We start from the raw sequence: 144,179 nt of genomic DNA, 5'->3' as shown, positions 1-144,179 counted from the left end.
TGAAAAGGAACAAGATGGAGGGGAAATCCCAGAAAGTAGTTTTTATTTAATCTTAGGACATTATTACCGAATACAAGTTTGACATTTATTAGAAAATGGGAAGGAATGTAAGGTTTGGATTGCCCTGGAGGGTGAACCCGAACCACAACTCTGTTATACAGTATATCCCGGTAGGAGCTCTGCTAGCCCAGGTGAGCTCTGCTTCCCAGAGGTATGCAGGATTCAGTGTGCATAGGGAGACAGACAGGGATGTGGGCATGAATACAGATGTGTGTATAGCCAGAAGTATACATTTAGATCATTTTTTTATTCTTACCAAAATAATTAATGAAAAGCAAATTGACTCCAGACATGTTAACAAAGAGACAGAGTAAAAGGAATCACTGGAAACAAAGCCTCTATTTTAGATCTAGGCTACAGTCAAAGTCTTTGCAATGCCCCAATTAAAGTAAATGTAAGTAAAATAGCTTAAGAAAAAATAATGTGTGCTTATGAATGGATATTGATGATGAAAATTTCATATTCTGAATCACTAGCACAGTTGGCAACGTAAGTACAGTTCTAATGAAGCAAAATTGTGAAACAGTTTCCTGTGCAGAAAGAAAAGATTCTTTCATCCTCTTAATAAGAGCCAGATGAGGTAAATACTGCTAATGAGGAAACTGAGAAATTAAGTTGCCGGCACAGCTGACAAGCAGTGGAGGCAGGACTTAAACCCAGACAGTCTGTTTCCACAGTCTGTGCTGCATCTCCCAGTCTCCTCCACTCCACTCACTGTTAGGGTTTTACTTAATGGCTGAAAAACAAAACAAAACAAAAAAAAACAAACATATATATATATATATATATATATATATATATATATATATATATATATATATTATTCTCAAACCCTCCAGGCCCTTTCAAAGTCCTCTAGTTAGCCCTAGCCAGTTTGGCTCAGTGGATAGAGCATCAGCTTGCGGACTGAAGGGTCCTGGATTCAATTTCAGTCAAGGATTTAAAAAAAAAAAGTCCTCTAGTTATACCAAGGATTTTGCAGGACCAGTTATGTCCCATGCACATAACACGTTTAGATGTTATGTTATATCCACCTTTTTCTGTAACATCCATGCTCTGGACTCATTCCCCATGACGTTATGACCCCTGAGTCAGCCAAGCTTTGTGAAGGCACTGGCTGTGGACAGTGCTGCTACTCCACAGCTGGCCTGGCCTGCCCAGGTTCCTCCCTGCTGTGCTGTGGCTGCCAGCCCAGATGTGTTCACTGGCACCCAGCAGGGCCAGTGCTGCCAGTGCTGGCAAACTCTTGTGTTGCCAGCGGATGTCACAGCTGCCAGCAGGAGTGCTGAGCTGAGCCAGGCCTCTCTGTCTCTCCCTCACCCCACAGCCTCCGGCAAAGGTCCAGGCAGGCCAGCTGAGCAGAGTGACAGACACTGCCGTCTTCAGAGGGCCTCCTCCGCCTCCTGATGCTGAGCACTGGTCCAGAACACACTCAAGCTTCCTACTGGCTTCCCTTAGGATGAATTTTTCTTCAAGAGGTAACTCAATCCAGATGTAAATGGACTCCTGGCAGGTCTGCCCTACTGGTGCTTAGTCTCCCGACTCCCTGAGATAAGTTCAAAAGCCTTAAGTTCCATTAAATTTAAGCTGAGATCCTCACAATAATCATTTCAGAACCCATCAGTGTTTGGCATACACATGTCTATGTAAACTGGGTCAATACATAGGTACCAAACTCCCAGGTAACTAACATTATTATTCGTATTATCCAAATAGCAACAGTTTTTAAAAGCATTTTTCTGGTGCTTCTCATTCTGATAAATGATATTGTCATATACAGGAGAAAGAATTACTTTTATGAAAAACATTACACTGACTTTTACCTTGGTATTCTAAAAAAATTCTTTTTATATTGAAGCTTGGAATACTTCATTTTGGGGAACTGCCTTTTTAGTACAATTTTGCTGCTTCAGTGTGATTTTCAATATGTTGTTTTTCCCTGGAGGTTAAAGCATAACCTCTTGGAATAGTTTGTATTTATGTTTTAAAAATAAAGATGTTTGACAAGTATAATTATGATTTTTGTTTTCTTTTCTTGATCATATTTTCATGAGTGAATAGGCTATTTCTCAGGACAAAATTAGCTTTTTAATTTTTCCTAATGTTGCATACATTTTGCAGAATAGTTTCACTTATTACATTAGGGTTGAATCTTAGTAAGTGATAAAGGAGTGAATATACCTCAGATCATGATTTATCTTTTATCCATTAAGTAATCTTTTTTTTTCCTTTTTATTGAATTTATTGGGGTGACACTGGTTGACAAAATTATACAGGTTTCAGGTGCACAATTCCACAACACATCATATGTACACTGTATTGTTCACCACCCCTAGTCAAGTTAAGTAGCTTTCTAACTGATGGGTTCTGGCTCTGATAAGGACTATAAGAAAAGCATGCAGAACTGAATACTTAAGTTTTCCCCTAAATGTTTTTTTTAATTATTATTACTGTGTGTTCACCACCCTAAGTCAAGTCTCCTTCCATCACCATTTATCTCCCTGTCCTCTCTTCTACCTTACCTCCCCACACCCCACCACAGTCACCACACTGCTGTTCATGTCCATGAGTTGTTGCTCTTTTTTTTTTTTTTTTTTTTTTTATTCCTTTTTGCTCAAACCCTCCAACAAATTCAACCCAACCCCGCAACCACCCCCCTTGATAGCGGTCAGCCTGCTCTATGTGAGTCTATATCTATTTTGCTTGGTTCATTTTGTTCCTTAGATTCCAATATGAATGAAATCATATGGTATTTGAATTACTATATTCCCTGATTTTTTAAACATGATCTATATCTGTAGAAAGAGTAGCTACAGATAGGTACAATTACTTAAGAATTATTATATTCATTTCTTTCATTAAGAATAAAATTATTTTTAAAAGTTAATTCTAATTTCAGTGTTTTATGAAAATAAAACATTTGATATTAAAAGTGTAATAATTTGAGACACCCACTGAAGAGGTATTTATTTTAAAAATGCAATTCACAAGGAACCCAAACCTGTTGATTCTCAAATATTAGTGTATTTGCTAAGTTATAGTGTTTTTAGTTCTCATGCTTTTGGAATTATTTATACAGAAAGCTATTCTTTGCATACAAAAGAACATTGAGAACGGCATTTTTAAAAAGACAAATAGCCTGGCCGGAGTGGCTCCATTGGTTGAGCGTTGTTGGGTCCTGGTCAGGGCACATACTTGGGTTGTAGGTTTGACCTGATGTTTCTCTCTCACATTGATGTTTCTCTCTCCTTCTCTCTCTCAAATCAGTAAAAAACAAAAAATAAAAGCAAGCATAGTTGACATTTTTGCTTTGTAGTACATATAAAGTTATATAAATCATAACTAGAGAGTTTGGAAATGTTTTTTTTAATTTACAAAAGGGTTGGAAACAATTTTCATTATGAAAAAGCAGAAGAGACTGCATATCAGCAAAGTGATTTATTGGAGAATGACTTGCTAGAATCTTTGAGGTTTGCGTGCATGAGCACTTCTGTTCAGATGGGTGCAATCCCTCCCCACCACTCCCTCTTAGTCTAATTTCTTTCATGTACACTTTAGGGAAAGCATTTTTTAAAATATATTTTATTGATTTTTTACAGAGAGGAAGGGAGAGGGATAGAGAGTTAGAAACATCGATGAGAGAGAAACATCGATCAGCTGCCTCCTGCACACTCCCTGCTGTGTATGTGCCCGCAACCAAGGTATATGCCCTTGACCAGAAACAAACCTGGGACCCTTCAGTCCTCAGGCCGACACTCTATCCACTGAGCCAAACCGGTTAGGGCAGGGAGAGCATTTTTATAGATCTACCAGAGGCCTAGTGCATGAAATTCATGTACAGGAAGGGTCCCTAGGTCTGGCCAGTGATCAGGGCCGATTGGGGCCTTCTGGCTGTTGGCCCCCGCCTTCCTTCCTGAGGCCTTCCTTCCCTGGCTACCAGCTGCTGGCCAGGGCCTTCCTTCATTCCACGCCGCCCCCTGGTGGTCAGCACACATCATAGCAAGCTATCCAACTCCCGGTCTCCCAGTCGAACTCCTGAGGGGACACTCTGCATATTAACCTTTTATATATATAGATTGTGTTAATGGCTTTACATTTAGTTACAACTATCTTTGTGTAATAGGCCCTAAATCATTACATTCAAGGGTAAGCATGTCTGTGTATCTGAATGATAAGGTTTTTGCAGATGGCAATCCAAATAAAGTTTTATCCCATGATATCTGCAGCTCAGTAATTTTAATTCCACAGCAAGTTAAGTCTTATACAGACAGCACTTATTTTTGCTATATCTCATATTTTTTTCCATAGGAAATGTATTACATTCTAATGATTTTTATGCATAGAGAGGGCTAGATTTGCGACTTAAGTGAACTGTATGTAATGAGTTAAATTGATGGGTAGAACAGTACAAGGCACATAAAAAATCCATATATGTAATTGATATAACCATTCAGAATTGTGGTAGTAGAGAAAGAAGGGTTTTAGAATTACATATTCACTTTAATAACTTTCTCCTTTGTCACTCAAAACAAAGGATAATAATATGTGAAGTTTAGTGGAATCTTAAGGTGAAGTTTAAACTGAGAAGAATTTCCAAAAATCTCTATTCTGGAATTACTCTTATTTTATGTTGGTGCTTATTTCTAGAAATGGTTAGCACATAAAGAGATAAGAAACACACCTTCACTTCTACATAATTGGAGTGTCCACATTTAATTTGCTACATAATAACTGTCTCTGAGGAACAACCCAAAGTATAACACTCATGCCCATATTAACAGGAAGATCATATTCTCTTCTCCACTATGTTCTCCCTCCCTTTTATGTCCCAGAATTCCTCGGAATGCTTACTTGTGGTGACTCACCAGTCATGTTTCCCTTTGGCTTGCTGCTGAAACCAGAACTCAGATTGTTCCCTCTCTGAGAATGATGCAGTCCACAAATGCTATGAGAACATGCTACATTGCTTCTGCCAATACAGCTGAAACCTGTGCAGCCCAAGGAAATTCTCCATTTATCACAGCCACTACTGGATCCTGTTACTGCTGCCTTCATGGTGATGGTTGCTCCCATCACCACAGTGGTTCTTCAAGGTGCAAGAAAGGATAGTCATTACCACAGCCATGAATGTCAGCATCAAAATTGGTCTGAGCTTCCAATGTGACGGTTATCAATGTCATTCAGATCACCACTCTCTAAGGGCAAAGGCCTCACCCCCAGCCCACCAAGCGGATGACTAATTTTAGAGTAGTTCTAGTGTCTGCCATCCCATTGACCCAAGTCCACTGTTCCCTCTGACCACACAGAGCAAGGCTCACCTCACCAATCCTGTCACTTTCTACCCTCATGGAAACGTTTTTCCTCAGGAACTTCCATGTTCTTCCCTGAACTAGTCAGATTACCTGGAGCCATTAATTTTTGGATAGTTTCTATTTTTGTGCGTTCAAATTCACTAATCTTTTATTCTGCAATGTCTAAGCTACTGATAATGCCATCCAGGGTATTTTGTAGTTTTTATATCCACAAGTTCAGTTTGGCTCTTTTTATTCTTTTCATATCTATTTAACTTTTTGAACATAAATTGTACAGTTATAATCATTGTTTTAGTGTTTTGCCTGCTAATTCCAACATGTGTGTCAATTCTGGTTTCAATTGATAGATTCCCCTCCCCCACTATTTTCCTGCTTCTTTGCATGCCTGGTAATCTTTGGATGCCGGACATTGTAAATGTTATCATGTTGGTGCTGGATATTTTTGTATTCCTGTCAATATTCTTGAGCTTTGTTCTGGGATACAATTTAAGCTTGTAAAAAAAGAGTTTGATCCTTTTGAGTTTGCTTTTTAGATTTATTAGGTGGGACCAGAGCCGTGTTTAGTCTTTGGTTAATTGTTCCCCACTGCTGAGGCTAAACCCTTCTGAACAATCAATTCAATGCCCTGTGAATACTGAGATTTCCCACCCAATGTGGTTGGTGGGAGCAGGAACTAATACCCAGCGCTCTGAGAGTTCTCAGACTGTTTCCTGTAATCCTTTTGAGTGGTTTTATCCCTTTGTCTCTGATAGTTTCCTCACATACAAGCACTGGTGAGTACTCCACTACATAGTTAGGGGACACTATAGCTCTCTGGGTTCCCCTCTCTCCTTTGTGGTGCTCTGTCCTGTGAACTCTAGCCAGCTTGGTCTCCCTGGATTCTCAAGAACATCTACTCAACTCAGGGAGTTGCTGGCTCCTCCTGTGTTCTACTCTTTGCACCACAGCCTGGAAAGCCTTTTGAAACAGTATACTGTGGTAAACTATCTAATTTGTTTTCCATCTTTAAGGATGACTGTCCTAGATTGCCTGATGTCTGATGTCCTGAAACCACACATTTTATACGTGTTTTCCCAGTTTTTTGGTAGTTTGAGATGGAAGGATGAATCTGATCCCTGATACTCAACCTTGGCTAGAAGTGTAAATCCACCCAAATTATAAATATCAAACTTCAGTAATTTTCCATCTTGGGGGTGGGGGGTGGGAGGGTTAAGAAGTAGTGCTTTGAAAATCCTATATAATAAAAGCCTAATATGCTAAGTGTCTGACCCTTCATTCGACCATTTGACCAGTTGCTATGATGTGCACTGACCACCAGGGGGCATACACTCTGACTGGTAGGTTAGCTTGCTGCTGGGGTCCAGCCAATCAGGGCTGGGTGAGACAGGCCGGACATGCTCTGGACCCCTCCTGCGGTCCCTCCCCATCCCTGATCGTGCACCAGTGGGGTCACTTGGCCTGGTCTGTGCCTTCTTGCAATCCAGGACCCCTCAGGGGATGTCAGAGAGCCAGTTTTGGCCAGATCCCTGCAGGCCAGGCTGAGGGACCACCAGTGCATGAATCCATGCACCGGGCCTCTAGTGTCTAAATAAGAGACATTTAGAGGTGGCCATCATATTGGAAGAAGGAACTTAAAGTTGTGTTTGCATAACACTTTACATAATATTGAAAAAAATTCTTAGTATATGCAAGAATGTGGAAGATTATAGGGAAGGGGCTAAACCTACTCTTGGTGCTGCCACTGAATTAGGGGTCTCAATACTTTTCAACCAATAAGTCTTTTGGAATTTTTATACAAATCTGTCTTAAATCTTGACAGCAGGTTTAAACACCATATCTGAAAAATTTTTACCCACACAGGATTAAAAGTCTACTCACCTCCTCTCAACAGCTTAATCCATGGGAAGGAGAATGCCTAGTAGAATATGAAAAACCCAGCAAGTCCTTCTGCTCTGGAACTCTGCATAGTCTGGCCATTTCCTTATTGACCTGGGATCTATACTAATAATAGAGGAATATTCAAATTGTCCATTATGCCATCACATAACGACTGGATCAGCAGGCTGCATCCCCGCCCCCTGCATGGCCCAGGAGGAGCCCAAATCCTAGCCTACCTAAAACATGGCTGTGTGCCATCATATCAGTAAGAAAGGGACATCCCACACTTGCCTGGGGCATCTAAGTCCCTGGCCTAGAGAATCAGGGTTTCAGATAAGGGGATGGAGCATTCCACTGCTATGTTGAGTTTGTGGTTTCCAAGGAAACAGCCAGAAGGGATGATAAACCCTCTGCAAATGGCTCAGCTGGCACCTATCTAAGCAGTGGCTTCATTTAAATTGAGCCTTTCCTGCAGTGAATGACCCCAACCCTCCCTGGATCAGGCAGGTTCCTGTGGAGTGCAATCTCCATGCAATACAATGGGGGCCCCAATTTCATTCAGGCGATCTCATGCATGTTAGCTCAGGGCAGTGGGGAAGGAAGGGAAAAGGCATCATACAGGGTAGGTCAGGCAAGCAAGCAGAAGGAAACCATGTCTGGCAGACGACGCCCCTGCCACCCCCTTCAATGTGTAAGAAGAATCAAATAAACCAACACAAACACCCCTCCCCCACCCTGGGAGAGATCCTGGACTAAGAGGCGTCCTGCCCAGGTATTGTGTACCTGCTTCCCACCTCCTTCATCCAAATGGACAGATTAGGGGATTAAGGGGAGGAGGAAGAGCCTTGCAGAAAGGGGATCCCTGGGAACCATACCTTTGCCCTCCCTCTGGACCTGACCTCTTGGAGCAGAGGGCCTGACCCGCCCCCAGCAGATATGCATATCCAAGACCCTCCCGTGCTTCCAGGCACTGGGCATTCCTGCATCTTCCCTACCTCCCAGCTGCTGACCTTCACTATCTCCTACTCCAGAAGCCCTCTGTCCTCCCTAACTTTCGGTCTTTATTGCCTAAATGTATGGTGGACATAGTTGCTTCTCCACAGATTTTATTTGATAAGGACCCAGTGAAGTCGCTTAGCAACTGAGCTGCTCAGACAACGAATGACACACCTTACTTGCCTTTGATAATAAAGCAATCTTATTCTTTTACTTTTTAAATATATTTTTATTGATTTCAGAGAGGAAGGGAGAGGGAGAGATAGAAACATCAATGATGAGAGAGAATCATTGATCAGTTGCCTCCTGCACGCGCCCTACTGGGGATCGAGCCCACAACCCAGGCATGTGCCCTTGACCAGATTTGAACCTGGGACCCTTCAGTACTCAGGATGAAGCTCTATCCACTGAGCAAAACCAGCTAGGGCAAGCAATCCTATTCTTAAAGACTTGATTTTTGTCATAAACAAGTGGATTTGAATCATATCAAACCAATATACATTTTTTAATGAAATTGTCCTTCATTTCTACTAATGCAATTCTACCTTAAAGCTTATGTTGTAGCCCTAACTGGTTTGGCTCAGTGGATAGAGCGTCGGCCTGCGGACACAAGGGTCCCAGGTTTGATTCCGGTCAAGGGCATGTACTTTGGTTGCGGGCACGTCCCCAGCAGGGGGTGTGCAGGAGGCAGCTGATCGATGTTTCTCTCTCATCGATGTTTCTAACTCTCTCTTCCTCTCCCTTCCTCTCTGTGAAAAATCAATAAAATCTATATTTACAAAAGAAAAGCTTATGTTGTATAATCTATATATATATATATATATAAAGAGGTAATATGCAAATTAGGCCAGGATGCCATTAAGGGTCATGATCAGACCATTAGCTCTTTATTAGATCCTATGCACGCTGTGGGGGCGATGCTCTGGAGATGAGGCGGAAGCAGGGAGGCTCCAGGAGAAGGCGGGACCAGCCTGAGGTGACTCGAGGGTGGGCAGCGCCATGGGAGAAGACAGAAGGGAGGTGAAAAGGCTGGCACTGTGCACAAGAAGGCAGAAGGGAAAGGGAGAAACCAAGATGGTGGCATAGGTAAACACCTAAACTGCTGCCTCACACAACAATTTCAAAACTACAACTAAAAGACAAAATGGACATCATCCAGAACCACAGGAAGGCTGGCTGAGTGGAAATTCTACAATGAGAAGGAAAGAGAAAAGCACACTGAGATGCACAGGAGCTGCGGAAGGCAGAGGTACGGAGGTGCAGACATGGAGAGGGCTGGCAACTGAGCATACGGCTGGCTTTCTCAATCGGGATGGAGACACAAGCTCCCGACTGCTCTGAACTCCAGTTCTGGGCGAGACTCTGGGGACCCAGATTCATATGGCAAGAAACTGGACTGTCTGGCAGTGGGCGAAACTTGAGGGCGGCTTTCTCTCAGAGGTGCTTGGAGTGATTACCAAGGGACACTGAGACCCAGGGGCCTCTTAGGGCAGGGCTGACGAGAAGCCATTGCTGTTTGCTCCTCCCTGAGATCACGCCCCACAAAGCCATTGCTGATTGCTCCATCCTGAGACTCCGCCCCATCCAAGCTGAGCTCAGAGGCTTTTGCATATGAATGGCCTGGTCCTTTGAATTCTAAACTTACATAACAAACTGCAGCTGAGTCAGGGAGACCCAGAACATCCAAAAGAAGGCCCAAGGCCCCGCAGCAGCTTGCATTGCTTCATAGCTGGACCTCATCTGGGCACCTCCAAAACCCAAACGAAGAGTCGAAATCTGAAGATCTCTCTGCAGTTCCTGCTGGGTGGCCTCAGGCAGAGGCTAAATTAGCACCTCCTTGGAGATCCAAGAGCCAGTGTACCCAGGGGTCAGAGTAGGACAATCCAGATTACAACTCCTCAGATCCATAAGGGACACACTCAGGGGGGCAGACTCAGTGAGCACCAAAGCTCCGCTGAAGCAAGTCTTGTCTCATAAGGGTGTCTCCAGCACAGAAGTTCTCCCAGCATAGACACAGCTGATCCTCACAGCCAATTGCCCTGGAGGTCAATTCCTCCCAGTGATACCAACAACAATGAAGGCTTAACTACAACAAGACTGTGCACACAGCCCACAAAGGGGTGCACCAAGAGTGTCCACCTCAGGTAACTGGGGAGGCTGAGCCACTGGGCCCTATAGGACACCTAGCATACAAAGCCACTCTATCAACTCAGGGAAGCAGCCAAAATGCGGAGACAAAGAAACAGATCACAAATCAAAGTAATGGGGGAAAGCAAAGGACTGGATATAGAGTTCAAAACCGCGGTTATAAGGTTTTTCAAGAATTTTCTAGAAAAGGCCAATAAATTTAGCGAGACCCTCGAGGATATGAAAAAGGACCAACTAGAAATTAAGCATACACTGACTGAAATAAAGAATAATATATAGAGATCCAACAGCAGACTAGAGGATCCCAAGAATCAAGTCAAAGATTCGAAATACAAAGAAGCAAAAAACACCCAACCAGAAAAACAAAAAGCAAAAAGAATCCAAAAATATGAAGATAGTGTAAGGAGCCTTTGGGATAACTTCAAGCATACCAACATCTGAATTATTGGGGTGCCAGAAGAAGAGAGAGAGCAAGATATTGAAAACCTATTTGAAGAAATAATGACAGAAAACTTCCCCCACCTGGTGAAAGAAATAGACTTACAAGTCCAGGAAGTGCAGAGAACCCCAAACAAAAGGAATCCAAAGAGGACCACACCAAGACACATCATAATTAAAATGCCAAGAGCAAAAGACAAAGAGAGAATATTAAAAGCAGCAAGAGAAAAACAGTTTGTTACCTACAAGGGAGCACCCATACAATTGTCAGCTGATTTCTGAACAGAAATTATGCAGGCCAGACGGGAGTAGCAAGAAATATTCAAAGTGATGAATAGCAAGAACCTACAACCAAGATTACTCTACCCAGCAAAGCTATCATTCAGAATCGAAGGTCATATAAAGAGCTTCACAGATAAGAAAAAGCTAAAGGAGTTCATCACTGCCAAACCAGTATTATATGAAATGCTGAAAGGTATTCTTTAAGAAGAGGAAGAAGAAGAAAAAGGTAAAGATAAAAATCATGAACAACAAATATATATCTATCAACAAGTGAATCTAAAAATCAAGTTAATAAAAATCTGATGAACAGAATAAACTGGTGAATATAATAGAATCAAGGGCATAGAAAGGGAGTGGACTGACAATTCTCAGGGGGGAAGGGGTGTGGGGGTGTGGGAAGAGACTGGACAAAAATCGTATACCTATGGATGAGGACGCGGGGGGGTAAGGGCAGAGGGTGCGGTGGGAACCAGGTGGAGGGGAGCTATGGGGGGGGGGAAAGAAGAACAATAGTAATAATCTGAACAATAAAGATTTATTAAAAAAAAAGAAGAAGAAGAAGAAGAAGGGAGAAGGTGAAAAGGCTGGCACCGCGGGAGAAGGCAGAAGGGAGAAGGCAGTGCCACAGAAGAAGGCAGAAAGGAAAAGGTGAGAAGGCCAGTGCCTTGGGAGAAGGCAGAAGGGCAGAAGGGAGAAGGTGGCAGTTAGGCAGGGTGATCAGGCCAGGAAGGGAGAGCAGTTAGGCAGTTAATAGGATCAGGCCAGGAGGGGAGAGCAGTAAGGCCATTAGGGTGATCAGGCTGGCAGGGGAGAGCAGTTGGGGCCATCAGGCCAGCAGGGGAGCAGTTTGGGGCATCAAGCAGGCAGGCAGGTGAGCGGTTAGGAGCCAGTGGTTCTGGATTATGAGAGGGATTCTGGATTGGAGAGGGTGCAGGCCAGGCTGAGGAACCCCCCCCCCCCGTGCACAAATTTCATGCACTGGTCCTCTAGTCTATACTAATAAAAGGGTAATATGCTAATTAGACGGGATGTCTTCCGGACATCCATCCAGACATCCTTCTGGACAAAGCCACGGTGGTGGGGGCCAAGGCAGAGGCAGTTGGGAGTGAACAGATTGGCAGGGGAGGGCAGTTAGGGGCAATCACGCTGGCAGGCAGAGGCGGTTAGGGGTGATCAGGCAGGTAGGAGAGCAGTTGGGGCAATCAGGCCAGCAGGTGAGCAGTTAGGAGCCAGCAGTCCCAGATTTCGAGAGGCATCTGAGATCGGGCCTAAACCAGCAATTAGACATCCCCTGAGGGGTCCCGGATTGGAGAGAGTGCAGGCCGGGCTGAGGGACCCCCCCATCCTGTGCACGAATTTTGTGTACCAGGCCTCTAGTGTAATATAAAAGAAAATGCAGTGTTGGGTAGCATAGGAATTCCCTGTAGAGGGCCGCCTGGGAAGGCACATGGGCATTTCTTTTAATTGTTGTCACCTGAGCCCGAGGCGACTGGCAGAGCCCTGTCTTGGTTACGCCCTCCCCAAGAAGGGGGGGGTGTGTTATCAGTACTGACTTTTTACCTTTGTCCAGGTACCAGGGAGCAGGCTTTGATATGTAAATCCAGGCAAGCACCAGGAATATTAGGGCCTACTCAAGAATGCAAATAAGCTCCTTTGATCCTAAGTTTTGGTGTTACTTCCTGGTATTTGGGGGTATAAAATAAATGTGCTGCATAGGCTCGGGGTCCCAGCCTCTCTATCAGAGAGGATGGCGTCCCACCTGGCTCCCAGCTTTGTTTCTATCTTTCTATCTGGTCTCTTTCTTTTATTTCTTTTTTTTTCTTTTAATATATTTTACAGAGAGGAAGGGAGAGGGATAGAGAGCTAGAAACATCCATCAGTTGCCTCCTGCACACCTCCCACTGGGGATGCGCCCGCAACCAAGGTACATGCCCTTGACCGGAATTGAACCCGGGACCCTTCAGTCCGCAAGCCGACGCTCTATCCACTGAGCCAAACCGGTTTCGGCTCTTTTATTTCTTAATCCCCAGCTCCTCCACTCAGAATCGAACCCGTTCCTTTTCCGTGCTGACGCGGAAAAGAGAGAACACCTCTACAATTCCCCTCCCCACCTGAGTTTTTACAAAGACTACTGTTTCTGGCCCTGGCCGGCTTGATTCAATGAATAGAGCCCTGGCCTGCGACTGAAGGGTCCCGAGTTCGATTCCAGTCAAAGGTACATGCTGGTGTTGCTGCTTTATCCCCACTAGGGGGCATGCAGGAGGCAGCCAATCAATGATTCTCTCTCATCATTGATGTTTCTATCTCTCCCTCTCCCTTCCTCTCTGAAATCAATAAAAAAATATATATTTTTAAAAACAAAGACTACTGTTTCTGTAGATTCATAGATGCAGAGAACAGACTGACAGTTGCCATAGGGGAGAGAGGTTGGAGGACTGGGTGAAAAAGGTGAAGGGCTAGAAGTACAAATTGGTAGTTACAAAATGGTCACGGTGTTGTAAAGTACAGGGGATATAGTCAATAATATTGTAATAACTATGTTTGGTGCCAGGTGGGTACTTAAAATATTGGGGGGATCACTTTGTAAAGTGTATGATTGTTTAACCACTGTGCTTCTATTGACACCTGAAAGTGTCAATAGCAGAAACACCATGGGTTATTGAATAAGAAGTATAAAAAATAACAATACTTTTCAGTTTAGAGGGATGGACAACCACTAGCTGGGATGGAAGGAATCAGATTTGTGCTGTTTTGATAAAATTTCAATAAACAAATTTTGAATTTTCACTCCTACAAGATTCACTATAATTCATTTCCATATAATCATTTTACAGAATCGCCTTCAGAGGTCAAGGAAAATTTTAAGAAAGAGAAGGTGGCAAAATTATAAAATTTTGGCATCCCTCATAAGAACTCTAAAACATTACATCCTGGAGACAGATGAATTTCAACTGCTCCTGGACTTTCCAGCTGTGGTCATCCCACAAAACTGCTTCTGAACTCTTACCTCAGCAAGGTGGGAAGGGAGAGACATTGTTCATTAGCAGGTACCGGTTCATTGAGTGCTCAATAGTGTGAGGAACCGCACATTATTCTGATCACTAGAGGCCTGGTGTATGATATTTGTGCACTCAGGGAGGTCCCTCAGCCCGGCCTACTCCCTCTTGCAGTCCAGGAGCCCTCGGGGGATGTCCCGACTGCTGGCAGTCGGACATCCTTAGCACTGCCACAGAGGCGGGAGAGGCTCCCATCACTGCCGCTGCACACGCCAGCTGTGAGCCCGGCTTCTGGCTGAGCGGTACTCCCCCTGTGGGAGCACACTGACCACCAGGGGGCAGCTCCTGCGTTGAGCATCTGCCCCCTGGTGGTCAGTGTGTGTCATAGCGACTAGTCATTCTGCCGTTCGGTTGATTTGCATATTAGCCTTTTATTATATAGGATTGCCTGTTTCAGTGAACATGACTAATGGATAAGAGACAAAGCTGTTTCAATACTGCTGGGTATGTTCCTGGGAGATTGGCAGGATCACTTTTTTGCTGTCTGCACAATATTTTGTTGTCTGGATGCTAACAAAACCGCTGAGAATGAACTTGCTTGCCAGGGCAGCAGAGAGAGCATGCAGTGTCGCCCCCTCCCCCCAGCATACGGAAGAGCAATAATGTGTGCATAAAACCAGAGAAATATTAATTAAAGCCAGTGAAAGTGGGACTCATGGAATTGGACAAATGAAGACAAACCCATGAAGAAGAAAAATACCATGCTGTGGTCCTTCCTTCAGAGCAAAGGTAAGTTGGGGTAAGTTAAAGAGAGCTCCATGCAGCCAGTGAGGGGAGAATGGTGAAGAGTGGCCATTGCGGTGAGAACATAGCAGATGAGTCTGCCATTGCTTGGCTTGTAAGGGAAAGCAAACAGTCCCTTGGGTTATGAAACTGTTTCCTGACTTGGCTGGATTGTGTCATTCGAATTCTGAATCATAATTTTAAAACATCTTAAATAAAGCTTGAAATTTTATTTTATAAAATTGTATTCACCATTATAGTATTTACTTTTCAGAGTAAAATTTCAAGAAGTCTTTTTTATTTAATTTCCCACTTCTTGCAACATCTGACTTTTTTTGTTTTGTTTTGTTTTGTTTTAATCCTCACCCAAGGATATTTTTCCATTGATTTTTAGGGAGAGTGGAAGAGAGAGGGAAAGACAGAGAGAAATATGGGTGTGAGAGAAACACATCAATTGGTTGCCTCCTTCAGGAGCCCCAACCAGGGCCTGGGCCAGGGAGGAGCCTGCAACCGAGGTACATGCCCTTGACTGAAGTCAAACCTGGGAGCTTTCAGTCCGCAGGCCGATGCTTTATCCACTGAGCCAAACCAGCTAGGGCTTGACCTGAATTCTGAACAGACTCATATCAAATCCTTCTGACCAATGTTGCAGAAGAATGCTCTGATTCAAGGTCAGGGCATGGGTGTGATAGATAAGCAATATTCAACTGAAAGCAAAAGTCCTACTGATGATGGCATCGTAGTTTCACCTTCGTAGACCAAAAGACAACACCGAGATGATTGAGGTACTTCCCATTGCAGAATCTAATTGGAATCTTTCCAGGAACTTGGTGAAAGCCAGAAGATGGAAGTGGAATCAGGACAATGGCCCTTTTGGTGGTGGCCTGAAAGGCACTGACAGACAATGGTGACAAAGAGACGCAGAGGACCTGGGAGAAAGGACTTTCTCTATTCAGAGATGGAAGGTGTTCTCCTTACATCCTGAGCAGCAGAATCTGTAGGCGTTTTTAGGAGCAAACAAGGCACAGCTACTGTATATTACTCAAAGACAATTTTTATTTAAATCCCCAAACAAGAGGCAATTATTTTGTGCCTACTCTGTTCCTGGCATACTTCTAGGCAACAGGAACAAAAGAAAAAGTTCCTGTTTGGTGGAGCTTACATTCTAGCTGGGAGACAGATAATATTCATTAATGGACAACTAAGGGAAATAACCTCAGATGGAGAGAAGGCTACAAAAACTGAAATCGTGTAATGGAATAGAAAATGCGAAGGAGGAGGAAGGACTGTAACAATGTTGAGGTCTGCTCTGAGGTCAGGGTGAGGTGTGGATTGTGAGAAGGAGGCAGCCTTGTAAAGGTGTTGGGAAAATGTGTTTTAATAGCCCAGAAATGGGACTCTAGAGCAGGGGTGGGCAAACTTTTTGACTCGAGGGCCACAATGGGTTCTTAAACTGGACCGGAGAGCCAGAACAAAAGCATGGATGGAGTGTTTGTGTGAACTAATATAAATTCAAAGTAAAGGAGCGGAGGGGAGAGCAAGAGAAACCTCCGCTCTTTTGGCTCCGCGGGACGGATAGAACAGCCGAACGGGCCGAATCCGGCCCATGGGCCGTAGTTTGCCCACGGCTGCTCTAGAGTGTCCAAAGAACAGAAAGAAAGCGCATAAGGTTGGAGCCTATGAGGTAAAAAGAAAAGACATTTTGCAGGTTCTGTCAGGTCATAGAAAAGAGTTTCAATATTGTTTTAACTGAGAATTTCAAGGAGGGAAGTAATACTATTTATGTGATTAAAAAATTGCTATGAGCCCTAACCAGTTTGGCTCAGTGGATAGAACGTCGGCCTGTGGACTAAAGGGTCCCAGGTTCGATTCCAGTCAAGGGCATGTACCTTGGTTGCGGGCATATCCCCAGTCGGGGGTGTGCAGGAGGCAGCTGATCGATGTTTCTCTCTCATCGATGTTTCTAACTCTCTATCCCTGTCCCTTCCTCTCTGTAAAAAATCAATAAAATATATTTTTAAAAAATAAATAAAATAAAAAATTGCTATGGCTGCTGTGTATATTGTATTGTTCAGGAATGAGAAAGGAAAAAGTAAACTTCATATTGAAAAATTTTGCCAGGTTTTCTTTAATAAAAAAATAAAATCAGGTTTTAAAACATGAAACATTTGCTTTATCCTCCTCATGTGTATCTGAATCAGATGTCTTTAATAAAGACTTAACACAGTGTATCTGTTATTTGACTGTTCTTTAATTCATGTTGTGAAAATATCTCCGAGGGAAGGAGTAAGGTTTAATAAAGCCTGAGCGAGGGCCTCAGCATGGGCAGGGTGGATGGGAAGTGGGAAGAAGATTGGAGGGGAGTGGATAACACATGGAATGTAAATATCAGCACAAATCAGAGGTCAGCAATGAAAACATGATTTATGAAAAAGTGCTTAAAGGGGGACCCAGATAAATAATTGAACTTGTCCTAATAAAACTACAATTATGAAATGATGACAGGAAATAGATTTGTATTTTTTAGAGATGGCATAAACATCTTGTCTTGATTTATTTAACTTAATAGGTCAAGATTTGGAAAGGGATGGTCATTTAAATACAGGGAGTAACAGATGCTAATAAGCATCTAGATTTTTTTTTAAATGAAGAACTTGACCCAGTATGACATGTATGTGTGTGTTTATTTTTCATTAAATACTAAAGTAACATATCTTTCAGAAAATACTCTACACAGGCCTGACCAGGCATGGCTCAGTGGTTGAGCATCGACCTATGAACCAGGAGGTCACAGTCTGATTCCCAGTCAGGGCACATGCTCAGGTTGCAGGCTCAATCTCCATTGGGGGTGATTCTCTCTCATTGTTGATGTTTCTATCTTTCTCTCCTTCTCCTTTCCTCTCTGAAATCATTAACAATATATTAAAAAAAGAAAATACACAAAAAATAAGAACAATACAAAAGGGCAAAAAATTTTTTCTATATTCTATATATTACCAAAGAAACTGCTGTTTTTAACATTCTGATTTATGTTTTTCATCTTTGGGGGAGTTTTATATTGTCCCTGTCATTTTGTTGACTGCTTTTATTGAATAATGTATATACACATATATTACTTTATGTGCATTTTCTTATTTTTCTACAATAAGCCTGTATTAGTTGGTAATTAAAACTGTTAAATACAGTGGCATAATAAAATTGATTACTATTCTGCAATGAAAAGCTGGCAAAATGCTGTTTTCTAAAATTGATTACTATTCTACAATGAAAAGCTGGTAAAATGCTGTTTTCTTCTACTGGCTTGAAGTAAACTTGTCAATTTATAAGTAAAAGAGTAAACGAGTAAAAGAGTAAAAGTGTTATCCAAGCACCATTTTATCCACTCATTCCATGTGTATAGCTTCTATGAATTTGGCACCATGCAATGCAGTGTGGGGGACACAACAGGAGTAGAACACGCTATGCTGGCCTTGAAACTCAGGAGATAATTGTTTACTGATAAAATTTGAGAGTTCTCAGAAAAAAAATGTGATGGTTGTGTTACCCAATGGAGGAAGAGAAAGTGTCTGCCTTGTGGAAGAATTCCATTTAGAGGACAAGAGAAGACACGGGGAGAGGAGCACCAAAGCAATGTGGAGTCACAAAGGCTAAGGGGAAGGACAGTCAGGGCAAGGAATGATTCTTTTCTTTCCTCTCTGCTTTATTTACTTTCATTCCGTCTTTGCTCACGAAACATTTATCCAACACCTACTCTCTGCCAGGTGTTGCTGGGGACATAGCAACACCTGAGAATTGTGTAAGGGAGGACAGGGTGAGAGGGCTATGGAGATTACAGAGCTTTGCACAAATGACAATTAGTGATCAACGCTATCAGTCGATCACAGCATCAAAATAAGAATCTAAATTAATCAAGGACAGGACCAGGAGATTACTAAACTAGGCATTGGATAAGACTAACCAAATATTTAATTATATTTATATTTGCCACGTAGATATAACCTAGAGCAGGGTTGGTCAACCTCAGCATGACTGGCATTTGGACTAGATGACATTCGGGGAGCTGTCCTGTGCACTGTAGGTGCTTAGCAGCATCTTAGGTCTCTACCCACGAGAAGCCAATACTTACATGGCAATAAGATATGTGGAGATTCATTGCCAAAACCAGTTTGGCTCAGTGGATAGAGTGTCGGCCTGCGGACTGAAGGGTCCCGGGTTCGATTCCGGTCAAGGGCATGTACCTTGGTTGCGGGCACATCCCCAGTGGGAGGTGTGCAAGAGGCAGCTGATCGATGTTTCTCTCTCATCGATGTTTCTAGCTCTCTATCCCTCTCCCTTCCTCTCTATAAAATATCAATAAAATATATTTAAAAAAAAAAAAGATATGTGGAGATTCATATAACAGTTTTATCAACTTGACTCATGTAGACATGCAAACCTGATAATTAAGGACAAAGTTACATTTGAGGTCCAAGGTAACTGTTGGCTTACTGGCAGTGACAGGCTAATTGCTCAGGAAGACACTGTTTTCCACAAGACAGACACTTTCTCTTCCTCCATTGCTTAAGCAAGTGTAAGTATTGGCTTTTGTTCCCCAAGTCCTGACAATCAAAGATGTTGCCAAATACTGCCAGGTGTGCCCTGAGGAGAGCCAAAATTGTCCCTGATGGACAACTACTGGCTTGAAGTAAACATTCAGCAATTAAATAAAACTAATATGTATCGTAAATAATATTAGAGTCATGCTAGAGGAGAACTCTTCCATCTTTTGATAAATAAAATTCATCTTGTTCACTTAAGAATCCATTGGTGGTGTAGAGTTAGGGAGGGAATATAGTCATTGGAAGCCCAGACTCCTGCCACCTCTTCCCTCTTTAATGTGCGCCTTTCCAGAGTTCCCTCGATGTCAACATCTAGCTGGCAGGAAAGGGAAGAGAGCGTATAGGATCACACAGGTGGTTTTTGTGGACAAGGTCCGAAGAGAATATAGCACTTCTTTTCACATTCCATGAGCCAAAATGGAGTCACATTTCCACTGCCAAGTAGGCTGAAACACATTGGCCAGCTGTGAGTCCAGAAGGAAAAAGAAATATGCTTCCTGAGCAATTAGCCTGTCACTGCCAGTAAGCCAACAGTTACCCTGGACCTCAAATGTAACTTTGTCCTTAATTATCAAGTTTGCATGTCTACATGAGTCAAGTTGATAAAACTGTTATATGAATCTCCACATATCTTATTGCCATGTAAACGGCTGCTTTAGAGACAGTAGGATTGAGTTTCAGTTGCTAAAGGAAAGCAACAAAATGAATAAGGGATTCTGTGCTGAGAGACACATACTTATTATGCAAATAACTTTATAAGCAGTTTCAGGGAATGAACAATGCTGGCCTTCAGAGAAACGCAGAACAGAACGCTGAGTGTTATGACTGAAGTCACAGACTGGTTCGGACTGTGCTGCCCGGGTTTCCTCAGACTGACGTGGGTGACTCTGAGTGTAGATGTGGATGCAGTTACTTCGTATTTATGTTGTAGTTGAGACACACAAAACGTCAGTCATCAAGAGTGATTCCACTTCTAGGAATATATCCTAAGAAACTACAAACACCAATCAGAAAGGATATATGCACCCCTATGTTCATAGTAGCACAATTTATAATAGCTAAGATTTGGAAACAGCCTAAGTGCCCATCAGCAGATGAGTGGATTAAAAAACTGTGGTACATTGCCCTATCCACGGTTTGCCTCAGTGGATAGAGCCTCAGCCTGTGGACTGAAGGGTCCCAGGTTTGATTCCGGTCAAGGGCATGTACCTTGGTTGTGGGCACATCCCCAGTGGGGGGTGTGCAGGAGGCAACTGGTCAGTGTTTCTCATCGATGTTTCTAACTCTCTATCCCTCTCCCTTCCTCTCTGTAAAAATCAATAAAATATATTTAAAAAAATAAAAAACTGTGGTACAACTACACAATGGAATACCACACTGCAGTAAGAAAGAAGGAACTCTTAACATTTGCAACAGCATGGATGGAACTGGAGAGCATTATGCTAAGCGAAATAAGCCAGTCAGAGAAAAATAAATATTACATGATCTCACTCATTTGTGAAATATAATGAACAACATAAACTGATGAACAAAAACAGATCCAGAGCCAGAGAAGCATCGATCAGACCATCAAACCTCAGAGGGAAGGTAGGGGGGGGTGGGGGTAAGGGGGAGAGATCAACCAAAGGACTTTTATGCATGAATATAAGCCTAACCAATGGACACAGACACCAGGGGGGTGAGCGCATGGGAGGATAGGACACATATGTAATACCTTAATCAATAAAGAAAGAAAAAACATATATATAAAATTCTATAAGCTAAAGGGAAAATACTCAAAAAAGAAAAAGAAAATGAAAGAGCCTTTGTTAAAATCATCTGAAATGATAACTCAGTTTCTCAGAACTATGATTTACTTAAAAAATAGAATAACAATCAGTTTTTTAAACAGCATTAGTGCATCACACTTCCTGTTTTTGTTGTTGTTGTTTTTCTTTCGTTATTTGCACTTTTATCATCATTTACCAAATAAGCTAGGCAGTACTTACACTGCTTAGATTACAGGACCAATTTCTGCACACTGCAAGCAAACAGGAACACCCTCCAAAAAGTAATGCTATAGCCCCCCAGCTCAGAGCATGTTGGAAAGGGGCCTTTCCCAGGGCACTGAGAGAACTGATGACCAGATAAATAAGTAAGTATTATATTTGGATCTTCTAGCACATTCTTGCTTGGAAATAACATTATAAATGTGATTTGTTGCCTAGCCTAGATGCAAAAATCTATATAGCTTGTAATGTAACTAAAATACAAAATCATTCATGGAGAAGTCTGGATTAGCCCATAAAATATTGCTAAATTCCTTCTATTAGATTTGGAGGCAGAAAGACATGATTAAGTAGCAACTGGGGTTCATAATAATGAACTCAGAGCATCGCTGGATGAATCAAAAGACAGCAGATAGAAGACATCTGGCACCAAGTATGATAAGGAGGTTGGTTCTGTCACTCCATTTCCTTCCAGCTCAATGCAATTACTTTTTAAAAAAATATATATTTTATTGATTTTTTACAGAGAGGAAGGGAGAGGGATAGAGAGTTAGAAACATCGATCAGCTGCCTCTTGCACACCCCCTACTGGGGATGTGCCCGCAACCAAGGCACATGCCCTTGACCTGAATCGAACCTGGGACCCTTCAGTTCGCAGGCTGACGCTCTATCCACTGAGCCAAACCGGTCAGGGCTCAATGCAATTACTTTTACTTATATGTGTTTCTATGGTGTGCTGAAGTACAAATACAATGGCATTTTGCAAAATAAAATAGAGAGTTGCTATATCTAGGCCATTCTAGAAGCAGTGTGGGACCTGGAAAAATTCCTTTGCGTGTATCCCCCTCTCAGTATGACAAGTCTGTTCAGAGAAAGTCAAGTCAAAATAATTTTTTGGATCAGCTATGATGGGAAATAAACATTAGTGTATTGATCATGTAGCTGAATAGTTTTTATACATGTGTGAGAAGACCACTTTGCCTTGGGTATACAGCCTTAGGCCTCTACAAAAGTTTTAACAGCATTTCTTTCTTTCTATTTTTTTTTTAAGCACTGACTTTTATTTATTTACTAGAGACCGGATGCACGAAATTCGTGCAAGAGTAGGCCTTCCTTCTCCCGGCTGCCGGCACTGGCTTCCCTCTGGCACAGGGGACCCGGGCTTCCCTCGCAGCCCCAGCTTCATCCAGAAGGTCATCCGGAAGGACACCCAGTCTAATTAGCATATTGGGCTTTTATTATTATAGATTTTTAAAAATATTTTTATTTTTATTGATTTCAGAGAGGAAGGGAGAGGGAGAGAGATAGAGATAGAAACATCAATGATAAGAATCTTTGCTTGGCTGCCTCCTGCACGCCCCCTACTGGGGATCGAGCCAGCAACCCAGGCATGTGCCCTTGACCTGAGTCAAACCTGGGACCCTTCAATCCACAGGCTGAGGCTCAATCCATTGAGCCAAACCAGCTAGAGCTCTTTTTCTACTTATAACCTTTTTCTGACTCACTGCCCTACACCAGCAAAATAAATCCTAAGATGAGGGAAGGCCAGCCTGGGCGGACATGGCTAACTGACCAGCAAAGACATGGCAGAGCTGTTGTGGCCTACATGTTCCAACCCCTTTGCTTTTTAAGAAGACTCCTGTGACTAGTTCTGGACAATGGTTGTGAGTGAAAGTAATGTGAGTGACTTCCAGGCCAATGTGATTAGAAATCCAGCGTGAGTTCTTCATGCTGCCTTCTCTTTCTGGAGCCATATATTGAAGAGGGCAGCACCACAAGCCAGACGAAGCCTCAATCTGGGTCACTCCTCGGAGGAGAGCTATCTAGGAAAGTTCTTTAACTAACACATTCACTTTAGATGCTGCCTGATTGAAAAATAAATAATATAGTACAGAAATATTGGTACAGCTTGTTTGGGTTGTTAGAATACCCTTACTGATACACAGAATAATTGGCCAGATTGGGACTGGTCTGAAGATGACTGTCAAATATATAATATCACCTATAAATGTTTACAGGAGTCTGTAGGAGGATTAATCATTGTGGTCTGTCTGGATCAGTGAAGGTTTACTTGAGAAGATAGGTTAGCTGGCTCCTGAGAATAAAAGAGAGAGAGAGAGAGAGAGAGAGAGAGAGAGAGAGAGAGAGAGAGAGAGAGGAGGGAGAGAGACCTGAGCAGGAGCATTAGCACAAGCATTGTGTTCAAACTGTGCAATGTATGTCTGTGATACAACCAGTGGACCCGTTTGGCTTGGGGGTAAATTTGAGAAATGGTTTTGAGAGGTTAGGAACTTTCTGGAGAGAATGGAAGTGGGGTTTTGAATGCCTATGCCAAGAACCTGATTCAATTGGTGAACGAGACTTGCTGGAGACTTTTACATGGTGGTATGGCAACATGAACGATGACTTTAGGAAGAAGTGAGGAGACAGGTAAGGTGCTGGGGAGGATGGGCAGCAGGTGGAAAACAGTAGGGAGCACAGACTCTCTGCTGCTCTCAGATCTGTTCTTGTCTCCACCAAAAGGATGTGCTCAGGCTGGCTTATGCTCTTTGATACGTGCACCAGTCTTTCTTGTCTACCCAGTGGCCTTTGCCTCCTTCTTACTTGCTAATAAATATCTGAGTTTGTTAGTGGCAGGAATGTGTGTTGTTCTTGAGATGGTTTGGAGTTGTTCCAAGTCAGTCATTTCCATCACATTCCTCTGTAACTATGGAGGTGAAGTTACAGAGGGACTGTGAGTCAGGACTGCAATGCCAGGAAAGCCTGCTGAGGGTGTCTGGGAACTTCTTTCCTTCACTGATAGAAGGAAAGAAGTCTTAAGGAAAAAGTCTTTACTCTTCCTCACTCCCTTCTTTCTTTTTGAAAGACTTGCTTTATAGCCAGGTGCAAACATTTTACAGTTTAACCAAATGTTTGTGAAGTGTTTTCACGTGTCTCATCTCATTTGATCCTCACAGAAGTCCTAGAGTAGGTGGCTAGGAGACTCCGTAGAATCCTATTTTCTTTTCATTAGTTGGAAAAATGGAGATTTATTGACTAAATTCCCTGTGCTGAACTTTACTTGATGACATTATGGAGAGGCCAAACCATGAGGATACTCCCTACCTCCAGATTTGTTGTTATCGGAGGTAATTAGATGTCTTTATAGATTAAGTCACAGTTAGCTAAGTTTTCTTTACTTGGAACTAAAAGCATATCTGACTTATAAATTCCAAAATAATTTCTTTCTCAAAGGGCATTGAAAATTTTCATATGCTCCAACCCACTGTAGGCTGCACCTGATGATTTCACACATGGAGACATGTCTGAATCCTGAGAAAAGAGATTTTAAGCAATCAAGCTAAAACCCTTACAAGACATGCATATAACTATTTTAGGCCCAAATTAAAGAGATATCAGACAAATCAAGATTAAAAGAGTCACCTGAAAACCCTTTAAAAGCTAATAGAAATCAAGTCATCAAAGAAACATTTCTAGCCCCAGACAGTTTGGTTCAGTGGATAGAGCTTTGGCCTGCAGACTGAAGGGTCCCGGGTTTGATTCTGGTCAAGAGTAGGTACCTTGGTTGCAGGCTCCTCCCCGGCCCGAGCCCTGGTCAGGGCATGTGCAGAAGGCAACCAATCAATGTGTTTCTCTCACATTGATGTTTCTGTCTTTCCCTCTCTTTGACTCTAAAAAAATCAATGGAAAAATATCCTTGGGTGAGGATATTTATCATCAATGACAAGAGAAGAAATAAATGAGGCAAAGCATTCGGAGGATAGAAAGAAATCACTATATCCCTAAGAAATAGTATTATTTTGCCAAAGATTTGTAGCATCATTAACAACAACAACAACAACAACAACAACAACAAAAACACCACACTTAGAATTAAAGCTTCCAAATAAGAAGTATGTAAATTTTCTCCAGACATAAAGTTTATACATAATGTAAATAAATTCATTGGGAGTAATAATGTTCATACAAAAATATAGTCCGTTCACTGAAGAAATAATTTATCAACCTTGTTAACTAATATCCTATGTTACGTAAAGGTAATTGGAAAATGACTGCATAAAAATTCTTTAAAGCCTTGAGTAAAATATGTATATTTCCTGAACAACAATAACAGTTGTTCTGACGTTTATCTCTAGAAAAATAAGAAGTGAATGCAAAAATGAGAGAGCACTATGGTGTAAAAAAGCCAATATTCTGATTCTGACCCTCTTTCTAATTGAGAAAATCTTCTGTTCTGACTGTTTTCATTTGTATTTTTATTTAGTGCTTTCCCATCAGTTGAAATGCCTGGCAAGATGTGGTTCCCAACAAAGGTGTGTGGAATGAATACATAAATACTACTGTATTCGTTTTCTGTGGCTACTGTAACAAATTACTACAAGCTTCATGGCTTAAAATAACAAACTTATTCAATCACATTTCTTAAGTCCACAAGTCCAAAATCAATGTCACTCTGCCACAATCAGGTGTCATCGGGGCCACACTTTTTTTCAGAAACTGTAGGGGAAAATCTCTTCCTTGTTTCTTCCACCTTCTGGGGGCTGTCAACATTCCTAGGTTTGTGGATGCATCACTCCAATCTTTTTTTTTTTTTTTTTTTAAATATATTTTATTGATTTTTTACAGAGAGGAAGGGAGAGGGATAGAGAGCCAGAAACATCGATGAGAGAGAAACATCGATCAGCTGCCTCCTGCACACCCCCTATTGGGGACGTGCCCGCAACCAAGGTACATGCCCCCGACCGGAATCGAACCTGGGACCTTTCAGTCCGCAGGCCGACGCTCTATCCACTGAGCCAAACCGGTTTCGGCATCACTCCAATCTTTAAGACGGTCATCTTCCAATCTCTCTCTGCCTTCCTTTTGTAACAACTCAGGAGATTGTGTTTAGGACCCACTCTGATACCAGATAATTCCATTATAGTATCCCCATCTCAGGATTCTTACTTTTTTTTTTTTAAGTGAGTCAGTTGATTGTGGCTTACTTTTTTAAAAAAATGTTTACCCAAGGGCATGCTTCCCCTGATTTTTAGAGAAAGAGGAAGGAAGAGAGAGAGAAACATCGATTGATTGCCTCTTGCACACACCCCAACCTGGGATCGAACCTGTAACCCAGGCATGTGCCCCAACCAGAAACTGAGCCCTGTACCCTTTGGTGCATGGGACATCACTCCAACCAACTGAGCTGCACCAGCCAGAGCTCAAGATTCTTAATTTAATCTGCAAAGACCTTTTTAAAAAAAACAAAGCAAAGCATGTAAAGTAACATTAAAGTAGATTCCAGACATTAGGATGTGAATGTCTTTGGCAGGGGGACCATTTTTCACCATAAGACAAAAGCATACTAAAAAATGATAAACAAAAAATGGAAGAGATGCCAAGAAAAGAATACACCAACAGAAGAAATGACATTCCTAATACTCCCGTGGAAGACTTTTATCATCATATTACAGTTAACATCTTTATTACCAAAGAAAACAAAAATTAAAGACAACTTTATTTGTTAAGATTAATGTGGTAATAAAGACATTTTCAAATAAAACAGCCAGTGCTAATAAAAGATTGGAAAATTACAGGCCTTTCCTCTGAAAGAAATACTATCACTTAATGTGGAGAATGTATCTATTAGAAATTTTGTGGGAAACATGATCCAAAATCATCATTGCTAGTATAATGCTCTTGGACTCCTTATGGGATAAAAGAACACTGGATGGGTTATTTTCCCCACACCAACATTACATTTGCAGACTGCTGCAGATAGGAGAAGAGAGAAAAGCAATATTGCCAAGAATTTTGATACTACAAAGGCTGAGAGAAAATGTTGAGTGCATTAAGCATTTTAGAAAATTTTATAGCTCAGAATATAGAGCACTGATGAAATTTCTAAATATAATTTTGAAAAGAAAAAAAGATAAATTTGAAATTCTTTAGAACTATGGAAATCTAGACTACTATTTTTCTCCTGCTGTTTCTCTATCCTGCCACTGTCTCCACTGTATTATTGCACATTAGAGAACCTAATAGAGAAGCAATTTAAAATTATAGGAAAATAAATCCTTTCATTTTATTTTCCTTGCTTTTTTGAATATTTCAAAACTTCTACTTACGAGGAGCAAAGCAGAGATTTACATACATGTGTGTCAGAGCATTTACTAACATTTCCTTTAATGTCCACATTTTAGTTTATCTTATAATTTTTTGTCCAGTATATATATATTGAAAAGTAAATATTAGGCTTCTGCTTTCTTCTCCTCCCACAACTACACTAAAATTACAACTAAATTACAGAACAACCATCATTGAGAACCACCTATAACTGAATTCCTATAACTAAGGATATAAAGAAGAAGCCACATGGAGACTAATAAGATGCTTAAGTTAGGAGCAGACAGGTTTCCCATTCACAGTGTGGTGGTTAAGAAACAGGAGGGGTGTCTCGGCTGAGGAGGTTTCCCCTAAGAAGTGAGGGAAACCCACTCCATATTGGGGTCCCCTGCCTGAGGCATCAGTGCTGGGAAGAAAATTCCTGATGACATCTGGTTGTGAAAACTAGCGTGGATTGCATCTGAGTGAGATGGAGGGCTGCTGGATACCTGGGTGCTGCAGGTATTAAAGGGCCTAAGCACAGACTCACTCACTCTGAGCTCCAGTGCTGGGGCCATAGTTTGAAAAGCAGCAGGGACATATGGGAAAGAACTGAATTGACTGTATTTAGAGCAAGAGCTGGAAGGGAAAGGTCAGGGCATCTCTCTCTGGGGACAGAAGAGCCAGCAGGTGCCATTGTTCTTTTGCTGAGCCTTCTCCCAACCCAGCCCATATGGACACCAAATTTGAGCTCTCCATTAACTTGGCTGACACCATTTGCTACACCCTGGTGATTCCCTGAGACCCTGCCCCACTTAACTTGCATGCCCAAACTGAACTACTTCCAGCAGCTTTTCCACTCAAGTGACAGACTTTCCTAAAATCAGTTCAAGCTGCAAACTTTCCTAAAATCTCTCAAAGGTCCCAAAACACCAAACAAGCAAAGGCTGCCCTAAGTGTGCCCCATACTACTTGCAAAGAGGCACGAGACCTTGACACTAGCCCAACACAGGTGGAAACCAACCACAGGTCACTTTGTAGCTCCTACCAGGTGGCTCTGGGGGTCACAGACTGGCTGAACTGGGCTGCACAAGAGACACTCCCAAGAGGCCCCAGAACCAACACACATAGTGGCCAGCTTCAGACCACACCAGAGCACAAGCCAACCAGCTCCACAAACGAAGCACCCAAAGAACAGACTCAGCAGGCACCAGAAGCCCACCGAAGTGAATCCTGCTTTGTAGGGTCAGCCCCTGTAAAAAAGCTCGTCCACTGGAATCAAGGCCATTCCTCCCAGCCAGTCAACCTGAGGGTCAATCCCACCTATTGACATGCCAACAGCAATCAAAGCTCAACTACAACATGAGGGCACACAGAACCCCCACACAAGGGACACTCCTGGAACACCTGGCTCAGGTGACCAGAGAGACTGCACCAATTGACACAACAGGACACCTACTACATAAGGCCACTCTGCCAAGATGAAGAGATGGCAGATCTACCTAATACATAAAAACAATCGCAGGGAGTCCGCCAAATTGAGGAGACAAAGAAACATGTCCCAAATTAAAAAACAGGTCAAAACTCCAGAAAAAGAACTAAATGAAATGAAGCCAAGCAATATTCTACTAGAGGAAGAGTTTAAAACACTGTTATAAAGATACTCAGTGAACTTAGGAGAAGAAAAATGAACACATTGACAATTTTAACAAAGAAATAGAAAACATAAAAATGGAGATGGAAAACAAAAAAGAATCAGTCAAAAATGAAGAATACAATAATGATGATGAATACATTGGAGGGAATCAACAACTGATTCGATGATCAGAACAAAGCAACCGTAGTTAACAGAACATGATTAATATTTCTTATAACTATAGTTAGTTCCCAATATTCTATTTCTGCCCCTAACATTTTCTCTTAGTCATTTTCCATCCACTGCCCCTATCCTGATCCTTGGCTATCCATCTCCACTTAACCTTATTGCATTTGGGGTTGAATCTGATCTGTCTCCCCTACTGCAAACCCGCACTGTTGAATAAAGTCTTCTTTACCATCTTAAGAAGAAGAAGAAGAAGAAGAAGAAGAAGAAGAAGAAGAAGAAGAAGAAGAAGAAGAAGAAAATAATGACAATAATATAAATGTGGACGGGATAAGAGTCTAGCTATTTTAGAATGTGTTCAAACTTAAGTGACCGTTAACTTTATATATATATAGACTGATATAAACATAGCTTGGTATATAGGAAGCACAAGACAATCAAAAACCAAATCTATAAAAGATATCAAAGAAATGAAGAAAAAGGATCCAGACACAATGCTATAGAAAGTCATCAATATGAGAGAAAGGACCAAGAGAATAAGAAAGGAACCGAGAAAAACTACAAAAAAATCATAAAATAATTAATAATAGGCAATAACTACATACTTATCAATAATAAATGGAGTAAATGCTTCAATAAAAAGACATAAAGTGGGCCCTAGCTAGTTTTGCTCAGTGGGTAGAGCGTCAGCCCACAGACTGAAGGGTCCCTGGTTTGATTCCAGTCAAGGGCATGTACTTCTGTTGTAACCTCCATCTCTCACCCTGGGTGGGGCACTTGGGGAGGCAACTGAATGATGTGTCTCTCACACATCAATGTTTCTCTTTCTCTCCCCCTCCCTTGTACTCTGAAAATCAGTGGAAAAATATCCTCAGGTGAGGATTAACAAAGACAAAAAGACATAAGGCAGTTGAATGGGCAAAGAAACAAGACTCGAACATCTGTTGCCTACAAGAGACCCACTTCAGATCAAAAGACACACAGATTGAAAGTAAAGGGTTTGAAAAAGAGATTTCATTCAAATTGAATGGGGAAAAAGAGCTGAGGTAGCAATATTTATATCAAATAAAATAGACTTTAAAACAAAGGCTCCAACAAGAGACAAAGAAGTGCAGTTCAAAATGATAAGGGAATAAATTAAACAAGAGGATATAAATATCATAAACATTCATGCACCCAACCTGGGAGCACCTAAATATATAAAGCAAATTATGATGGCCATAAAGGGAGGGAAGGACAGTAATGGAGTTACAGTTTAGGACTTTGATACCCTATTGATATCAATGGATAGATCATCCAGACAGAAAATCAGAAAGGCAACAAGGGCCTTAAATAACACATTTAGACCACAGGAACTTAATTGATATTTTAGGACATTTCACACCAAAGTAGCAGATATACATTATTTTCAACTGCACATAGAACATTTTCAAGGATAGACCACATGTTAGGCCACAAAACAAGTCTCAATAAATTTAAGAAGATAAATCCTATAAAGCATCTTTTCTGATCACAATCATATGAAACTAGAAATCAATTACAAGAAAACTGAAAAATGCACAAACATGTGGAAGCTAAATGACATACTACTAAACAATGGGTTAGCAACAAGATCAAGAAAGAAATCAAAGGATACCTTGAGACAAATGAAAATAAAACCACAATGATCCAAACTCTATGGGATTCAGCCAGAGCAGTTCTAAGAGTGAAAATCATAACATTACCAGCCTAGCTTAAAAATCTAGAAAAATCTCAAAGAAACAATCTAAACTTACACTTAAATAAATTAGAGTCTAAAAAAGAATACAATAGAAACAATCAATGAGCCCTAGCTGGTTTGGCTCAGTGGATAGAGGGTCGATCTGTAGACTGAATGATTCCAGGTTTGATGCCAGTCAAGGGCACATGCCTGGGTTGCAGTCTCTATCCGCAGTAGGGGGCGTACAGGAGGCAGCTGATCAATGATTCTCTTTCATCATTGATGTTTCTATCTCTGTCCCTCTCCCTTCCTCTGTGAAATCAATAAAAATACATTAAAAAAACACACCACAGAAACAATCAATGAAACCAAGAGCTGGTTCTTTGAGTAAACACAATTGGTAAGCCTATACAGACTCAACAAGAAAAAAAGAGGGAGGGCCCAAATAAAATCATAAATGAAAGAGGAAATGTAACAACTGACACCAAAGAAATGCAAAGGATTATAAGAAAACACTGTAATTATACACCAACAAATTAGACATCCTGGAAAAAATGGATAAATTCTAGAAATATAGATTCTTCCAAGGCTGAGTTAGGAACAGAAATTCAGAACAGACTTATAACTGTTAATGTAAAAAGATTCAAACCTGTAAAGAATTTTTGTGAGTTTATTTGAGTCAAACTGTTAATAATTGCTGGGAAGCAGAATCTCAACGGATTGGAATAATGCTTCAGAGAATGGCGGTTTTTCATCTATTTTTATACACTGCTATCAAAGGAGGAGATGTAAGTGAGTTACATGAAATCAATTGGTGATAGATTAGAGAGGTGGGAGAAAGCAAAGTGAGGAAACCTCTGGGATTGGATAAAGAGTAAAATGATAAGATACATACTTCTTTTACTGAGGTGGGTACAGGATAGTTAACAGCCAACAATTAACATGATAACAATAACAATGAAGGAATTTGTGGTATCTGTCCTGGCAACCAGGGCATTTGGTCGTGCCCTGAGGAGTCCAGAAAAAAGGGAGGTTGTTACCCTGACATTTCAATGATATGTTATTATAGATGAAAAAAGACAGTAAGCTCAGTTAAGGTAAAGGTTGACCTTGTCAGGGAAGATACTAGCCTAGGAGGTGACTACCCACCATAACTGCTTTAGTTAAAGTTTAATTTCAGACTATCCTTTGTGGTTACTTTAGGTCTCTGAGTTTGCAAGACTGCCATGAAGGCCTCCCCTGAGCTTGTCAGGTCAGCATGTGGCCCCTTTTGTCCACATAACTACTAATGAAATGGAACTGGTAACCAAAAATAACCTCCAAAAAACAAAAGTTATGGACCTGATGGCTTCATAGGTAAATTTTACCAAACATTCCAACAATAAATACCTATATTTCTCAAGCTATTCCAAAAAATTGAAGAAGAGGGATGGCTACCAAACTCATTTTATGAGGCTAACATTACTATATACCAAAACCAGAAAAAGACAATAAAAAAAGAAAGAAAGTTATAGGCAATATCAATGATGAACTTTGATGCAAAAATTCTTAACAAAATATTAGTGAAATTCAATAATACACTAAAAAAAGACCTATGCCATGATCAAGTGGGATTTATTCTTGGGATGCAAAGTTGGAACAGTATTTGCAAATCAATTATTGTGATACACAACATTATCAAAATAAAAAAATATAAATCATATTATCATATCAATAGATATAGAAAAAAACACTGACAAATGTTTCTACTAAGTGTAGAAACTACTCAATGGTACATCCTACCTGGGACATTCACAGTATGTGTAATACCATCTGGAGGCTCTGAGAGAATGGAAGGTAGTGAAAGAACTTGTTAACTTTTCTAACCCAGCATTGCTTGTTCTGTAAGTGAAACCGGAAACCAATGGGTCTGTGCTGCCTGTCTCTACTTGAGCCAATTAAGCAGAGACAAGGTTGAATCATATATGAGCATTTATTCCAATACTGCCAGCAGTATGGGAGAGCAGCAGGTCAGCCACAAATATCTGCTCTGCAGCCCCCTGTAAGCCAGCTGCTTATATAGGGTAAAACAAAGATTACATGGGGAAATAAGGATTACAGGTATGGGGAAGTAGGAGAGTGGGGTGGGACTTCATCGTTTGGGCGATAAGGTTGTTAATCTTTCCATGGTAATAGGCAGTTCTTGAATGAGAATGGTTTCAAGGTTGATTCTTAGGTCCAAGGTTGACTCCCAGGTCCAAGGCTGATTCCCAGGTCCTGGGACATACAACTTCCAGCCAAGTTAGAATGTCCTTTCTTTTTTAAATAATATATTTTTATTGATTTCAGAGAGGAAGGGAGAGATAGAAACATCAATAATGAGAGAGAATCATTGATTGGCTGCCTCCTGCACATCCCCTTTTGGAGGTCAAGCCAGCAACGTGGGTATGTGCCCTTGACTGGAATCGAACCCAGGACCCTTCAGTCCGCAGGCTGACACTCTGAGCCAAACCAGCGAGGGCTAGAATGTCCTTTCTTTAAAGAGAACAAGGCAATCATGGTTAATAGAGCATGATTAATATTTCCCATAAGCATAACTAGTCCCCAATATTTTATTTTTGCCCCTAACATAAGTATATCTATTAATATCCATAGATTGCACTTTGGGAAATATTGATCAAGTTTTTCATAGTTACTTACCCTTTAAACATTTCTCCTCTTCAGAGAATGGAGGCAGTGAGTTAGATATATAGACTTTGGATTTAGACAACCTGGGTTCCAACCTTAATTCTGCTATTTATCAGTTTTGTGACCTTAAGCAAATGAGTTAACCGTTTTAAATATCAGTCTTCCCATTTTTAAAATGAGCATCATAATATTACCACTCATATAGAGTTGTTGGAAATATTTAAATAACTTCTTTGAAGTTCTTAGTATAGTACCTGGCATATAGAAAGTTTTCAGAAATTTTATAATTATTATTGTATTGCTGCTAATAGAGAAGGCTCAGGTGCCTACATTTTAACAAGGGGGTCATTCTTGTGATTTCTCCCCTTGACCTTATCATTCAGAAGCAATAATGAATCTCCCAACAGGCCTCCTTTCCCATCAGAATCTGTTCCAAATGTGATCTACCACATCAAAATCTAAAGAAAATATCCCTTGCAGGCAAAGTGCAGAGATAAATTTATCTAATCCAGTTCAAGTATCTAACCTAACAAGATTATCTAACAAGTTTACCTTCCTTATAGTTCTGATTTTCCAATCCTTTCCCCTTCTGTCTCTAGGGCTTTTCAGGTCCAGTACTGCTTTGGCTAATTTCTTCATGTTTCACCTTCTCTTTCATCCAGCATCCACTGTGCTCCTTTAGGGTTACCTAGCTCTGCTTTACTAACTCCCCCGTTCAACAAATACTCACTGAATACCTAAGTGGTCCTTGAATTTATGCATCACTCTGAGCATCCGATTCCAGGACATGACTTTGGCAAAAGGCAGGATCTGAATGTTTACATAACATGAGTAGAAGAATGAAAAGAAAACACTTAGCTTCTTTGGCAAGCTACCTGATAAAACAGCTGAAATTCAAGAAGCTCTTTGGTGAAGAGAGAGTCTGTGAGCACAGCAGGAAGAAGGCAGAGACGCAGTGACAAAGGTTGAGTTTTTCTATGGCAAGCACACCCCTTTCCCAAATGTTCTCCAGAAAGCTGCTGACAGAGCTTTGGCAAAGGACCATCCTCCCGTTGGCTGATAAGCTAAGCCCTGTTTTATATTTAACTCCCTCCAGCGCCCGAGGGGTGGGGTGGGGATGCACTGTTTATAAGGGAGCGGGGGACAATTTTCTCTCGTCAGTCCTCTCCCTCCCGCTCAGCTCCTCTTCCACCTCACCCCCTCCTCGGCATTCATCCTTGAGTGGCCGGGGGGGAAACGTGCAGGGAGAGAAGCCAGAGAGAGAGAGGTGTGGGGGAAGTGAAAACAGGCTGCCCAAACCAGGGCATTCCTTCCCATTTAAAAAAGGAAGTCTGCCGACGTTCGTCAGTTAATTTTAACATCCTTTCCAGAGCAGCATTTGACTTTGGAAACAACAATGAACTTTGCGGAGGGAGACGACTCCAAGAGATACTGCATTAGAGGGAAACATGTGGCCATCATCTGCGCGGTGGTTGTGGGTGTAGGGCTGATAGTAGGACTTGCTGTTGGCTTGACCAGATCGTGTGACCCCGCTGAAAACGCCTCCACCCACGGTCCTCCCACCGCGAGCCCCCCCCAGGACCAGGGGGTCTGCCCCGCTAGTGACGATGAAAGTGGAGGCTGGAAGAATTTCAGGCTGCCCGACTCCATCAGCCCGGTGCACTACGATCTGGAGGTGAAGCCGGTGCTGGAGGAGGACACGTACACGGGCACCGTGACCATCTCCATCAACGTGAGCGCGCCCACGCGGCACCTGTGGCTGCACCTCCGCGAGACCAAGATCAGCCGGCTCCCGGTGCTGACGCGGCCCTCGGGGGCGCCGGTGCGGGTGCAGCGCTGCTTCGAGTACAAAAAGCAGGAGTACGTGGTGGTGGAGGCCGAGGAAGAGCTCCCCGCGACCGGCGGCCAGGGTCCCTACCTCCTGACCCTGGAGTTCGCCGGCCAGCTGAACGGCTCGCTCGTGGGCTTTTATAGGACGACGTACGTGGAGAACGGACAGACCAAGTAAATACTGATTTTTTTGCTCTATTTCCCCTAAACGCACACGCTTGCTTTCCGTTTCTTTTTCTTTCTTTTTCGCTTTCCACCTTTTAACTAGTTTGTTGGTCTCATATGTATCCTTGACGTCAATGCTGCCTGTGTTTCTGGGAAGCAAAAAGTCTTGCCCTGGTGTATGTTCATAATCATAACATTTGAAAGTTTTGAGTGAACTGCACAGAGTGTAAAAAAGAAAAATCAGTGTAAGTCTTTTGTTCCTTTGGAAAAAAATCATTATATGCTAAACCGTATCCTTTTTATTTTTATTTATTTTTGTTAAACCTCGCTGGAGGATTCCCCCCCCCCCCATTGATTTTAGAGAAAGTGGAAGGGAGGGGGGGAAGAAGAGAGAGAAGCATCGATGTGAGAGCTGCCACATTAATAAATTGCCTCCTGAACGTGCCCCATTCTGGGAGGGGAATCCAAAACCCAGGTACCTGCTCTTGACCTGAATCGAACCCATTGGCCCTTGTTCTCCGGCCGACGCTCTAATCACTGAGCCACGCCGGCCAGGGCCGTATCCTTTATATTTAATATAAACTAACTCAGATTTTTTAAATACATGTACTTGGCAAATTTCACTGGTGATATTCTTGGGCCCCATGGCGATGATTTTAAACTGAACCTTTAAAATGCTATTACACTCAATTTAAGTGAAAGTCTGTGCATGTCCATTATAATTTTGACTATTTTACTAGAGAAAAGACATGGAGAGAGTATGTAAAATTCATGGAATTGTCTTTGTGACTCCATCTAGGAATGAAGACAGGACTGTGTCCTTTATCTCATTTAGCCAGAATCATTTACAGATAAGCTTTCAATAAATACTGAGTCCACACATCAGTGGCAGCATATAGATAAATCTTTGGACTTATTGCCCATAATGCAGTATTCATGGTAATGCCTTATAAACTTTTTGCAACATTAAAGATATATAATTAAGGACATAAAAACATTTTCTTCACCACAGTCTTCCAAGTGTGTGTGTGTGTATGTACACAATTTCATTTCCTGAGTCCAACAAAGATGTTACTTTTAAAAAAAATATATATTTTATTGATGTTTTACAGAGAGGAAGGGAGAGGGATAGAGAGTTAGAAACATCAATGAGAGAGAAACATCGATCAGCTGCTTCCTGCACACCCCCTACTGGGGTTGTGCCCACAACCAAGGTACATGCCCTTGACTGGAATTGAACCTGGGACCCTTCAGTCAGCAGGCTGACGCTCTATCCATTGAGCCAAACCGGTCAGGGCCAAAGATGTTACTTGCCTTGACAATCAGTCAGAGGCTGCCACTAGAGTTGTATTAAAGGTATAAACTCAATGATCTTAAAAAACCTTCACACTGTGGGTGTGGCCCTTGTATCAAGGAGGAAGGCTACACCTGAAGTGTCACTGAACTTGAAACTGCTTTGACTTTTGCTTACTTAGATTCTGAACAGGTAAATGATTTAAGAAACCCTAGTATCACAGTTCAGAAATGTGAATCTGGAGCCAGCTCACTGTACACCCCTTTCCCATGTTGTTTTAAGCATCTTATAGAGCAAAGCAAACATTTTGCCCCAAATTCTTCCTGTTTGTCAGAGAGACCCAAGTACTAAAATAAAAAATTTAAATATCCCTATCTTACTGGGTAGTATACTGCTACATTGAGTAGAAATGCCAGTGTGAAGGGATCATGCTCCTATAGATGATGTATCTTAATATCAATAGTAACCAAATAAACTTCTTTATAGTTCACATTTTTCTGTTTATAAAAATTACAAATGTTGAATGCATAGAAAATTATTAAAAAGGAAAAGCAAAAGAACCAATAGACACTTTCACCATTCAGTGGTAACCCCATTAACATGTTAATGTAATTCTAATATTTTTCTAGGCTAACAAAATGGCAATCCATCTATATACCTTTTTAACTTAACATATTATAAGCATTTCCCATTCATTCTTAAATATTTTTAAGAGTCAGATTTTTAAAATTGTATAATATTCCCCTGCACGAATGCACTATTTTTTAAAACCAATTCCCTGATGGACATTTGAGTTGTTTCCAGAATTTTATTACTATAAAAAAGTCAGAAAAGAACATAGGTTAAGTACACATTGCCACAGAAAACTTGGAAGACAGCGAACATTTTATAGGAAAATATAAACCATTTATAAGTCCATCACTCAAGTATAGTCATTGTTAATATTTAGGCAAATATTCTTTTAGCATTTTTTTCTGGACACATAAACATGGCATTATTATGTTGTGCAACATGCTTTTAGCTTTTTATCAACACTTTAACATGTCATTTGCTATTCTTCCGTATGATTTAATGGATACATGGTAGTTCATTGTATGAATATAATTTATTCAATTGTTCCATTAAACCTGAGCATTTAAGTTGCTCCTATGTTTTACCTATAAACACCTATAAAAATGTAATGAACATCTCTATAATAATGTATAACATTTTCTAAGATTTCTTTAGGAAAATGGTCCAAACTACATATGTATAAATGCATGCACATGTGTATATATACACATTTATGTATATACTAGAGGCTCGATGCATGAAGATTTGTGCAAGAATGGGCCTTCCTTCCCCTGGCTGCCGGCACCACTTCACTCTGGCTAGAGCCACCTTTCTGCTCTAGCCCAGAGCCGCCTTTCCATCTTCCCACACTGCCCAGAGGCCCGGAGCGGCTGGGGTGGTGCAGAATGCCTGAGTTGTCGCCATGGCGACGATGCAAGAGTCCCGCCCCACCCCCAGCCACTCGGCGCCTGTGTATGCAAATTAACCTACCATCTTTGTTGGGTTAATTTGCATACTCATTCCTGATTGGCTGGTGAGTGTTATGAAGGTACGGTCAATTAGCATGTTACTCTTTTATTAGTGTAGATATGACACACATATATATGACATGTGCATGCACATGTGTATGTATGTGTCTCCAAACCAAATTTCAAAAAGTATGTCCCAAATTACATTTCCACCAACAATGCATCAAAGTACCTACTTTTCTGAGCCACACTAACAGTAACATAATTTTCTAAAGTGTTTGCGCTTTGGTGGTGGAAAAGGCATACTATTCTGAAGAATATCCGCCTTCAAGAGATTCTAAAAATTCATTAGTGTAAAGTGAGTCAAGCTTTAAAATTACTATTTCTCACACTTTAAAACTGCTTCTGAGGTTGTGAAAATAAATAGGAATTTCATCCAAGTAAAGCCATCAAAATATTTCATTAAAATTCTATATACTAATGGAAGGCCAAAAAATATGAAACAAGGTTCCATTAATAAATTTATGTTACATACTTCATAAGTTTAAAAAACACACACTGTGGATAGAGAGTCACCCTGCAGACTGAGGGGTCCCAGGTTCAATTCTGATCAGGGGCACATGCCTGGGTTGCGGGCTTAATCCCCAGTAGGGGGGCGTGCGGGAGGTAGCTGATCAATGATTCTCTCTCATCATTGGTGTTTCTCTCCCTCTCTGAAATCAATATAAATATATTTTTTTAAAAACCCCACAATATATACTAAAATGTATATTACTTACTCTGATTCTTTGGATTATGTTACCTCACCAGTTAATTTTACCATAAAATATATATGTGAGAGCTGACATTTGGAAACTCAGCTGTCCTAATTGTTGGGCAGCAAATACTGTGCGACAGCAAGATTGGTGAGGAAGGCCTGTGCTGCTCGGTTCTCAGGGAAGATTGGTCTTCCCGAGTTTGTTTTCATTGGTAGCTTTTGAGGCTCTCATATTACACAGGATGCAGCCAGTTGTGCACTGCATACACGCTTTGGAATAGCCCTGGCACATACTCAATAACTTCATTTAGGCTCAATGGAATACTTTTGGTTTGGCTTGTTAGGAAATATCTCAGACATATGAGAAAAAAATGCATTTCTTTCAAGCCTTTGGACAGTGCAGGCCTCTAGGGTTTCCCATGTCTGTCCATATAAAGATGGCAAGAGTGATTCACTGGAGCAACACCATGCTTTCACATTATAGAGTGAGCTTTGTAATATTGGAAGTTAATGAAATTTAAAGTACCACTGTAGTAATACACTTGATGCAATTAAAATCATATTCTCTGACTTTTTAGCCTTAACGTAAAATTTAACTCCAGGATTGAGTATTAGCAGTTTGGGAGATGATAGTTGCAGCCATGATGCAAACTAAACATGAATGAACTCAGTAGTTTCTTTCCCTCAAAATGCTAAGGTAAAGGAGAGTTGTAGAAGACGGGCGAGCCAGCTGAGAATTCCCTATGTCAAGCTGTCACCTTGCTGGGAACAGACTTATAGTGAGGCTTAGGAGGAGAAAGTGTGGAAAATTTAAAAGTCTCTTTTCCTACTACTCCCTTAAGGTCTGAGAAAAAGCACTTAAAAGGATTGAAACTTTTGAAATGTTTCCCTGCCCACACCACCCAAACCCCCACACTCTTTTCAGTTGTTTTTTTCCCAGACAGAGTCCCCTCTACTCAAATCTTCAGAGTGTATAACAATATTTTTTTCTCTCCCAAATTGAGCATTTCTTTCTCGGCATTTAAACTAATCTTACACAGCATTTCCCCAAGTGTGTTGCACAGAGCTCTAGCTGCATGGGATAGCAATAGATTTTGCCAGGACAAAAGTAGGGAAGGGATACTGTGGCCAAATTAGTTTGGGCAATAATATTAAATACAATAGGATTTCTTGTGTGATCTGACAGTGTCCATTATGAATTTCCAGAGACTGCCATAGTTGTAGTTTCCCTACCATATGTGACTGTGGACTCTTTGTGGGTCTCTGAGAGTAAGCCAAGTCTCTCTTGTTCACTGTCTGGCATACACTGAACACTCAAATATTACTGAATGCATATATGGCTTTTCCACTCGTAATGTCCTCTGGCACAAGCTGGGCCAGGCCGCATGGCTACGGCACCTTTCCCATGAAGGAGTCCAGCTTCCACCAACGACATCTCTACCTTCCAAATCAGGGGGGAAAACTTTCCTTGTTTCTTTTCTGCCCATCTTATTGAAGGGAAGTGGAATTGGAATATATTTTCTTTTTAAATTTAGGAACACAGTCTTTATACTTTAAGGATTGAGATGATTGGAATTGATAGAAATTACAAGAATTTAAAGGAGGACAGATGGTTTCTAGCTTGATTTTTCTGGATCATCTTCATAACATTGGTAGGATTGACACTGACTTTAATATTATGGTGAGATTTTAATAGGCAAACTGAGAAGGTAAAAGCAAGTAGAAAGGAAAGGCACCAAGTCAGAAGAGCAGAGTGGGGAAAAAATTAGTTAGTGGGAGAGGTTTATAGGAAGAAGTTAGCTAGAGGTAACTCTGGGAAACCCACGAGAAAGAAAAGGAAGGATAGCTGATGAAAGGCATTATGAAGGAAAAATTAGCTGGTGACCATTTAGAAGTGGATGGTGAAGGAAAGAGCCAAATCCATACATGGGTATACGGGAGACGGTGCAATGACCCAGGAAAGAGATGAAGGTCAGGTAGGACAGTGGCTTCAAGACAGACAGAAGATGACACAATAGAGAAGGCAGTTTGGAGGGAAGGAATTAGGATTTGCAAACTGACTATGCAGAGGGTTAAGGTAAACTTATGGGCCTAGGATGCCCCAGATAGCTGATCTAAGTAAGAGCCACACTTCAATTGGAAATAGAAGAGAAGAACCAGATTGAGAAGGGAAGGTCTTAAGTTCAGTGTCAGATGTGTTGAATGCCTGTCAGACATCTAGGAAGACATGTCTACGAGGCACTTGGATAAATACGTCTGCAGCACAAGGTGAAGGCTTGTGATAAAGATTTAGGAGTTAGGTGGAAATGTGGTAAAAAAAGGAAATCAGTGGGATGGTCTTAGGTCAGTGTGTGTGGTATATTCCCACATGCATGGATGTGTGTGTCAGTTTATTCATTATATTCTTAGATTGATATGTCGAGCTATCAGCATATCCATTATCAATAAAGAATTGATTTTTTTTGACTTGTTTACTTGTTGCAGAAAGCTTAGTAATTTATTTTAGGAGCAAGGAAACAAAAAAGATTTCACTTGACCTTGCATGTCTTCTACATAGGGAAAGATAATTGGAAGATAAAGGTAAATAATTAATGTTTTCATTCAAACCACCAAAAGCATGCTGGAATCTGAGTAAGCGGGATGGGCTGTCTTGCACTAATCAACTTCCCTTCTTACATACGGAACACTCGCTTTGGTCTGCACTGACACGTAGCAACTGTGGCTGCCCCATTTGTGTCAGAAGCCTTTTGTTTAAGGTTTTTACCTAGACCTTGCTATTTATTTTGCTGGATTAAGTTATCAAATTGCTGAATATAGCCTGAGAGTCTTCATTGGAAATAGTCTGCCAGATGATTTATGGGATAGTAGTGGGTTTTGTGTGTTTTTTAAGTTGATTCAAAGTGCATTGCATCATCACCTCCTCTTCTCTCCAGCTTTCTCTAAAGTCACCTTGATGTGATTTACTCAGAGAAGTCAGAGGGGTATTCTGCTCTTTTATAAATTAATAAGCTACATAGAATTATATTTTTAATGTGCTGGGCCTGGAAAGGGTATTATTAACATAGCACAGCAAGGCCCCCAGGGAAAAGTGGTTTACCTCAGCGCCTTTGCCTGGCGTGGTAATTATTCAGAACAGACCCAGCAGTCACTTTTGAACATACTGTGCTATTAGCCAGGCTTTCCGCATTAATTTGCAACACAATTCAGCCGATTTTAAAAAGAAAAAGTTAATCACTGAATAAAACCTCCCCAAAGAAGTTGTGATCTAAAATTGTTTTGTACTGCTCTCTCATATACCTCCTTTTCAAATTTGCATATATATACAAAATTTTAGTAACTTTGGAAGGAATTTAACATATGTTTCAGAGAGGAAGGGAGAGGAAGAGAGAGATAGAAACATCAGTGTTGAGAGAGAATCATTGATTGGCTGCCTCCTGCACGGCCAACAACCCAGGCATATATATGCCCTGACTGGGAATCGAACCGTGACCTACTGGTTCATAGGTTAACAGCGAGCCATGCCAGCCAGGTGAATTTAGCATATTTAAATAGGAGCTTTTGAGTCATACAGGAGTTCATGAGAAAAATGTTATTTTTAAAAATTGTTTTATCACCTATAGTATTTACATACAAATGTTAAAAATTAATTTTGTTCCTGTACAGATACTTGTGTCTGAATGAATTTTGAAGTCTATTGGTTGTGGAAGGTGCTACATCATAAAGCATAGTCAGGCTCACCTAAGCCTGGACCTACCATGGCACCCTGGTTGGGACTGTGCTTCCTGATCTCGGGTTGGTTTACAGGCCTTGACTTTGGAGCACTCTGTGCAAAGCTGTTTTGGGGGCCTAGGCATCTGGTGTGGTCACAGGATGGAAGGATCTTAACCAATCAAGTAGAGCCTACATGGTCGGAATACTGGATTCACAGTGTTGTCAATCCTAGAATGTCCCTTTTTTGTAAGATACGTGAATGAAGTGTTGGTGTCTCCACCAAGAAATGACAAATACATTTAGGACTTTTTTTTTTTTTTTTTGGTTGAGTAAAATTGCATATGCTATGTGAGAAAGAAAGTGAGAGAGAGAAGAAAAAAAAAAAAGAAAGAAGGAAAGAAAGAAAAGAATAGCTAGCGTTCCAGAATTTAAGAAAGTAGAATGAGGTATATCCAATCCCATTATGTAAATTTCAAGGGAGTTTCAAATATATTACTACACATGACCTAGCCCTTCTCTCTCCCAGCCCTATGAAGCGGCCTGATGTGCTTTGGTAACCAGCTTTCATAGATGAGGGCACTGAGAATGGTAGGTTTTGTAATTTGTGCAAGTACACATAAGGGGCTAAAGATTAATTAGAATCTAGGATGTTTTACTCTTAGAAGAGAATTTCCCCCATAAAATCATATTGGTTCTACAATTTAGAAATAACAGTGAACATTCTGTAATTCTTCTTGTTAATTCGTGTCACTTGACCTACACCAATGTACGTCCAGTTTATTGTAGCTGCATGGGTTTGCAGTGATTAACATTCACTGATAGGACCAGCAAATACACCACACAGAGACATTTCCTACACTGCTATGTTCCATTTTTAAAGTACAGGACCTCTGAATTTTCAAGCACAACCTCTTTTAAAGATAGATGGGGAAAGGATTGAAAATGATTGACTCTCTTGGGTGCTGGGGCATAGAGCAGAGACTGGTAAAGTGTTTGAAAACCTACCCCACGGCTATTACTTAGGAACATGTAATTCAACTCCCTCCTCACCCTTACCTTCCATACACAGAGGCGCGCACACACACACACACACACACACACACACACACACACACTTATATTCCCAAAGTAGTTAGCTGGCTTATTTCTGAGGTGAGACTAAGCTGCAACATCCTTGCAGAGTGACTTTTCCGTTTCCTCTGCCTCTGGAAGAAATCAGAAGCCAGAAGAATCCAGAAGAAAGGGGCAGCTGACAAAACATAGGATTGGAGCTTGGTGCAGCTTACTAGAAAACCTCAGTACCCCAGCAAGGTGTACAGGTTTCTTTAATCCTGATGTATTTGCCATTCACTGCAATCTGCACAGTGCTGGAAATTTCAATGCACTAGTTAAATTATGATCACGGAAACTCATCAGTAATTACTTATCTCTTGGCTGAGACTTTTTTGAGTAACTTTTTATTTTGAAATAATTTCAAACTTACAGAAAAGTTACATGAATAGTACAATGAACTCCTAGAAACATTTTACCCAGACTCACCAATGGTTTACATTTTGTCTTATTTCCTCTCTCTCCCTTCCCCCTTCAATGTCTCCCTCAAGTATATTGAAACACTGTTTCCCTTTACTTCAGCATTCAGTATATATTTCTTAAGTACATGAACAGTCTCCAACAACCACAATGCAGTTATCAAAACCAATATATTATATCAATTATGTTGATATAATATAATTACCTAATCCACAGTCATAATCAAATTCATCAGTTAACCACAAAATGTCCTTTTGAGCTATTTTTTCACAGTCCAGATCCATTATTGTTTTTAGTGTCATGTCTCTTTAGACTCCTTTAAACTAAACAGTCCCTGGTCTTTCTTTGTCTTTCACAACCTGATATATAATATACTAGAGGCCCGGTGCACGAAATTCGTGCATGGAGGGTGTGTCCCTCAGCCCAGCCTGCACCCTCTCCAATCTGTGACCCCTCGAGGGATGTCCGACTGCCCATTTAGGCCCGATCCTGGTGGGCCTAAATGGGCAGTCGGACATCCCTCTCACAATCCAGGACTGCTGGCTCCCAACTGCTTGCCTGCCTGCCTTCTTGATTGCCCCTAACCGCTTCTGCCTGCCAGCCTGATCACCCCCTAACCCCTCCCCTGCCAGCCTGATTGATGCCCCTAACCACTCCCCTGCCAGCCTGATTGATGCCTAACTGCTACCCTGCCAGCCTGTTTTCCCTTAACTGCCCTCCCCTGCAGGCCTGGTCACCCCTAATTGCCCTCACCTGCAGGCCTGGTCACCCCTAACTGCCCTCCCCTGCAGACCTTGTCCCCCCCAACTGCTCTCCCCTGCAGGCCTGAGTCCCCCCCAACTGCCCTCCCCTGCAGGCCTGGTCACCCCTAACTGCCCTCCCCTGCAGGCCTGAGTCCCCCCCAACTGCCCTCCCCTGCAGGCCTGGTCACCCCTAACTGCCCTCCCCTGCAGGCCTGGTCCCTCCCCAACTGCTCTCCCCTGCAGGCCTGGTCCCTCCCCAACTGCTCTCCCCTGCAGGCCTGGGTCCCTCCCAACTGTCTTTCCCTGCAGGCCTGGTCGCCCCCAACTTCCCTCCTCTGCTAGCTTGGTCACCCCTAACTGCCTTCCCCTGCAGGCTTGATTGCCCCCAACTGCCCTCCCTTGCAGGCCTGGTCCCTCCCAACTGCCCTCCCTTGCTGGCCATCTTGTGGTGGCCATCTTGTGTCCACATGGAGGCAGGATCTTTGACCACATGGGGGCAGCCATCTTGTGTGTTGGAGTGATGATCAATCTGCATATTACTCTTTTATTAGATAAGATAGAGGCCTGGTACACGGGTGGGGGCCAGCTGGTTTGCCCTGAAGGGTGTCCAGGATCAGGGTGGGGGTTCCCTTGGGGTGTGGGGCGGCATGGGCAAGGGGCCTGTGGTGGTTTGCAGGCTGGCCATGCCCCGTGGCAACCCAAGCGGAGGCCCTGGTATCTGGGGTTTATTTATCTTCTACAATTGAAACTTTGTAGCCTGGAGCGGAGCCAAGCCTTCTGCTTGCTCCATGGCGGCAGCCATTTCTGTTGGGATTTATGTATCTTCTATCATTTAAACTTTGTAGCCTTAAGCGAGGCCTGGGCTGGCCAGGGTGTGTGGAAAGCTTGGCTTCCTCCATCGCCGGGGGCAACCCTAGCCTCCTGCTCTCTCCAGCTCTGTGGCTGCCGCCATTTCTGTTTGAATTTATGTATCTTCTATCATTGAAACTTTGTAGTATTGAGTGGAGGCCTAGGCCAGCAAGGGCAGGCGGAAAGCTTGGCTTCCTCCATTGCCAGGGAAACCCAAACCTCCCTCCTGCTCTCTGTGGCTGTAGCCATCTTGGTTGGGTTTATTTGCATATTCGCTCCTGATTGGCTGGTGGGCGTGACTTGTGGGCGTGGCTTGTGGGTGTAGCGGGGTGATGATTAATTTGCATATTACTCTTTTATTAGATAGGATAATAGTATATATATATATATATATATATATATATATATATATATATTTATACTAGAGGGCCAGTGCACGAATATGTGCATGGGTGGGGTCCCTCTGGGTGGCCTGCAGGGATCGGGCTGAAACCCGCAGTCCAATGCTGCTTGCAGCTTCTAGCTGCCACTCGCACTCATCCTGGCCCCACTGTGCCTGCTGTGGGCTCACGCCCAATCAGTCCCGATAGGGAGAGGCTCGTGCTGCCGCAGCAGCGCTTGCCAGCCATGAGCCCTGCGTCTGACGCCCTCCCAAGGGGAGTTGCCTATGGGATCAGGCTGAAACCAGCTCTCTGACATCCCCCAAGGGGTTGCGGATTGCAAGAGGGTGCAGGCCAAGCTGAGGGAACCCACTGGTGCACAACTGGGCCAGGGAGGGACCTCGGGAGGGCTCCAGGTCGTGTCTGGCCCATCTCGCTCAGTCCTGTTTGGCCAGACCCCAGCAGCAAGCTAACCTACGGTGGGAGCATCTGCCCCTTGGTGGTCAGTGCACATCATAGTGAGTGGTTGAGCAGCTTTAGCATATCATTAGCATATTATGCTTTGCTTGGTTGTTTGGTTGTTCTGCCCTTCAGTCTATTTGTATATTACCCTTTTATTATATAGGGTATTTATATTTATTTTTGGTTAATTCTCACCTGAGGATATTTTTCCATTGATTTTTAGAGAGGGTGGAAGGGATGGGGAGAGATAGAGGGAAACATTGATGTGAGAGAGACACATAGATTGGTTGCCTTCTGCAGGTGCCCTGACAGGGGACTGGGCAGTGCATAGAGCCTAAAACCTAGGTACATGCTCTTGACCAGAATCAAACCCATGACTCTTCAGTCTGCGGCCCAACACTCTATCCACTGAGCCAAACTGGCTAGGGCTATTCATTCATTTTTATCAGACTAAGGATTCATGGATTTTTATTTCATTTAATGAGTTATAATTCCATCGTTTATTTTGATGTTCCAATTCTCCCAGATTTGGCTAGTGGTAGTCCCCTCAAGCAGATTCCTGTGTCTTTGTTATGTGTTCCCATGATTCTTTGAGAACTTACTTATTTTTTGGCACACTGAGATGCTCCAGGATTATCTTGGACTTTTCCTGACCCCGCACTGGAATCAGCCATTTCTCTAAGGAGTCCTGGTTCCTTTGAGTGGAGAGTGATATTTAAAAATGATCATCTGGCAACTACCATATTCCTCCTTGTATAAGACGCTATTTTTTTCTAAAATCATTAGACTGATAATCGAGGGGCATCTTATATACAGAAGTCAGCGAAAGAGGGAGCCGAGCAGGTGCATAGCTGCCCGTACCTTGTCAAACAGGCTTCCTCCAATCATGAGCCTTATTGTTACTGATGTCAGCTGATGTTATAATTGGAGGTGGAGGTGGAGGTTGAGAGTGTGCAGATGGAACATGGACCCGAGCTTTCTGAGCCCATAAAGATGTCAAAAAATAAAAAGATAAATACCAGTAAGCGATTGTCTTACTCTGCAAAATTCAAACTGAATGTAATCAGCTATGCAAAAGAGCATGGAAATAGAGCTGCAGAGAGACAATTTGGACCTCCTCCCACTGAGTGTCTGATCAGACAGTGGAGGAAACAGGAAGAACAACTCTTTAAGATGCCAAAAAAGAAGAAGGCCTTAAGAGGAAAACCAGCAAAATGTTTAAAATATTGATTTCTTAATTTTGGGTTGGAAAATGGGGTGTGTCTTATACATGGGGGCATCTCATACACGAAAAAATACGGTAATTGTGTTCATTGCTACATGCTTGTCATTGCATCCAGTCTTACTCGGCAGACAAAGCTAGGAAACATATGTCTCTGTGTATTTTTATATCTATCTACCTTATCTAGATGAAAATCATTGAATTTATCCCAAACCTGTATTTATATATTCTAAACTTCCCCCTTTACAAATTTAGAATTCTCTTCCCCAACAGTGAGAAAGCTGCTTTCCACTACTTTTTTTTATTGGCTCAAGGAAGCATATAGAGAAGGTTGTTCCTGAATTGCTAACCCATACCCTGCAACAACACAAAACTACTTACTAAAGCTCAATAGTGATTTACAGTTATTTTTAGAGAAATTTGTATACAGCAAATGCATAAATCTAATAGGCACAATTCAATGAATTATGATTTTTGATATCCACACTTCTATGAAGATAAAGATTCTTTTCAATCATTCCAGAAAGTTCCCTCCCTGAGTCAACAGCCTCTCCAGACAGACACTTTTCTGGTTGTATTTCTTACGTAGGTTAGTTTTCTTGGCTGAGTTTTTATCAAGTACTTTTTATATCCTGAGAGATTTTTAAAAGAAATTCAAAAATATTTTAATTTCTTATAGATGGATGTTGAGCTATGACATAGTATTTTTTTTTATATTTTTTTTAATTGATATTTTACAGAGAGGAAGGGAGAGGGATAGAGAGTTAGAAACATCGATGAGAGAGAAACATCGATCAGCTGCCTCCTGCACACCTCCTACTGGGGATGTGCCCGCAACCAAGGTACATGCCCTTGACCGGAATCGAACCTGGGACCCTTCAGTCCGCAGGCCGACGCTCTATCCACTGAGCCAAACCGGTTTCGGCATGACATAGTATTTTTTAAAATATATTTTTATTGATTTCAGAGAGGAAAGGAGAGGGAGAGAGATAGAAACATCAGTGATGAGAGAGAATCATTGACTGGCTGCCTCCTGCATGCTCCCTACTGGGGATCGAGCCCGCAACCAGGGCATGTGCCCTTGACCAGAATCAAACCTGGGACTCTTCAGTCTGCAGGCCAACTGCTCTATGCACTGAGCCAAACCAGCTAGGGCTAAGACATAGTATTTTTAAAGTAAATTAATGTATATAATACACCCTTGCCCAGCCAGCGTGCATCAGTTGGTTGAGCTTTGACCTATGAACCAGGGGGTCATGATTCAATTCCCAGTCAAGGCACATGCCCAGGTTGTGGGCTCAATCCCCAGTGTGGGGTGTGCAAAGGGCAGCCAATCAGTGATTCTCTCTCATCATTGATGTTTCTATCTCTCCCCTCCTCTCTGAAATCAATAAAAATATATTTTAAAAAAATATACCCTTGAATCCAAATGAAATCCAGACCCTTAGTATGGTCTCTGCTCTTGAAATTACTTTTCCAAGTCTCTCTGATTCACCAGACTTCAGCCACACTGGACACCTTTCAGGTTCTAGACCACATTAAGTTATTTTCCACCTTAGAGGTTGTGCACCCTCTGCTAGAACACATTTTCCTTAATCTTCACCTACTTGGTTTTCCCTCATCATTTAGATCTCAGCAAGCCATCACCTCCTCTAAGAGATTGTCCTTGACTGCTATACTTAATGTTGCTCACCACTTTTCCCCAATCATTCCCTGTCACTCCCAGTTTTGTTTTGTATAGAGCTCCCATCATGCTCCTAATTTATTTATTTACTTATTCAGTTACCTATTTGTATATCTATCTATCTATTTTGTCATTGTTATTTTCTTAGCACCTAGAATAATGCCTAGCAAGTGTGTGTGTCAGTGTGTGTGTATATTTGTTGGATGAATAAATGATCTAATAATTTAGCTTGGTGATCTTTATGATATACCTTCCTTAATCCCTAAGGATCTCAAAGAACAAAATATTTTCCTTACACAAATTATTAATGAATATAAGCCAACATTTTTGTCCTTTCTTTTATATTTTTTTTTACTTTGCTTACTCTTCCTATCAGTAATATAATAATACTGTCTTACTGTGATATGACTACACATAAAAATTATATATTCATTGTTTTTTGTTCTTTTTTTGAGCAACTGTTCAGAAAAAGTACTTCCACTTGGAAGTGATGGAAATATTAAATGTAAACATTTTTGCTTACGTAGCATATGCTAAGTTAGAGCCATAAAAAATGCTCTTCTCAAAAATGGGCTTTAAACTTGGCCAAAGGTTGCTTCACCTGGCTGATTACTCAGAGCCTTCCTTTGCATGGAAATGAAACTGGGTTTTGTCCCTGGAGTAACATAAATAAGAAAGAATGTGCCATCAGGGACAGGAGCTGGGGCTCTGGGACATGCTCCTCTGCTCTGTGACGGAACACAGCTGCTCCCTCTCACAGGGGCAGTTCCCGACAAGCCCGGAGTGGTTTTGTGATTATCTACTTGTTGTTCGACCACTTTGTGGTGAAGAGAGTGATAGCTCATAAATGGGTTTATTTTTGCTCATCCACAGTTCACGTATTTTTAATTATGGCACCAAAATACCTGAGTGTGGATGGAGACTCATTTTAAGAAATGTAACGGATATAATTACACAGTTGATTGTTTTCTGTAGGAGTAGAAACATAAGGGCTGTCAGAAGAGACAACATGGATTTTGTTTGTGTGTGTTTGTTTCCAAGGAGCATAGCAGCCACTGATCATGAACCAACAGATGCCAGGAAATCCTTCCCTTGTTTTGATGAGCCCAACAAAAAGGCAACTTACACAATATCTATCGTCCACCCCAAAGACTATAAGGCACTTTCAAATATGCCAGTGCAGGTGAGTATTTTTGAAAAATTGTTTGTTTATGAATATAATTAGTTTAAAATATCAGGTAAATTACCTGATTTGCTATGAAAGAACACCACTGAATTCTAAAATTAAATGTGCTCTAATAGCTTATTTAGAGGTTTCAGAATACATTTCCTTTGAATTCCTAGAAGTCTTTATCTGTCTTTATTATAAGTATTCCTAAAAAAAACCCCACAAGAACAAACTAAAACAAACAAAATCTTAGGAGGATTAAAAGTGAACTGCCGACGGAAGGAAAAAAAATGGTGGTGGAATAGACGGACCTGTCCCGAGGCTTGTCCCGGAGCAGATAGAAAGAGCAGCTGAGGTTTGCACAGGGAGTGTTTGTTGGAGAGTTAAGGGACAGCTATACTCCAGGAGAAGGTGGGGGACTGCTGGATGGGGCTCCCCTGACCAGGCAGCCCCCACTGATGCTGGGTCCCCTCCCGGAGTCACCAGCTTGGACGCAGAGACCACGCCATCTTGAAGGGGAAAGTGGATGTTATCGGAAGCCTGAAAATCTGCAACTACGGCACCCACTGAACAGCTGCCAACCCCAGAACACCAGTCCCCAATTGGTGCAAACACGCGGATTCAGAGGAGCTCTACACTCCACCATGGAGGGGTCAGATTTCTCCTGGGATAAGGAGAGAGAGAACTACATAACCAGATATCCAGAGAAGAGAGACCATGGGGAGACAAAGAAACAGCCCGCATATGAAAGAAAAGCAGGCATCACCAGAAAAGGAAGTAAATGAAAAGGAGGCAAGCAACCTTCCAGAGAAAGAATTCAGAGAAATGGTCATAAGGTGGCTGAAAAGAATGGAAAACAAATTCAACAATATTTGTAAGAACCAAGAGGAAATGAAGAACAAAGAAGAAATGAAAAATGACATCGCTGCTGTAAAGAACTCAATAGAAAGCATCAAGAGTAGACTAGAAGAATTAGAGGACTGCATCAGTGAGCTAGAAGACAAGGTAGGAAAAAATACCCAAGTAGAGCAGCTTCTAGAAAAAAAAAATTAAAAAGCAGGAGAGCCTAAGGGAACTTTGGGACAACATGAAACAAAACAACATCCGCATAATAGGGGTTCTAGAAGGAGAGGAAACTGAGCAAGGAATAGAAAACCTGTTTGAAGAAATAATGACAGAAAACTTCCCTGATATAGGGAAGAAAAGTGAACTGCCACCAGTTATCTATGCCCCAGTGTGAATTAGTTTATCAACTTTTCTTCCAGTGTCAGGCACCTGAGCAATTGAGTTTTGATTGGAGAAGAAAGATGACAGGATAAACTTAACATATGAAACTGCAATGAAGAAGACTGGATCAGAGTAAAATGTTATTAGAATGTCTTGGCATGGAAGATGGAAGGTGAAGGTGGGAGGAAAAAGAATGCCAACTTTAGTAACGTCTGCTGAAGACCTCCCCATGTGACCTTTAACTTTTGTAGAATATACTTTTGGAAATCCTGGAAAGAAGAGACTATTCTGAATAATTAGGGGATCAAAACTAATGCCAGTAGGTTTTTATTGCAGAGCATATTACTTCCCTGGAGCTCCAATGCTCCCATACAAGCACATGTGTACGTACACTTGCCTTGTGAACGACACATCATTTCTACTTCAGCCTCCCTTGCTTAATCCCTTTTTAAAGCTTCTCACTGGTCTGTGACTTACTGTGTGGCTGCAGGGCAAGTGGGAATGTTTAAACAATGGGTAGCAGGAGTTGGGCAAATATTCATAGATGGAGTATTAGGACTGGTGATTGGCAGTGAGGGAAGCAAAGCTGGCGTGGAGAGAAAACCAGACAGATGGATCAGTAGTTGCACCAAGCAATGGAATCCTCTCTTCCCACAGTGGGGCAGTGACTTTAGTGACCATACCTTGGGTCTTTGTTGTAGACAACCAGACATGGAAAAGAGAACCCAACATCCTGCTATGCCTGGTACAGCTATTGCCCTCCTGCACATGCTCAAATCAGCTAATACCTACTTAGTTCTTCCTCTGTGCAAAGCTTTGAACACTAGCCTTGTCCTCTTTAAGAAATCACAGTATCTCCTCAAATATTATGGTCAGTGGGGGAAAAGGGGGGACATATGAATACTTTCAACAATAAAGATTTTAAAAAATATTATGGTCAGGATTGTGTGCTTTATGTTGAAAGGTAACTTATTCCTGTCCAGTTTAAAACACAGTCAAAACTGTATTTCCCTGAGAAGCTTTATACAGTGTATAGTTCAATCACTCTTTCACAGTAATGAAAATAAAATAAAATTTCCTATAGCCTTTTCAACAACACCATTGTACCCCTAAAAAGAAATTTTACCCCTAAGCTTTGACAAAGGACTTCTGAGTAGAAAGTCAAGTTCGGAGCAATCATTTGTCTTTGGACATGATTGACCTTTTGATAAATAAAATATTATCTTTTGTTTTCAACAGAAAGAAGAGTCAGTGGATGACAAATGGAATCGAACAATTTTCCAGAAGTCTGTTCCCATGAGCACTTACCTGGTGTGCTTTGCTGTGCATCAATTTCACCCCATAAAAAGAACATCAAAGAGGGGAATACCTGTGAGTCACATTATAGTTTTTAAAAATTTTATCACTTGTGTATTTGTAATTCATTTTCTACTTTTTTTGAGTGTTGTTTTTTTTTTTTTTTTTTTTTTTTTTTTTTTTTTTTTTTTTTTTATGAGACAGACTAGAAAAGTTACCCAGGTCTGTGAGATTGATGGTACCCTGAACAACATAGAAAAATGTAAACTAAAAGGATATGGGTGAAAAATAGACAAACACAACAGACATAGAAATGGGTAGCCTCAATTTATTAGGGAATGCCCAATTTAGTAAAATGGTTGAGTATTTGTGTGTGGGTGGGGCACCAGATGGTCCAGAGAGGGAGGAGGAAGCCAGAGGTGGACCAAAATCCTTTGAGTGACTAGCAGTGAGAGGTTGTTGGTGCCATTTCTGTAAGCATAAGTGTCAATAAGCATTTTATTAAAATGTAAGGAAATATAAATACTAAGCTTATTTTTAATCAAGATATCTAATTCAATACTTTCCTTTTAAAAAACCAAATACTTTTACTTAATCATTTTTCTCATTTTGGAGGCCCCCATTTTGCTTCTCTCCTAAACACTAGGCCTATCATTCCACATCTGTGCCTTTGTGCTATAATAATATATATTCTCATATTTTTTTCGATATCATTTTATAAGAAATTATCACCCCATTTTAAAGATGAGAGAATTAAAATTTAATTTTAAGTAATTTGTTCAAGATCACTCAATAGGTAAGTGGTGGAGACTCAAAATCCTCAAATCTTCCCAAATACTGTGGCCTGCTATGCTTCTGAAATATTATATTCTGAAAATAACTTTATCCTGCCTGGCCATCACTTGAAGAAAGGAATGGATTTCTCTATTTACTGTAAAACTAGCTCCTAGGGAAATTTACCTTAATGTTGGTACAATAGGGGTTGATAATGAGATATCTTAAACCTAGGTTTTTAGTATGCTGCCTATACTGTATCCAAATTATAGCAAATGGAGGAATACTCATTTTTCAAAGGGACTTTGAAAGGCCTTTTCAAAGGGGTTGTCTACATCCAACTTTTGTGTTTCCTTTATCACATATGTTGCTTTGATGCTCCCATTGGCTAAGAGATAATATTACTACGTAGCTATGTATACTGGCTGGGGGAGCCATTAGAGCCTGTGTAAGTTAGCTGAGCTCTAAGGATGGGTTTCACTATATAGAGAATTTGGAAGTATGTAATGGAAAATCTAGTTTGGAAAAGATCCCCAAATATCTTTTAAGTGGTAAATAGTTCTTAAATGGGTCTTCTTTCAAAGCTGAGGGCATAACATTCTATTTTAATCCAGCGAAGTTTTCCTCTTTTGGGTGGGAAATGAAGATAATACTGTCATATTGTATTACTTTCTAGTCATCTGTTTGATAAGAGATGAACAGAAAGCCAGACTCTCTTTGGATACTTACCAGAGACTCGAGTCAGGAGAACTCAGTGAAAGTGAGATGCGGAGCTGAGAAGAGTAGGTGCCCCCTCCCTCTGCCCCATGCAGAGAAGACAGAGTTTTCCCTCCTGCAAAAACCTGTGCTCTTTCTAATTATTTACTTGGACAGAGCATAGCCAATAGTAGTAGTTGAACCATTCATTATGTTAAAACTAGAGGTCCGGTGCACGAAATTGTTGCATAGGGCAGGGTCATTCAGCCCGGTCTGCACCCTCTCTAATCCTCTCCAATCTGGGACCACTTGGGGAATGTCTGACTGCCAGTTTAGGCTGGATGCCTGTGGGATCAGGCCAAAACCAGCAGTCAGACATCCCTCTCGCAATCCGGGACCACTGGCTCCTAACTGCTCACCTGCCTGTCTGCCTGATCACCCCTAACCACTCTGCCTGCCTGCCTGATGCCCCTAACTGCTCCCCTGCCTGCCTGATCGCACCAAACCGCCTCTGCCTGACTGCCTGATCACCTCTAACTGCTCCTAACTGCTCTCCCCTGCCAACCTGATCCCCCTAACTGCTGGCCTGATCACCCTAACTGATCTCCCCTGCTGGCCTGATTCCCCTAACTGCTCTCCCCTGCTGGCCTGATCCCCCTAACTGCTCTCCCCTGCTGGTCTGATCCTCCTAACTGCTCTCCTCTGCCAGCCTGATCACCTCTAACTGCCTCTGCCTTGGCCCTGCCATCGCGGCTTTGTCCGGAAGGACATCCAGAAGGTCATCCGGAAGATGTTCAGTCTAATTAGCATATTACACTTTTATTAGTGTAGATATCCTTGTTGCTAATGAGAAAAAATTATATTGGAGGACCTTGTCCTAAAAAATTGTTAAGAAAAAAGGTAACTGAGTTGGAAAGTAGCTCAGAGGTATTTTAACTCTGCATATTTCCTTTTTTGAATGTTAGGTGTATTACATTTTTATTCAATCCTGAAAAAAACAGAATAACTTGAAGAGTAATTTACAGTAATTTAGCAACAGTGGAGGCCAGCCATTGGTGGATTTTTTTTTACAGCTTTGTTGGCAAGAAATCTATGCCTGAGGTCTTTTTCAGGGTTAGTTAAAGGAAATAAGGGTTTAAAAGTAAATAAAATCACCAAATTCTATGCCCAAAAAACAAAATACTCTGAACTGTATAAAATGTAGAGATATTATATGATATTTTAGTTATGTGAATTAACTCTTGAGCTAAAATGTGCTTCTCTTGCTCTTGCAGGAGTCATATCTTGGGAAAGAATATCCCCAATAGGCATGTTATTAACTTTATAGTTTAGCTCAAAGTCTCTTATTGGAATATACTGCAATCCATTTTCAAATCCAGAATAATGTGAGTTATTATTTTTAAGTTTTAAAAAGTATAGGTTTAATGCACATACATTATAAAAAATTTGGAAGAAATAAAGCAAATAGGAAAAAGGAAGAGTCCCATATTACCATATGTAAAATTATTTTAAACTAGAGGCCTGGTGCACAAAATTCATGCATGGGTAGGGTCCCTAGGCCTGGCCAGCAATCAAGGTTGATCTGGGTCTTCTGGCTGCCGGCCGGGGCCTTCCTTCTGGCTGCCTGCTGGGGTCTTCTTTCGTTCTGTGTCACCCCCAGTGGTCAGTGCATGTCATAGTGAGCGATAGAACTTCCAGTCTCCTGGTAGAACTCCCTTGGGGACACTTTGCATATTAACCTTTTATAAATAGAGATTAATAGGTTTGTGATGCTATCTGAGGTACATTTGAACTACATCCTCAGCAACTTTGCCAGTGAAACTAGCTCTCAGGGAAATTTACCTTAATGTTGATATAGTAGGGATTGATACTGAGATATCCTATACCTAGGTTTTTAGTATGCTGCCTGTACTGTATCCAAATTATAGCAAATGGAGGAATATTCATTTTTCAAAGGGAATTTGAATTTTAAGCTTTGCACTAGTCTCCTAAGAACCATTCAGGACAAGTTAAATGGCAAGGGCAATCCTTGAAAAACAGTAAGTTCTAATTAAGTCTTGAATTTCTTTGGGCATTTGACCTTTGTCTTCTGTAAAGAAGGATGTGCTAAAAAGAGCAGTTACCTGGCAGAAGATTATTCAACTCTTGGCTTTCATGAGAAGAGGAAGTTAGGAAGAATTGTTCACTAAAAGAATGCTGGTTAAAACTATGCATTTAATTAGGTTTATGCTATAACCATATTAATTATAATAACTCAGTAAAATATTATATTGTACCTTCTTCCAAAAGGTCTCACAGGATGGTTTCTGAATAGTTACACCTAGAATTATATCTGTGAATGAATCCCTCCAACTTGCCTAGGTCTTCTTACTTGCTTCCCTCTCATAGCCATTTTAACTCAGGCTTATTTTATTATTAAAAAAATATGGTTTTGTTGTGGTTTTGCTAAAGTTTTCTGAAGGATTTTGATTTTATAACATTTTTCTTTTTTTATTGGTTTATTCTAAATTAAGGGCACTAATTTTCTCCAAAGGAATATATTTAATTTAGGAAGCCATAGAAGATTGCTAGTGATTCTTATTCTTTATTTAAATTTTAAAAACACACCTGAAAATAAAATATTAGTAAAATAATAAGAAGTTCTATGAGTAAGTTAGATTTTTAAATGTTATTTTTTGTTTTTAAAAAAATTCTACTACAGTAATAATAATCAGCAAGCATCAAAAAAATTTTGACTTAAATGGAAAGTGAGCTGCCAAGAAATGCTTTGTATATCCTAAATGCCAGCGTTGGGTTTCTTCTCAAACAGTACTTCATAGCAGTTGAGTACTGAACTCAAAGTTCTGAACATGTTTTCAATATTTATAGTCACAGCAGAAAAATAGTTCTTAGTCACCCAAACATCAAGCCAAGTTTGTGCATATTTACAATTTATGGGTCAGGAGCAAATTAAAATTTAGAAGAAATATATCACAATCCTATGATAAGGCAGTCACCAACAAAACCTGAAAATAATGTATCACAATTCCTTTCTACCAAGTTTTATTCCCCCTCACTTCCTGCCCACTGCTGAAAACCACTTCGAAAAACATAAACTTTGTAAAATTAAACAAATAGATATTATATTCAGTAATATCAACTATGTACCTTAAATATGCATTTATAGAATTAAAAACAATATAAAATTATTCTTCTTTCCCATCCTTCTACCTCAGCATTGATAATGAAACAGATGGTTCATTCAACCAGATTGTTTCATCAGCTTTATTGAGCACCTACTATGTGCAGAAGGAAGAGATACTAAGTCCTAAAGGGAGTAAAATATGCTAAGATATCAGTACCTCAATAAAGATGTGAAAGAAATGTAGCCTTCACTGTCTGGTGTCACTCAAATATGTTTTCAGGTCTTCGTTGGTCATAACACCCCTTTGACTACTAAAGCCCTCACCAGCGATTTTAGGGGCCCTGCAATAAATATCTTAGGGCCTAGGCCATTTAAAGAGATGTGTGAGCAGTTCAGATGAAACTCTGCAAAACCTCAACAGATGGACAGGTGCTAATTCTGCTGGATGAGAGGCAGTAGAAAGGCAAGTTATTGTCGATAGGTAAAGTGACCATACATGTTATCATCTATAAAACATAAATAATGAGGTGTTAGTAATTATTAAGTATGAGAAGAGGTGGAAACAGGTAAGCGACAGACTTGGGACATTCCTAGGCAAACCTGGATGGGTGATCACCTTTATCAGTCGGAGATGCTCAGCAGACGAGCACAGTGAGGACATGGAGCCAGCGCACAGCTGACCTGCAGTGCTCCCCAGTGATGGTGGGAATCCTGCAGGCCCCGGCCGACTTCTGACCAGGGGGATAGTAGCAGTGGTGGCTGGCAGTCTGTTCACGCTCATTCCTTTCTGTTCACATGGTCTTTCCAAGTTCAGTGCCACCTTCATCTCAGACCCTAACACACCCTTCCAGATTCTTGCCTCATCCACCTTACTACCCCTCGCCTGCCCCAGGTGACTGTCATCCAGTTTTTTTGAGACAAAACCATCTAGACTTTCCTCTATTCTCTTTCCACTCTATCTTTACAACATACATTCTGTGGTTTGCTTTTTTTCCCCTTGGTCTTCTGTTTTTATTGCTAAAAGCCTTTCCAAACAGGAAATAGAATAGTTTTGGTTTTTAAATTTATTGTGGTCATGAAAAGTGTATTTTGGAAGTAAAAAACTTAGCTTTTCTTCCTCCCTGCATTCCCCTAATGTTTCTCATGGTAATGTGGATACCACAATGTGGAAATCACTAACCTATGGGGAAGTGCAGACAGAGAAAATTGCAGAGGTTAATAATTCTACAGATTATCTCTATTGATACCAGTGCTCTTGATGGGCCATATAAAACTCTTACTGCTTAGGCATTAGCTTAGTTAATGCTCACAAGAATTCTATGAGATAGTTGTTATCTCTGTTTTGTAGCTAGAGAAAGTCAGGTTTCAGTGGTAGGTGTAGAGAAAAGAGTCAGTATGGCCCAGCCTGCATGGCTTAGTGGTTGAGCTTCAACCTATGAACCAGGAGGTCATGGTTCAATTCCGGGTCAGGGCACATACTCAGATTGCGGGCTCGACCCCCAGTGTGGGGCTTGCAGGAGGCAGCCGATCAATGGTTCTCTGTTATCATTGATGTCTCAATCTCTCCCCATCTCCATTTCTCTCTCTGAAATCAATAAAAATATATATATTTTAAAAGAGGCAGTATGATATAGTGAAAACAAGCTTTGTACTGAATTCTAGTGTCAGTTCTGCCTTAGACTTCATTTTTTCTCATGTATACAAAAGAGGAAATTTATTTTTAAAACTCTTCAAACTAAGATTTTAATTAGAGGTCCACAACCTTATTTAAAATCCTGTGGCTAGTTGAACGTTGGAATTCATATTTGTTCAATGTAATAGAGTAAAAACACTGTATTATTATTAACTGCAGTGGGATCTGGGGCCTCAAATGCTAATCAAACTAATACTTCTGCAGCAATATTTTCATAGAGAGAAAAAGAAAGATTATTTTAAAAACCTCCTATCAGTTCAGGTTAGATGGTAATGTTAACTTGGTTTATTTTGAACATGTAAAAAGTTTTTATTTTTCAGAGCTCTTTCAATTTTATAATTGTGGAAGCTGAGCTAGTGAAAGGATTGGGGTAAAGTTATCAGTGATGCAAAATATTCTATTATATTATCTATATATATATAAAAGCCTACGCTACCGTTATGACCTAATGACTAGAACGACCAGTCGACCTGTCGCTATGACACGCACTGGAGCTGTCCCCTGGTGGTCAGTGTACTCCCATAGCCAATCTCCCATGGACAGCCAGCGGCCGTTCCTTCCACTCCCGGCCCGGCAACCATTGCCTCCTCTCCTGACCCTACCCGGGGCCTTCAGGTCCCCAGCTGGGACGAGGAACTGGGGGTGGGTGGTGGCAGACGTGATCCCTTTTCCAGAGGGGCCAAGGGCTGGCTCCCTCCTTGGGGAAGGCGGCCAACCTCCCACACCCCATCCCTCCCCTAGGCCAGCAGACCCCGATCAGCTTGCCACCTGCCTGCTGCAGTGGCAGCGAGGGGAGGAGTGGGGAGGAGAGGAACTGTGCAGTGGTGGGGTGCTGGCATCCGGCATCTGTTCCTTCCACATCCAGGCAGGCGACCATCGCCTCCTCTCCCAACTCCACCAGGGCCTTCAGGGCCCTGGGCTGGGATGGGGAACAAGGGGTAGGTGGTGGATGCGGCCCCTTTCCCAGGGGGCCAAGGGATGGCTCCCTCCTTGGGGCCAGTGGCCAACCTACTGCTCCCCGTCCTTCCCCCTGGCCAGCCCTCATTGCTGGCCAGGCCTAGGGACCCACCCATGCACGAATTCGTGCACTTGGCCTCTAGTCAATAATAATGTCAGGTTCATAGAATTGATGTGTAGAGTGAGACATTACCTAAGAAAAGCTATATTACCTAGAAAATTTTCAAGTACTCCATAAGGCTAATACTTATTCGTAATGATTACACTACTGGGTTTTCTACTTGGTTTTGGTTTCAGAGACCTAATAATCATTGAACGTACAGAAGGCACATGGTTTCATTAGGTTGTTCTGAGCGATGGAGAGCTAGTGGGTCTAACCATTGTCAAAGGGTCACATAAAGGGAGTGACAGTGACCAATCATGAATCAGGACTTAGGTCCATATTTCAAATTCCTGGAGATACTCGAATGGAAGGGAGACTATTAAGAATTCCAAAACCATTCTTTACAGTAGAGTCCAATATGATAAGAGCAGCAGCAGTGATAACACAGATGTGCCACACCTCCCACAAGAATAATGAGCTGAATGTGGGCTTTAGAAAGCTACACTTTTACACGGGACACTAGCTCAGTAGATTCAGTGCTTCGAGGTATGGCAAATGGTATCCAACAGTGGTGTATCTTGGTAATTCAGTTTGCTTAGGCAATTTGCTGTTTTTAAAAACTGAAAATATATGCATGCAAGTTAGGTTCCTAAAGTCTAACAAACTTTAAATTTATATATAAAGTTTATATATAAAGTTATAAATCTTATGTATAAACTTTATATTTAGCCTTTAATAGAGTCCTTGAATAATAACGGCGTATCTGATTCTTTTAGAAGGTAAGGAGAAGAAAGACTATCCAGACATGTCTGCCTCCTCTCTCTGTGCTATTTTAATATGGTTAGTCATATCCTTTTTCAAGTCATCTCGTTAAAGCAAGCATGCAAACTGGAAAGACGAGAATTATTACCAAAAAAATGATAACAATTCAGTGTTAATGTTCTGATCTTTGTCCTGGATAGAAAGCAGTGCTGAGGCTTAGCAGGTGATGGAGGGTGTCCGCCTCTGCATAAAGCCCACAGACAGGAGAGGGCGTGCAGATGGGGCCTGGGCTGGAGATGAGGTAGGAGAGCAGAAAGGCTGAGCTGAGGAGGACACTTTTTAAAATCTCCAAATCTAAACATTACAGTAGTTCTGCTGTAGGCAGGTTGGCAGCGTCTTTAAAGTAAAAAAAGGGTTGTGATTTATGGCACATAGGACACACTCATGGATATGCTTTGGCTCATGATGTTAGGAGGTTAATATTCTGTGATTGCTTAGCTCAGTTGATAAAAGCAATGGTCATAAAATAATATGATCTATGATCCTTCAAGATAAGGGTCATAGCTCACAGGTGACATGCAGATTGGCCCGACCTTAAGGACAGAACATAACTTCTGTGGGGTGGTGTTTCTCAGAAACAAAAGAGGAAGGGACTAGTTTTATCTGGAATGAATTTACATTAATATCAGTGCTATTCAAGGATACTGCATTCCTGATGCTACCAACAGCAGAAATACAGAGAGTAAGAAAACCTGATTATATGGCCTCAGCAGCCTTCTACTTCAGGAAGCGAGCCTACGGGCCTGGGAAAGGAGAAGACTGCGTGGAAAGAGCGCACTGTCTTTCTCCGCCCGCATTGCTCCGCGTGGGGTGGGAGCCCTCACTGTTATCTCCCCCTCCTCTTCCTCAGCCCCCCCTTCCGCCCCCCGCCACTCTCCACACATTCTGTGCAGCGCTGAGTCCAGAGGAGCTGCCCTTCCTGACGTTTTTAATGGTGGCGAACCAACCTGGTGGAAATTCTGAGGGAGTGTTGACACACTAATTAGCTCACAGATGAAACATTCCAAGAAGCTCCATCTGCAACCTAGGAGTCCTGCATGAACGGGAGGCTCTGGATTTCATACGGAGCAATTATTTTGGCTCTGTTCAGTGGCCCCCCAGCTGGATCCTTAGTTTCACTTAACCTCCTGGAGAATGCGCGTCATTGCATAGGAGGGCAGAGAGGAAATGTATCTCCACTTATGGCAAATTAAAAAAAAAAAAAAAGTAGAGAGCAAAAACCTCAGAGAATGTTGGGATGGTCATTGAGTGAGTTGTGTTGCCTTTGGAGATAAAGATGGTCACATTTTTACTGATGCAGATAAAACAAGAATGTCAAGTACCCAGTGGAAGTGGGCGCAGAGAGCCAGCACTGGCCATTTAAAGGGTGCCCTTTCAGAACTTGTTTTCTTCTAAGCAAAGATGGCCCAGATGTGTGCCTAAGTGAAAACCAAAATTAGCAATGCATTTGAAATAATAAAGAAGGAAAATAGGCATAATTTTTCCCTTTTTTTTTATCGATGAGTCAGCCGTTCTGGTCTGATATATGGGCTGGAACTAACCAGATGTCTGCATCTTTGGTTTTGCTTGAAGGTTTTGAATTATTTTTTTTTTTAATTCAGCAAACATACTTTATTTGAAGTCTTCAAAACCTTGTTTCTTTCAAGACATTTTTAGAGCAGTTTTTAAGTATAGTTTACAACCAAATTAAGGGAAGGTACCAAGATTTCACATATACCCCCTGCTCCCACACATACATCGTTTCTCCCATTGCCAATATCACTGCTCCAAATAATACCTTTTTTTTTAAAAAACCATGGATGAACTTACATTGACACACCATAATACCCAAGGTCTATAGTTTACCTTAGCAAACTTAGGGTTAATTTTTGGTTGTACATTCTATGGATCTCAACAAATCATTTACAAAGCATTTCCAATGCTCTCAAAATCCTCTGAGCTTCACTTGCTCATCTCTTCCTCCTCCCCACTACCCACCTCAAGCAGCCACTGATCTCCTTATTGTCTCTATAATTTTGCCTCTCCCAAAATGTCACATAGTTGGAATTACTAGTTACAGGATATAGCCTTTTCAGATTGGCTTCTCTCATTTAGTAATATGCATTTATGTTTTCTCCCTATCTTTTCATAGTTCCATAGCTTATTTCTTTTTAGAACTAAATAATTTTCCATTGTCTAGAGGTACCACAATTTATCCATTCACCCACTGGAGGACATCTTGGGGAATTATGAATAAAGCTGGTGTAAACATCTGTGTGCAATTTGTATGGACATGTTTTAAACTCCTTAGGTTAAATACCAAGGAGAGTGATTGCTGGATCATATGGTAAGAATATGTTTTATAAGAACTGCCAAGCTGTCTTCCAAAGTGGTTTTATGTTCCCAACAGCAATGATGACAGCTCCTATTGCTTCTCATCCTCACCAGCATTTGGTGTTGTCAGTGGTCCAGATTTTGGCATTGTTGGAGGTGTCTAGTGGTATCTCCTTTTAATCTGCATCTCATTGATAACATATGATGTAGAGCATCTTTTCATATATTATTTCCCATCTGTATATATTATTTGGTGAGGTATCTGTTAAGGTCTTTGGTCCATTTTTTAATCTGGTTGTTTTCTTGTTGCATTTTTAGGGTTCTTTGTATATGTTGGATAATATACCTTTGTCAGATGTATCTTTTGCAAAGATTTGTTCTCAGTTGTGGCTTGTCTTCACACAGGGCAGAAGTTTTTAGCAAAGTCCAGATTGTCAATTATTTCTTTCATGGATCATGGCTTTGGTGTTATATCTAAGAAGTCATTTTCACATCCAAGATCATCTAGGTTTTGTTCTATTTTATCTTCTAGGAGTTTTATAGTTACATATTTTACATTTTAGTCTAGTTTCAAGTTTTCTGAATGGTATAGGGTTTGTGTCCAGATTTATTTATTTTTTATTTTTTACATGTGGATATTCAGTTGTTCCAGCACTGTTTTGTTTTAAACACACACACACACACACACACACACACACACACACACACACAAAACTGTCTTGCTCCATTGTATTGCCTTTGCTTCTTTATCAAATATCAGTTAATTATATTTATGTAGGTCTATTTCTGGGCTATCATGTTATATTGATCTATGTGTGTGTTGTTGTTTTTTGTTTTTTTGTTTTTTTTTTTTTTTGCTACACTGTCTTGATTACTGATGCTTTGTAGTAAATCTTGGAATCAGGTAGTATCAGTACTCCAACTTTGTTTTTCCTCTTTCAACATTGTGTCGACTATTGTGTCGACTATTCTAGATGCTTAGAATTAGTGGTAGTGGTGGTGGGGGTAATCTGTACTTGATTGGTTTATAAATGATGTCACAATATAATATCCTAGAGACTTATAGAATGGTGTAGCTTATCAAGAGGCCTCCCTCTCAGGAAAATCTTAAATCATTGTATTTTAGATTCTTCGAGTAGAATAGTTAAAATATCAAAACAGTCATTTGGATAGCGATGAATAGAATAGTGGCAAACATGTACCCAATAGCTCTTTAGATGAGAAAAATCGCATGATTGATTTCCTCAAAGACAAATTACACATAGATGATACATAGATGATAGATCGATAGATGACAGAGAGATAGGAAGGTGGATAGGTAGATATATACTAGTAGATCTATACACAGATATTAAAATGTCAATATATGTTTGAAATAGAAAAGAGTAATAACATTTTAAAAATGTATTAAGCAGTATGCCAACCATTGTCTTACAGTGAGCCATGCAGTGTTATTTTGCTTTACACATGAGTTTCAGAGATGTGATATGATTTGTCCATGCAGAACTGAGATTCAAATTAGGCTTATTTGGCTCTAAAGCCCACCTTCTTTCCACTGCTTCAAAAGTTTTATCAAATGAAGACTAATTTTCACTGAATGTTTGTGTTTTGTTTAATAGCTCACTGTATATGTCCAGCCAGAGCAAAAGCACACAGGTGAATATGCTGCCAACATAACTCAAATTGTGTTTGATTATTATGAAGAATACTTTGCTATGGAGTATGCTCTTCCTAAATTAGGTGAGAATCATTTATTTTCTTATTTTTAATATTGCTTTTGTTTTCACTTAAGTTAATTCACGTCCTCCAGCTTTAACATACTTAGTTAATACCCATCCCTAAATCTTTTTGTTGTGTGCCTACAGTATGTGTCTAATACTTTGTAGATGTGGAAGGATCTATTCTGGGTTCCTCCAAGAATGTCTATACTCTGTTCTTACCTGATAAATATATAGTCTTTTCTTCCAAATAAAAATTAAAGTATTGTACTGCACAAAACTACAGATGTTGATAATGAAGGAACCAGAAATCGCAACCTAGATCAATTGATTTCAATAGCTTACACTGCTTCCTTACCATCAATGAGTTGAGAAATAAGAATAAATGATGCTGTCGAAGTCCCATGTGCATCTAGTCTTTCTATTGTTACACAGGACTAATTCTAGATTTTTCAGCAGTTAAAATAAAACAATGGTGCTCCTTCAATAAATACTTTTTTTCTGATGGAGCAGTTTTATTTTTAAAATAAAAATAGAGCTATATCAAAATGATACTGATATGATACTTCTATCAATAGCAGAAATTCTTTATTGTAACCTCAATGGTATTAACAAAGACTTTAAATGGAACACCCATATCGATGTCTGATATAATTCTTGATGCAAAGCAACTGGAATGCCAAATTCTCTACATGGGAATGGCTGTGGCTCTAAGCAGTGTATAGATTTTCTCTTCAATGGCAGTAGATCTAGTTTCTTTTCTGATTGCTTAGCAACTATTACCAATAGAGGAGACAGGAAGAGAAACAACTTTTCATCAAAATCAGAATGTTTAATAAAATGTTCCGCACATCAATTTAAAGGACTTTCTCTTTATCTCACTTGTACCACTCAAGAAATCCTAGGAAGTGGAAATCTCACATATTTATTTCTCTCTTCTCTTTGCTTTGTTCCTTCCTCTCCACAAATACTGCTGCCACTACTACTACTATAGCCACTACTATTAATACTTCTACTTCTACTACAGCTGCTACAATTACTATTACTATCACAACCACTATGACTACCACCACCACTACTACTTCTACTACTACAACTGCAACAATGACTACTACTACTGCAATTATTCTTACTACTATAACTATACAACTACTATAAGAACTATCACTGTAACAATTACTACTACAACTTATACTACAACTTCTTTTCTTTCTTGTCTTTATCCTCCTATTCCTCCTCCTTCATATTTCTACATGCATTTCAACTCTTTCAGTGTTTTTCCCAACCTTATCAGTATTGACTCCATCTTAGACTTTACTTAGAAATGACTTCTATGTTTATTAGTCCCCCCCTCCCAAAAAAAAAATTAAATTCTTCATAATACTATGGAAAATATTGGCCCTTGTGGGGAATACTTCTCTACCTTTTAAGTGTTATTCTTGTGAAAAAGACAAACAAATAAACAAAAAGCAAACATAATAATGAAGATAACATGAAAAGGAAACTATAGCCATAATCTTGACCTCCACTGATGATCTACCCATTTTCATTCTTTTATAAAAAGCTTTAAGAATCTTTATTTTAACCAGAAAAGGCCTTTCTTATATGTTAGATGGAATTTTAATTATTTTCATTTATGTGCCTCATTTAAATTCTATGTAATGATAAAGAAATTCTTATTATAGTTCACTAACTGGACTGTAATCTGTCCAGTAATCAAGCTAAATATTTTGCTTTAGGATTTAACATAGAACTGATCAACACGTCTTCTGGTCAGATAGTATGTCTAAGATTATAAGCCCCAGCAAAAATAAAGAATAGGAAGTTGTGATAAAATTCAACATTTTAGACCTGGAAGGGAATTTAGAGAGAATGGAGTCAATTCCATCTTTTTAAAAATATATATTTTTATTGATTTCAGAGAGGAAGGAAGAGGAAGAGAGAGATAAAAACATCAATGATGAGAGAGAATCATTGATCGGCTGCCTCCTGCACACCCCCTAGTGGGGATGGAGCCCGCAGCCCAGGCATGTGCCCTTGACCAGAATCAAACCTGGGACCCTTCAGTCTGCAGACCGACACTCTATTCACTGAGCCAAACCAGCTAGGGCCGTGGTGCGCAAACTGCGGCTCACGAGCCACATGCAGAGTGTGGCCCCTTGAGTGTGGCTCTTCCACAAAATACCACGGCCTAGGCGAGTCTATTTTGAAGAAGTGGCGTTAGAAGAAGTTTAAGTTTAAAAAATTTGGCTCTCAAAAGAAATTTCAATCGTTGTACTGTTGGTATTTGGCTCTGTTGACTAATGAGTTTGCCGACACTGAGCTAGGGCATCAATTCCATGTTGATCCAGCTACTTTAATACATAGAAGCAGATGGTAAATTACTCAGTTCATAGGGAGTCAGGTTGACCTCAAATTATACAGAGTTAGGGAAAAAGTAGAATTCTATTTTCTCATATTCTGTAACCTTAGATAGAAATATGTTTTTGTGCACTTGGAAGCTCTGTACTTCTAAGTCCTCATTTGAAAAATGTCATTCTCTTAATTTTTCACAGCTTATCTCCAAAACAGATACTCTGTGTTATCTAAGTGAAAATTATTTAAAAAGCTAATTAAAGTGAAGTACAGAGAGGAACAAAAGACACAAAATTACAGAGGTCTTGGAAAGAGCATTGCCATTAGTAAACATGTATAATTAGTAAAATCGTAATTAAAACACATGACACATTGCTATCTGGAGCCAACAGGAAAAGGGCCATGGAAATTGTGAGTGCATGAAGACTGAGAAGTTATTTTTAGATTTTTTGAAATACATTCATCCAAAGAACTTAAGTTGTTAACTTTTATGCACAAATGGAAAGAATGTATTTCTCACTGGACTCTTTCTTTTTCCGTAGATAAGATCGCTATTCCAGACTTTGGCACTGGGGCTATGGAGAACTGGGGACTCATCACGTACCGGGAAACGAACCTGCTGTATGACCCCCAGCAATCAGCCTCATCCAACAAGCAGAGGGTTGCTGCTGTGGTTGCCCACGAACTTGTGCATCAGGTATAGAATCTTAGCATCAAATTAGCTCATTTTGAAATTGAAATAAGTTATAATTTAGCAAATTAAAAAGAAGCCAACTCAAAAAATCCTGCTTGAAAGTCTTTCTTAGTGCTGATAAATATTGTACTATAGAGAAACTTTTTTCTTTTATTTCTTTTATTTTTAATTTAATTCTTTATTGTTGAAACTTTTAAGACACATTGTTTTGCCTTTAGTAAATGCACTTCCTGTAACTTTAAATATTCCCAGTAATGCCTAAATAAAGGCAAGAAACTAAGGAAATTTTAAGATCATTTTAAAATCAGGAGATAAAGGCAAGATAAATGACTCTATTGCTTATCATTTCAGTGGTTTGGAAACACTGTGACCATGGATTGGTGGGAAGACTTGTGGCTGAATGAAGGCTTCGCTTCCTTCTTTGAGTTCCTGGGAGTAAACCATGCAGAAGGAGACTGGCAAATGGTGAGTCCTAAGCATATAAGCTCCAAATCTCTTTTTTTTCTCATGCAAAGCAGATGGAAGCATTTGGACTATGACCCAGAGTCTGGGGCCAAAGGAAGTGGTGAATTGGGAATTCCACTGAGAATGGGGTGGAGCCAGCTGGCTCTACTGCACTGGACCTCACTTAGAGCCTAGGCCCAGGCCCTAGAGGGCAACTGACCACCAGGATCTGAGGATGTCCTCAATAGAGTCACTCAAGAACATGTGTCAAGGCAGGAAAAAACTAGCTACCTTCGACAATGCCAACTCTGTGTTCAAGAAAGTATCTGTAGTGCTAACCCTCTGAAAAATGTCTAAGTCTAATTTTGTGAATGACGTACCTTACACAGGTTGCTGAAATAGTGTGGTAGAGAGATAAGAGCATAAACTTAAGTAGTTCAACTCAAGTTCGAATCCTAGATGCTTAGGTGCTTTACAGGGAATGTGACCTTGAGCAAGTGACATATCCTCTCTGAGTCAGTTCCATCCTCTATGAAAAAACATAGTTCTCTGTCTTGTAAGTTTAAAAGCTCCCAAAATGCACATGCAATTACTATTATACTATGTGTCCCTGAGGGGCCTGGAACAGAGGCTTCTATAAAATCTACAGACATGTCTTTCCAAAAAGCTAGGTCTGTTTGTATTTATATTTAGATAGTGAGAGTATTCTTATCTGTTTGTATATATGAAAGCGGGTGTAGATGTAGAATTAGAGAATTACAGTTGTGTACTGTATAGACTACTGCCCTCTAGTGGGCAGAATAAAAAGACAATGTTAAATGCTTGAAGCCCTAGTTTCCACAATCTACTTTAAAAAATGAAAAAGTTAATTGGTAACAATTGTTTCTTTACAAATCTAATATACATCAGGTTTTTTACCCATGAAACTATTGACATTTTGGACCAAATAATTCTTCATTGTGGGCTGTTCTTCTGTGTCTTGTAGAATATTTAGCAAGTCTTGGGCTTATATCTACTATATCTACTAGATGCCAGTTATCCTTCCATTCCAGTCGTAAAACCAAAAATGTCTTCCCATATTTCTAGATGTCCCCTGGGGATAAAAATATAATCTACTAGTTGAGAACTACTCATCTATGCTGAAAATTGATGATTTCATAATTTATTGAAATTAAGCTATGTAAATGAAAAAAAAGTCTTTTCTATAAAATAACCTGATGTCCTTCTTACATCAAGATATAATAAATTATAACATTTCAATATTGTTATGTATAACCCATTATATTTTAACATTTCAATTTCAGTGTTTCAAAAATACCAATTAAATTCCAGAAGAATTTAGTATTCAATTCTTAAGTAAAATCTAATCACACAATTGAACTCACTCATTCTTCATTCATTCATTCATTCACTTCTCTTTCAATGAACACTTTATAGTTCATTTATAGTTCTTTATAGAACCTAAAACTGAATAAATAATATCTGCCATTAAGAAGTTCCCAAATCGGTGTCTTGTGGGTGGAAAGGGCAGATAAAGATGCATCATAAGAGAGCTTGGTAAGTACCACAATAGTGGAGCCTCATTTCACAGGTGAAAATGTGATGCTCAGGGTACTATAACATTCCATTGTCACACCGACAATTGGTAGCACAACTAAGACTAGAGTAAAATTTCCTGACACTTAGAACAGGATTCTGTCTACTTACCTAAAGATTGTACTGGGGCAGAAAAAATTGAAGTCCAAGTCAAAATTACCTTGATTGGCAGCCATCATTTCGCAGTCATCACTCTAATATTCTGTAACTTTGCATATAAATATATTTCTATGTACTTGGAAGCTCTGTACTTCTAAATCCTCATTTGAAAACTTTATTCTCTTAATTCCTCACAGTTTACCTTGATTGATAATAGTACCTTGCTTATTATCTAATATTTTTAATTCAGCAAGACCAATAAAGCTTTTGATTTTTTATTAGTAGTGATTTAACAAGTTAGGTTTTAGAATCTAATTGATTAAGAATCAAAATAATAATAGCTGTGTTAGGTTTTCCCTTTATGCCAGGTACTGCCAATTGCTTACCATGCATTAGCTCATTGAATCAGCTGCACAATTCTAAAAAGTAGATGCCATCATTACCCTATTTAACAGGTAAGGGAACTTGTTTGAACTTACATTTCGAGGAAATGGAAGGAATGAGCTTTGAACCAAGAAAGACTATGGGGCTAGACCGCTCAACAACTCTATTTTGGTGAGAAAACAGGGCTGGAATGAGAAGGTGATTATTAATTGAACTAAAGCAAAAGTAAATGTTTTCTTCAATTAATTATATATTGCCCAAATTCCAATGATTAGTTGACAAAAAACTTTTTTTAAAAAAAACCTCAAACATCAATTTTTGGTAAATCAACATGCTTCCTCACTTAATTCTCAGAACAAATCTGGGAGGTGATGGTATCATCATTCCCATTGCACAGATATGGAAACAGGGATTCAAACGTCTGGCATACGTCTGAAAGCCACACAGAGGTAACAGAGGCTGAATCCACAGATGCTATGTCTTCTTGGCCTGTAATATGGAGGCAAAGTCAAAGGACTTATAAATAGGAGAAGGTAATGGAATCATTATAGACCCATTAGTGTAAGATGGGATTGACTTGAACACTGAATGCTTGTTTTAAATAATTGGAATAATTTCTTTTTATTTCCCTCAATTTGTGTTATATACATGCTATGTTGAAATCTGAACCAGTGTAAGGGAAGTACTATATTTTTTGGTTCATTCTGTCATTTTAGCGGGACCAGATGTTACTTGAAGATGTACTACCTGTACAAGAGGATGATTCTTTGATGTCTTCACACCCAATTGTTGTCACTGTGTCAAATCCTGCTGAAATAACATCTGCTTTTGATGGAATATCATACAGCAAGGTGGGGACACTATGGCATTGTTTTTAGTATCTTCCTGCTTAGTGGCTTTTCTTTTAGTAAATGCCACAAAATGGTGGTCATGTGGTTCAACTATGTTAATAGGCTTTAGAAACAGTGCAGAACCTATTCTGAGTGAATATTCAAAAGCTTGTACTCTTCAGTGAAACTGATCAATGTGATCAATGTCTCAGGATTTTGAATCAGATTTTTAAAAAGTTATCTTTTGTATTTTTGTTTATAACAGTACTCATTCTGATAACTGAACATTTAAACTTTAAGTATCAAATTTTAAATTGCTTTATTTGATTTTTAGTTAATCCTCACCCAAGGATATATATTTTTTAAGAGAGAGTGGAAGGGAGTGGGGGAGGGAAAGAGGGAGAGGGAGAGAGCGAGAGGGAGGAAGAGAGAGAGAGAGGAAACATGGATCATCAATGTGAGAGAGACACATTGATTGGTTGCCTCCCTAACAGGCCTCGACTGGGGCTGGGATCGAACCTGCAACCCAGATATGTCGTGCCCTTGACCAGGAATCGAACCTGAGTTCCTTCTGTGTGCGGGCGGATGCTCTAGCCACTGGGAAACACCAGTCAGGGTTGTTTTATTTATTTTTTTTTAAAAGGCAGTAAATTTTGCCCATGTGGTCAATAAGAAATGCCATACATGTGGACACCTTTTTTAGTAGAATCCTTTAGTGCTTCTAATAAGTACTTAAATCCAACTCAGTTTGGAGAAATTACCTTTATTCATTTTTAGATAAGATTTAATGATGACTTTGTTAACATGTTGTAAAAGGGCAGTTTTATCCATTATAATTTTATGGAAAGTGGCAGAAAAATCTACAGTGACCTAAAGTTTTGTTACCCATTTTCTTCCACAACATGTCCTATAGCTTCTCCTCTAAACATTTTCATAACTGCATGCGGCATAATTTTGTCATTTTCCACTCAGCTTCTTAGAGTTTACCCACTATGTTAAGTTGCTCAAAAGCCACTGACAACTAATACATTTTGTTATTCTGAGTGATACCTAAAGTTTTATTTAAGATGAAATATTATAATTACTAAAGTGTATATTAGATAAAATTGACTTGAGTAAAAGAAAAAAGCCTTCTATATACTAGTCTTTGAAATGTTTAGCATTATATTTTTTGTGATTTTATCTCATATGATTCCTATGGCACTTCTCAGGCTTCTTTCATTTATTTTTCTTTCACATTGTCAGTGGTTCCTTTTAATTTTTTTGTTAAAACAAAAGTTTACAATCCAGAGTATATTCTAATAACTCACAAGAGGAAGTTTATATTTATTGAATCAGTTTTTTCCTGAGTCCTGGATACCCCATGGGCTTAAGATATTAGGTCAAAAATAGATATTTCTGATTCTTCTATGCACAAAAATAATTTATAGTACTCAATAAATTATAGTGAAAATACTAAATTAAATATTTTTCTGGTTAGTTGCTTGAAAATTGATTTAAAATTCTATTAACAGAGAATGTTAGTGCTAATATTATAAGATGTGAAAAAGAATGTAAAGAGCAGGGGTATTCATCAAATTCTTCAGACTAAAGAAAACCCAAGGAAAGGATTTTATGCCTAAATTATATATCTATCTATATTAAACTATTTGACAAGATAATTTATTAAATATTTACTTCCCTCTGTTAAATATAATTCTTTTTCAAGTATTTTAATATAAATTATAAGTAGCCAAAATTGTATCTTGAAACTGCGTTCCTTATTCATGAAAGAACAGTATTTATAAGCTGTTCTCTCCTTCTCTTTCATTAAAAAAGGCCCCCTCTGCTGGTTCATTTTGTGAACTGCAATAATTACTTGAACCTCAAGCCACTGAAATGCTGGCTATTTTATCTATTTCGATTTCTCTTTATCCATAAGTTATTTCAGAAGCACCGATACAGGGGTGTGCAAAGTGGTATTTTTACCCTAAAGTAACAAAGCTATAACTAGTAATTTAGCAGAATAATCTTCAAGAAATCTCACAAATATGATCATGAAATTAGTCACAATAATTATTACTGATATTTGTCCCTTACATATCTTTTATCAGTTTAATTTCTAATTCTTTTTCATTATAGGGAGCTTCCATTCTGAGAATGATTGAAGACTGGATAACACCAAAGAACTTTCAAAAAGGATGTCAGGTATGATTTATTATTTTTAATGATATTAAAAGCAAACTATACTATGTGGCTCATGAATGTTAAGATATGTAATTAAGGGAAATTCCCTTTTTACTGTAACTTTCTTTACTCAGGGATAGGAAACATAGCAAAACATTAAAAAGTAATTTCACATCCACTTAAGTGCCTACTGTACATTGTATCAATAATTATCCTGTGGCAAAAGTTTCATAGAGTATTTTAAACAAATAATGTGGTCGGTTTTGTGTGTGTGTGTGTGTGTGTGTGTGTGTGTGTGTGTGTGTATCCCATGTGAATGAGTCTGCTGGGCACACTGAGTAGCTTAAACAACAGACACTTATTTTCTCACAGTTCTGGAGGCTCAGGAGTGGAAGATGAAGAAGGACTTCCCATCTAAACCCAAATATCTCCCCAAGGCCTCATCTACAAATACCATTACATTGGCATTGAGGATTAGGGCTTCAATGTGTGAATGTCTGGGAAGATTATTTAGTCTGTAGCAACATGATATAAAAATATAAACCTATCCACTAAAGTCTTCTCTGACAGATTTTAGAAAGACTATTTCCTTATGACTGGATTTGAAAATGGTTAATGTAAACCTTCCTATTATGTAGAGTCAGTGAATAAAAAAGGCCTGCTCCTCTTTGGAAATGGAAATGACAATAAACTTTCTAAATCATTTCACATATCCCACTCAAGCTACTTACTCCCATTAGATGTTTCCATTTGATTTTGTTCTCCTAGCAGACTCTAACCAGGGGTCCTCAAACTTTTTAAACAGGGAGCCAGTTCACTGTCCCTCAGACCGTTGGAGGGCCGGACTATAGTTTAAAAAAAAAAAACTATGAACAAATTTCTATGCGCACTGCGGGCCCGGGACCAGTCGGCTGCTAAGCAGGACAGGCAGGGGCACCCGGTGGGCCAGATAAATGTCCTCGGCGGGCCGCATGTGGCCACGGGCCGTAGTTTGAGGACCCCTGCAAGCCAATTCTCTCAGGGTCTTAGATAATCAAAGTAGCGACCACGTGTCCCCCATCCAGTCTGCAGGTTGGCCCCGTTGCAGCCTGGAGATGGGCCATGTTCCTGGTGTTTGCCTTCCATCTCCATCCTCCCTGCTCTGACATCCCAGGCAGTTAGGCAGAGCAGTGCTGATTGGTGCCCAGCCCTTAAAGCAGACCACAGGTCAGAGCAGCGGCCCTGCTAGCCTTCCTGCAGAGCACCGTGCAGTGACTTCCCAGGGCAGTGCCCGTCCCCCCTGCCTGTAGCTCTCACTACCACCATGTCTGCTTGTGTGGCATTAGAATTTTCTCAACTTCCCCGAAAGGAGATGGTCCGTTCAACCCAATATTAAAATTCCCAGGTGACTGTGAAAGTAAGAAGAGCAGCATTTAGGATTATTCAGACAGTACCCAAGTACCTCTTCCTCCTTTTGTCCATTAATAAAGTGTTCTGTATGGACATTAGGTGGTAAGGGGAAGCTACATGCTTGTTCTTATATGAGAATTAGAACATTGTGTACGTTTCCCAACAGCTTCAAACTCAGATTTCTTATCTTCTCTCACTGTAAGCACCTTTAGTGAGGAACTCTGTCATCGTATCTTTGCATAGATTCCACTGCCTAGTAGAACGCATCATACGTTAGGAGATCCTAAAAATGTTTCCTTTTTTTTAAATTTTATTTTTTAATATATTTTTATTGATTTCGGAGAGGAAGGAAGAGGGAGAGATAGAAACATCAATGATAAGAGAGAATCATTGATCGGCTGCCTCCTGCACGCCCCTCACTGGGGATCGAGCCTGCAACCCAGGCATGTGCCTTTGGCTAGAATCGAATCTGGGACCCTTCAATCTGCAGGCCGACGCTTTATCCACCTAGCCAAACCGGCTAGGGCAGTGGTCCAAATCAATGGGAACTTTGCAAGGTTTGCTGGAGAACCACCAGTGGTGCTCAATTATGAGATTAGAGGAAGACTGGGAATTTCTCTAGGGATAAGTCACATATCTGAAAACTCATATAAAGAGATTTTGTAAATAGAATTGCCAAAAGGGGAAGTCTTCTAATTAAAATTTTGTATTTTAAAAATATATGAAGACTTATTCTTTAAAGTGAATGATTTCCCCAATTTATCCACCACCACCACCACCATCATCATCATTCAAAAGGCTGTATATTTATTTTAAATTATAATCTGGCCTACCACTTATTTTTGTAAGGCCTGCAAACAAAATTATTTCTAAATTTTTAAATGGCTGAAAAAATCTAAAGAAGGTTAATTTATGACACAAAAGTTATGTGCCACTCAAATATCAGTGTGCATAAATAAGGTTTCATTGGAAGGCAGCTCATTCACTTAGATGTTATTTAAAGCTGCTTTTCCGTTACGGAGGTGGAGTTGAGTAGTTGCAACAGAGATTTTATGGCCCACAATACTTAAAATCCTCACTATATAGCTTTTTGTAGCAAAAGTTTTTTTCAGCCATTTAAAAATTTAGCAGAGCCCTGACTTAGAACCAAGTTCACTTGTTTCATGTTTGATTATCACCTCAATCACCTATGTGTATGATGGGGTCATGTAGTGTCTGAGATGAGAAAACACCACTATAAATGAAGATACAGAATACAGCAGGCAGTGGATAAGTTAACACCACTAAATAAAGATCACAGAATTATGGCTCTCTGTTCAGAGTGGATCAGAAATGTTATGAACTATTGACTGTTTGCTGAATACTTCACTCCCCTTATATATCTTACTAGAGGCTCAGTGCACGAATTCGTGCACGGGTGGGGTCTGGCCTGCCCCTCCCCAATTGGGGCAGGTTGGGGCTGGGCCTGTTGGGAGGAGGAGATGGTGGGAGGTTGGCTGGCTGGCCCACCCCAAACGGGGCCCGATCCGGGCTGGGCCAGCTGGGGGAAGGGGCCGCGGGCGATTGGCTGGCCAGCCCTGCCCCTGATGGGGTGCGGGGGGCCAATCTGAGGTGGGGCCGGTGGGGGGAGGAGCTGTGGGAGGTTGGCGGGCTGGCCCCACCCCCTATGGGATGAGGGTGGTCAGGGGGAGGGGCTGCAGGAGTTTGGTCACTCAGCCCCACCCCCTATTGGGATGGAGGGGGTGTGATCAGGGGCAGGCCGGCCGGGAGAGGGGCTACGGGCCTGTCGTGGTGGGGAGGGCTGATTGGGGGTGGGGCTGGCCGGGGGGAAGGGAGGGGGCGTTTGGCCGGTGGCCTGCTCTTGATCGGGGTGGGAGAGTCCCATCAGGGGCAGGCCAGCAGGGGGGAGGGGCCGCAAGGTTGGCTGCCAGCTCCAGCCCCCTGATTGGGCTGGTTTGCTGGCCATAGTGGGTGTCATAGCGACTGTCGCTATGGTTGCTATGGCGGTTACGGTCACTGGCTTTTTATATATAGATATTGTTTGTCCTGAAAAAAATGAAACTATTTCTCTTGTTCACAATTGCAATCGATTAAAAAAAAAGAAGAACAAACTCATTAATAAGAAAAAATATTTCTCGCCCTAGCTGGTTTGGCTCAGTGGGATGAGCATCAGGACCAAAGGGTCCTGGGTTCGATTCCAGTCAAGGGCAGGTACCTTGGTAGCAGGGTCCTCCTCAGGCCCAAAGCCTGGTCAGAGCTTGTGCAGGAGGCAACCAATCAATGTGTTTCTCTCACATCGATGTTTCTCTCTGTCTTTCCCTCTTTCTTCCACTCTCCCTAAAAATCAATGGAAAAAATATCCTTGGGTGAGGATTAAAAAAAAAAAGATTTCTTATGCTTTACAAATAAGTTATTGTTTGTATAGTGTTATTTAGGTTAAAATGCTTTTCATACAGTACATCACTTGATTTTCATTCCAGGTACACTATATTATACATCCACGTGAAATGTGGCTAAGGGTTCAGCTCATTTTGTGGAAATATAAGAAAAGCAAACATTGACTCCTAAAGTATTTGTTTTCTTTCACTTACAGATTTATTTGGAAAGATACAAATTTAAGAATGCAAAAACTTCAGATTTTTGGGCAGCACTTGAAGAGGTAAGGAAGAGTGTATCCCCAAATACTTCTTTGTTTTATTAATAAGTAGTTTATTAATCATTTATTTATCTGATTATTTATCCTTTTATTTCTTACTAGTTGCCTGGTGCACAAAATTCATGCACATTAAGAGGGAATTAGAGGAAATATTTTAATATTGCTATTTGCCCTTTCTCTATAGTAGAAGTGTCAGAGATGAAGGAAAATTAGTAAAATGTATATGAAAATAATATATAAATTTATTAATAAATAAACAATCAAACATGATATAACAACAACAAAGACATGATATAAAAACAACAAAAACATGGTGTAAAAACAACACTGATGCAAACAATTTGTGAAAAAGCCAGGAGGTTACCAATCATTTGTGAGACAGCCAGGAGGCTCCCTCCTCCTTCCTGTCAGGGTCCGGGGTACAAGGGAATGGGATTCCTGGCTGGGCAGGCCGCTGACAGCAAGCTGTCCAATGGCTGATTCTGTGAGGAATGGGGCTCCCTCCTCCCTCCTGTCAGGGTCCAGTTTGATGGCCAGCCATGCCCCTGATCACACGAGACCCAGAGTTCCACCATGCCCCGGCTGGAGCCCTGAGCTCCCTTCTGCCACCGTGCCCAGGCCAGGGCTGGGAGGGAACCTGCTGCTCAGTCGTCCATCTGGTCGTTTAGGTCGTGATGGCCCCTGGCTTTTTATATATTAGGATTTGTTAGTTATTCACGTTTTTTAAACCTTAGGCAAGTAATCTGCCAGTGAAAGAAGTGATGGACACCTGGACCAAACAGATGGGTTATCCTGTCCTTGATGTGAACGATATGAAGAACATCAAACAGAAACGCTTTCTATTGGACCCAAAAGCTAATTCTTCTCTGCCACATTCAGAGCTTGGGTAAGGATCTATAATGCATTTCAAGAGAAAAGCAGAAAGTTGATGGAAATATTGGTCATTTGCTTAGATCTTGCTCGTTGGTACAAGATTGATGGGTGATAATATAAAAAGCATTAGAGGCCCATTGTACGAATTTGTGCACCAGTGAGGTCCCTCGGCCTGGGATAGGGCTGAAACTGGTTCTCCAACATCCCCCGAGGGGTCCTGGATTGTGTGAGGGCGCAGGCCAGGCAGAGGGACCCCACCAGTGTGCGATAGGTGCCAGGGAGGAATGCGGGAGGTTGGCCAGCTGGGAAGGGACTGCAGGAGGGCTCCAGGGTGTGTTCAGCCTGTCCTGCTCAGACCCGATTGTCCAGACCCCAGCAGCAAGCTAAATTACTGGTCGACTGTCTGCCCTCTGGTGGTCAGTGCACATCATAGCAACTGGCCAATCAGTCGACTGTCTGCCCCTTGGTGGTCAGTGCATGTCATAGTGAGCGGTTGAGCAGCCTTAGCATATTATTAGCATATTACGCTTTGATTGGTTGAATGGCTGACCGGCCAACTAGACACTTAGCATATTAGGCTTTTATTATATAGGATGGTGTCTTTAGGGAAACAAAGGCATTTAAAAATAGCTCAGTGGTCTCCAGGTTCAAAATGAACCCACGTCCTATTCTTCCCAGGAACTATTGAATAGAGAAATAGAAGTGTTGAAAGAAATGAACTCATTTCGGGAGGGGGGAGCAGGAGTGACATGTGAGACTGAAAATAGGGTACTTGATTTGAAATGAACTCAGGACATTGGGCCCTCAGACCTTCCCTTCCACTTTCCCTTTGTCTACTGCCATCCTTTCCTCTGTACAGAGCTCTCAGACATCTGGCAATGACCCAAGGCAAAAAGCCAGAGGGCTTTTTTCCCCTAAAGAAATGGACTTAATCAGTGGAGAAGAGCTAAGGATTTCCCTTAGGCTGAGACATCCAGCGTCAAGTGTCCCTCATTATGGCATTTGCAGGATGGATGGGTGCAGCTACCTGCACCCCTCATTCATCCACAGAGCTCCCAGCCATACTTCTTGTTCAATGGAGAAGACTTTCAAAAATAATACTCCCTTCTCAACAGTAGAGGGATTACATACAAAACACCAAGAATAATCAATTTAGTCCTTTCTTAAATATGAGCGGACAATTAAACCTCAAAAACCACAAGAAAAGAATCTAAAAGCATAAAAGGGTAAAAATCCCACGTGAACAAATAAAACACCTATATCTATAAGAAACATAGTTGAGGAAACAGAAAATAAACTTATGGAATAGAGAGATCAAAGAAACTATTATACCCATTAACTAAGAGCAGAATGTCTGTGAAAGGACAAACTGAGAACACAAAAGGTCTCTGGAAGATTAAATTTTTGGTTGTAGAAAATTAATAGACTAACTAGAAATAAATTTGGGGAATTCTCTAAAAATATAAGACAGGAACACATAGAACTGGCAAATAGGAAAGAGAAGATGTGAAAAATCTAGCACCCAACTAATAGAAGTCTCACAAAAAAGAAAACAGAGAAACTTGAGGGGCAAATTATATTAAAAAAATAATAAAGGACATCAGGGTTTTGATGAAAAGGCTCCATTGAGTGCATGCCTTTTTGTATTGAGTACACACATGCCTAGCTACAGCATCAAAAAATTTTGAAAACAAGGATACATTAGTTAGTGTGGCATTAGCCTTTTTCACAGCAACCCTGAATGCAAGAAGAAAATGGAGCAATCATCTAAAATGGTGAAGCAAAACGTATTTTCAACCTCTCATTCTCTACCCAGTGAAAGTAAACCAAATGCAAAAATGCACAGTGAAGACATTTCCAGAAAGTGCTTTCCACACAGCACTTCTTTGAAAGTTACTAAGGCTGCACTCCAGGGGGCTTGGAGGAGAGAGAGAAAAATATGAATCCAAATAATAAAGAGGAAGAAATGGGATCCAGGACATGGTGCATCCAATCTAGGAATGCCATGTAAGGAAATGCAGGCCCATAGCCATCCAGGGGGCTCAGTGTCGAGAGTCAGAGCAGGTGACTGGGGTAAGGTCTGTGATCTCCAGGAACAAGAGTGAATGGGAAGATGGAAAAACTTAGGGACTTTGTGAAGGCCCATCAGTTAGATCAACTACAAAGAGAAAAGTAGATAGATGATGATGATGATGATGATGATGATGATAGATAGATAGATAGATAGATAGATAGATAGATAGATGGCTATATGTAACAATTGTGATTGAAAAATATGAAGCAGGTGGAATAATTTCATGTCACTGATAAAGTACAATAAAAAAGGAGTCCACTTGACCTTTATATTAAGGTGTTAGGGGGAAATATTATTTAAGTGATTCAGGGACCATGAAATTAGACCATAGAGAAGGGAATATAACTCCAACACACTTCTTGGCCAACAGTGTTGGAATGCTAATTCAGTCATGTGCTGGCGCTGGCTCCCATCCTACCTCAGTAACATCATGCTGGTAGCTTGCAATAATTGGTCATAATGCACATTAATGGGAGTCAACAAATACTATATCCTACCCACCCCCACCCCCGAGCTAGTTAATTACCAGCACTCCACAAGATATCCTTTTCCACTTGGGAAAGAGTGTCAATACTCATTTACGAAATGAAAATAGCAGAATGAGTGTATTATTTAAAGAAAGAATTAAGTCTAATACTCTATCCTATGTCTGTATAACTGAATGGTTATTTTTATCTATGTTTATGGAGTGTCAACCACTCCCAGCTGAAGAGAAGAAAATCAGGACCTCAGGACCTCCAGCCTCTGGGTGTGACCTTTTGGTGTTATCACTCCAGACCCCTGTTACCCAGCTGGGCCTCTTCCTAGACTGGATCATGCTACATGGGAGCAACACAGTGTGGCCCTGGTCCCCTTGGATATCGTTCCATCTCACCCATGCTAATTTTCATTACTCCTTCTTTCAGCTTCTTAACATAGTTTGCATCCACCCCAACTCCAGTGGCCTCTGATCTCCACTGCCTGATTCCCACGGAAAAGACCTTTCACCCTCTTTCTCTCTTTCTTAATAGTCTCATTGGCTTTATTTTATAGTCACATATAAGTCACCACAGATCAATTATTCAGTAGCAATTAGGATAACACGAGGAAGGAGAATTATAGGGTGTGAAGGTGTCTCAGAGTTTCATTTAATAACTATAATCTCCTTTCTTTATAGTTACTGTTTTATGTTCGAGCAAATTAGTTGGTCAAATTCAATACTGCTGGAGCCTTTTGATATTAAATTTTAAAAGTATTTGTCTCTTTTGAAACAGGCTTCCATTTGAAAGTTTCACAGTAATTATTCTCTCCTGTCATATATGTCCACTGATAGGCTGAGCCTGAGCTAACGGGTGGGTCAGGACGTGTGGTGGGGTAGGGAGGGCTACAGAGGGTGTTCTTTCTTCTGGAAGGGATATTTAAGCTGAGTAAATGCGTGTGGAGGTTTGACTATCGGGGATGTTCAAAGCAAACTATTACTATTGTTCGTAACCATGTTTCTAGAGAAATGCAGATCTCTGTAGGCCCACTCTGTGCCATGTACTCCGTGCTGGGAGTAGCAGAACCTGTGAGGGCTCTGGAGTTAAAAAGGAGCATTATACATGTAATATGCGACCCTCATTGAGCATTTTCTAGGTAGCTGGCACTATTTTAAATACTTTATGGTTTATTATTATAGCATGGGGAAATGAGGGCAGAAAATGATTCAATATTTTATGCAAGGTTACTTAGCATGTAAGTGATGGAGCCTTGATCTGAACGCAGGTAGTCTGGCTCCAAGAAACTGGGCAGCTGAGAGGCCCTGGGAAAAGTGGTGGAGAGGAATGCTGATGCCTGGCATGCAGACCACATTAAAGATTTTGAACAATAGTGCTCAAATCCGAGGACTTTAAGGAAAGAATTGGCAGATCACATTTACCTTTTTCAAAGTTCCCATCCAGCTGCACTGTGGAGGACAGATAAGAGGGGCAAGAGTGGGACAGGGAGATGGGTGAGGGCAATTCTGTAAAGAGATGGGAGAGACGATGGAAGGATTGGCTGCCCTGATGTTCTGAAGATTAGGCTGAGCTAAAATTCCTAAGTAAAGAATAAACAATGTTCAGGGGATTGAGTTGGATGAATTTGTAAGGGACAATCTCCTCTTGGAATGTTGTTCGTAGCCATGCTTCTAGAGAAATGCGGATCTCTGTAGGCCCACTCTGTGCCCTGTACTCCATGCTGGGAGTAGCAGAACCTGTTTTCTGGCTTCCAGTTCAGAGCTTTGGGAATGAAGTCACACTACCAGCACAGTTAGGTGTTTACAAATGTTCAAACAGCCAAAAAATACTTTCTGTCCAAGGCCTGGAAGAAAACTGAGGATTATTTAATTAGCAGGTGGTGCTCACCTGTGGAGGCCCATGCCCGGCCTCTGCTCCTGGAACTCTCAGACAGTCCGTTCTCCCAGAGTAAAGGGGATTCAAAGAAACTGGATATCTGATTGTAATCCAAGTTTTGAAAAATAATAGTTCTCACCAAAACAAAGGAAAATCTGAGTTCCTAGACCAAATGAGATCAGTCAGGGTGTGTCTGTATATACTTCTTTATCTTTTGTTTCTTTTGGAAAGCAAAAAATTATGATGGCAAAAACTTCTTTTTTTCCCCACCCTTTCCTCTTCTTAATATATGAATGCATTGAAAGAAAGAGGTGACTTGTTATCAGGTGATAATTCAGTGACAAAAAAATCAATATAATAAAGTCTGTGATTATGCTGTTAACTATAAACTTTATTTTATAGTTACTGTTTTATATTCTAGCAAATTAGATTGGACATATTTAAAACTGCTGTTTAGCCTGACCAGTGTGACTCAGTGGTTGACTATGGCTCCGTGGTTGAGTGTTGACCTATAAACCAGGAGATCACGGTTCGATTCCCAGTCAGGACAGTTGTCCCGGTTGCTGGCTTGATCCCCATTATGGGGTTTGCAAGAGGCAGCCAGTCAATGATTCTCTATCATCACTGATGTTTCTCTCTCCCTCTCCCTTCCTCTCTGAAATCAATTCCCAGGAAGTTTTTAATTTATTGCTTGACCTCATTGGTAACCCATTCATCGTTTAATAATATGCTATTTTGAGGTGTTTTTTTTTATTGTAGTTGATTTCTAACTTCATGCCATTGTGATCTGAGAAGATGCTTTTAAAATTATGTTTACTTTGGGTATGTTTTTATATTTTTAGTAATAAAAGTTATTTTTTCTTTTTAAATCACTTTAGTTACACATGGAATATTCCAGTTAAATGGAGTGAAGATAATGAGTCAAATATTACATTCTACAATAGGTCAGAAACAGGAGGTAAATATCAATTGATTTATTTCTTCTTTGGATTAATATAGCACATTAAACTAATATAAATGTAAAAAATAACAGTAAAGGTGGAATTTACAATGCAAATTTCAGCTAAAAGAGCTCTCTTAAATAATTTATTGATGAGTTCAAATTCTTATCTACAACACTGAGAACTTTCTACCTTGAAATATTCTTTTTAACTGGAGGTCCGGTGCATGAAATTCATGCATGGGAGGAGGGGTTCCTCAGCCCGGCCTGCACCCTCTCACAATCTGGGACCCCTTGGACATCCCTCTCACAACCCGGGACTGCTGGCTCCTAACTGCTTGCCTGCCTGCCTCATTGCCCCTAACCACTCACCTGCCTACCTCATTGCCCCTAACCACTCTGCCTGCCTGCCTCATTGCCCCTAACCACTCTGCCTGCCTGCCTCATCGCCCCTAACTGCTTGCCTGCCTGCCTGATCACCCCTAACCACCTCTGCCTCGGACCCTGCTGTCACGGCTTTGTCCAGAATGATGTCCGGAAGGTCGTTCAGCTGTCCAGTCTAATTAGCATATTACACTTTTATTATAGAGTAGAGGCCTGGTGCATAGGATTTGTGCACTGGTGGGGGGCGTGGCCTGCAAGGATCAGCCCACTGTGGGAGTGTTGCTCATCCAGGTCAGCTGAGTGGCACTCCCACTGTGTGAGCTCATTGACCACCAGGGGGCAGCTCCTGCATTGAGCATCTGCCCCCTGGTGGTCAGTGCACATCATAGCAACTGGTCGACCAGTCATTCTGGTCATTCCGCTGTTTGGTTGCTGGCCTTTTATTATATAGGATGATTTATCATGACTGACACAATAATGAATATCCATATCCAAAGGAGAAAATCAATCTATAAATATTCTTCCTTTCTTTCCTCCATTCCTCCCTCCCACCTTTCCTTCCTTCTTTCCTCCTTTCCTTTTTTTCTTTATATCAGATTAGTAAGCCATTGAATTTCTTAAAATGTTATGTGACAAGCCTGGTTTTTAAAATGCTGTCATTAAATTAGACCTATAATTTTCCCAAATCAACATATTAGAATCTTTAATTACTTAAAATTATCTTTTATGAGCTGTGAATTGTCATCAATAGTTCAAGTCACTCTCCATCCATCCATCCATCCATCCATCCATCCATCTCCCTAAATGAATTACTTGGCATTTGCCTGTGTTAAAATTCAATTGTGACTATTCTGCTCACTTGATTTGAAATATATTTCTGTATTCTGTCTCCACTGATTTGTCTTTTTCTTTCTTGAAAGATTTTAGTTATATAAAAACAAGGAAACTATCACATGTTGTCTCCTTCAAATCACTGAAAAAATAATAATAAGGCATATTTTAGCACCCATCCCAGAAGAATCCTGCTTTTTATACTTTTTCCACTGTACTTATTTTGTGTTTCAAAACAATTTCTTATCTAGCACAAACCTGCAGGAGACATAGAACAGGATATATAGACTGTTCTTCACCCCATCTCACTGGGACTTGGTATCAGAATAGCATGTGGCTTCTTAAGCATAAAAGTAGACCATCTATTCTTTATTTCCATATGCCTATTTGCTCTTGCAAAATATTCTAAAAAATTAATTAGGTATTATTTCCCCTGATAAGTAATATTTTACCATATTTCCAGTAGTTATTTATAAAAACAGCTTTATTGATATACTAGAGGCCCGGTGCATGAAATCCATGCATGGGTGTGTCCCTCAGCCCAACCTGCACCCTCTCCAATCTGGAACCACTCAGGGGATGTCCTACTGATGGCTTAGGCAGGGAGAGGGCCTAAGCCTCAGTCTGGCCTCCCTCTGCAGGAGGCACCAGGCTGATCAGGTGAAGGCATCACCCCATCACCCCACTGCTGCTGCCACTGCTGGCCACTGCAGCCGCCAAGGTGTTTTCTTCAACACGGACTCTAGTCCCTTCACTACAAAAAAGTGACAACTCTCTTTAGGCATTTTCAAGATGTCTCTTTCATAGAACATGACATTTCTTTTTTTCTTTTTTTTTAATCCTCACCTGAGGCTATTTTTCCATTGATTTTTAGAGAGCATAGAAGAGAGAGGGAAAGACAGAAAGAAACATCAATGTTAGAGGGACACTTTGATTGGTTGCCTCCTGCATGAGCCCTGGCTAGGGAGGATCCTGCAACCTAGGTACATGCCCTTGGCCAGAATCAAACCCGGTCCCTGCGGTTGGCAGGGCTGAGGCTTATTCACTGAGGCAAATGGGCTAGGGCAGGATATGACATTTCTTAGGTCCTCCAGCAGCGGACCTTTGTTTCTTCCCCCAGGAAAAAACCCTAGATCACCTTCTTGGATTCTTATTACCCAAGTTACCATGAACACTGTGAGTGGCATATGGGGAACTTAGCCAATGAGTGGTCAGAAAAGGTGTTTCTTCTGCAGCTCACACGCAGAGGTAGGACTGCAGGCGCACCATGGCTGACAGGCCCTGTTCTCTGCACCCACCGCCACGGCGGTGGGCAGGCCCTGTTTTCTGTGGGCCTGCGCCATCCGTGGCTTGCCTCACCACGCACGCAGTCCCCTCCTGCCCACCTGCACACTCAGCCTCCTCCTGAGCGGATGTGATGTTATGGTGTCCTGGACAATTTGCATATTACCTCTTTATATATATTGATAATTCACATGCTCCACAATTCACTCATTTATTTTTTTTTAATATATTTTATTGATTTTTTTTTTTACAGAGAAGAAGGGAGAGGGATAGAGAGTTAGAAACATCAATCAGCTGCCTCCTGCACACCCCCTACTGGGTATGTGCCAGCAACCAAGGTACATGCCCTTGACCAGAATTGAACCTGGAACCCTTCAGTACGCAGGCTGATGCTCTATCTACTGAGCCAAACCAGTTAGGGCAGCCTTGGGCAAACTACGGCCCGCGGGCCGGATCTGGCTGTTCTATCTGGTTCTCTTGCTCTCCCCTACGCTCCTTTACTTTGCATTTATATTAGTTCACACAAACACTCCATCCATGCTTTTGTTCCGGCCCTCCGGTCCAGTTTAAGAACCCATTGCGGCCCTCGAGTCAAAAAGTTTGCCCACCCCTGAGTTAGGGCCACAATTTACCCATTTAAAGGGTGCAGTCCAATAGTTTTTATTATATTCTTAGATACATATAACCATAACCAGTCAATTTTAGAGCACTTTAATCATCTCAAAAAGAAATTCCATACTCTTTAGTTGTTAACTCCTCTATCCTCCCATACCCCTAACCCTAAGCAACCACTAACCTATTTTCTGTCTTCATATATTTGCCTATTTTGGAGATTTCATATAAAAGGAATGACATATCTAGTATTTTGTGATCAGATCTCTCACTTAGCATAATGTTTTTGAGGTTCATCCATCTCATAGCATGTGTTAGTATTTCATTCCTTTTTATTGCCAAATTACATTCATGTCATATCACTACACCTTTTACATATCTATCCATCAGTTGATGGGCATTTGGATTGTTGCTACCTTGAGCTATTATGAACAATACTGCTATAAACACTTGTGTACAAGTTTTTGCATGGATACGATAGGTTATTTTCAACTTTGGAATTTTTTTTCTTTCATTATAAGTTCTTTTGTGATTTTTTTACTTTTAATATAATCTCTACCAGCTTTGCAATTGTTGAACTAAGATCCCTATTGGTTGCTTTTACAACAAAACTTTCTCTTGGTTATTTATGCTAACAAATTACTTTAATTATTGTGGTCAGCAGTTCTCTTGAATTCCTCCAGAATTTCTAGATCAATGCTGCTTTGTCTTGGTATTTTATGATTATGTTGTGCTTGAGTACCAAGGCTTATTTTTTTCTAAGTTGTCTTCTGACCATTTTCTTACTCATAAGCACATTTGCCAAAGGAAAATGAAGAATCAGAAAGAAAAAAAAAAAAACACCTTTAAAAATGTGTAATAGCACTGACTAAAGGCAGAGTGAGGCTAGGGTTCCATTGGGGAGCTTTCAATGGATTTGGTGTAACTATTGCTACATATTTTCCTCACCAATCACCACTGGTTAATTGAGGTTGCAGAAATGTCTTGGAAGCTGCTTGATTACCTGTTTACAAATTTAATAGCATGAATAATTCATCTACACTGACACAATTTACCTATCATGTTTATAGAGTGAAGTTTCACACAGGTGAATTTTTCAGATAACTAAAGCTTACTCAAGTGATTCATAAAATTTCAAGAGTTAACAACAATAAACACTTTTCTGTATGTATTATATGCATATTAGACAGAATATTTGAATAATGAATTTTATCTTTAATTAATTAATTAGTTATTTCAAGCAAGTATTTACTGAGGACAACTTAGTGCCAGACACAGGGGTAGACATGGAGACAGTACTGAAGGGGGAAAAAGCACAGTTCTCATCCTGTGGCACTTACTGTCTAGGGGGAGGGAGTGGACAGGTCAGCAGCCAAATAGACTATTTTGTCACAAGTGCCTCCTGAAGTAATAGGCAGGGGCACTCACTGCAGAGGCACTGGCCCAGATTTGGGGGTTCTGGAAAGGTTACTAAAGAAGAAGACATCTAGCCCTGCCAGCATGGCTCAGTGGTTGAGTGTCGACGTATGAACCAGGAGGTCATGGTTCGATTCCCTGTCAAGGCACATGCCCGGGTTGTGGGCTCGATCCCAGTGTGGGGCATGCAGGAGGCAGCCAATCAATGATTCTCTCTCATCATTGATGTTTCTATCTCTCTCTCTCCCCCTCCTTTCCTCTTTCTGAAATCAATAAAAACGTGTTGTTGTTTTTTTTAAAGACATATAGGCTTAGAGTTAGGGGAGCTAACTGTAGAGTTAACTGGGTGATAGGCTTGACCTAGGGTGGACAGAAATTGTGCTCTGGACAGAGAATGCTAGTATAAAAGTGAGCACAGAGAGGGCTCTCATAGCAATTCTATCCTTCTGTCATCACAGTTATCACTTTTTTGTGTTTTTTTTTGTTTGTTGGTTTGTATTTTTTGTTTTGTTTTGCTATAGCTATTGACTTATCTGTCTCTCCCCTTACCACAGAATATTCTTATAGGAAATGGAGCTTTTGTGTGTGTGTGTGTGTGTGTGTGTGTGTGTGTGTGTGTGTGTGTGTGTTATATATCCTGCAGGTACCTAGTAGTGGTTTATTGAGTGAATCACTGAATCAATCAATGAATTATTAAGCTCTAATGTCCACAGAGCTTTGATGCCAAAACCTATTTTTATCTGAACTTCAGAATCATAACTGGTCACTTAGCCAGAAGCAAACTAGACATCTCTTCCTACTTCAAAGTGCCGGCTCCATTCTTAGGCTATGCACTAAGTTCCTGTTTCCTGTTTAGGGACCTTTTCGGCTCTCAGCTCAGAGCACAGAGGAGATCAAGTCCTGAGTGTACTGAATGGGCAATCAGCTCAGGTTACCAGCCCTATCTCCCTCCTCTAGGTTTCTTTGATGATTCATCAGTCAGAAATTTCCCAGGCTAGAGTGGGACTTTCCCCAAAGTCTTTTATTTACATTTGTGTTTTACATAGTATTTTCAACATTAAAATAAACATGCAATATGTAACCAAAGAAGAGAGCCTCTATCACAGAAGCTTCTCTGGTTACTCTAACTTGCCCTGAAAAATGTCTCTTCTTGCCATCTATAGTGTATTTTATGCTGTCCGTTTTATTAACCTTTATTCTTAGTCTTATTACTTTATATTTTAAACAACATAATTATTGTTTAAGTTTTATATGCTGTCTTTTATTTTTTAAGTAAATTACAAGCTCCTTGAAGATACAAACTACTAGTACACGTCACGCTTCTTGTCCCTTGCCCAGCCTATTCCCAGCAAGGGGCTATGCACATGCTAACACTTACTAAGAGTTGAGTAAGTCACTGCATAATGCAGGCTTGTCTGCCCCCATACTGCTGTGCTTTTAGAGATTACCTATGTAGACTTTATGCCTCTATCTTTAGCAGCTACTGTTTTGGCTTTTATAAGTGCATCTACATTTAGTGGTCTGTCACCTTTTTGTTTTTAATCTGCTGCTTTCTAACTTCTAGAAGAATTGAAGCATATCACATGAATCAGATAATCAATCTTGTTAAAACATAACACTTTAAAATAGGCCTTCCTAAACACCTAGGGTCTAGGAGAGGATCTAGGGCATAATCCTTCATCATGACCTTGTGATGACTGTCCATAACTCTTTCAAGTTTGAGAATCCATTCTGGATAGTTTAAATCACCAAATTCTGTCTATCATATAAATAAGGTATTACTAAAATTTGATAGTAGTTATATTTAAATATTTCATCACAAAATAATGATGGGAATATATTTTTTAATTTAATAGCAAAGAGAGAACAAGAGACTTTCTTTCTTTTTTTTTTTTAATCCTCACCCGAGGATATTTTTCCATTGTTTTTTTTTTAGAGAGAATGGAAGAGAGAGGGAAAGACAGAGGGAAATATCGATGTGAGAGGAACACATCGATTGGTTGCCTCCTGCACGAGCCCTGACCAGGGCCCAGACCGGGGAGGAGCCTGCAACCGAGGTACTTGCCCTTGACCGGAATTGAGCCTGGGACCCTTCCACTGAGCCAAACCAGCTAGGGCAGGAGACTTTCTTTATTCTTTCAAGTTGAGCTTCATGGAATGTTTGAATTTTGATTGGAGCATTAATGCAGGTTCAGAAGCTCAGTTTCATCAGTTCAGCCCTGGTCAACCAAGTCTTGGGAGATTTATTCACATAAATCAAGCATATGAGAATGCTATTTGTTAATTTATAGAACTAAAGATATACTTGCCAAAGTGAACCAGAATACTCCTGTCAGGTAATTAGGTTATCTCTTCCAGGAAGAAAGTTCACTTAATTAGGGTCAAGAGAGAACTAAGGTAGATAAATTATTTAATTTAATTATTATTTCAATAATTCTTTATTGTTGAAAGTATTACATGTCTTCTTCCCCGCCCCCCCCGCCATTGGCCTCCTCCAGTCTGCCCTGCCCTCCCACCCCAAAACCTCACCACCCCATTGTCTGTGTCCATGGGCCATACATATATGCATACAAGGTCCATGGTTAATTACCTCCCACCCATGGTTTAATCTTCAACCCTCCCCCGAGATTCTGCACTCTGTTCCATGCTTCGAGTCCCTGGATTCACTTCGTTCATCAGTTTATTTTGTTACTTAGATTCCATATATGAGTGAAATCATGTGATACTTGTCTTTCTCTGACTGATTTATTTCACTTAGTATGATTTCTCCAAGTCCCTCCATGCTGTCTCAAAGGGTAAGAGATCCTTCTCTTTTGCTGCTGCATAGTATTCCATGGTATAAATATACCACAGCTTTTTTATCCATTCATCTACTGATGGGCATTTGGACTGTTTCCAGATCTTAGCTATTGTAAATTGTGCTGCTCTGAACATAGGGGTGCATATGTTCTTTCTGATTGGTGTTTCTGATTTCTTAGGATATATTCCTAGAAGTGGAATCACTGGGTCAAATGGGAGTTCCACATTTAATTTTTTGAGGAAACTCCATACTGTTTTCCATAATGGCTGCACCAGTCTGCATTCCCACCAGCAGTGTACTAGGGTTCCCTTTTCTCCACATCCTTGCCAGCACTTGTCATTTGTTGATTTGTTGATGGTAGCCATTCTGACAGGTGTGAGATGGTATCTCATTGCCGTTTTGATTTGCATCTCTCGGATGATTACTGACTTTGAGCATGTTTTCATGTCTCTTGGCCTTCTGTATGTCCTCCTTGGAGAAGTGTTGATAAATTGTTTGAGAGATTTCAAGTTGTGATAGTCGTACATGTTGCATTAACCAGAGGAGTTTAATTATGGCATTTAAAGGCTATTAGTAGTGACTCTGCAATAAAAATTTCTTATTCATGCAATAGTCCAATGGAAGTGTTCTTGACCTGCCATTTCTCCCAGGTGGCTCTCCCCCAAATAATGACTTAGAAATTCTGCTTGCTTTCTTCTTATGGCTCCACTGCTCTCCCCCACTCCCCACTCCCTATCTTGGACTTACCTGCTGAATCTTTTGCATTTGGCCAGGTGACAGAGCAAGATAATGGAGGGACCTGGCCTAGGAGAGCATTTATTACTTTTGCCCACATTTATGCCAGTTTTCAATCACATATTGCCACCTAACTGCAAAGGAGGCTAATAAATATCATGTAGCTGTGTACCCAGAAGGAAATGGGAACAGTGTGCTAGATAACTAACAGGTCTTTGCCACATACTGTTCTCTATAGGAACAGCTATGTCAAAAGATTTGGAACATACATTCCAGCTCACTCGGGCACCTGCTTCCCTCGGCTGACTGGAGACACATTGACAGATCTTCACAATCCAACTCTTCTTTGCATTTATGTCTTCCTCGTCATCAAAACCACTGCCAATGATAATCCTTTATCATCCTAGTCAGGTTGCATTTTTCCAGATTCCTGTTTATTATATAATACATATTAATACTACATCTTTCTTTTCTGGGACATTCTCTAGGCCATGTGCTGAAATTCAGAAGGGACACAATCAATACTTTCTTGAATAACTAACTTGTTGAAAGCATTACCACAAATGGATAAGTAATCCATTTTACAATGTTTTATGTTAGTCTTAGTGCCAGAGATTGAAATTTTCTTCTTGACCCCAAATCCTGATAGTGCATTGTACTCGAACTTTTTAGCTTTCTAGTACAATTTGTGTGTCATTAGTAAAAAAGCACTACCCTTGTATCTTTCAGCTTTTTTACTAGTAAGTAATACAGAAAATTTAATAAGATATACTGTAATTTTACACTAAAAATAATTCACATAAGTATTGCAACACAGCATTTTTATCACACACACAAAAAACATGTTTCTTTTCCTGGGATCTTAGGCTATCACCAGCTGTCAAGTTGTCTAAAGTTGATTATAATTATTCATATAAAATAGTACATGAAAAAATTTTATGTGTGCTCTGTTATCAAAATCTATTTGGGTTGAAATTAAATAATCTCTGAATGAAATTTTGAAAAGATAATTATTCATCTTCTATACCATCTAGAAAAATAATAGAAGAAAAGAATAACAATTTTATAGAAAGAACTCGTACCTAGAAATAATTCATTTAACCCTTTTGTGCATAAAATTAGCAAGAAACAAAACAAAGTGATTCGTAAACTGAGCAATAGAGTATGTGACCATTAAATTTACATTTTCATGTATATAAAACAATTACAGGTGTTTACAATATAATTTCAAATGAAAAAGATTGCTAACCATAAAAACAGTAAGGTTCTATTATGATGTGTATTGTGTGTTTATGTGCATGTATCTGGAAGATGCACACACACGCACAGATAAAAACATAATGTAACGTATATGCCATCTGGAATAAGGACCAGTATTTTACTTCTAATTACTTTATTATGTAACTAAACAACCCAACAGCATTTTGCTGTTGACAACTTCTGCAAGAAGCATGAACTACTTGCTTCTTGCGGAAGTTTCTAACTACTAATTTCTTGGATCTCAGCTTCCTCATCTCTAAAGCGAGAAAAATCACAGTAACTTTAGACAGGCTTAACTAGGTATATATAAAGCACACTAAAATACTGCAGCATTTAGATGGATTGCCAGGAACTTCTCAATGTTATTTATATTTGCTTTCCTATTTTTATAACTGGAGGCATATCCCCTTTCATAATAATGGGATAGCTACCATCTGTTAGACATATAACTATATTACCAACACTTTACTATGTTATCTTATTTAATCTTCACAACAGCCTTGTGAGGGAATTTTATCCCTATTTCCCTCATGGTGAACTGGGGGACACAGAGAGGTCAAGTGATTTGGCCAAGATCAAACAGCTAGTAAGTCACAGAGTAAGGACTTTATCCTTGATCTGTCAGACTCGTAAGTCCATGCTCTTTCTCCTGCAACACATGGCTCTGTGCTTAGCAAGAGGGTCTCCTCCTGATACAAACATTTAAGGTGTACAGTTGCCAAAAGATTAACTTCCTTTTAACAACTTGTCCATGGAAGAATGACAAAGAAAGACAAATAGTGCAAGAGTGAGGTAAAAGTTTATAATTTGTCAAGCGCCTACTCTGAAAGGTCCTAAAGAAATGTACTGTCTTGTTGAAGAGGGTACAAATATATATTATGAAAAACTACGGTGTCCTGGATATCTTCCAAACCTTGCAAACACTTCCAAAATTTAAGTTATCTTTCCTCCCAACCTGATTCCTTTCCCACTATTCTCTAACGGTGACATCATTATTCCTTCAATCATGCAAGCCGTGTTCCCCTCCGCTAACTATCCACATCAAGTCACAGGAAGAATTGTGTTGACTTTACCTGTGGTGTGTCTCTTGAATATGTCATCTTTTTTGTATTTCATCATCTCCACCTTAGTGTAAGCCTTCATTCTCTCTTGCTCTAGATCATTACAGTGGACTCTTGAGTTTCCTTCCAAGTTGTATGTCATACCACTATCAAAATTACCTTTCTAGAAAACAGACTTGAGCTTGTTGTTTCCCTGCTAAAAAAATCTTTACCATCTCACCATTCTCAGCCGATGGATTCTTTAACACGGCTTCACGCAGAAGCCCCAGTGCTATTTCCAGCCTCATCTCCTATTTTCCAGTCCTACACCCTACAGTCATTACATCAAACTATGCGCAGTTCCTCAAACATACTAAGTGTTCCCACACCCTTATTTAGATTGTATACTGTCCATGCAAATATATAGATATTTAGTAGAGCCTCACAAATCTGGTCATGTCAGGGCATAGCTGTTATTTTAAGAGTGTATTTAAAACATAAGTCTCTATTCATTCAATGTTGAGCTCCTAACATCTATTTACTAGAGCCTTATGTACATAGTGGATGCTACTTTAGAAAGTTAATTCAGAAAATCCATTGATGAAAAGGCATTTAGGTAATCAGTTGGAATAAGGAAGTAGACGACTTTACAAAGATAAATGAAATTGGAAGAGCAAGTATGAAATGGATTATGAAATCAAGAATGTCATGTTTGGATTTCAGTTCTATTGAAAGCCTTGACCTTTTAAAGGAGTTACTGATTCTGAAATCATTATTCTGCTTAGCAATAGCCATTTTCATCAATTCAAATGTTGATTTTTAATAAACAAAATATTATTTTAAATGTGTACATTTTTGTCCCCAGGTGTTCTAGTGAATATTCTTTGTGTAATTAATTAATCCATTATGACTTATTTGTTTTTAGGCATTTTCTTTTATTGAAAGATTGATAAGCATAAAATTATTTGGCAAGCTTCTGCCAGTAAAAGGTATATAAGTCACAAATTACAGGACATTTATTGACATTCCTCTTTTTTTCAGCTTATGCACTACAGTGACATTCTAAAGTTGGGCAACTAAATTAGAATTAGGTTTTGGGGCTTTGGATCCAATTCAAACTCAACTTTTTGAGCTCATATTTCTGTTTTCTTTACCCTCTGGGTTTAATTTCTCTGTGTTTACATTATATGCAAATGTATTTATCATTACTGTTTATTTATTACCACAGGAATCAGTTTGAAGCCTTCTAATTCTGGTGGAAATGTTTTTCTCAAAATAAACCCAGATCATATTGGGTTTTATCGTGTAAATTATGAAGTATCAACTTGGGACCTAATCATTACCAATCTTTCCTCCAACCACAAGGTAAGAATAACAATGACTGGGAATTGTTTTACTTTTGTTCTAAGAACAGCATCTTAACACTTTGCTTTAAGAATCACATTTCTTACCTCTTTTTGTCCCTCTTCCCAGGGTTTTTCTTCTGCTGACCGTGCAAGTTTTATCGATGATGCTTTTGCCTTGGCAAGGTGGGTTTTGGAATGAGGTAGATCATGTAAAATACTGTAGATTTTGTCACAAAATTTAAAAAATATATATAAAGGAAGAGAGAGAGATAGAAACATCAATGATGAGAGAGTCACTGATTGGCTGCCTCCTGCCTGCCCCACACTGGGGATTGAGCCCACAACCTGGGCATGTGCTCTGACCAGGAATTGAACCAGGACCTCCTGGTTCATATGTTGATGCTCAACCACTGAGCCACGCTGGTTGTCACAAATTTTTTTAAAGAGTTACAACAAAATTTAAGAATGAATTTTAGTTTAAAATATCCAAAGCCACTATTTATAACATTATTGTTTTCTTTAACTTTTTTTTGTAAAGTTCATATGATCCTCATAGCCAAAATACTCATATTAGCCCTTACCACTAATGATGACTGTTGCAATAAAAATTTTACAATGGGCTTCGGCTCACTTATGCTGTTGACTTTGAGCAGGGTTTGTCTATATCAGTCCTTGAGCTAATTAGTGAAATTTGCAAATGCTTAAAAGTACACCTTCATAATTTAATTTAGTAAAAAGGCAAACAATGTGTTTCATAAATTCATTTTTGTGAGCTGAAGCACATTGTAAAATTTTTATTGCTTCAGTCATCAAATCTTGTTCAGGTCACTGGGATAAGAAGAATGAGGCACTGTGCTCTAGCATTGATCAGAATTAAGACACCACTAGAAATTATGACTTTTTTTTCATGGCCTGAAGGTAATCTACATTTAAAAACTAATCAACACAGATTGGGGGAATGGTGGAGGAGTAACCATAGTAACTCTGAGGGTTTTGGTTTTTTTTTCAGGTAGCCTACCTCCATTAATTCAACAGGTATTTGTTGAATTTGTGACACGTGTAGGAGCCAGGGACACAGCTAACTTGTTCTGCTGGCTGTGTAGTGGCTTCATGCTAGATACGAGCAATGTAGCGGGAAGGAGATGCTACTTTTTCAGGAAGCCTCCAATGGTCCTTTGGGTTGGGTATTTTCCCACAACATATATCGCCATTGCTTAGTAACTGTCCATCTCACTCGCCAAACTGTAACTATCATGAGAGTAAGCACCCAGATTATGGTCCTATTTACTTTATCCCCAGCTCCTGACTCTGACACACCATAGTGAATGTTCATTAAATATGAGCTGACTGCATGGCTGGAAGGATAGCATAATAGCACTAAAGGCATAGGCGAGTATGCCTACAGACTTCCTTGGTAGACTACTGGAAATCAGAAAATGTTCTTAACATTTTTATTTTTAGGATTTTTTTTATTGTTGGCACTATTATAGGCGTCCCTATTTCCATCTCTCTTTTGCCTGCCTTCACCAGGCCCTGTCCCCCCTTCTTTCTAGCCATCACCACAATGTTGTCTGTGTCTGTGGGTTATGTATACACTGAGTGGCCAGATTATTATGATCTCTGAATGCATAATAATCTGGCCACTCAGTATATATCTATATCTATCTATCTCTATCTCTATCTCTATCTCTATCTCTATCTCTATCTCTATCTCTATCTCTATCTCTATATCTATAACTACATCTATATCTATATCCATATCCATATCCACATCCACATCCACATCCACATCCACATCCACATCCACATCTATATCTATATCCATATCCATATCTATATCTATATCTATATCTATATCTATATCTATATAACCCAACAAAAGTGGTGGGTTAATTTGCATATGCATGCGCCAAGTGGCCAGGGACTGCTCCGGGTCTCTGGGCAGCATGGGAAGGTGAAAAGGCGGCTCCGGGTCGGAGCGAAAAGGTGGCTCCAGCGGAGTGAAGGTGGTGCCAGCAGCCAGGGGAAGGAAGGTCCGTTCTTGCATGAATTTTCGTGCATCGGGCCTCTAGTTGTAAATAATGCTGCTATAAACATAGGGGTGCATATATTCTTTTGAATTGCTGTTTTGGAATTCTTAGGACATATTCCCAGAAGTGGAATCTCTGGGTCAAAAGGCATTTCCATTTTTTATTTTTTTGAAGGAACTCTTACTGTTTTCCACAGTGGCTACACCAGTCTGCATTCCTATCAACAGTGCACATCCTCACCAGCACTTGTTTGTTGATTTATTGATGGTAGCCATTACGGCAGGTGTGAAGTGATATCTCATTGTAGTTTTAATTTGCATCTCTCTGATAATTAGTGATATTGAGCTTCTTTTCTTTCTTTCTTTTTTTTTTTTTACAAATATATTTTATTGATATTTCACAGAGAGGAAGGGAGAGGGATAGAGAGCTAGAAACATCGATGAGAGAGAAACATCGATCAGCTGCCTCCTGCACACCTCCCACTGAGGATGTGCCCGCAACCAAGGTACATGCCCTTGACCGGAATCGAACCCGGGACCTTTCAGTCCGCAGGCCGACGCTCTATCCACTGAGCCAAACCAGTTTCGGCTTGAGCTTCTTTTCATATGTCTATTGGCCACCTGTGTGTCCTCTTTCTTGACATTTTTAAGGAGGAACATTATAGGGTTAAACAGGTTCTTGGGCCAGGTTAAAATCCTGCTTCTGTATAACTTTTAGTAAGTTTCTTAACCTCTCTCTGGCTCAGTTTCCTTATTAGCAAAATGAAGATGACTTTATAAGACTCTTGAGGAATAAATGAGGTAATGCACATAAACCAATGAAAACATTGCAGGCCTTTAAGGCCTGTCACCAGTGCTCAATACATTGTAAAAATACATCCACCATTGATCAGTAGCAACAAAGAAGCATTTATTTAGAAAAGCTCTTCTGAATTTGTAATGTAGATTCCCTTTGTAGGACGATTATAACAGACGTTATAATCCCCTTTAGTGAATCTCCAAGTTTAAGCTCCTGAACATATAACAAATTAATTACAGTAGTTGGCCCTTATTTGAGATGAGATTTTGCTTTTCACAGTTTCAGTTACTTGTGATCAACCGGAGTCTGACACATAACTTTTATTACAGTATATTGTTATAATTGTTCTATTTTATTAGTAGTTGTTGTTAATCTCTTACTGTGCCTAATTTGTAAATTAAACTTTATCACAGGCATGTACATATAGGAAAATACACACATATAGAATATACCCTCTATGGAAAAGGGGGAACTATATTGTATATTCACTGTATTACAGTTTGTCAGTCACTCATTTAATAAATATTTATTGAGCACCTACTCTGTACCAGGCACTGAGTAGACCTGGGAAATTAAGTGATGAAAGAAGATGATCTATATTTTAAAACATAATAAAACTATTTAGAATTTTTTTTTTCAGGAAAACTCTCCTGTGAATACATAATGATCTTTTCCAAAGCTTAGCGTCTTTGCTGTTAAATAGTACACAGAGATTGTAATATCTTTATAGCTTAATTCCCATCACAACACAACACACACAGTTCTTTGTGCTTTAAGGAGCGAAAGCCTCTTGAGCAGTTTTCTCAACGGTGTGTAAAGCCGATAACTCGCACAAGTGAGAGACTTTTTCACATTTGCTCAGCTCCTTGGCCATGCCCCATAACGTTTTGAAGAGCTTCAGAAAAAAAGAAAGTGAAACACACTTGAAAAACAAAAAAATATCAAGAATCACACAGTAACTAGTCCAGAAAACACCTGAATTATGACCTTAGCTATTGAGCTATTGTCCGATTTCCTTCTGCAAAACAGGACTCAGAGAAGGACAGACTGCACCAGTTTTATTAGTGATGGCTCCAGACCAGTCTGGAACTTTAGGCAGGAAAATAAAGGAGAAATGTGTAGTTAGACAGATAAGTGCCTGTGGTGGGACTAGAATTTATGCAGATCTATTCAGATGTTCAAAAAGAAATGTAACTATCATGTTCCATAAGCAGGACTGAAAGGATGCATCTAAAAATACATGTATTCTTGATTCCCCTGTCTCCAGATTTGAGGAGCTAGTACTCTTACTGCCCTAGATGCAATATCTAGCTGGACACATTAGTTAAGATAGGCAGTAAAAATTCATTCAGTCATTTTGAGTCTCCCAAACAGGCTCAGTTCATCATATGCCCAGCCCAATGAAACCATCAACATTTTTAACTTCATTTAAAGTTATTTCCAGCCCCCCAGGAACAACGTGCTTGATTTCCTCTCCATTTGCCTGTGTGAAGTTTCTACTTCTCATTATGCTGCCTCTGGTTCCTCTAGTGTTGAGGCAAGGAGAGCAGGTGAAAGGAGGAACACTCCTAACATGCAGTCTGCTTTTGCTCCTCTGAACCTTGTAGCATTTAACATTGACTCTTCTCCTTGTGCGCTCGCACCATTCCATGGCCAAGGGTGCTTCTCCTGCAGGTACCTTGAGGGGCAGGTGAACATCACTGACCCACTCTGGTCCATAGCATGTATTCATCCAATCTTTGCCCTGACAAAGTCTGAAAGGACAGGCCACCCATGCAGTCCCATCTCTTCACTCTGAGATCAGAGTACTAGCCAGACATGGCCTCTCATCCTATTGATTTCTCGGGGTGTAAGACACCAGACCACTCTGCCTCCAAGCTCTAGGATACACCTGTAAAATTATTCAAGTGTTCCCATTAAAGGCCCCATTTCGTAGGCTTGATATGAAGGAACAACCTCATAATACACTGACAGCACTCCAAAAGCCCTCTTCTACAATGTCTCTCTCTCCCCCTTAGCCACTCCAACCTCTTCATTAGGATGGTGGTGTGTTATTAGCAAAGGGTCACAAAACCTGTTCCTGACCATGTTAGCTCCAGTTCGGTGGACCTGCATCTTACTCTGGAGTATAGGCCAAAGGGCCTAGTTTTGGGGCCTTGCCAAAACTGAGACAGAAAAAAGTCCTTTGTTCAAAAAACCTACTAGCTGTTGCAGTAGGCTTTATCCTTTCCAATAGCTTACGTTGTGCTCTGCAGCCCACTGTGTGCTAAAGCCAGGGGATGGGTCAAGACTAACATAAAGGAAAGCAGAAGGCTGGCTAACAAACCCATGAGTGGGAGCAGGAATTTCTGGGTGAGGAAAGTGGCACAGAGGACAGTTTAACATACCACCTAAGCCACCAATGAGACAGAATTCCAGCCAGTTGCTGGAATTTAAGGACCAGTGGCTCCAATGATACGGAAGGTGAAGGCCAGGTTAACAAGTCAAGACCTCCAGGTGAACATCAACCATGTCACGATGATCAACTTTGTCATTTTATTTATTTATTTATTTTTAAAATATATTTTTATTGATTTCAGAGAGGAAGGGAGAGGGATAGAGAGATAGAAACATCGATGAGATAGAAACAGTGATCCGCTGCCTCCTGCATGCTCCCCACTGGGGACTAAGCCTGAAACCTGGGCATGTGCCCTGACTGGGAATCAAAGCATAACCTCCTGGTTCATGGGCTGATGCTCAACCACCGTGGCACACCAGCCAAGCAGCCATTTTTTTGTGTGTCTTTTTTTTTTTTTTTAAGAAAAGGACTAGGAAAATGAGAGATCAAATGAGGTCTAATTGATAGCAAAGAGACTGTTTTAAGCCAGAAATCTGAATTTAATTGGCAAGTTAATGTCAAGAGACCAGATACATGGGAACTTTCCAAAACTCTCCACACCACCTGAAGGCTCATGAATGTGGGTCAGTTCCATCCACTGAGGCACCTCTCTCAATTGTTCTATTGCCCCAGTCAAGAGCCATGCTTACCAAGACACCATGCTAAACCTGGGCTTCTCTGAGTTGGGGACTGTGCAGTCTTTTCAAGTCACACCCAGAGAAGCAGAAACAAACCTTTGATATAAGGTTCCCCAAACTTCCTGCATGCCTCAGCCGGAGATAGGGGGGCCTCTTAGTCCTCTTCTCCATTGAGTCTGGTGGGAACTTTAAGTTACAGCCTCCATCTTCTCTACACTCTGAATTATAGGAAAATTCTGATTTGAGTCCTTCAGGCTGGGTTCTCACTATGTAAATGGAAGATTTTAGAACAAAGAAAATTCTCAATCAAGTCTGGCTTTCAGACTGCTGTTTGCTGTGGATTTAAAAAGAATGGAACTTGAGACTCAAAGTTGAGTAAGAATGCTGTCTTAGGTGGAGTTCCCTAGGTGCAGAGTCTGAAATGGGGTTTCTTTACATGTGGTTACTGAAGAGTACTGGCTTGAGGTAGAGAGTACAAGAAGCATGATGGGGCAGGGGGAAAAGCTGAGCAAAGATATGGTCTCATTTGGAATCTAACTTTGCCAGATTCTACTAGGAAGCTTTGAGTTGTACCACAGAGTGGAACCAGAGGGACCCAGGCTGGCTTGTGGCATTCCTGAATCAGACGATTGATTTATGGTCAGGAGTGAGGGTTGCATAACCTCTTAGAAGCAAGATAGATGTATTTGGCCAAGGGCTATTGCCTGAAGAAGGTGGTAGCTGTGAGCTAACACAACGTTGTAAGGATGGAGCACTATAGATTTCTTTGTTCTAAAAAACACAGTTCTTCACATGTAATCCCAGCAATATCAGCATTGCCTAGCAACTTGTGAGCAATGCAAATACTTAGGCCCTATTCAAGACCCACTGAATCAGAATTTCTGGGAATGGGGCCCAAGAGTGTGTGACTTAACCAACTTTGCAATGTTGCTGATATATGTTCAAATTTGAGAATCATGGTTTTAAATGGTATTGCTTTTCCTCTGACATATCAAATACTACCGATTCCATGCATAAGAGTTTCAGAGTACATTATTTTAATTCTCAAAATATTATCATCTATAATATCAAGCATCAAAAATTCACTCCCAGTCCAGTGTTCTGATCTTATGACTTAGACTTAAAGAAAATGAGTGATATCAAGGTGGAACTATTGCAAAGCTATCAAGTGTGCTGGAAAAATAAGGTGCTAAGACAAGATACTGATTTTTCAACATTTGAATACATACTAGTAGTACTTAGTCAGGACCTCTAATTTTTGAATCATTAGATTCCCTCCTTCCACTTATGGTATCCAATTACCCAATTCTTCTGGTCCTTGTAACCAAGACCCTTCTAACCTTTTCACCTGCCAGAAATGTGCAGCCAACTTGATTTCTGACCAAATTATCTGCCATTCTTCCTAAAATTTCATTAACCTCTTTGCTAATTTGATCCCTAGAGCAACAACTATTCTTTGAAAGTATCCTAAGAAAACACTGATTAGATGTAATTGTTGCTCTATCCTCAAAGAAAATAGAAAATCATTAAAATTAGAAAATTATCAAGTTTCACATGTCAGCACAACTTCTATATTTTTTACTTAATAAACATTCTCAATAAAACACTCCATTTATCAATATTATTTATATTTTTACTAAGGGAAGCTGAATGATCCAAAGTATAACTCCTTCTAAATCAAATCAGGAAATGAGAAATCAGCTTTCTGAACTGAAAAGAAAACTGTATCATATCTCATTAGTAAAAATCAAATGATGCTAAAGATTTTTATACTTATCTGTCCAATGCTAGTTCATCCTCTAATCAAGCTCTTAGGAAAAAGTCAAGATATAATTACATTATTCTTCATTCACAAAATGACCTCAAACATAATAGCACTCAGTGCATCAATATTACTATTTCAATAATTTAAAATGTATTCTTTAATTTAAACTTTCAAAATGTAACTTGGAAAAACAAGATTCCCATAAATTTAGGCTAGAAATTGAAGCATGACAGGTTTCTAAGAATTTCAAAAGGGTCTAGAATCTCTTTTAAGGAGGAAGATATTGGATTCTCTAAACTTTGAAATGTCAAAAGTAACTTCAAATTTCCTGGAGGAACAAAATCCACTTTTTATTTAACCTTATTATTGGTAAATATATAAAAAAGGAGATGTCTTATGAGAAGTATAAATGCACTTGAAATGTTTTAAGCATTCATGATTTGTGAGTACTGTTATTCAGGTTTCCTCTTCATTTCAAATTCATATCATTTCAATAAGATACATTTATAATGGTGTATTTGGCTATTATAACTAACTTATAAAACTAAAATTTAAAAGTTTTTATTCACTGATATTAACCACAGAGCTAAGTGGCTTTTGTTTTATCTGAAATTTTGCCACAGGAATTTTTTTGAATGTATATATTAATGTTCTGTCTTCCACTTTAATAGTGGACGTTTGAAAATATATTGCTGTGAGCAAATCTCTTTGATTAGGCTTCAACCATACATGCATTTTATTAATCATGTAATAGAAGGATTCTCATTAACATTGAATTTTATGGTCCCCATATTAGTTCTTTTTAAAAAATTTAATAAATCTTTATTGTTCAGATTATTACAATTGTTCCTCTTTTTTCCCCCATAGCTCCCCTCCACCCGGTTCCCACCCCACCCTCTTCCCTTACCCGCAACCTGCCCCCCCGGCACTGTCCTCATCAATAGGTGTACGATTTTTGTCCAGTCTCTTCCCGCACCCCCCACCCCTTTCCCCCCGAGAATTGTCAGTCCACTCCCTTTCTATGCCCCTGATTCTATTATATTCACCACTTTATTCTGTTCATCAAATTTTATTATTCACTTGATTTTTAGATTCATTTGTTGATAGATATGTGTTTGTTGTTCATAATTTTTATCTTTTTTTTTTTTTTTTGGATGTCCCCTATGGTTTTTATTTATTTATTTTTTTTGTCATTTTTTAAAATTTAATAAATCTTTATTGTTCAGATTATTACAATTGTTTCTCCTTTTTCCCCCCATAGCTCCCCTCCACCCGGTTCCCACACCACCCTTTGCCCTTACCTCCCCCCACACTGTCCTCATCCATAGGTGTACAATTTTAGTCCAGTCTCTTCCTGCACCCCCCATACCCCTTTCCCCCTGAAAATTATCAGTCCACTCCCTTTCTATGCCCCTGATTCTATTATATTCACCAGATTATTCTTTTCCTCAGATTTTTAATTCACTTGTTTTTTAGGTTCACTTGTTGATAGATATGTATTTGTTGTTCATAATTTTTCTCTTTAATTTTTTCTTCTTCCTCTTCTTACAGAATACCTTTCAGCATTTCATATAATACTGGTTTGGTGGTGATGAACTCCTTTAGCTTTCTCTTGTCTGTGAAGCTCTTTATCTGACCTTCCATTCTGAATAATAGCTTTGCTGGGTAGAGTAGTCTTGGTTGTAGGTTCTTGCTATTCATTACTTTGAATATTTCTTGCCACTCCCGTCTGGCCTGCATAGTTTCTATTGAGAAATCCACTGACAGTCGTATGGGTGCTCCCTTGTAGGTAACTAACTGTTTTTCTCCTGCTGCTTTTAATATTCTCTCTTTGTCTTTTGCTCTTGGCATTTTAATTATGATGTGTCTTGGTGTGGTCCTCTTTGGATTCCTTTTGTTTGGGGTTCTGTGCGCTTCCTGGACTTGTAAGTCTATTTCTTTCACCAGGTGGGAGAAGTTTTCAGTCATTATTTCTTCAAATAGGTTTTCAGTATCTTGCTGTCTCTCTTCTTCTGGCACCCCCATAATTCTGATGTTGGTATGCTTGAAGTTGTCCCAGAGGCTCCTTACACTGTCTTCAAATTTTTGGATTCTTTTTTCTTTTTGCTTTTCCGGTTGGGTGTTTTTTGCTTCTTTGTATTTCAAATCTTTGACTTGATTCTTGCAGTCCTCTAGTCTGCTGTTAGGTCTCTGTATAATATTTTTTATTTCAGTAAGTGTATGCTTAATTTCTAGTTGGTCCTTTTTCATATCCTCTAGGGTCTCGCTAAATTTATTGGCCTTTTCTAGAAAATTCTTGAAAAACCTTATAACAGTGGTTTTGAACTCTATATCCGGTCGTTTGCTTTCCTCCATTTCTGTCATTTGTGATCTGTTTCTTTGTCTCTGCATTTTGGCTGCTTCTCTGAGTTGACAGAGTGGCTTTGTGTGCTAGGTGTCCTATAGGGCCCAGTGGCTCAGCCTCCCCAGTTACCTGAGGTGGACACTCTTGGTGCACCCCTTTGTGGGCTGTGTGCAGTCTTGTTGTAGTTAAGCCTTGGTTGTTGTTGGTATCACTGGGAGGAATTGATCTCCAGGCCAATTGGCTGTGAGGATCAGCTGTGTCTAACGCTGGGAGAACTTCTGTGCTGGAGACACCCTTATGGGAGAAGACTTGCAAAAGCCTCTGTGCTCAGCTTGGATGCGATGGAGTCTCAGGGCAGAGCAGACAGCATTGGTTTTCTGTCAGCCCTGCCCTAATAGGCCCCTGTGTCTTAGTGTCCTATGGTAATCACTGCAAGCACCTCTGAGAGAAAGCCACCCTTGAGTTCCACCCACTGCCAGACAGTCCAGTTTCTTCCCGAATGAGTCTGGGTCCCCAGAGTCTCACCTGGAACTGGAGTTCAGTGCAGTCAGGAGCTTTTGTCTCCCTCCCACTCGAGAAAGACAGCCGTGCACTCAGTTGCCAGTCCTTTCCGCATGTGTGTCTCAGTACCTCTGCCTCCTGCAGCTCCTCTGAGTCTCAGTGTGCTTTTCTCTTTCCTTCTCGTTGTAGAATTTCCACTCAGCCAGCCTTCCTGGGGTTCTGGATGATGTCCATTTTGTCTTTTAGTTGTAGTTTTGAAATTGTTGTGTGAGGCAGCAGTTTAGGTGTTTACCTATGCCGCCATCTTGGTTTCTCCCCCATATTAGTTCTTTCAGTTAAACAGAAACTAATTTCTCTTTTTAATTAACTGTTTTGTTTTTCCTTCCTTAGAGCTCAACTTCTAAATTATAAGGTGGCTCTGAACTTGACCAAGTATCTCAAAATGGAAAAGGATTTTTTACCATGGCAGAGAGTTATTTCAGCTGTAACCTATATCATTAGCATGTTTGAAGATGATAAAGAGCTATACCCTGTGATTGAGGTGATGTTATGGCATTCCTTATGAAAGTAAATGTTTGGTCATTAGCAGAATAGGAAAATTTCTGAGAGAAGAAGCTCCTGGGAGACAAAAACATACCTTCCTTGCCAATTGAAATCAAATGAAAGTACAATGACTTTACTAATCAAAGCAAAGAGATGCTGTTCATTTTTTCAACTTGAAATATATCAATATTTCTCATTCAATATACCCCTTAAAGGTATATTTTAGTGTTATAAGGAATCCAAATAATTAATACTTCATTTAAAATAGGCAACATTTTAAACCATAGATACTAACTAGATCCTATTTTTACTGTATTCATTTAGGTCAAAATGAATTCATTCTTCCCAAAATATAACATTATATTTCTGCTGTTATTTCCACATTGAGATTTTATTATGAGACTAGAGGCTCAGTGCATGAATTCGTGCATGGGTGGGGTCCGGCCAGCCTAGTCCCAATTGGGGTGGATCGGGGTCAGGCCTGTCAGGAGGAAGAGATGGCGGGAGGTTGGCTGGCCGGCCCACCCTGATTGGGCCCAACAGGGCCAGGCCTGCTGTGGGGAGGGGCCAAAGGCTATTGTCCAATTGGAGTGAGAGAGTTCAATGAGGGGTGGGGCCAGCTGGGGAAGGGGCCGTGGGAGGTTGGCCAGCCAGCCCCACCCCCCAATCGCTGGCCGCAGTGGGTGTCATAGTGACCAGTCATTCCAGTCGTTCTGGTGTTCCGGTCACTGGCTTTTTATATATATAGATAGTCATCATTACAAATACTTTGCTTTGTGATTTCTGTAGCACTTTGGCAAGACACTTGTAATTTTAAACAAATTCTGGATTCTAATCTCTGGCTCTTCCACTTAGTAAATGAAAGAACTTGGACTAATGATTTAATATTTGTGAGTCTTAATTTCCTTTGTACAGTAAGAATGTCAGCACTTGGCTGCCTATGGTAATGTGATAAAGATTATCTAATATAAATGTCCTTTGTAAATCGAAAGGCAATATACAAATATTGAAATAATGTTATTATTTCATCAGTACTTGAGCAAGTATGTCAAATGTTATTCTATTTCACAAGAAGTGGAAGCTAAGAGAGGCTTACCCAAAGTTGGATAAAACACTAGAGAATGTTCGGGATGTTCTTTTCTTGAAGCAATATTGCAATGTGATAAAGAACTGAATGCATCCCTTCCTAATGACAGGCCCAAAGTTCTCTGAACGAGTAGGAAAAAAGGTTATAATGGTGTGGGGGAAGGGTGGCTATAGATTATAATAGTTGAAAGACTGTTGATAAATAATGAATTGTTACTCATGGTACATGGTGCTTTTATTTCAGGAATACTTCCGAGGTCAAGTGAAGCCGGTTGCAGATGTTCTGGCATGGGATGACACTGGAGACCACCTCACAAAGTTATTTTTTACATTTTTTAAACTAATATCCATTCAATATTTGTTTGTGTGTTTTAAAATGTGTTGACTAGTACTCAAGGCCCAGCTTTGTGTGTGTTTGTTTTCTAAGGTTACTCCGTGCCTCTGTGTTAGGGTTCGCATGCAAGATGGGAGACAAAGAAGCCTTGGGCAACGCTTCCCAGTTATTTCAGCAGTGGCTCACTGGGACTGTGAGGTGACTATTCACCATGTGTTCATTTCCAGAAGACTTTAAACTGCAAATTGAAAAATGGAAATCTCTGAAACACTGTTTATTCTTCTAGCATTCCTGTAAATCTCAGGCTTCTGGTCTATCGTTATGGGATGCAGAACTCTGGCAATGAGGCTTCATGGAACTACACACTTGATCAATATCAGAAAACTCCATTAGCTCAAGAAAAAGAAAAGCTGCTGTATGCATTAGCATCAATCAAGAATGTTACTATTCTGTCAAGGTAAATTAGAACTTTTTCTTTTTTTACTTCTAAGAATTGTATTTTTTGGTTTATGCATCACAGTCTCTTATAGATGCTATTAAAGTAGTTTCCAAGAAAATTTATCAACAATTATTTTCCCTGCAAGAAACAAACTACCTATGTAATAGTGGCTTAAATAGTAAAGAAATGTAATCTAATATGAAAAAATTCTAGAGGAAGACAGTTTTCAGTTTTCATTGAGGACCTAGGCTCTTTCCCTTTCTGTTTTGTCATCCTCAACGTGTTGGATGTCTAATGACTTTCAGAGCTCCAAACATTTTGTCTTCATACATATATGTTGAATGGAAGAAGGACAGGAGCAAAAGAGTTTCCTCTGTCTTTTATGTTAAGAGGTCTGTTGTCTCCACTTCTCCTCCTTATCCAGAACTGGGCCATTCTTGATCATTCTGGATCATACTCTGGGTCTACCACATAATCATTTGTGGAGTAGGATGAACTTGAATTTTTTTTACTGATTTGGGTCAGTCATGATACTCTGGGGCTGGGGTACGAATCTAGTTTTTCTACAGTCAAGAACAAGCCCAGAACAAAACCAGTTTCTGTCAGCAGAGGAGGAGTGTCTGCCACAATATGCATACACACAAATAAAGTTATTTACATTTCACTCAAAATGTACAAAGATTTCTTGAAGCTTATCTATGAATCTTCTTCTACTCCACACCTATGCCACAAGCCAACTGACTTCTGCCTTAATTCATTTTTTTTTGCTTAGTTATATTATTTCTTAGTTACTTACTTCATTCATTTAATCAAATCTTTTTTTTTAAATATATTTTTTATTGATTTCAGAGAGGAAGGGAGAGGGAGAGAGATAGAAACATCAGTGATGAGAGAGAATCATTGATAGGCTGCCTCCTGCACACCCCCTACTGGGAATCAAGCCTGCAACCTGGGCATGTGTCCTTGACCAGAATCGAACCTGGGACTCTTCAGTCTGAAGTCTGACGCTCTATCCACTGAGCCAAACCAGCTAGGGCCGTTTAACCAAATCTTTTGATGTCCTTTTTATGTATAGGTAGAGTGTGGGGCTAAAAATGAATAAGATGATATCTATCCTTGAGGTTTATGGGAGAGGCAGAATATAAATGATAAATTACCATGCTATAACCAATTTGTAAGAACTACCAGAAACTGTTTTTACCTGGCAGGACCAATAATACACCTTCAACAATACACTATCATAAAGCAGTCAATTCTCCTGCTCACTGCTCTAAATAGTCCACCAAGAACTTGATCATCTTGACAGTCTACAGAACATCATATTGATCCATTACTTGAATGGCATTGTACTGATTGTATCTGATGAGAAAATTAGCAAGTACTTAGATGCCTTACTAAGGCTCTTATGAACTAGAGGGTAAAATATATATTGCACAAACATTCAGGGGCCCCCAATCCAGTGCAGTTTCTGGAAGTTAACAGTCTACAGCATGTTGAGATATTCCCTTTAGATACAACCATGACATAAATTTAATAAAAATCTATTGGTTTGGTCACTTAACCTATTGATTTGGACTTATTTGCATTATACTATAATTATAGCAAACCAATCTAACCACATAGGTTATATTAGGAATTTGTTTCTTACATTCTATGAAAGAACTAATAAGGCAATTTGTATCCCACAGAAAATCCTATATAATAAAGAGCTAATATGCTAATTAGACCAAACAGCAGAACAACCTTCTGACAACCTTCCAGACAAAGCTGGGGCTGGGAGGTCTGAGCCATCTGCATGAATTTTGTGCATCGGGCCTCTGGTTAGACTATAAATACTTTCTCTTAACTTACTGGCTTCTTTTTAATACTTGTAAGTGAGTAAAGTGCTTCTATTCAATAGATCCAATTATTATTTTTTATTTTTGTTATTTATTTATTTATTTATTTATTTATTTATTGGGGTGGCATTAGTTAATAAAATTACATAGGTTTCAAGTGTACATCATCTGTATATTTCATTGTGTGCCCACCACCCAAAGTCAAATCTTCTTTTGTCATCATATATTTGGCCCACTTTACCTTTTACAACCCCTCCTCACCCTGTGAGCCCTCTGGTCACCATCCTACTGTTGTCTGTGTCTATGAGTTTTTGTCTGATTTGTTTGTTCATTTGTTGCTTTCAGTTTTATATCCCACGTATAAGTGAAATCATATGGTTCTTGTTTTTTTCTATCTCATTTATTTCACTTAGCATGATAGTCATAAGATTTATCCCATGTTGTCACAAATAAGTAATAGTTAAAATTGTGTTTTTATATTGTTTTTAATACTTTCAAAATAATTCAAGTTTTAATGTTCCTGTAGCTTACATTTCACTAGTCCTCAAAAATCATAGGTTGTTTTTTTAAAAAACAGTTAAATATTTTAGAAAATTTTAAATTGTGTTTTCTTATTTGTCATATTTAATTAAGTTTGTTGCTTAGTGCCTCAAGAATTGAATTACAGGAATGAAAGCTATGTTCTATTGGAATTCAGCTAAGGGTGAACATTAAAAGTTCATTTTGAATTTTTGGCTTCTCTTAGGTATTTGGACTTGCTCAAGGACTCAAACCTTATTAAAAGTCAGGATGTGTTTACAGTCATCCGATATATCTCATATAACAGCTATGGGAAGAGCATGGCCTGGAATTGGATACAGCTCAACTGGGAATATCTAGTCAACAGGTGGGATGATCAGATAATGTTTTGGTGTGCTCTTTGTTGGTTACTACCTACAATTCTTTTTCTCTTTACTGTACTTTCTCTGACAGCTATACAGTATCTGAAATAGCATGTCACCAGAGGTAATGGATCATGGATTTTTCCCCTTCCAGGGAAGCAATATACTAATTAATTTTCAGCATAATTTCTTTTTGGAAAGTATTGTTTCCACCAGATCTATAGAATTCTGAAATCTGAAGAGATGCCTAAATCACATTATTTTTAGTTTGGTTAAAACAAGTTAATATAAGTCTGCCTGTTGTGATAGCACCTAGCATAATGCCAGGCACATACTTAGTTCTCAATGAATATTTAATGAAAACTAAAAAAGAATTACTGGACCTAGGTTCACATTAGAGCCCTATATCCTACTGAGCATATATGAATGATAGCTTTTATCTCCTTTGACCAGATAACTAAACTTTAGGTATTTTGAAAAGTTCTTAAGAAGAAATTACTTCCCAGGCAATAAGAGTTTTATAATGTAAAATAGCAAATTAACTAAAGAGATGCTTTACACAATTTTTTATTTTTTCAGCCCCATCTAAAAGAAATATTACCATTCTTGGTCTTGATCCTCTAAATTTAATGCTTATTTCCATTAAAAAGATATTTCTTTTACAGGGTATAAAATAGAATATAGATTATGTATCCCAAGCAAATATAAAAACATTGACCAAAAGAACTTCACTGTCTATAATTTCCACACCAGGAAATAGCCTCTCTTATCCCCTTCTAATCTCATCTGACTTCCCCTCAGTACTGCCTAATTGACTGCCTTATCAGAAATATTAACTACGATGATAACTTTTATTTGTATTCTCTTTCCTACACTACAATTCACCAGAGTGCCATTAGAATGATTCACATTTCTTATTCTTCTAAGATCCAGATTAAATCTCTAGCTCTCAACCAAGATAGTCTACATTGCTTTTTAACTATTTGTGATAATATTTTGCCTTTTCTATTCTTGCAATGATTGATTGTAATAGTTCATCCATCTCTGTGAAGATCGATTGATGCATGAGCATGCACACATGATGCTTTGTTCATCTGTTTATAATCCTATATAATAAAAGCCTAATGTGCTAAGTGTCTGACAGTTTGTTCAACCATTTGACCGGTCACTATGATGCGCACTGACCACCAGGGGGCAGACGCTCCGACCAGTAGGTTAGCTTTCTGCTGGGTTCCTGCAGATCTGGGATTGGGTGAGACGGGCCAGACTCGCCCTGGAGCCCTCCTGTGGTCCCTCCCTGGCCCCGATCATGCACCAGTGGGGTCCCTCAGCCTGGCCTGTGCCCTCTTGCAACCCAGGATCCCTCGGGGGATGTCAGAGAGCTGGTATCAGCCCAATCCCCACAGGCCAGGCCGAGGGACCCCACTGGTGCACGAATCTGTGCACCAGGCCTCTAGTTGTTTCAATAAAATACTTAGTTTAGAATTAATACATCTACCTATTCAGAACATGTTGTTATCTGGTGGTAACATTTCATATTATGCAATGTTTTAATTGAAAAGACTATAAAACTTTTTTGGTATATGCTGCAAGAAACCTATGTAGATAAAGAATAATGCTTACTGTTGAATTATTGTGAAAAGATAAGTAAATTATGTTCATTTTGCAAATTGTTTATTAAGTAGAGTATTTCTCAAGGCCTATTTAAATAGCTCTGTGTAATTTATTTCAAATAATGCATTTTTCACTTTAAAAAATTAGTTCATTGCTATTCCTCTTTAAAAATTAAGAAGTAGAAAAAAAACAGGTGTTGTCCTAGCCAGTTTGGCTCAGTGGATAGAGCATGGGTCTGCATACTTAAGGGTCCTGAGTTTCAATTCCCATCAAGGGCACATGCCTGGATTGTGGGCTCCATCCCCAGTAGGAAGCGTGCAGGAGGTAGCCAATCAATGATTCTCTCTCTTCATTGATGTTTCTGTCTCTCTCTCCCTCTCCCTTCCTCTCTGAAATCAATAAAAAATATTAAAAACAAAACACAAATAAAATCAGGTGTTAACTTGCCATAAAAGTCATAAACAAACAAACAAAACCCACAGGCACAAGTCCAAAAAAAAAAGTCATAACCATCTGCCTTAAAATAAATTTATTAGACATAATACTGAATTTTTTTCAAGAAAATTAATTGATAAACAATTTCCAGTGCTAGATCCAAAACCCTCACCCAAGGCTTTTAGTATTTCCTCATAGCCTAGTGATCTAATTCTCATTGGGTATTATTTCAAATAGCCTAATGCATAAAATTATGTAATAACCACATGTTGGACACACACACAATGCCCAATATTAATTATGGCCAGTTTGAATAAATAAATATCCCCTTAAAATTGGATATGTCAAATTAAACATAAATTAGCCAAGTTTTATCCAACTATTTCTAAACTCTTGAACATTTTCCAGACTTCAAAATGAGTGGATTTACTGCCTCCATTTTATGAGTAATTTATTGTCATTCTAAAATAAATAAGCTGGTTTTTTATAAAGTTTTTGTCATGTGATTTTTATGACAATTGATGGCCACACCACTAATGTTCTTTCCAGTCTGAGACTTAACCACAAAGTTCCAAAGATTCTTCAGAATTTATTCTTTGCTTTTATTTATTTCACTAAACTCTTAGATGAAACTGTGAAGTTGGGTGAACCCAATAAATCAGTAGTGTGGTATGAAAAAGTATGGTTTTAATTTATGACTATAGCTGAAATATTAAGTCAATGGAATATGACTAAAGCCATTTAAACACTATCTCACAAGCAAAATAATTTAATAAAAGTTTTGTGTGTATCAAAATCATGTATTTTGGGAAACAGTAATACTTCGGTAAATATTAAGTCTAAGAAGATTATTTTTTATATAATTATATTTCAAAATATTTATGATATAATTAAATTCTTATTTTAGTTTTAAAAGTAATCAATATAATAAGTATATAGCATATTTCTCCTTAAATGTTACACTTTATGTTGTACTGGTTTCTTGGGAATGAACATATTTTGTTCTTATACTTCTAATATTTATACAGGTAGTTATAGTTTTTATTCAATCCATTCATTGTTAGTTCCCAAATATATCCTTTAATTTTTAGCTTCTAAGAACAAAATACAACAAATATTACAGAAATTATGGAAGGTTACTAATAATATTTTTCTTACCTGTAATTAGCAGACTTTCTTTTAATCTGTAGGCTATCATGACAGCAACTTTCCTTTCTTAAATCCATTTATTTATTTATTTATTTATTTATTTATTTATTTATTTATTTATTTATTTATTGTTGGCACTATTATAGATGCCCCCCATTTTCCACCCCATTATTCACCTCCACCCTGTCCCAGCCTCCCCCTACCTCTATCCTTTACCACATTGGTGTCTGTGTCCATGGGCTATGCTTATATGTTTTTGGCTAATCTCTTCACCTTCTTTCATCCAGTACCCCATCTCCCTAAGTCCCTATTTTTTTATTATGAAATATGTTGTTTTGTACAAAATGCAGATAAGCAAAAACCACCCATAATTCTACCACCCTGTTGTCACACTAAAATTTCACTAAGATTTTTTCTTGGGTCATTTTTTATGGCTGTTTATTTATTTATTTACAGAAATGGAATCGTATTATACATACTAGAGGCACCGTGCATGAAATTCATTCATGGGGCTGGGGGGGGGGTGCGGGGAGTGCGTGTGCTCCTCAGCCTGGCCTGCACCCTCTCCAATCTGGGATCCCTCGGGGGATGTCCGACTGCTGGATTAGGCCTGATCCCACAGGTATTGGGTCTAAACTGGTAGTTGGACATCCCTCTTGCTATCCAGGACCACTGGCTCCTAACCACTCACCTGCTTGCCTGCCTGATCACCCCTTTCTCCCCTGCCTGCCTGATCACCCCTAACCACTCTGACTGCCTGATCACCCCTAACCACTCTGCTTGCCTGCCTGATCACCCCTAACCACCTCTGCCTGCCTACCTGATCACCCCTAACTGCTTGCTGGGGGGCAGGTCCAGCCCTGTGAGGGGCCGTCTGCCTACCTGATTGCCCCTAACCACTGGTCTACCTACCTGATCACCCCTAACCATCCTACCTACCTGCCTGATCACCTCTAACTGCTTGCTGGGGGGCAGGTCCAGCCCTGTGAGGGGCCATCTGCCTAACTGATCACCCCTAACCACTTGCCTGCCTACCTGATCACCCCTAATCACATCCCTCTCACAATCCAGGACTGCTGGCTCCCAACTGCTCGCCTGCCTGCCTTCCTGATTGCCCCTAACTGCTTTGGCCTACCAGCCTGATCACCCCCTAACCACTCCCCTGCCAGCCTGATTGATGCCTAACTGCTCACCTGCCAGCCTGTTTGCCCCTAACTGCCCTCCCTTGCAGGCCTGGTCCCCCCTAACTGTCCTCCCCTGCAGGTCTGGTCCCCCCCAACTGCTCTCCCCTGCAGTCCTGGGTCCCCCCCCCCCAACTGCCCTTCCGTGCAGGCCCAGTCGCCCCCAACTTCCCTCCTCTGCTGGCCTGGTCACCCCTAACTGCCCTCCCCTGCAGGCCTGATCGCCCACAACTGCCCTCCCTTGCAGGCCTGGTGCCTCCCAACTGTCCTCCCCTGCTGGCCTGATTGCCCACAACTGCCCTCCCTTGCAGACCTGGTCCTTCCAAACTGGCCATCTTGTGGTGGCCATCTTGTGTCCACGTGGGGGCAGGATCTTTGACCACATGGGGGCAGCCATCTTGTGTGTTGGAGTGATGGTCAATTTGCATATTACTCTTTTATTAGATAGGATGTTTTGATGGGCATCTTTGAAACTGAATCTTTTCATTTTTTTTTAATGTTCTTGACATTTTCTTTAGGATACTGGAAGTAATTGTTACCCAGAAAATATTTACTAATAAATTCACCTATTTTTCTAGCCCTAGCCAGTAGCCAGTGTTGTCATTTTAAAACATTTTTGCTAGTATAATACATGAAACCTGATATCTAATTTTTATTTATAATTCTCTCATCCAATAAATCTTATCAGCATCAACTATGTATTAGACACTGTGCTTGGCATTAAGATACAATGGTAAGGAAAAAACAATTCGGGTTCCTTGTTCTCATGGATCTTAGAATCTAGTGATGGAGACCAATACTAAGGAGAGAATCACACAAATACATGTATAATTAAAATTGTAATAATTACAAACAGAAGAGGTTCAAGCACATTGAGGGAGTATAAAGGGAAAACCAACCAAGACCAGAGAAATTGGAGATGAAGGGCTTCCCTAGGAAGTGATGTTGCATTGAATTCCGAAGGAAGGGCAGGAGTTAACTAGGTGAACAGAGGGTGAAGCGTTCCTGGCTGAATACTAGTACTTACTATCAGAAAGGAAGAAAGATAAAGGCCAAGCTTTGCAGGGCTTTTGTTCTAAGAGCAATAAGTTCAGTTTTTTATAAATGATACTTAAAACAACAACAACAACAACAACAACAACAAAAAACCTTTACCCAAAGATATGTTTTTATTGATTTTAGAGAGAGAGGGAAGGAGAGAGAAAGAAACATCAGTGTGAGAAACATTGATGGGTTGTCTCTTGGGCCGCAACTGGGAATTGAGCCCGAAACTTGGGTATGAACCCTGTCTGGAACCCACAACCTTTTGATGTACTGGACAATACTCCAAGCACCTAACCCACGTGGCCAGGGTATATATGTGATGTTTTTTATTCTCTTTTGAGATGCTAAAGTGAAAATTGTTACAAGGACATTATAGTTCCTTGTCAAATGCCACTTAAGGTTTGATTAACTGAAGACTAAAAAAAAAAAATGCTCATTAGATTTATTTGCATAAAATCTAAAAATAACTCTAGAAGGAGTTTTTCAGTGGAATGATGGTGGAAGAATCTAAATTAAAGCAAATGAATGAGTGGTAAGGAGATGGAGACAAGGATTGTAGAGAAATATTTGACTATAAATGAAGAGGTGAGAGAAAGGAAATTGAGAGAGACACCAGATCAAGGGAAAGGGTTTAATTTTTAGTGAAAATATTTGCTCTTTTTACAACAAAGTAATACATTTTGACTTTTATTTTTATGGCATTTTTAGTATAAAACTTTGAAAAATGTGTATGCAACAAATGTGACCCATTTTCATCTTTTTGGTTTCTGCTTTTGCTATGTAATCATTTTTAATGTAAAATTTCTCCTACTGATAGTTGACTTCTTTATCTATTAATATATTTTATTTTATCCTTTCCCAACATTTCAGTGGTTCACATTTTATATGCATTTTTGTGGCTGTTTTTCCTCTTATACTGTGGTTAATTGTTATGAGATGCTGATTTGTATCACAATCATTGGTGTTATGGTCTGTAAGAAAATTTGTGATTCTTGCTCTTTAAAAAGAAAATATGAAAGGTACAAGAATAGAAATAATATTCTATTTTTGCACTTAGCTTCAAGTTTCTTTCCTTAGCCAGGCTGATACAGATCCTAACCAAAATATGCAAGTAGTTAAAAAGCTTTTCTAAAGCAAAAGTAAAACATAGCCTATATACAAATATCTGTAATTGCAGGAAGATGCATATTAGTTAACGTAAAGGTGATGGAGTTTTCTCGCTGTAACAGAACATAGAGATTCAGCAGCTGGAATGATACAAGTAATTATTTCTCATTCAGTTTAGTCTCCTGAAGTGAGCATTCCAAGTTGTTAGGTGGTTTTGCTCGTTGAATCCTAGGGCCTTGTCCTAACTGTGTGGTTGAAACTTGGAGAAAAAGGAGGGGGGAAAAAAACAAGAGCTCTAAGGCAAGCAATTTCTTTCACTTAAGCAAGGAGATGAAAGTTGAACATATCACTTCTGCTTGTGTCCCATTGACAATAATTGGTTCACCTGTTTACACCTGGCTACGAGGGAAGCTGAGAAATGTTGTCTCTAGCTGGGTTCTCGTGTGTACAGAAGAAAGGAGAATTGGTTTGGGTAATACAACAAGCAGTCTGCCACCTCTGGGAGAGTTGGTGTGAATCTACCTACACAAAGAAGTACAGAGTTTACAAAGAATTTCTCCTGAATAGAGTTATTTTAAATTAAATGTTTTGCTCACTTTGAAAATTACTTTTACAAAAACCCATAAAATAAAAAGCAAATGTTTGCATCCAGAGAAAAAATGAAAAGTTCTGTGTACTGATATTCCCTTTTACTCCCCTAAATTGCTCTTCAGGTTCACACTCAATGACAGAACCCTTGGCCGGATTGTCACAATAGCAGAGCCATTCAACACTGAACTCCAGCTCTGGCAGGTATGGGGACAGATTCCTCTAGACTCGTCTCAGAAGTGACAAAAGTAGCTTTTCTAAAAATCAGAGATGGTATTTTCTCTATTAAGATCAGAGAAGACAAGGATAAAGAAATAATTCCTATATCTAATTAAATGTATACCTATTTTTTTCTAAACTGAAAAAAAATGCAAATAATCGAGAAACAAAGTTTGAAATCTGAGAAAGGAGAGCTTTAGAAGTCTGTGTGAAACCATCCTGCTTATAACACATGAACAGCATGTCTCTCCTCTCCTGGCAAATTTCACCATGGAATAAGGTGGTCGAGATGTGATTTTTTTTCAGAGTTCATCGTTTTGGAATTTCAAAACTTAACCCAAAGCTTTGAGGTTTCAAACATGTCAGTTCCCAGAGGGAAAACAATGTATATTCATGTTGGGCACATTGTATGGATTTTCTGTGTATTAAATACTGGAATGCTAACATTCTTCTCTGTGTTAAGAAACAAAGTAGTTCTTATTCTTGCAAATAGTAAATAATACTAGAGTTGAGTTTTGGGGAGAGTTTTGGAGGAAATTGGAAGGATAGAACCAGGTTTAACAAAGATTTTTTTTTTTTATGAAAAAAATTTTTTTTCAGCCCTAACCGGTTTGGCTCAGTGATAGAACCTCAGCCTGTGGACTGAAAGGTCCCGGGCTCGATTCCCAGTCAGGGCATATGCCTGGGGTTGCGGGCTCGGTCCCCAGTAGGGGGCATGCAGGAGGCAGTCAATCAATGATTCTCTCTCATCATTGATGTTTCTATCTCTCTCTTCCTTTCCCTTCCTCTCTGAAATCAATAAAAATATATTTTTAATTTGTTTAGTTCACTTAATAAATGAACTGGAAGTATATTAAAATACTCCTGCCCCCAGGAATGAAAGGCTAAGCAAAGCCTTCATTCCACAGATCAGATCTTCCAAGGACTGCCCTGAGGCATGCACGGAAAATAAAGAAACCAGCAGAAGCAGGAATGGGCATGCCAACTGCTATTATGCTGCCCTTCCCTACCCGGCCCCCCCCCCCCCCCGCCCCCAATATGTTGGAGTCTCTAGTGGCTTGACGTGCTGTCAGGAGTCCCAAAAGCCATGGATGATTATGGCTGTTCTGAGAGGCAGGCTCAATCTAAATGATGGACCAAAAGATGCATCTCAGTGTTGTGTAGTGATACTGAATTTCCAGGGAAGAAGCAAACAAATCCAGTTTTGTAAATAAAATTCTAGAAGAATAATTGTGCTTAAAATGATTTCCTTAATTATTTTCCCCTCTTTTATAGATTGAGAGTTTCTTCAAGAAATATCCAGAAGCTGGAGCAGGAGAGAAACCTAGGGAGCAGGCACTGGAAACAGTGAAAAACAATATTGAATGGCTAAAGCAAAATAGAAAGAGTATAAGCGAATGGTTTTTGGAATTACCCAGGAGTGGATAAGGTGTTCAAACATCATTTTAATTTTGTAAATGTCTTGTTTCTACTATATTAAGCATTTGGTGACCCAATTTACAAGCACTGTGGAGGGAACCTTAAACACAGATACTGCTTTATCTAAGGAATGTACTCAGGGATTTCTTCTAAGTGTACTTCATAGGAGATTCTTTACCAATGGAAGAGAATTTAATAGCCATTTTAAATGTCTTTAAATATCACTCTTTGTATCTAAGTCTGTGAAAATAGAACAATTTGGTCTTAGCTTTACATTTTTAGAGCCAAAGAAACACCACTAATCTTTTCTCTTGATTGATTTTTAAAGTTTGAATACCAGTATTTGAGGGACCAATATTACCATCTTAAACTTCATTTTATGATTCAGAATTATACAGATCTAATACCATTTTACTCACATATGTCTTATTCCTTTAAATCCTACCAAAGTAACTGGGCTTAAATTTTACTTAAGAATTGTATGAATTAGCCAAAGAAATGGCTGACTGTTGCCATTGCTCTTATAAAATCAACGAGAACCCTCTTCTCCTTTTTTAAAATAAATCTGAATGATTACCTTGAAAAAATATGTGTTGTTTTTCTGTGTCACTTTACTCTTGAATAATAACAGCTGCAGTGCTCCCCAAATAATTTAGCACAATGCAACTATGATTCAAGAACTCAGCCTTTTTCATGCTTGCTACTGTATCAACTTGTTCCATTCTCTGCAAAGCTCCCTTAAATATGCTATGAAATTAGAGGGAAGATAGTGCTTAACTCTGCTCCATGGATTTTAGAGGAGAAGGGTGAAATAATTGGAAACTGGTCAGGAAGAAGCAAAGGCTGATTGTTCTATAAAACTAAATGGAATTAGAATTTAGTTTCAACCTAACCTAACAATCTAAGTGTGAAAATGAGGAAACTCATGGATATCTCCAGCATGACTCTGCATATCGGAAGATACATCTTCTTATAGTAACATTTATGTATAAACCCCTATCCTAATCCATACAGAATAGCACGGATCAAATTTATATCCGTAACTTGATTAAAGACATCAGTTATGTTTAATATGGTACTTGATGCCTAGTTGATCCACAATTTAAGTCCAATAAGCAAAAAAGATGGTTAAATTACTATGATCCAATCTGCTATCTCTAGAAAATCTAAATTTATTGGAACCTTCAGAAGTATAAGATAATCTAAGATTGGCTTGATGGTAATTGAAGCACAGGAAAACCATCAAAATCTTAACTTTGACTTTATTTACATAATAATATGCCCTAATCGAGTTCTCTCAAACTTTCTTACTGCTGTCTCTTATCATTCCTCAATCCACACAGCTAAACTGAAATATTCAAATATAGTCTGGGGAGAAATAAAAAAAATAAATAAAAAGGAAGAGATTTCCAGACCAAAACTTTAAAAATATTATTTTTAATTACTTCAGAAGAAAAAACACATCAGCACCAGAAATCATCAGTGTGCTCATGGGGATTGAAACTCTAACTTCAAATTAACCACAATCCAAACCAGCACTTGAAGTCTATGTAGTGTTTCAAGTATGCAAATAAGGAAGTAGGATGGCTTATCTTTCTGCTGTATGTAAGAAATTAATTTTTTAAAGAAAAAATATAAGATGGTAAGTAAAAAAGATTTCAACTTGTCTACAAGTCCATCTGTTCCATTTTATTTTAAGCACTAAAATAGAGAATGAACGGGTTAGTTCTCTTTACCGACGGAAAGAGCTCTGCACACTGTACCCTAATTACTCCACCGGCCCATCAGGCCCTTCTCAAACGGTGTCTGGTTTTCAAAGTGTTGATGACCAGCCCTGGCCGGTGTGGTTCAGTTGGCTGGGTGTGTTCCTGGGCACCAAAAGCTTGCCAGTTCAATTCCCTGTCAGCGTACATACCCAGGTTAAGGACTCTATCGCTGGTAGCAAGTGTGCAGGAGGCAGTTCGATCAATGTTCTGCGCTCACATCAGTGTTTCTCACTCTGTTCCTCTTCTTTCCCCCTCTCTAAAAAAATCAATTAAAAAATCTTAGAAAATAAAATAAAAGGCTGATGACCAATAGACCTGAGCCAAGCACAACTTGCTACTGTACAATTTGGTTTTGCCACAGTTTTCACAGGGGGAAATTAGAGTGTTGTTTCCAAAATTAAACTACAGTAAAACCATCAACTTTAAAAATGTAACTGGATCACTGGGTCAAATGCATATAAGCCTAACCAATGGACACAGACAACAGGGGGGTGAGGGCATGAGGGGGGGGGAGGGGGAATGGGGGGATAAGGACACATATGTAATACCTTAATCAATAAAGAAATTTAAAAAAATAAAATTTTAAAAAAAGTAACTGGAAAAAATCATCAGCAAAGTCATATAGCAAGAAGCAGGGCCAGTGATACTACCTTCACTCTAGGCAGCCTACTCCTATGTTTCAGATCATTGCTGTGCACCCACATAAAATAAGCCAGAACTTCAAATAATAAATGATGAATGTAAGTATGACAAGCAAGGAAGGTCTGGGAAATAGAAATATACAGTGGGGTTGAAGGCAATGGCATTCTTACAGTTCACCTTCCATGCTGGTGAAGTACCATGTTTCCCCGAAAATAAGACAGTGTCTTATATTAATTTTTGACCCAAAGACACGCTAAGTCTTATTTTCAGGGGATGTCTTATTTTTCCATGAAGAAGAATACAGTACACATTTATTGTTAAATGAAAATAAAGAAAATTTATTACCTGTATACGGTACGGTAGTCAACACAAATCAGACAAACTGAATCCTATAGTATCAAGAATTTACTCATTTATTCAATGACAATCATGTCATCATCTTCTGGAACATCATCATAACAATCCAATTCCTGAATTTCCTGGTGAATTTCTTGTGACTCCATTTCTTTCAGAATCAGTGGACCAAATCTCTCATGTTTAGCAATAGCACTGTCTTTAAATGAGTACTTCTTGTCAAGGTAGCCTGCTCGCAGTGCATTTGCAATGCAACTGTCAGTGATTTTCTCCCATGAATTCTTCACCCAAGTCACAACTTCTTGCAGTTTAGGTTTCACAAAGTTTCCATGCTGATTTCTCTCCATTCTATTTTCAATGTAGTCATTAATTTCCATGCACAAATTGTCTTTGAATGGCTTGTTTATTGCAATATCAAGAGTCTGGAGATAGGCCATCATTCCTGCGGGAATCATTATCTCATCTATTTTTCTTTCGTGAAGAAATGTCTTCATGTCTTTAGCGCGGTGAGTGCTGGCTGCATCCCAGACTAGCAGACTCTTTGGCTCCCTCGCATAACAAGCGGCAGCATTAAATTGACCCACTTCCTTATAACTGCTTGTGTGGCCCAGGCTTTTTCAGTTTCAAGAATAAAAACGCCCAAAACACGTTCAATCTTTTCCTTCTTGCCCTTAGAAATGATTAAAGGTGGGATTTTAGTGCCATCCAGGCGAATTGCCAAAATACAGGAAACACGTGCACTTTCGTAAGCAGTGGAGGGAATGTATGCTAAGGAGGCACCCTGCTGTTCAATTGTTGTTTGAGATGATTGGCCCATAAACACTGCAGTTTCATCCATAGCAATCATGTTGGAAAGATTGTATTTAGAGAAGTCAGCATCATCAATAAAGGACTTGAATGCAAGTGCTCGCTTAATAACTTGAGTATCTTCCAACCTAAACAATGTTGTAGATCTTCTTAAAGACAGTTCACTTCGCTGAAGGAAATTATCCAGCTAGTGTTGTGATGCTTTGAAGTCTTCGGGGGCTATGTCAAACTGTGGTGCCATTGCAAGGGCAAATTCTTGAATCTGAGCCCTATTCACAACCAAAACCTTTGCTCTCCTGTCAACAACCCATTCACAGATCAGGTCTTCCAGCTTGGAAAATAATGGTTGCCGACCTGATCTACACTTGCGCTTTTTAGCATTTCCCTTGTCCACTTGTTCAATGAGGTTACCATACTCTGCTCGCCATTTTCGGACCAATCGGATACTCAACATCTTCTCTTTGCAGAAAGCAGTAAGATTTTGGCCCCAAGAGTCTTCCACGATTCCTTTCTTGTACTCCACGGAGTAGCTTTTTCTTTTTGCGCTCATTTCTAGGGGTAAAAAAAAAGGAATTGGGGTATCAAGGTGGGGGGAGGGGGGATCACTCAAAATGACACAGGGGGGATCAGAGGGGGGAATCAAAATGGCACAGGAGAATCAGAGGGGGGATTACCATTTTAGTAACCCCTTTTGATCCTCCTGTGTCATTTTGATTGTCCCCTCTGATCCTCCTGTGTCATTTTGATTGCCCCCTCTGATCCTCCTGTGTCATTTTAAGTGATCCTCCTCCCCCCACCCCTGTGCCACTGAACACCTTCACCAGACATCCCCCTTACCCCTTTATCAGACATTTACCCCCTGGGGCCTGCCTGGGGACTGTCACTGGGCTTGCTGGGGCCTGGATCTGGGCTGGAGCAGGGTCTGCCACTGACTGAGAACCTTCAGTTATCATGAAGGCGGCCGCGAGCATCAGGTAGTGTCACCAGAGACAGACCAGCACTCACCACCTTCGCCGCGTCCCGTCCGCTCTAATCCTCCTGTTCTTCTACACGCATCTGCGAAATCTCCTCCTCTCTCCCGCCCCGCGCTCACCGCTAAACTCTGACCTCCGCTCCGCCTCCACACAGCAGTGAAGTCAGGACTCCGCGTAACGTCACTGGTTGCTAGACGCCAGTCGGGGCGGCCCTAGCGACCAGTTTACGGTAAATTAATTTTCATTCTGAGACAGAGCGTGGGGGCCTTATTTTCAGGGAATGCCTTATATTTCACTCAGAAGGAAACCTGTAAGTAGGTCTTATTTTCGGAGGATGTTTTATTTTCGGGGAACATGGTATTAGTCCAGAAATAGATAAACATCTATAATTAATTCAAGGAGGTAGGAATAAGGAAGAAACAAAAGGAAGGGGAGTAGAATTATCAATGGAGCTTTCCAAAACATTGCTAAATAACAATAATAGTAATAATAATACTAGCAAGCACTTTTTTATTTATTTTATTGATTTCAGAGAGGAAGGGAGAGGGAGAGAAATAGAATCATCAATGATGAGAGAGAATCATTGATCGGCTGCCTCCTGCACTGCCTCTACTGGGAACCTGGGCATGTGCCCTTGACCATAATTGAACCCGGGACCTTTCAGTCCCCAGGCAGATGCTTTAACCACTGAGCAAACCAGCTAGGGCACAAGCACTGCTTTTAATTTACCAGGTTCTGTTCTAACACTAGCACTCCACACGCATTAATTTTTATATTTAAACTTTACAAAAAGCCCCTGAGGTGGTACTGTTACTACCTCTAATTTACAGATGCAGAAACAGAGAAGTTACAGAACTTGACCAAGGTCATAAAAGTAGTCACTGGTACCAGCCGGGATTTGAACGTGGCGAGTTCTTAACCATTATGTTAGAGTAGAAACACACACATTAAAGTGAGAGTGATTGCCCTAGCTGGTTTGGCTCAGTGGATAGAGCAGGACTGTAAACTGAAGGGTTTCAGGTTCGATTCCAGTTAAGGGCACATGCCCGGGTTGTGGGATCGATCCCCAGTTGGGTGCATGCAGGAGGCAGCCGATCAATGATTCTCTCTCATCATTGATGTTTCCCTTCCTCTCTGAAATCAATAAAAATATATTTAAAAAGTAAAATAAGAGTGATTTGGATTTGAATTTCAGCTATTTGGCAGTCCAGTGCCCTTAATCTCTTTATTCAGTTTCCTCATCTATGAAGTGGGGATAGAAATAATAACTACCTCAATGAGTTACTCTGAGAATTAAATGCAAAAATGCATGGAGGGGATGCATGTATGGAAAACAACCATTCAATGAACATTAGATGTGTTAACATAAAAAACAGAGGCCAGCCTTGAAAACTCCTTGAGCAGACAAAACCAGGTTAGTCATATAAACAAAGCTTAATTTACCTTTGTTTTCAAGACTAACTTGACCTGGGTCGTTTCTTGTTTATACCTCTGGGAAGCATATACTAAACAGTGTTTCCCAAGGTAGATCAGAGGTAACCACTAACCAATTCCCTATCATGTAAGAAAATCTTAATATAACCCACCATTCTGAAAAATAGACACTGCCTTCTCACTGAATAAGCTGCTTTATAACAATAACCCCCTAAACCTCATTCCATGTTTGGGTTTGAGTGCTCCCAGTTCTTGAACTATCTTTTTTGTGTGTGTACAATACATTTTTCACTAATTACTACTTTGGTGATTCATTGGTTATACTCCGGCTTGTTTCTGAACTTTTGACAGATGTTATTATTGTTACCATTATGATGTCCCCCAGCCCCCACTTCAGACACTAGTTTGGAGAATATCATAAACTTGGTTCAGGAATAACCAAGCCTAAGCAACTGCAGGCACTTAGGAGAGGCAATGTGTCAGACTGTTATTGTTCACAAATCATCACTCCGCTCACGAGGACCTGGTTGAAGGCCAGCATGGGTATGTGACGTGCTCTGGCTAGTGAAATAGGAGTGAAAGTGAAATATGTCGATTTCAGGCAGGAAAGTTCAGAGCCAGCACCTGGCTTGCCATGTTCTACATTTTCCTTCTGCCACAAGATCCAGCAATGCTCCAGATAGAGGCTGCTCGTTTAGCCTGAATTCAGAATGAAAACAGCATGGAACAGAATTTTACCAGCGCAGTGCAACTCACTGAAATTTGTCATTGCAACTCACTGAAATTTTGAAGTTGCCTGGTACCTCAGCATCATCTAGCCTCACCTGCCTAATATAGTTACCGGAGTTATTTATTTCCAGTTCTTACTCCTCCTCCTTTCTCTACCAGGGGTTAGCAAACTGTGCATGCTTATCTTTGTAAGACCTGCAAGCTAAAAATAGTTTTTACATTTTAAAATGGTTGAAACACAATCAAGAGAAAAATAATAGTTTATAGCACGTGAAAATTATATGAAATTCAAATGTCAGTGTCCTCCAAGTTTATTGGAACACAGCCACACGCATTCATTTATGTATTGCCCCTGGCTAGTTTCCCGCTACAACAGCAGTGCTGAGTGGTCACAGTAGAAATCTTCTGGTCTGCAAAGCCTAAAATATTTACCCTCTGGGTCTTTTACAGAAAAAGCTTGCCGACCCCTGCTGGATCTCATCTTTACTCCTCTCCTTTTGCATCCATATTTTTTCCTCCCGTCCCCACTCCTTCTTCCATACTCTAAATAAGGGTTCCTCGCTATTGACTGTCGGGGCTTATTAATTCCTCGTTGTGGAGGGCGAGCCTGCACAGGGAGGAGGATTGCCCTCCCACATCCTTGGCCTTTGTCCTCTAAGCTGCCACTAGCACCTCCCCCAACTAAAAATGTCTCCAGACATTGTTTAATGTCCTCTAGATCTAGGACACCAAATCACCCCGGGTGAAAATCACTGCCCAATCTTAAACTTGTGACTAGATGCTGCAGGCATTATTTAGCCATGCTACATGACAGGTAAGGAGAATGCGATTGAGAGCGATTCTGCCTGGAGTTGTTTTTGTGTGTGTGTGTTTTTTTTCGAAATACATTTTTAATGATTTCAGAGAGGAAAGAAGAAGGAGAGATAGAAACATCAATGATGAGAGAGAATAATTGATCAGCTGCCTCCTGCATGCCTTCTACTGGGGATTGAGCCTGCAACCCTGGCATGTGCCCTGACCAGAAATCAAACTGTGACCTCCTGGCTCAAGGGTCAGCACTCAGCTACTGAGCCACATTGACCGGTCCTGCCTCGAGTTATATTAACAGAAGAACCAGCCATAGCTGGTTTGGCTCAGTGGATAAAGCGTCAGCCTGCAGACTGAGGGTTCTTGGGTTCGATTTCAGTCAGGGGCACATGCCTGGGTTTCGGGCTCGATCCCCAGTACGGGGTGTGCAGAAGGCAGCCGATCAATGATTCTCTTTCATCATTGATGTTTCTGTCCCTCTCTCCTTCTCCCTTCCTCTCCAAAATTAATAAAAATATATTAAAAAAAACAAACAAAAACAAAACAAAACAAACAAAAAAACAAAAAAAACACAGAAGAACCAGTGAGAGAGAAAGAAGCTTGGTGAAAAGAATGATAATGAAGAGAATACTGGATAAGGTACTCATTCAAATAACTAAAATGTATAAAGTATCTGTTATATTACAAGCCTTGTTTTAGGTACTGGTTGTCCTAGATTTAGGAGTGAATTTAGAAGACAATCGAAAGAAAAATTGGAAAAATTGAGTCAGGGAAGTAATGGAGTAGGATGAGACAAATGGGGAAAGGAGAATGCAGGAAGGCAGTGACTAACTCCAGCAATTGACAACATTTTGTCCTGATACGCCACTGGAGACTCCATAAATATTCATATTTGCCACCTACATAAATAAAACGTTTATGATCTGATGACAATTTAGATAGATTTAAAGACATGCAAAATATTGTCTACTGTCACAGGACCACCATTTCTATTACCTATGTCCCTGTCCTCCTGTATTGCCAGGCTGGATCTATGTTTTGCCAAAGTCATGCACTTGTGTGAGATTTGGAAGGAAAGAAGAGAAGGATAATATGAGAACACTGTCAAGGACAGTGCAGGGGAAAGCAGTCTCTGGGGTAGACATGCGTTGGCAGCCTCTGAATTCTGTGTTCTTGCATAGCCACCATCTGTGGTGCAGGGTGCTCTGATGTGACCAGTAGTCTCCTCGCTCCTGGATAACATGAGGTGTTTCTGATTTCTGGGTCAGAAAAGTGGTGATATGCAGCCTTGAAACCAGAAGCTTGGCACTGACCCTGGAACTTCTATTTCTCCAGACCTTTCAATGATATGTAAGTGTCCAATTCCCTGAATAATTCACTAATTCCCTAGATGTTCCCTTTTCTGCTTGGAATATCTAGTGTACTTCCTGAACTGACCCCTGGAGGATACAAGTGAAACTACAGATTTTGTTGTGCTTTATAGCTTTACTAGTGACCCGGTGCATGGATTTGTTCACATTGAAATTAATTAGAAGGTGGCCGGCAAGGTGGGACTGGGCAAGACGGCCAGACACGCCTTGGAGCCAACCTCCCATGGTGCCTCCCCACCAGCCATACCTGGGGCACTGTGGCTCGAAGGATGTCTGCAGAGTGAGCAGGGTCCCTCTGGCAGGTGGGGTCCCTTGGCCTGGCCTGCGGGGATTGGGCTGAAACTGGCTCTCCAACATCCCCCGAGGGATTCTGAATTGTGAGAGTGCAGTTCTTGGGTGACACACCCAGGAATCAGGCTCCCTCCTCTCAGGTTCTGGGGTGTGTCACCCAAGAACTACCACTGCCAAGTCACTGCAGCTCAGCAGCTCCTGCATTGAGCGTCTGCCCCCTGGTGGTCAGTGCACGTCATAGCTACTGGTCAGACAGTCACTTAGCCTTGTTTATATATATAGACTAGTGGCCCGGTGCATGAAATCCGTGCATGGAGGGGGGGTTCCCTCAGCCCAGCCTGCATCCTCTCCAATCAGGGACCCCTTGGGGGATGTCCGACTGCTGGTTTAGGCCTGCAGGGATCGGGCCTAAACCGGCAGTCGGACATCCCTCGCCTAAACTGGCAGCTGGACATCCCTCTTGTAATCTGGGGCCGCTGGCTCCTAACTGCTCACATGCCTGCCTGCCTGATCACCCCTAACTGCCCTCCCCTGCCGGCCTGATCTCACCCCTAACTGCTCTCCCCTGCTGGCCTGATCTTACCCCCAACTGCCTCTGCCTGCCTGATCACCCCTAACTGCCCTTCCCTTGCCAACCTCATCTCGCCCCCAACAGCCCTCCCCTCCCAGCCTGGTTGCCCCAACTGCCCTCCCCTGCTGTCCTGATCTCTCCTGCAATGGACCTCCCCTGCCGGCCTGATATCACCCTTAACTGCTCTCCCCTGCAGACCTGATCGCTCCTAACTGCCTCTGTCTGCCTGATCGCCCCCAATGGCCCTCCCCTGCTGGTCTAATCTTGCCCCCAACTGCCTTCCCCTGCTGGCCTGGTTGCCCCCAACTGCCCTCCCCTGCCGGCCAATTTGGTTCTGATCGGTCGGTTTCTATGCCAGTCAGTGTCAAAAGCTCTGCCTCCTAGGCAGCCATTGGCTCCTCACAGTTCACCCAGATTTGGTTCTGATTGGTCGGTTTCTATGCCAGTCAGCGTCTCCGGGCCTATCTCCGGGCCTGATCAGAGAGGCGGGGCTGATCATCAGCCCCTGTGGAGGTCCAGAGAGAAAGAGAGATGTGGCTGCTGGCGAAGCCCAGAGAAAGAGAGAGGCAACAGCTGATCAACAGCTGCCACGGAGGCTGCAGATCAGACACTGCCTCTCTCTTTGGGCCTCTCTCCAGGCCTGATCCGCAGCTGCCTCAGCAGGCAGTGCTGGGTCGCCACAGCAAACCAGCACTGACTGCAGCACTGACTTCTGGTCGGTCAAGCCTTCAGTCATTTTGTACGTTACAGACCCTGGGTTTTTATATATTAGGATTTTCCCCAGGGCTCCTTTCCTGCCCATTGTCCTGAGCACAGAAAAAGCTGAAAGCTGGATCCTTTTTTTGGAACAGATTGAAGGACTGGAATGACCTTCAGAGAGTTCACTCAGGACCTGACAATTTTTAGAATATGGAAGAAGTTATGGCAGGCAGTATTTAGAACATGTTATTCCCTGCAGTGAAGGAAAGGGAGCTGGAGCAGTGTGTTGCCTTTTGTGTTGGAATACAGGGGCACAGTAGACTGCACCACCAATAAACCTTCAAAGTTGTCCTCCCCATTGCCTCAAATGTTAAATGTAACCCTGGCCAGTGCTGCTAAGTGGTTAGAGCAGCCGTGGGCAAACTACGGCCCCGTTCGGCTGTTCTATCCAGCCCGCGGAGCCGAAAGAGCGGAGGGTTCTCTTGCTCTCCCCTCCGCTCCTTTACTTTGAATTTATATTAGTTCACACAAACACTCCATCCATACTTTTGTTCCAGCCCTCCGGTCCAGTTTAAGAACCCATTGTGGCCCTCAAGTCAAAAGTTTGCCCACCCCTGGGTTAGATCATCAGCCAAGCACCAAAGGGTCTTGGGTTCAATTCTCAGTCAAGGGCATATATCTGGGTTGCAGTTTCTATTCTAGTACCAGTTAGGACTCATGCAAGAAGCAAGCAATCAATGTCTCTTTCTCTCTTTCTCCCTCCCTCCCTTCCCCCTTTCTTCCATTTTCTCTAAAAGGCAATGGAAAAATATACTCGGGTGCCCTAGCCAGTTTTGCTCAGTGGATAGAGTGTCATCCTGCAGACTGAAGGGTCCCAGGTTCAATTCCGGTCAAAGGCATGTTCCCGGGTTTCGGGCTTAATCCCATTGTGGGGCGTGTGGGAGGCAGCCAATCAATGATTCTCTTTCATCATTGATTTTCTATCTCTCTCCCTCTCCCTTTCTCTCTGAAATCAATAAAAATATATTTTTAAAAAAGAAAAGAAAAAATATATACTCAGGTGGATATGAAATGTCCTGAATAGGCAAATGTATAGAGATAGAAAGTGGGTAAGTCTTGCCAGGGGCTTGGGGAAGGGATGTGTAAGGTGACTGCTAATGCTGTCTTTCTGAGGTGATGAAAACGTTCTAATATTAGATCATGGTGATGGTTTCACAGCCCTATAAATATACAAAACAACAACAACACTGTACTGCAATACTTTAAAGGGGTGAGTTTTAAGATGTATGACCTAAATCTCAATAAAGCTATTAAAGAGTTGTCTTCCTTTTTGGAAGCCTCACTAAACAAAATCACAGGGTAATGCTGGCTCATGTGAAGACTTATATCCTCTGCAATAGATGGTGACAATTTTCCTTTTGCCAAGATGCAGAAATTTGTCCCTTTAAAATTATTTCTACTTTTTTGCCTTCTTAATTCAAAAGATCCTTACAGCTCGGCTGGTGTGGTTCTACGGTTGAGCCTCAACCTATGAACCAGGAGGTCATGGTTCAGTTCCCAGTCAGGGTGCCCTGGGTTGTGGGCTCGATCCCCAATAGGGGGCATGCAGGAGACAGCTAATCAATGATTCTCTCTCATCATTGATGTTTCTCTCTCTCTCCCTTTCTTTCTAAAATCAATAATATATATATTTAAAAAGAAAAAATCCTTACATTTTCATTCAAAGATGAAGCTGGTTCTTAAGTTAAATTTTTCTTCATCAGGACTCCATGTGATAGTGACTGGATTAAAAGTCGCAATGCTTCATTTCCCCACCTTCCATCCCTCCCACCATATACCCATCCCCTTCCCCGGGAGCTCAGTGGGAAGCTCTAGTGACCGCTCAATCCAAACAGAACAAATTAATGTGTTCTTGGGTTCTGACACATGGGTATTAAAGAAGAGAAGGTCTCTTTCTGCTGGGGTTGCTAAGCTAGTAGATCCGTGGGTCTGATTTCTCCACATGGAGAAGCCAAGTAGAAATAAGCGGAGTTAAGAAAGGAAGCATAGAGTCCGCACTACATCATTTGAGCCCCTGAATCTAGCTGCCTTTGAAATACACTAGATCTTTGAAATACATGAATCTATAAATCTTCTCTAAATTTAAATTAGTTTAAATTGAGTTTCTCTTACGTTCAATGAAAAGAGCCCCAATACAGTGTTCCTTCACATTCTCCCCCCCACCCCTCCGCCAAGTTATGTGGCTAGGGTAGAATGTTATGGAAAATAAATTGTCAAGGCTAATTGAAAGGGTCAACAATTATTATTAGATAGAAGAAAGGAAGAAAAAAATTAGGGAAGAAAAGAAGTAAGAGAAAGGGAAGGAAGAAGAAAGGAGAGAGAAAGGGAGCTCTTTAGTTGAAAAGGAATGAAAGATAAGAGACTTATCATAATTTTATCACATATCATCATATGAAGGGAAGGAATCTTCTAATTTGTCTTCCAATATTTGCATGGACAATTTTTTTTCTCCACTTTAAAATGGAGAGATAAAAAATAAATAATCGCCTTAGTTACTGAGATCAATGTAAAAGCCATTATCATCCAAACAAAGGCAATCAATCATTGATCCTCCAGGGCCAGGTGAAAAACAAATGAACCTCCTCCTGCCCCAGTGAGAACCAGGGTCAGAACATAGGATCGCAATGGTGAACAGCAAACCTGCACTTACATAGGAGGGTCCAGGTTATGTGAAATCTTGAAAGTTTAACCTGAGGGAGCCTTTACTTAAGAAAAGTGTCTAGAGTGCTTAGCTAAGTTAGTTACTCCATTATATTGCTGCCTCGGCCTCCATTAGGTTTGGCTGAATGGCCTATGGGAGCCTTAATTTGACACTAGCTCCCTCATGCAAGAGTCACAAGAAAATGCCAGTTCCCAATATGTCTTCCCCAAAGCCTTGTGATCAACAGTCTCCCCTGCCTCCCAGGACTTTTACCTTGTGTACCCCTTAGATAAGACTCCTGTGGGGCTTACCTAAACCCTGCCCTTTTGTTTTGAATTGGCTAATTCCACCTTAGCCCAGGATCCTAACAAACCTAACAGAGCATGTTCCCCAGGTGTTTCCTCTCTGGGCCTTTACCTTGATCTCCCCTCTTGGCCCCTCAAAGCGTGTGGTGTACCTCTGTGAGTAACCAAGTTTTCTATTTCAATTTCTCTTCTGGTCTGTTGTTGAACTGCAGCTCATTATCCAGCACCCTGTGCTCCACAGAGCAAATTTAATTTAACAAAGTCATAAAAGAACTACTAAAATCTTTGAATAGGGAAATAATATACTGAAAACAAAGACTTTGAAATACTAATTTGATTTTTTTAATGCAAGGTGGATAGAAACAGCAACAGAATCAAGTACAGTTATGCAGGCAATCTCAAGTGATGAGAGCCTTAGCAAGCTGCCTTTCTTCCTTGCATCACCAAATTTATTTAAAGCAAAATCTATGATTAGTCTTCACTTGGTCACCTGGCCTCAGTTCACCACAATATGATTTCTGCATCTGAAATCATTATTGCTAAAACACCATTGATCTATTCATCACTAAGTCAATGGGCAGTTTTTCATTTCTTCTCTTAACTGAATGGACATTAACCAAGATAACTGACCCTCCTTCTGTATTAGTATGTGAACACTGTCATAATAAAGTATTACAAACAGGGTGGCTTACACAATAGGAATGTATTGTCTCACAGTTGTGAAGGCTAGACAGCTGATTCATGGTGTCTTCAGAGATGTTTCCTTCTGAGGGCTGAGGAAGAAGGATCTGGTCCAGTTCTCTATCTGTGACGTAGATAGCTATCCTCGTTCACAGGGCACTCTCCATGTATGTGTCTCTGTGTCCAAATTTCCCCTTTTTATATGGACATCAGTCATATTAGATCAGGGCCCACCTTAATGATTTCCCTATAACTTGATTATCTCTGTAAAGACTATCTCTAAATAAGGTCACATCCTGAGGAATGGCGGGGGGGGGGGGGTAGGATTTCAGTATATGAATTTGGGAGGGAGAACACAACTCAACCTTGAACTCTTTCCTTGACATTCTCCTCCCTGGCTTCTTTAGAGCTGTCTCTCATATATCTCCATCTACTCTTCCTCATTCTCTTTTACTGGTTTCTCTTGCTTCACCTGACCATTAAATATTGATGGTTCCCAGGATTTGTGTTCCTGTTTTTCTTTTCTTTTTTTTTATTAAATCTTTATTGTTCAGATTATTACAGTTGTTCCTCTTTCCCCCCCCCATACCTCCCCTCCACCCAGTTCCCACCCCACCTCATGCCCTTACCCGCCCCCACTGTCCTCATCCATAGGTGTATGATTCTTGTCCAGTCTCTTCCCGCACCCCCCACACCCCTTTCCCCCTGAGAATTGTCAGTCCACTCCCTTTCTATGCCCCTGATTCTATTATATTCACCAGATTATTCTGTTCATCAGATTTTTTATTAACTTGATTTTTAGATTCACTTGTTGATAGATATGTATTTATTGTTCATAAATTTTATCTTTACCTTTCTCTTCTTCCTATTCTTAAAGAATACCTTTCAGCATTTCATATAATACTGGTTTGGCAGTGATGAACTCCTTTAGCTTTTTCTTATCTGTGAAGCTCTTTATCTGACCTTCAATTCTGAATGATAGCTTTGCTGGGTAGAGTAATCTTGGTTGTAGGTTCTTGCTATTCATCACTTTGAATATTTCGTTCCATTCCTGTCTGGCCTGCATAGTTTCTGTTGAGAAATCAGCTGACAATAGTATGGGTGCTACCTTATAGGTAACTAACTGTTTTTCTCTTGCTGCTTTTTTTTTCTTGGCATTTTATTTTTTATTTATTTTCTTTTTTAAAAAATAAATCTTTATTGTTCAGATTATTACAGGTGTTCCTCTTTTTTTTCTCCCATACCTCCCCTCCACCTGATTCCTCACCCCACCCCATGCCCTTACCCCTACCACTGTCCTCATCCATAGGTGTAAGATTTTTGTCCAATCTCTTCCCGCACCCCTCACACCCCCTTTCCACTGAGAATTGTCAGTCCACTCCCTTTCTATGTCCCTGATTCTATTATATTCATCAGTCCATTCTGTTCATCAGATTTTTTATTCACTTGATTTTTAGATTCACTTGATAGGTATGTATTTGTTGTCATTTTGTTGTTCATTATTTTTATCTTTACCTTTTTCTTCTTCTTCCTCTTCTTAAAGAATACCCTTCAGTATTTCATATAATCCTGGTTTGGTGGTGATGAACTCCTTTAGCTTTTTCTTATCTGTGAAGCTCTTTATCTGACCTTCAATTCTGAATGATAGCTTTGCTGGGTAGAGTAATCTTGGTTGTAGGTTCTTGCTATTCATCACTTTGAATATTTCTTGCCACTCCCGTCTGGCCTGCATAGTTTCTGTTGAGAAATCAGCTGACAATCATATGGGTATCCCCTTGTATGTAACTAACTGTTTTTCTCTTGCTGCTTTTAATATTCTCTCTTTGTCTTTTGCTCTTGGCATTTTAATTATGATGTGTCTTGGTGTGGTCCTCTTTGGATTCTTTTTGTTTGGGGTTCTCTGTGCTTCCTGGACTTGCAAGTCTATTTCTTTCACCAGGTGGGGAAAGTTTTCAGTCATTATTTCTTCAAATAGGTTTTCAGTATCTTGCTCTCTCTCTTCTTCTGGCACCCCCATAATTCAGATGTTGGTACGCTTGAAGTTGTCCCAGAGGGTCCTTACACTGTCTTCAGAATTTTAGATTCTTTTTTCTTTTTGCTTTTCTGGTTGAGTGTTTTTTGCTTCTTTGTATTTCAAATCTTTGACTTGATTCTTATGTACCTCTAGTCTGCTGTTAGGTTTCTGTATAATATTTTTTATTTCAGTCAGTGATTGTTTAATTTCTAGTTGGTCCTTTTTCATATCCTTGAGGGTCTCACTAAATTTATCGGCCTTTTCTAGAAAATTCTTGAAAAACTTTATAACAGTGGTTTTGAACTCTATATCCAGTTGTTTACTTTCCTCCATTTCTTTCATTTGTGATCTGTTTCTTTGTCTCCGCATTTTTGTTGCTTCCCTAAGTTGGTAGAGTAGCTTTGTGTGCTAGGTGTCCTATAGGGCCCAGTGGCTCAGCCTCCCCAGTTACCTGAGGTGGACACTCTTGGTGCACTCCTTTGTGGACTGTGTGTACAATTTTGTTGTAGTTAAGTCTTGATTGTTGTTGGTATCACTGGGAGGAATTGACCTCCAGGCCAATTGGCTGTGAGGATCAGCTGTGTCTACGCCAGGAGAACATCAGTGCTAGAGACAGCCTTATGAGACAAGACTTCCAAAATTGCAAAAGCCTCTGTACTCAACTTGGATGGGGCAGAGTTCTCAGGGCTGAGCAGGCAACCTTGGCTTCCCGTCAGCCCTGCCCTAGAGGCCCCTGGGTCTCAGTGTCCCTTGGTAATCACTGCAAGCACCTCTGAAAGAAAGCCACCCTCGAGTTTTGCCCGCTGCCAGACAGTCCAGTTTCTCCCCCAATGAATCTGGATTCCCAGATTCTCACCCGGAACTGGAGTTCAGCGCAGTCTGGAGCTTCCAACTTCCTCCCTCTAGAGAAAGCCAGTGGCACACTCAGCAGTCAGTCCTCTCTGCGCGCACTTGCATGCGCGCCTCCAGACCTCTGCCTTTCGCGGCTCCCCCGAGTTTCCATGTGCTCCTTTCTTTTCCCGACAGTCCAGACTCCCCCCTTATGAGTCTGGGACCCCAGGGTCTTGCCCAGAACTGGGGTTCAGTGCAGTCGAAACTGGGGTTCAGTCTAGTTGGGAGCTTCCATCTCTCTCCTGCTGGAGAAAGCTAACCAGGGACTCAGCCACCTGTCCTCTACGCACGCGTGTCTCTATACCTCAGCCTTTTGCAGCTCCTCTGAGTCTCCGTGTGCCCCTCTCTTTCCTTCTAGTTGTAGAATTTCCACTCAGCCAGCTTTCCTGTGGTTCTGGATGATGTCCGTTCTGTCTTTTAGCTGTAGTTTTGAAATTGTTATGGGAGGCAGCAGTTTTGATGTTCATCTATGCCGTCATCTTGGTTTCTCTCTGCTCTTGGCATTTTATTTATGATGTGTCTTGGTGTGGTCCTCTTTGGATTCCTTTTGTTTGGGGTACTCTGCACTTCCTGGACTTGTAAGTCTATTTCTTTCACCAGGTGGGGGACGTTTTCTGTCATTATTTCTTCAAATAGGTTTTCAGTATCTTGCTCTCTCTCTTCTTCTGGCACCCCCATAATTCTGATGTTGGTATGCTTGAAGTTGCCTCAGAGGCTCTTTACACTATCTTCATATTTTTGGATTCTTTTTTCTTTTTGCTTTTCCAGTTGGGTGTTTTTCCCTTCTTTGTATTTCAAATCTTTGACTTGATTCTTGTGATCCTCTCGTCTGCTGTTGGATCTCTGTATATTATTCTTTATTTCAGTCAGTGTATGCTTAATTTCTAGTTGGTCCTTTTTCATATCCCTGAGGGTCTCACTAAATTTATCGGCCTTTTCTAGAAAATTCTTGAAAAACCTTATAACCATGGTTTTGAACTCTATATCCAGTTGTTTGCTTTCCTCCATTTCTTTCACTTGTGACCTGTTTCTTTGTCTCCACATTTTGACTGCTTCCCTGAGTTGATAGAGTGGCTTTGTGTGCTAGGTGTCCTCTAGGGCCCAGTGGCTCAGCCTCCCCAGTTACCTGAGGTGGACACTCTTGGTGCACTCCTTTGTGGGCTGTGTGCACAGTCTTGTTGTAGTTAAGCCTTCATTGTTGTTGGTATCACTAGGAGGAATTGACCTCCACGCCAATTGGCTGTGAAGATCAGCTGTGTCTACGATGGGAGAACTTCTGTGCTGGAGACACCCTTATGAGGCAAGACTTGCTATTTGCTCACTAAGTCTGCCCCCTGAGTGTGTCCCTTATGGATCTGAGGAGTTGTAATCTGGATGGTCCTACTCTGACCCCTGGGTACACTGGCTCTTGGATCTCCAAGGAGTTGCTAATTTAGCCTCTGCCTGAGGCCACCCAGCTGGAGCTACGGAGAGATCTGCAGATTCCTCTTCTTTGTTTGGGTTTTGGAGGTGCCCAGATGAGGCCCAGCTGTGAAGCAATGCAAGCTGCTATGGGGCCTTGGGCCTTCTTTTGGATGTTCTGGGTCTCTCTGACTCAGCTGCAGTTTGTTAGGTAAGTTTAGATTTCAAAAAACTGGGCCATTCATATGCAAAAGCCTATGGGCACAGCTGGTGTGGGGCAAAGTCTCAGGGTGGAGCAAACAGCAAGGCCTCCCGTCAACCCTGCCCTAAGAGGCCCCCGGGTCTCAGTGTTCCCTGGTAATCGCTTCAAGCACCTCTGAGAGAAATCCACCTGAACCCAGACAGTCCAGTTTCTCCCTGTATGAGTCTGGGGCCCCAGAGTCTCGCCTGGAACTGGAGTTCAGAGCACTTGGGAGCTTGTGTCTCCCTGCGGATCGAAAAAGCCAGCCACGTACTCAGTTGCCAGCCCTCTCGGCGTGTGCCTCCGTACCTCTGCACTTTACTTCCACAGCTCCTCTGAGTCTCAGTGTGCTTTTCTCTTTCCTTCTCGTTGTAGAATTTCCACTCAGCCAGCCTTCCTGTGGTTCTGGATGATGTCCGTTTTGTCTTTTAGTTGTAGTTTTGAAGTGGTTGTGCGAGGCAGCAAGTGCAGGTGTTTACCTATGCTGCCATCTTGGTTTCTCTCCTGTGTTCCTGTTTTTCATTCCACCTGTTATGCCTAGGGCTCCAACCCTGCATGGCTTTAAATGTCATATATATAGGGGTGCCTTCAACTCTGTATCTAAAGTCCAGTCTCTTGCATTTGTCAAAACCCATAGAATTTTACAGCACAAAGATAAACATTAACATGTGCAAATTAGAAAAAAAAATAATTTAAGATGTTAGAGGATCTGAAACTCTGAAACATAGTAACCTCCATCTTGTATAAAAACTGCTGTTTGAAATTCTCTGCTATTGTTAGATAGTCCCTTGTCTTGTAAACTCTGTCATTGTAAGCTCTGTCACTTTAAGACAGTCTCTTATTCTATAAAATGACTTTGTTTTTAGTTAGAATAATAGAAAAAGATAAACTTAACTGTCTGATCTTGCAAGCTGGCCATCCAATGTAATAGACTAATATAGACTAATACTGATAATAATTCCCATATTCTTATGCCAAGTACTAAGTCATTATGTATTCAAGATTACAACTGACTAACAATAATCCATACAGAGCTCTTTGTAAAATCTGCAGACAAAGAAGCTCAAAAGGTATAAATATGGGAAACTTCCTGTGTGACTTCGCTCAGAGATTTGGATGAAACACCTCCCTCTGGACTGTGTACAATAAATGACTCCTAATTAATTGGCTCATTAAGGCATCTTGTATCTCACTTGCTGATTTACGACACAACAGATCCAGAATACAGAATGTGACTAAAACAATTTACAACATCACTGAATGGGCTATAGAAAAAGGAGCTGACCTCTGTAACTGAAAATTAGTGGAGTCTATGAGACTAAGAGCAGAATAAACAATACATAAGCACAGTACTTTAGTTGATGTAGTTTTTTCTCAAAAGAGTTATGGTTAACACTTCTAACACTGCTACACATGTGTGGTAGAATTGAACAATCAAGCACATGGATGGCGGATGGGGGAAGCCAGGTTTTTCACTATTGGAATGGAAGGTTAGAGATAAGCAAGGGAGGGAAGCTAGAAAAATTTCTGTGATGATGGATTAAAGTTTGAGACATCAGTGTGAATGCATGTATATTTTAATATAATCACAGATGGTTTTATATAGAGATACTTATAGATATGTGTATACAAAAAGATCAATGTGCACCCATATATTTCCTTGCTCTATCAGCTGACAAAAACTAGAAGCAATAACATCCAAGTAGTATTGTGCATATTTAGCACCCATATGTTGTTTTCTAAAACTATTTTCCAATAAACTAAACCAGAACTCCTTGGGAAAATGACTGATTGTAGGACTGGGGCTGTAAATATACAAAATGAGCCTGGAGCATCTTATGGTGTCAGAAAGTAAGGAAGTACTGAGAAACAAAACAAAACCTCACCATTATGGAGGTCTGCCAGAGGGACACAGGAGCCAACAGAAAGAGCTCCAATGGCCAAAGCGGGACTGCTGTGATAAATGAGGTAGTGCTGAATTATAACCCAAGTATTAAAAAATATCCACGAGCCGAAACCGGTTTGACTCAGTGGATAGAGCGTCGGCCTGCGGACTGAAGGGTCCCAGGTTCGATTCCAGTCAAGGGCATGTACCTTGGTTGCGGGCATATACCCAGTGGGGAGTGTGCAGGAGGCAGCTGATCGATGTTTCTCTCTCATCGATGTTTCTAGCTCTCTATCCCTCTCCCTTCCTCTCTGTAAAATATCAATAAAATATATTAAAAAAAAATATCCACGAGTCACACCGATCTAAATAGATGATGAATCTATACATCAATAATGAATTCACAGAAAGAGAAATGAAAATAGCAATCCCATTTACCATTGCAACAAAAAAAAATTAATATACCTAGGAATAAACTTAACCAAGGAGACAAAGAACCTATACTCAGAAAATTTCAGGATGCTAAAAAAAAAAAGAGATAGAAGAAAACATGAACAAATGAAAGAATATACCATGTTTATGGATTGGTAGAACCAACGCCGTTAAAATGTCCATACTACCCAAAACAACCTATAAATTCAATGCAATCCCCATTAAAATACCAACAGCATACTTCAAAGACCTAGAACAAATTCTCCAAAAAATCATATGGAATAAAAAAAGACCCCGAATAGTTGCAGCAATCTTGAGAAAGAAGAACAATGTGGAGGGATCACAATACCAGATATCAAGCTATACTACAAAGCCACTGTTCTCAAAACTGCCTGGTACTGGCACCAGAACAGACATATAGACCAATGGAACAGAACAGAGAACCCAGAAATTGACACAAGCCAGTATGCTCAATTAATATTTGACAAAGGAGGCATGAACATACAATGGAGTCAAGACAGTCTCTTCAATAAATGGTGTTGGGAAAATTGGACAGATACTTGCAAAAAAATGAAACTAGACCACCAACTTACACCATACACAAAAATAAACTCAAAATGGATAAAGATGGGAAACCATAAAAATCTTAGAAGAAGCCATAGGCAGCAAAATAGCAGATATTTGTCATAGCAATATCTTTATCGATACAGCTCCTAGGGCAATGGAAACTAAAGAGAAAATAAACAAATGGGACTACATCAAAATAAAAAGCTTCTGCACAGCAAAAGAAACCGTCAACAAAACAAGAAAGCCCACTGCATGGGAGAACATATTTGCCAATGTTATCTCTGATAAGGATTTAATCTCCAACATTTACAGGGAACTCATACAACTTAACAAAAGGAAGAGAAACAATCCAATAAAAAAAAAAAAAAATGGGCAAAGGACCTAAATAGACACTTCTTTTCGAAAGAAGACATTCAGAAAGCCAGGAGACACAGGAAACATGCTCAAAGTCACTAATCATCTGAGAGATGCAAATCAAAACAACAATGTGGTACCATCTCACACCTGTCAGAATGGCTATCACCAACAAATCAACAAATGACAAGTGCTGGCGAGGATTCGAAGAAAAAGGAACCATTGTGCACTGCTGGTGAGACTGCAGACTTGTGCAGCCACTATGGAGAACAGTATGGAGTTTCCTCAAAAAATTAAAAAAGGAACTGCCATTTGACCCAGTGATCCCACTTCTAGGAATATATCCCAAGAAAACAGAAACACCAATCAGAAAGGATATATGCACCCCTATGTTCATAGCAGCACAATTCATAATAGCTAAGATTTGGAAACAGCCTAAATGCCTATCAGCAGATGAATGGATTAGAAAACTGTGGTACATCTACACAATGGAATAGTACGCTGCTTTAAAAAAAGAAGGAATTCTTACCATTTGCAACAGCATGGATGGAACTGGAGAGCATTATGCTAAGTGAAATAAGCCAGTCAGTGAAAGAAAAATACCTCATGATCTCACTCATTTATGGATAATAAAGAACATTATAAACTAATGAACAAAAATAGATACAGAGGCAGTGAAGCATCAAACATACTGTCAAACTACAGTGGGAATGCTGGGAGGCATGGGGTTGGGGGAGTTAAGAGATCAACCCAAGGACTTGTATGCATGCATATAAGCATAACCAATGGACACAAGACGCTGGAGAGGGGGGGTGGGGAGGGCATGTGCCAAGGGGTAGGGGAGGCCAGGGGTAGGTCAATGGGGCAAAAAAGGAGAATGTACTACTATTTGTAATACTTTAAACAATAAAATAAAATTTTAAAAAATAAATAGATGGTTAAGTAAATTAACAAATGGGAGTGAGTCTATAAGTCTCTTGTGCAGAAGTCCACACAATTGATGCAGGTACTCTACCTTCACCAAGGTGGAGCACAGCTCCCCTCTTTAATCACTTAGTGTTTACTTATTTGAGATATAATTATATCGTGCCATTTGAAAAGTCCTTTTTGAATATCCCTTGTTTCATTAAAAAGAGAGTGGGTAAAAGAAAAAAACATTTAGTTCACTATAATGAATAGGAAAAGTGATGGACACTGCATTTTGGTCACAAATTGTGCCTTAATAAATAATAAAAAGTAGATTTTCTTTCTAACTGCAAAAAAGGAAGAAAGAAACTCGATAACAATAATGAAAAACACCCCGGGCTTACATCCAGTGCTGAAATACAAAAGCATAAGTCAAAAGTAAATGTGCCTTCATCTTCTATTTAGATACCATCGATAAAACATAACACTGAACTGATATAAACCAAAAATAATAATAATTTAAAATAAAGAAATGGAGGGGAAAAAAATCAAAACGTAAATAGCAAAGCAATTTCCAAAGCAATTTCCAGCTCCTTACTGACTGTGGAAAAAGCTCTTTCACTAGGTTAGCCTTCACATATTAAGAATTAAGAGCAGCCCAGCTGGTGTGGCTCAGTGG

General features: G+C 40.3%; 1 protein-coding gene across 1 annotated transcript; it reads left to right on the top strand.

Annotated features, from left to right (window-relative positions):
• The first annotated feature begins 34,859 nt into the window (after positions 1-34,859).
• ENPEP (glutamyl aminopeptidase) lies at positions 34,860-121,259 on the top strand. Its single transcript, XM_080658401.1, has 20 exons — positions 34,860-35,755; positions 50,940-51,081; positions 53,533-53,664; positions 65,691-65,811; positions 68,687-68,841; positions 69,190-69,303; positions 72,078-72,212; positions 74,313-74,378; positions 78,340-78,405; positions 79,137-79,288; positions 84,579-84,658; positions 96,231-96,367; positions 96,476-96,531; positions 107,192-107,342; positions 108,675-108,748; positions 108,858-108,962; positions 109,051-109,221; positions 111,787-111,927; positions 119,166-119,244; positions 120,535-121,259. The coding sequence occupies exons 1-20, from the start codon at positions 35,148-35,150 to the stop codon at positions 120,685-120,687; spliced, it is 2,838 nt and encodes a 945-aa protein (XP_080514527.1). The 5' UTR covers positions 34,860-35,147; the 3' UTR covers positions 120,688-121,259.
• The last annotated feature ends 22,920 nt before the right edge of the window (positions 121,260-144,179 follow it).

The sequence above is a fragment of the Plecotus auritus genome, assembly GCF_963455305.1.
Source record: "Plecotus auritus genome assembly, chromosome: 1".
In the NCBI taxonomy this organism is placed as follows: Eukaryota; Metazoa; Chordata; class Mammalia; order Chiroptera; family Vespertilionidae; genus Plecotus; species Plecotus auritus.
This window is presented reverse-complemented; position numbering and strand designations above follow the sequence as displayed.

What these genes read in the sequence shown, in the direction of transcription:
- ENPEP (XM_080658401.1), top strand. Translation starts at nt 35,148, where the DNA reads ATGAACTTTGCGGAGGGAGACGACTCCAAGAGATACTGCATTAGAGGG. An exon ending in CTGCCACATTCAGAGCTTGG is followed by an intron (nt 79,289 to 84,578) that starts GTAAGGATCTAT and finishes AAATCACTTTAG; the next exon opens with TTACACATGGAATATTCCAG. An exon ending in ACTGGAGACCACCTCACAAA is followed by an intron (nt 108,749 to 108,857) that starts GTTATTTTTTAC and finishes TTGTTTTCTAAG; the next exon opens with GTTACTCCGTGCCTCTGTGT.